The 144,179-nt window shown below is 43.8% G+C and overlaps 3 protein-coding genes across 4 annotated transcripts; 2 read left to right on the forward strand and 1 right to left on the reverse strand.

The window, feature by feature from the left end:
- Nucleotides 1-11,664: 11,664 nt before the first annotated feature.
- On the reverse strand, nucleotides 11,665-86,050 carry LOC147888620 (uncharacterized). Its single transcript, XM_087392965.1, has 11 exons — nucleotides 85,556-86,050; nucleotides 85,272-85,377; nucleotides 75,466-75,573; nucleotides 72,731-72,987; nucleotides 71,935-72,289; nucleotides 71,531-71,781; nucleotides 61,758-61,991; nucleotides 61,544-61,667; nucleotides 21,211-21,317; nucleotides 12,080-12,158; nucleotides 11,665-11,928 (listed from the first exon to the last, which is right to left on the reverse strand). The coding sequence occupies exons 1-11, from the start codon at nucleotides 85,693-85,695 to the stop codon at nucleotides 11,788-11,790; spliced, it is 1,902 nt and encodes a 633-aa protein (XP_087249091.1). The 5' UTR covers nucleotides 85,696-86,050; the 3' UTR covers nucleotides 11,665-11,787.
- Nucleotides 35,734-40,404, forward strand: LOC147888621 (uncharacterized). The gene is made up of 4 exons (XM_087393013.1): nucleotides 35,734-35,840; nucleotides 35,933-36,112; nucleotides 36,243-36,473; nucleotides 39,711-40,404. Exons 1-4 carry the CDS (start codon nucleotides 35,761-35,763, stop codon nucleotides 40,294-40,296), a joined length of 1,077 nt encoding a protein of 358 aa, XP_087249139.1. The 5' UTR covers nucleotides 35,734-35,760; the 3' UTR covers nucleotides 40,297-40,404.
- Nucleotides 86,051-109,514: 23,464 nt separating the features above from the next.
- Nucleotides 109,515-111,407, forward strand: SAMBA (valine-tRNA ligase). 2 transcript variants are annotated; one of them, XM_087392782.1, is made up of 3 exons: nucleotides 109,515-109,861; nucleotides 109,932-110,042; nucleotides 110,139-111,407. In XM_087392782.1, exons 1-3 carry the CDS (start codon nucleotides 109,651-109,653, stop codon nucleotides 110,231-110,233), a joined length of 417 nt encoding a protein of 138 aa, XP_087248908.1. In that variant the 5' UTR covers nucleotides 109,515-109,650; the 3' UTR covers nucleotides 110,234-111,407. The 2 variants fall into 2 exon arrangements, with proteins under 2 accessions (XP_087248908.1, XP_087248909.1); XM_087392783.1 differs by having other exon boundaries at nucleotides 109,932-110,037.
- The last annotated feature ends 32,772 nt before the right edge of the window (nucleotides 111,408-144,179 follow it).

The raw sequence follows: 144,179 nt of genomic DNA on the forward strand, positions 1-144,179 counted from the left end.
AACTATGAGCTTTTGAAACCTAATTGAATGGTCAAAAAATGATTACTTGTGAATTGATGTTATATTATATCATGTAAAACAAAATTTCAAGGTTTAAATATGTTTATGTGTATAAGATGTCCGTTTCATATGTATATAACTTTGAGTACGCTGTAGCAAACAATTCCATACACATATTTATTCAATTTTCAAGACCATAATATATATTTTAGTATTGAAAGTTACACCCAATTTTATTTTCTAAACTAAAACTATGTTCAAAAAATTTAATACCACTAGAAGTAGATTTTTTTAACGAGCAATATGCTTGAAATTCGTTCATCCAATAGTTTGTACAAGTCAAAACAACAACCACGCAAGCTTTGTAAAGAGATGGAGGCTTTGTCATAGCTTTTTCTCTATGGATATATTTTTACCATGTTCTTGAACAAGTCAAAAATATATATCTTGAAGGACTAACTAGGGGGTAGGTGGGGAAGTCGTGCAAGATTTTACAACCTCGTCAATTACCTCCTGCTTACCAGGTCCTTCAAGAAGCTAGATTCTAGCTATAACATCTGCCAATTGTGTCCTCAATTGTCTCACCTGATCTTGTAGGAATAAAATATGTTCATGATATCTAATAGTAATTAGCCTAAAAGACCTCCTCTCTCATATGTATGTGCATAAGGAGAGGGTGTTCGAGCTGCAAGTGTGGCATATCTCGCCCTTCTGGATTTGAAGGAGTTTTCGAAGAAGAGGAGGAAGAGAGGCTGGGCCACTCGTTGCTGGCCATTTCTCTTATTACCCCAGACTTAAACTAACCCCCTTGGTTGGGCTAGGATTCAACCCAGCTAGGGGTTAGGAGTGGGGAAAGAAAGTTTTGCTTGCAAGAAGTTAGGGTTCGCACGTCGACAAAAGCGGCGGCTAGGGCTTCTGGATTGATAGCGACAAGATGTTGGGTGACCACCAAGGTTTGAGTTACGTGCAACGATTGTTCAATGACGATGGGATGATCGGTGGCCTGACGGGCTTAATGACAACGGGATGAGCAACGACGGGTTGAGCAACAGCAGGATACAGGCAGCTACAACAACAACGAGCTGACGAGCTAAGTTGAGAGAAAGAACGATGACAACAACGAGCTGACAAGATGTGAGCGACAATCTGTGAACAACGACAAGCTGAGCTGATGAATGACAACGACCTGTGAATAACGACGACGACCTGTGAACGACGACAATCTCTGGGCGGGGTTGAGCGGGGCTGGGTAAGGCAAAGCGGAGAGAGAGAGAGAGAGAGAGAGAGAGAGAGTATAAAGGGGTATAAAGGGGGGGGGCAGGGGACAAAGGGGATTGGAGAAGAGGAGGGCAAGGAGAGAGAGTACATGTAGAATGAGAGAGACGGAAAGGGACATGAAGAGTGAAGAGAGATGAGAGATGAGAGATGAGAGAGAGAGAGAGAGTGTGTGTGTGTGTGTGTGTGCGCGCGCGCTCGCCATTCTTCTGCACTCACCAAAAAACATCCCCATCCTTTTGTGTCTCATTGCATCCACCTTGCATCATTGAGAGGGAATGGGATTATGGCATACCTAGAAAGGGTAGCATCTGTACTTTAGGTGATCGGCAGGAGATCAAGTCCCAAGAGCGCTTTGATTTCAGATGCCCTATACACTATGAGATACGAGGTTGCTATCATCGTCTCTTTAGGAATGGTTTTGGACTCCTATCTAATTTCTTGTCCTACGCAAATCAGAGATACCTAGTGGCTTTCATTCATGAGGCTCTGTCCGACATGGCGAGGAACGATTGCTCAAGACACATACGCGAGATCGAGGTGTGCAGCGAGACTCCACTCAGCACATGGTTGCTGAGTTTTAAATTTCAGACATTATGGACTAGCACCTCTCTGTTAGAAAGAGACCAACAGAGGGTACGCACAGGGGAAGACTGATAGAATAGCCCAGGAGCTCACGTAGTGTGTGTGGGCTGTGGAATCACAGACTTCTTAAACTTATGTGCATAGGATAGATGTACAGACTCATCAATAGACAATGAACCAGCCAGATATAGAAAACACCAAAACAATATATTTCCGTCCAAAGCTGTGGACACAATACAAAATAGATAGATCCAGAGTCCCAACAATGGTGTGGTCCTCTGATCTTACCACAAGGTCCTATTTGCCGGTTATATCTAGACTCGAGCCCGCATGCTCCACCTCGAGCGTAAGTAGACTTTCCGTCCAAAGATCTCAGCACTTTGCTGCCCTGTAGCCTAGGCTTCAGCCCCAAGTGAGTTCAGTCTGCAGCAACTCTGGCCCTGCTTTGCCTCCTAGATGTAGGCCCAAAGATCAGGCTTCTGCTGCTCCTATGTTTGCTGACCTGCTGGATCATGAATGAGGCTCAGGGCCTCTCCTTTTATAGGCCCAAGGCCTGCTATAAAAACCGAACAGGGGAGGGGTAAAATAGACGACTCAGTCAGCCCCTCCCTGGCTGACTTGTCTGCCACAAAATTCCCCTTTTGGGGCTCTCTTTTCCAGGGCCTTTGGCCCACACTCCAAGGGCCCTAGCCCTCTTTTCAAGGAAGGGTCCCAGCCCCTTCTGTCTGCCTATATAAGGCTTGGTTGGCTGGCTCCAACCAGCCCAACCAGCCCCTCCAAGATGGCCAACACTCCTGCTGGTACACCCGCCATTAATGTGCCTCCTTGCAGGACCTGTTGCAGGTCATGAACCTGCCCACATTCTCTGCCATGTGTCGCCATCAATGCGAAGAAAATGGTTCTTCTTTTTCCTTTTTGAAACAGAGGATATGGCCTGGAAGGCTCTACATCATGCCCTCTGGACCATAAGGCATGAACCTCTATATCTAGAGTTTTGGTCCCAAGACTTCAACCCTGATAAGCCCAGATCCACCTTTGTACCTGTTTGGGTAGAGCTCCCTGACCTTCCCTTTTCTTTAGTGAACCAAGCTCCTAATCTTTGCAGAAGCTTAGGGCAAGTGATAGATGTGGAAAAGCAGCAATTCATTAATCCTAGAAGGTGTGTGTTAGATTGGATGTTGCTGAGGAGCTCCCAGAGACTCTGGTGATAGTCAACCGGAATGCGAGTGTCTATATGGAGCACCCCCTGGTATACAAGAACCTCCCCAATTCATGTTTTTTGTGTGGGTTATCAACTCACACAGTCAAAAGCTGTCCTTTAAAGAGAAATGGTCCTAAACCAATTCAGGAGCCAGCTCAACAGCAGGCCAATATCCCACTCAAGCCAAAGTGGACTGTCAAAGGCATGCCAAAAAACCAGGACCTGGGGAAAAAGGCAGAAACAGTGGCAGATAACAATACAGACAAGAAGGCAAATGATCAAAAGAAGCCTGTTATACATCAAGAAAAGGAGAGAGTAGCATTTCCTTTGGCAACTAACAACACTTTTGAGGCTCTCATTGACCAAGAAACAAAGAAGTGGATACAGGATACACAAATGCATGAAGCTAAAATCAAACCTGACTGGTCCAGAGAGTTTGAGGAGGACGTAAATCAAGTAGATGCCAGTATGAGTGAATCAGAAATGGGAGAATCAGAGGAAGAACTCCCTCTGGCTCAAAAACAGAGTAATCCTACTGGACCCCCTACCAAACCTCAAGCCACTACTCTGAATAAGAGAAGGATCTCCCAAGTAAAGGGTCAGAGTGCCCCACCCAAAAGCCCAACCCCCAAGGCTAAAAAGGGAAAGAGTAAGAATGGTAAATAAACCATTCACCTTTCTTACACTTAATGTCTGTGGATTAACTGACCCTTGGAGAAGTCATGAACTAGCTAAGTGGCTGAGAGACAACTCTCTGTCTCCTACTTTTCTTGTGTTACAAGAGGTGAAAGTAACCAATAACACCCTGGAAAACAGAGTAGAAAAGGTTGACAGTAGAAGAATATGGTACTTCACAAATCATGAGGAAGGAAGAGGTGGCATTGCAATTGGGATACTGTCGCATTACAAGGATCATGTCATGAAATGCATGCAGGACTCAAATCACAGATGGCTTGCTTTAGAATCCAAAATGAAAAGTTTTTCTTTCACAGCTGTTTCAGTTTATGCCCCAATAGGATCCATGGAAAGAAGAGCCACTTGGGATTCAATGCTGAATTTAGAAAGTGACTGTATTATTATGGGGGATTTCAATATGGTGGAGAATGCCAAAGACAGATGGATGCATAAGGGATCAGTACTCAGGGGTCCTGAACAACAAATATGGGACGATCTCAAAGAAAATATGCAAGTTGTGGACATTGGGACTCCCAGCATTTACACTTGGAGCAAAAGACAGGTAGGTAATTTGAGGAGAGAAGCCAAACTAGATAGAGTGTATATTGCTCAATCTCTGATTGACCAAGCACTAGAATTCAAGCTATCCACCTTTTCCTCTCTCACCTTATCAGACTACAAGCCAGTATTAGCTTGTATTGATTTGAGGAGTGGGAAGAAAGGCAACTCATGGTTTAAAGCTGACCCCTCCTTGTTCAAGCTGTAAACAATCCAAAGACAGATTATAGAAAATTGATATTTGTCTTTTGCAGCAGTTGATTCATTGTCCCGAGGTTGGAAGGATGCTGTTGAAAGGGTCTAGGAAATCTTAAAGGAAGCCAGAAAAAATAGAGCTGCCATCAGAGCAAGAAGAATGGATAATCTTAAGAAGGATATTGAAGAACTTGAACAAAGAGCTAGAAGTAATGATCTCAATTATCAACACCAATTATTGGTCAAAAGAAAAGAAATGGATACAGCAAGCTACAAAATTCCAAGATCTACTTTAGAGATTGGTGGGCAGGTAAGATAGACAGACCAACCAAGGAGAACTTCAAGAGGATCAGAAAAAAGAGAAATCATGAGAAAATTCCTTTGTTACAGAAGGATGATGGTGAAGTGGTTAAATCAGAAGCAGAAAATATGGACATCATAGTCAGTCACTTCAAAAACCTTTTGAGTACAGTGGACATAACAGCAGATAACAAGGTCCTGGAGGCCACAGATAGGTGCCAATCATCCAGACAAACCACTGTGTCTAAGTTAGACAAAAACCATCTGGAAATTGACCTCTCCCTTCAGGAACTTAAAGAGGCTGCTTTTGCAATGGCTGATGGCAAACCTGGAGAAGATGGGCTACCTGCAAAATTCTACAAGTTTTTTTGGGACACTGTTGGACCCTCCTTATTGGCTGTTTGGAGAGAGAGTGCTAAACAGGGCTTTCTTTCAGAGCACTTAAATGGAGGGGTCATTAAGCTTATATCAAAAGAAGGGGATAGGACAATTTTAAAAAATTGGAGGCCCCTCACTATGTTAAACTGTTTCTACAAGATATATGCCAAAGCAATTGCTCTAAGACTGAGATGCAAAATGGACAAGTGGGTTCTGAATGAACAGAAAGGTTTCATAAAGAACAGGCATCTTTTGGAAGCAATCATCAACTTATGGAAAGGTTGCACTCATGCTGAAGAAAGCAATCAAGAGATCTGTCTAATTAAAATAGACTTTGATAAGGCATATGACAGACTTAATTGGGATTTTTTGCTTCAATCACTTAACAGCTTGGGGTTGGGAAACAAATTCACATCTTATGTAGCTTGTTACTCTCTAATGCCTCTGCAAAGGTGTGTGTGAATGGAGAGATCTCTCAGAGCTTCATTTTGAGAAGGTCCATAAGGCAAGGATGCCCACTAGCACCTCTCTTATTTGCTATAGTTGCTGATGCTTTGGGATGGCTAATAAAAGAGCAGGTGACTGCAAGTGAAATCAATGGTATAGAGCTCCCCTTAGGAAAGCAACTAGTAAACCAGCAATTTGCATATGATACTACCCTGACCATTAAAAACATAGATGTAGACATACAAAGAGCGATGGATTGTATGGATATATTCTGTAATGCATATGGTTCAAAAATAAATCACTCCAAAACAGGTTATGCATTGTTATCTGGAGACAACCAAAACCTTTTGGATCAGCTGGGTTGTAAGAGAATTCCCCATGGGCAGATATTCAGATTGTTAGGTATCCCTATGGGGTCCAATGTTAAGATGAAAGATAGATGGGAGTGGTTCCTAGAAAAGTCAAAAAGAAAATAGACAGTCTCAGGGGATTGCAGGCAAACTTCGCAGGAAGAAGGGTAGTACTAAACCGTTGCATATATCCAATTGCTATATTTTATCTCTCATGCTGGTGTCCTTCCAGAACGGGTTTAGAAAAGTTCATAAGGATCTGCATATCCTTCTTATGGGGTGGGAGTGACACTAGAAGAAGGATAGCTAAGGTCAAGTGGGCTTTCTGCACCAGACCAAGGAAGGAAGGAGGCTTGGGTGTTATAAATATACAGCTGGCAGCCTATAAATTAGCAGCTACATGGATAATTAAAGCCATCACTACTTCTGAAAGTGATTGGGCTAACCTCCTCCTCAGGAACTTCAAGCATGTAAGGCCTCACAGAGCTCCTAAATGGAAGGATTATCCCCTTTTAGCAGCCATTGGGAACCCAGAACCATGCATTACCAAAGGGAACCAACTGTGGAAAACCCTATGGGGGCCTCTGAACAGATAAAAAGCCACATCATTCTCTCTAGGAAAGGAAGCTTTATGGCTTTAGATTCAATCTCGGTTTCTACCTTTTTCACAAAACAATAGCTAAGTGACAATGACTTCCTAAGGGCATGGCACGTGGTAAAGAAAGGGCTATCTTGTTCGGGGGATTTATGGGACAAGACCAATTTTAGATGGATGGAGATAAGAAGAGAATTCAGACTCAACAATTTAGACCAAGAGTGGATAATGGGCAGAATTCAGCTGCTGTGGGAGGGGGACATCATATGGAAAGGGGGCAGAATTCTTAATTTCTCTAGAGAGTTTGGATGGGTAGGCAAATCAACCCTCCTACCCATACCCACTCCATTTGAAGGCATAGATGAGATTGTTGCTAAATTAAACTCTAGGTGGAGCAGTTCTGACAATGAAAGAAAATGGGTTATCAGATTTGAGTTGATCTGGGATAGAAGAATCCCTGAGAAAATGTCCACACTGTTATAATTAATACTACACAAGGCTGTCTCGACCAACTGCAGAAGTTTCAGCATTGGTAAGGGAGATGGCACATGCAAACACTGTGTGGACATTAATGAAGACATCTTCCATTTTTTATAGCTTGTCCTAGAGCAAGAAAAGTTTGGAAATATGTGCAATTAAGAATAGGTGAACCTATAAACTGGAAGTCTATTCTCTTGGGAGATGCTCTCAAAATGCCTTTTGCTACATGGACACACATCAAGGCTTATGCACTATGGTTTATTTGGATATCCAGAAATGCTTTTCAATTGAATGATAAGGTCATGCATGCTGAACAGATCTTTGCTAATTGGTATGAATGCTATGTTCTTACTAACTGATCACTATGTGATGTGGTCCAGGCCAAGTTTTTATTAGACCAAGAATATCACAATTATAATGACCAGGTATCTCAACTCCAGGCAGAGCTGGAAGAACACATACAGGAGGTAGGGAGATGCTCCAACTCAGGGGTGGATATGCAAGCTCAACTCCTTCCATCCCTCTTCCCAGTCAAAACAGAACTTGCTGATTAGAGGGCCTCTACTGGCACTAACTGTGTCTATGTTACTATTCATCTGTTCCCAGGTCCTCTGCACTAATTGTGGATACCAGGATTGCTGCAGCCTTGGTGGCTGCCAGAACAGCAACAGTTTTGTGGAGCACAAAGTCTTTTGCATCATACTCTCTCTTTTTTGGATGGACAAAGAGGCAGCCTGGAATCAGAATATGAGGCGCAGTATCCTTTCCAGGTTTTGCCATCAGCCATAGCAAATGCAGCCTCTTTGAGTTCCTGAAGGGAAAGGTCAATTTCCAGATGATTGTCTAAGTTAGACACAGTGGTTTGTCTGGCTGCTTGGCACCTAACTCTAGCCTCCACGACCTGTTTATCTGTTATGTCAACAGTACTCAAAAGGTTTTTGAAGTGACTAACTAATATGTCCATATTTTCTGCATCTGATTTAACCACTTCACCATCCTCCTTCTGCAAAAAAGGAACTTCCTCTAAATGTCTCTTTTTTCTAATCCTCTTGAAGTTCTCCTTGGTGGGTCTGTCTATCTTGCCAGCCCACCATTCTCTGAAGTAGATCTTAGTATTGTGTATCTTGATTTGCTCCTGCATCCTAATTTCTTTTCTTTTGCCCAGTAATTGTTGTTGAGCAATGATATCATTATTTCTAGCCCTTTGTTCAAGTTTGCTCTAATGGCAGCTCTGTTTTTTTAAACATCCTTTAAGATTGTTTGGACCTTTTCAACAGCATCCTTCCAATCCTGAGACAATGAATCAGCAGCTGCAAAGGCAAAGTTTCAATTTTCAATAATTTGTCTTTGGACTGTCTGCAGCTTGAACAAGGAGGGGTCAACTTTGAACCAAGAGTTTCCTTTCTTCCCACTCCCTAAATCAATACAAGCTAGCACTGGCTTGTGGTCTGATAAGGTGAGAGAGGAAAAGGTAGATTGCTTGACTTCTAGAGCTTGGTCTATCACAGATTGGGCAAGATATACTCTATCTAGTCTGGCTTCTCTCCTCAGATTACCCACCTGTCTGTTGCTCCAAGTGTAGATGCTGGGGGTCCCAATGTCAACAACTTGCAGATTTTCTTTGAGATCTTCCCATATTTGTTGTTCAGTACCCGTGATTCTGACCCTTTCTACATCCATCTGTCATTGGCATTCCCCACCATATTGAAATCCCCCATAATAACACAGTGATCTCCTAAAGTCATCATTGAATCCCACGTGGCTCTTCTTTCCATGGATCCTGTTGGGGCATATACTAATACCACTGTGAAAGAAAACCTTTTCATTTTGCACTCTAAAGCAAGCCATTTGTGATTTGACTCCCGCATGCATTTGAAGACACAATCCTTGTAGTGTGCGAGTATCCCAATTGCAGTGCCACCTCTACCTTCATCATGATTAGTGAAGTACCATATTCTTCTACGGTCCACATTTTTTAGTTTTTTTCCAGAGTGTCCTTAGTTACTTTCACCTCTTGTAGCACAAGAAAAGTAGGAGACAAAGAGCTGTCTCTCAGCCACTTGGCTAGTACCTCCTATATTTTGAGAGTCATCATGTAATTGCTCCATGTAGCTATCCATGGACTTCACCGACACATATTTTGAGGCATTCTTGCCTAGTGCTTCATCGACTCACAGGGATGTGCACACATGTGCATTAGCTACTTGGAGGACATCTCTTTCACAAAGAGATATTTTTATTTATTACTACACGCTTGATGTATTTTGGGGTCCTCTACCCTGGGTAGTCCCCCTAAAATGATATGTATTGAGTGTTTGGTTCTCATTGAGTCTAAAGGTCCTCTGCCTTGGATAGTCCTCCTAAAAAGATGTATTGGTTTTTCTATTTTGGTGTGTGGCTTCCTAACATGTCTTGTTATGAAGCCAAGGGGGGATGTACGTGGGGAGCCATGTATTGGCTTTGATAGGTTTAGAGGGGGATGTATTGTGAGAGCCATGTATTGGCTTTGATAAGTCTCGTTATCAGGCCTGGCTGAGTTCCAGGATGTTGGTGTATTCTTAAACCTATGAGCTGGTCATGTAGCTATGCTATAACATGAGCCTCTGAGCATGTTGAGTATCAAGCCATGAGAGTGCTTGGATCAACCTCTGAACACGCTCAGACTTTAGCCTCTGAGTTACATAGGGTGCACAGTTTGATGACCATCATTGTCATGTTCTGTTCTTGGTTCCATTCCAATAGTCCCTCACCTTAGACGATCATTGTCATGTTCTGTTCTTGGTTCCATTCTAGTAGTCTCTCACCTTGCCTTCATGGGAGGGTGTTGGAATATGAAGCCGAAGTGGGTCAAAAATGAGTGTACTAGGTGTCTAGGAGATGTTTTATAGTCTAGTGAGTCCTAGACATGCCACGTGTCATATTGGGAGTTATCCCATATACACTATGGCTTTCTAGAGTCTAGTGTCACACTATATAGTGTTGTACTTGTCTTGAGTCTTTAGATATCAGTCAACATCAAGCTTTATATCATGTGAGTATTTTGGTTATCATTGCCTAGCACTTGTTCTTTCATTTTCCTTTCCATTTTGCTTTTCATTATGCTTTCCACATTTCCATTCCGTCCCTAGCTAGCTACTAGATCTCTTCAAAGGCAGTTAGAGGTCTAGGACCAGGGAGATAACCTATTAAGGCATGGGATTCTAGCCAATCAATGGATTGTTCAAGTCTATCCTCATCAAGAAAAGCTGCCACTTTACCTTTAGGAGATGGCTTCTCCTCAACTTCAGGCTGTTGAGTCTCCGATTGATGTTATCGTGTGTTTTCTAGTGCTTCAGCTTCTCTTCTGTGGTCTGGTGTCTTGGTTCCTCCACTTGTGTTTGCTGTCTTGGTGCCTCTATTTGCTCCATCCTTGGGTTGAGAGTTGAGAGTCTTGCCTCCTGCGTCTCTATCTGTAATGGGCCCATCCGTGAAGCGGGGAGGGGAGGCGCCTGTAGATTCTCTTTTTTCTAGCACGAAAGGAGCCCAGCACCCGCTGCATCGGCATCACGATTGCCTGCCCTTTGTTCGGAGATTCCTCCTGGTTCACCTGCAGATCCCCCGTCATCTCCATTGCATGCGCTTCGTAGTCTTGGGAGCTGTGAGCTTCTCTTGATCTTTCATGTTCGTCTTTGCTGGCAGAGCTAGCAAAACGATGCGTGAATGGGGGGGGTGAAGAGCCCGCCTCTAAACTCCTAGACCACGCCCGCGTAAGAGGGCCTTGGAGCCTACTTGGCGTTTCCACTGCCAGCGTTTGGAGGGAGAGGGATCACAACGACAGGTCTTTCTGGTTCATTCTCTAAAGGTGGCGAAGAATACATCTCTTTCAACAGGGAAAATGTGTAGAATCTCCGTTCCATTCGTCTTTGTCAAAAAGGTCCGCGTGGAATCCATGCATGGGTGGTATCACATCTACAGTACTTGGTGAGGGAGCTAGATTTGGAGAACCTCTGCCTCTAGAGTCAGTCCCCATCACGCAATCTATTAGACATTCCTCTCTAGAGGAGAACATTTTGTCAAAGCTTGACACCATTCTACAAAACATATGATTATAATATAATCAACTTTTTCTTTGCCCCCACAAAAAAAACTGTGATCACATTAAATGCAAAAGTAGGGTGTTATGAGGAGGGAGGGAGCCCCTTGAGGACAGGAAGGTGTGTGAAAGCCAAAAGACATAACTGTGCAATCAGCCAAGCGCACATACAGAAAAACCTGCGACAGAGAACATGAGATGGTAGTCCATGTGGTAGTCAACCACAATGCATGCATCTCTTTTCTTTCGTGACTGGGACAACATCTATCAATTTCCCCATGAATGAAGCAAGTATATTCTGATGAACATGGCCATGGTTGCATACAATTACAAACATGCCATTATAAATAAGGAGGTTAGCTGCAACCCAAACTGTCAAAGTAAATGCCGAGAGAGAGAGAGAGAGAGAGCATGATCACTCCCCATGGAACAGATAATACACATAATATAGATCTGGAAATTGGATTTATGACATCTCGCGGCCTAGAGTGCCCATAGTAGAAATATGTCTAGAAATGTTTAGAAAGGGAGCCTGTTCAGGAATAATGGGACAGAAAACTTTGCATTCCAGTAAGAATACGTACAAAGTCAGCATACATATTGCTTGTATGCATGCATGAAGGTAACATACAAAAAATACATCATATAACTACATTACTGAGCCACTATAATTTTCCTAGACATCCAATGTGATATCAACAACATTGAACTTGTAGTGTGGAGGTCCCTGCAGGTTCTCAAAATATTTCACCCTTTTTGGCATGGTTGTACCCTTGCCAAATAGGCTCTGTGTGGATTTATCTTTTGGTTTCCACACCTAGCAATCAAAAGGACACTAAGAATAGTAAGAACACAAATAAAGATTAATGCATATTTACTTACAGTGATGACATTTTAGCGCATCCACAAAAACTACAACACATAATAATATGTTTCTATACCACATCAATTTCTAGATCACATATCACCTGTGCATATGAGTCTCTATGGAAATGACTAGGAATTGTTTGTGTGCTGTGGGTTTGCTTGCTGGCAAGTTGCAAGGCCCTGCAGTTTGATACAATGTTTCCATCCAATGAAATCAGCATGAAATGTAGAGCTGTAGATACAAAAGAGTATAATCCTATCTATTGGAAGCAAACATGCACTAATAAATGTCCCTTATTGACAAGAACTGGCCTCAGACTTCAATAATATTTTCAAGGTGCCGAAAAGAAACATGGGGGGGAATAAGGAGAATCCATCAACTGTCAAATAATCTAAATTTTTTTTAAAGAAATTATTAAGTTGCAAAATTCAATACAAAAATGCGCTTATCTATATCTACATAAATATAATACCAAATTGAATGCCTCGTTTTAAAATTGTTTCATGATTTCATTGCACTCAATGTATGGAATTTTAAATTTCTATAGCTAGTTTGCTTGAGAAAGGCAGATAATGGTGAGACAAAAGTATCACCATTGGACTGATAAGTCTTTGCCACAGATTGATATCCCTCCAAATTTTTTCATGGAGCAGCCCACCCTTATTGTGTTACCCATGGTTCAACTATCAAATAATTGGAGAGATTTTTAAGGAATCACATTAAGTTCCAAATTTCATAAAAGAATGTCTCATTTTAAAGTTGTTTTATGATTTCATTGCACTCAATGTATCTGACATGACCACGATCGTTCCAGGGAATCCGGACCTGCACACAAGCACAAGCAACCGATCATAGAACCACAGACAAAGGCGCAGGCATGCTCACCACCCAACCGTGATGCTCACGGGTCCAAGACCTGTAGAATCCAAGCATCCCCCCGAGCCACAAGCTGGGCTGCTGGCACGAACATGTACATCCAATCAGTCCAAAGCCTCCTGGCATCCCATACCACCAGAAGGCACCCATAGGGTCTCAGGACTGCACTGGGAATCCAGGCTATGCTAGAAAGCAGGCGTGCGTCCGCAACACGATCGAGAATCCAGACCAGCAAGGAAGAGCTAGACCTGCTTTGACTTGCGTGAATGAAAACTAAACCCCTGGGCCCCTTATATACTCTAGCCCAGTGCCACTAAAAATAGCTGGAACCCTAGCTCGTCCGTTACCCTAGCAACCCAACCTGAGAATCGCCTGCTTAGCCACTAGCCTCCCCAAACTATCAAAGCTAGTCCTGTGCGCCTAAGCACATGTCAGATACAATCCAGGCACATGACATACTCCCCTTCCTCTAAGAACTAACTCTTGAGCTCAATCTGAAGGTTAGTCAATGTCTCCCATGTAGAGTCCTCCTCGACACGATCCTTCCACTTATCTTATATTCCATGATCGTCCTATTTCTAACTTGATGTTCACGAAATCCAAGAATACTCTCAGGCCTATGCGGTATAAAGGTTAAATCTTCAACCTCTATAAGTTCCTAAGGAGTAACTACCTGATCCTCAGCACCCAATACTTCTTTCAGTCTACTAACATGAAAGACTGGATAAATCCTTACATTAGGAGGATAATCCAATTCATATGCAACTTGGCCAATTCTTCGAATAACCTTGAATGGACAACAGTATCTAGGGGATAATTTCCTAACTGTCTAGTACTGAGACTCTTGGATCCCTTGGGAATACGCAACTATACCATCATTCCAATAGAAAACTCTCTAGGCGAACGATGTCTATTAGCATAAAAGATCTCCCTGTCCTAAGCACTTCTAAAGGACTCCTTCGCAAACTGCAACATCTCGGTAAGAATGTTTTCGCAGCATCATTCTTAATTTCCCTGACCAGACTCAGGTTGAAACCCGTACATAAGCATAAAAGGACAGAAACCAGTACTAGAATGCTTTGCACTGTCGACCATGGGTAAGTTGTTACAAACTCTCAACTAACTATTGATAATCATGGGAGCTAGCACCATAACTTTCCACCCAGCCAACCTTGCTGGAGCGTGAGAGTACACACAAAGAAAATCAAAATCTGAAACATACGTGAAGGTCCCTTCTCATTCTCTCACTAACTCCAACAAGCCCCATCTCCCTAGATGGATCTAGATGCCACATGCCATCATTATAGGGCCTTTCCTAATGCATCTTTTTTTACCCCTCTCTTGGGATACTTTGAAATCCTTTGCCCCTAGGCACATTTCTTGCATTAGGCCCTTAGCCTTAAATCCACCTAGTCTGGTGCTATCAGCCCTCACCTAGGACCTTGACATAAATTCCCTCCCGATCATTTACATGAAGCCCAAACTGTCAAGAGTGGCAGCGGAAGATGTAAGCAAACTGAAGCTACAGAATCACACAGAGAATACTAGAGACAACAAGATGTGCCACAAACAGATCTGCTGTAACTTAGCCCATAAACCAGGGCAGCAACTGTAATACAAGGAGTCCTGAACAGGATGAGAAACAGGAGCTGCAGAAGGGGCTGAACTGGAGCAGAGGATAGGGGCACAAGGAGGCTGGAGCCTGAGAGCACGGAGGCTGGAGGAGCCTGGAGCGAGGAGCCTGGAGCGAGGAGCCTGGATGAGCCTGGAGCGAGGAGGCAGAAGCCTGAGGCGAGGAGGCTGGAGCCTAGGAACGAGGAGGCTGAAGGAGCCTGGAGCGAGGAGGCTGGAGGGGCCTGCAGCGAGGAGGCTGGAGGGGCCTGCAGCGAGGAGGCTGGAGGAGCTGCACCAGAAGATAAAGGATGTGAAGGGAAGGAGTCCCTTTTATAGGGAAGGCCAGGGGGGGGAGTCGGCCAGATTGCCTAGACCGACCAGCCTGGTCGGTCAGCCAACTGGGCCGACCAGCTGGTCGGCCAAGGCCTGGCTGGTCGGCCAGCCTACCCCCTCTGGCCCCCCTTGCTGCGTGGGAACTGGTCGGCCAGCCACCCCTGGAGATGCCTAATCTCAACACAAACAAATATATTACAAACGTAGATCCTTAAGGGAAATGTCGACTGATTCTTCCGAGGTCATGCCACCTCAGCTAGAGCGTAACATTCCTTCCCTCTTCAGACATCAACGTCCTCGATGATGAAATCTGGGAATGCTCTCCGTAACTGGTATACGGATTCCCAGGTAGCTTCCGATAGAGGCAGACCATGCCATGCAACCAACACCGTGGGTATCTTCCGATTGCGCACTTGCATTGTTCCTCGGTCCAGGATTCTTGTTGGTTTGCATCTTGCATTATCCTCTATCTCCTGAAACAAAACCACACCTTCGATTAGTGAGTCACCAGTATGCAAAAATTTCTTTAAATGAGAAACATGAAACACTGGGTGCACCTTGCAACCCTGTGGCAATTCTAATTTATAGGCTACCTTGCCTATTCTCTTTAGAATTAACCACGGCCCACAATATCGAGGTGATAACTTAGCACACTCTCCTGAAGTTAACGACTTCGAGTGCGAAGGAACTTTGAGAAAAACTTTTTCTCCTTCCTTAAATTCTCTTATAGACCGGTTTTCATCCGCATACACCTTGGCTCTATCCATAGCCTGGCGGATATTAGCTCTCGTAAGTGCTAGCATCTCCCGCATCTAAACCACAAAGTTCGCGGCACTAGGCACTTTCTGAGGTACTCTAACTATAGTTGGATTCGCTGGTCTATAACCATAGTTCAGTTCAAACGGACTGAATCCTGTAGAGGAATGTTTTCTATCATTGTAGGCAAACTCCAACAATGGCAACCACTTGTCCCATGTATGTTGCCTCAATGACACATATGCTCTAAGCATATCCTTTAAAATTTGGTTGATTCTTTCTGTCTGACCATCCGTTTCTGGATGATCCCCACTACTCATTCCCAACTCAGTCCTTAGTGTCTCAAATACCGCAGTCCAAAAATGACCGGTAAATTTGACATCTCTATCTGACACTATGGATCTGGGTAATCCATGCAGACGAAATATATGTCTAATAAACAAATCCGCCACTTGTGGGGCACTAACTGACTCCCTAGTTGGAATGAAGTGAGCCATCTTGGTAAGACGATCAACCACCACAAGGATAGAATCATATCCACCTTGTGTCGTAGGAAGACCTACAATAAAGTCCATGGAAATGCTCTCCCACTTACTTAGTGGTATCTCCAAGGGCTATAAAAGTCCGGGTGGCTTCACCCGCCCAGCCTTACTTACCTGACACGAAAAACAACGTGTCACATATTCATGAATATGCTTTTTCATCTTTGGCCAAAAGAAATCTCGCTTCACGAGATCATATGTCTTCTCGACTCTTGGATGTCCCGCACATGGGCTATCATGGCACTGTTGAATGACTCTCTGCCTGAGATCATTCTGATTAGGTACTACTACCTTGCCATTTCTTTTCAGCATACCATCCCTTATGGTATATCTTGCATAAGTTTGGCCTTTTCTGGATGCCAGGTCATCCTTTTCGTTTTCCACGGGTTTTAACACATGAGCCTTAGGCCATAGACTCTGGACAAACTCGTCCACCTTTTGAGTTTCTCTAATCTCGGTCATTCTTCAGCCTCTTCACGAGCTTGGAGTTAATTACATTGTGAGTTGACGTCGAGTCAAACAACACAATGACATCATGATTGGCCACTTTCCCTTTCATCTTAATTAACTCCGTATCATTAAAGGTTGTATACCCCGTTGTTGCGGGCTTAGATAGGATGTTATCAGGTGCACTCATTACTAGCTTAGCAACAGACACACATAACAAACAAGGTACTGACCTCTGAGAAGATCCCGCTAGCTGAATCTGCATCTGTTCCGCTCTGGGACTTCCCTCCATTTCCACGTCGCATTCTAAGACTACCATCTCAGCCATCCGACGATCCTTATTTCGTGGACAATCTTTCCACTGATGAGGCTGAAGGCAACCAAAACACAAGCCTTCTCTCCTCGCTTTTTCTCTTTGCTCTGGGTTTAAGGGAGACTTTGACCAAGCCCGGGCTGCCATTGGCGTTACTTTCCTCTTCACTCCAATGGTGGTACTTGATTTAGGAGTTTCAGCTGGTTTCGCCTGCTTGGCTTGACCACTCGGCTGAGAACCACTCCCTTTACTAATCCACTTCTTCTTAAACCCAGATTTATTCTGGTACCCATACTGGGTTCCGACCTGCGCAAACCCACTTGACCTGTTGCCCTTGGCATCTTCATAGTTCAGGGCTATGGCTATTGCATCATCCAACGTGTTCGCATACTTAGCCCGAACTTCCATTTTAATCCGATCATTTAATCCAAATATGAAATCTTTTACTTGGATTGATTGAGGTAGGGGTTCATCAACCTTCCTTCATTACGCTCTCTCGAAACTTATCAGTGTATTCTGCCACTGACAAATTTCTCTGACGAAGGTTTCTATACTGATCCCAAGCTCGGGATGCTTTGTCAGGAGGTAAGAAGTGTTTCCTGAATTCCCTTTTAAACCCCTCCCAGGTAGTGGATGCAATACCATCTTTCTGTTGTTTAATCCACCACCGATCCGCTGCCTCACTAAACATGTGGGTGGCCTCGCGGATTTTCTTGATATCATTTCTGATTTCACAAAGGGCGAACGCCTCGTCCCATTTGTGTAACCAGGTCTCAATGACATCAGAACTACGGTCATTCATCCGACCAGAATACTTTTCCGGCCTATAATTGGCAATATTAGGTACTTTAGCCCTCCTAGGCTCGACCGTATGGACACTAGACTCCGGTTCCATCGGAGCCTTTCCTTTCTCATCTTGAGAAGGTCTGGCAGACATACTGTGTATCACTCTTCTAAGTTCAGACTGCCCTGCATTTGCCTGTAACTGTTGCGCTAATATCTGCTGCAAGGCATCCTCAAGTAATGCAATCCTGCCAGATAAGGTGTGAACTACTGGGCGTGACACCTGCTGGGTCGGCCGGACTCCTGACTCTATAGGATCCATCCTAGAAGCTCCTTCTTCTGCTTCCATTCCGGTCAATGGGTGTTTTGCTTTTTTTTTTAATTAAATAAACACCGCTAGAACACTGTATTTACAAACTGACACAATTCCCTATACTAGGGAATACCTGCAATCTGACAACTATACTGACTAGGTAATTGACACAGGCATATATCCAAATACCGCCTTTCCCTATACGAGGGAAATTCCTGCAAACAAACTGACTTTATCACAAAGGCATATGCACAAGCATAATCTCCTAGATTGCCCACAAGAATTTGAAGAATTCAAAAGAATCCCAAGTCTGCTATGTACCCTGCTATGGCATCCAACCTTCATGCAGACTAAATATTCCACGAGAACCTCTTCATGCAAGCGGAGCATCAACAAAGACTAAGGTCGGGAAAAAAAACACAGAATTGACGAATGCCAAAGAAAGCTCCCTGGTTGATTCGCCTCTGCACACAGCTCGCACTGGCTATCAGGATTTTGCTGCGTCAATCATCATCGAGATCTGATCACCAGCGCAGGAGGACCACCGAATATCGATTCGTCACCAAATGACACGATCGCTTCAGATTACGCTGCCATCAACTAGCAGCCTGCGCTCTACATACGCCTTGGATACGGGCCTCCCGCACAAATGTGGATCAATTGCATGCAGTCACGTCGTCACATCGTGCACGAGCTTCACGTTACGTCAGATGCTCTACTCACCGATACCGAGATCACGACGCTGCTGGCTATTGCTCGACTCTCGTCAACCATCCTGCGACTCAGTTCGTATGTCCACGCTCACAACCCGTCACACTGGCCACCGTGAAGCCTCACGCTATCACTTCCCAAGCTCGCCTCCCCGACCTCTGATACCAAATGTTACAAACTCTCAACTAACTACTGATAATCACGGGAGCTAGCACCATAACTTTCCACCCAGCCAACCTTGCTGGAGCGTGAGAGTACACACAAAGAAAATCAAAATCTGAAACATACGTGAAGGTCCCTTCTCATTCTCTCACTAACTCCAACAAGCCCCATCTCCCTAGATGGATCTAGATGCCACATGCCATCATTATAGGGCCTTTCCTAATGCATCTTTTTTTACCCCTCTCTTGGGATACTTTGAAATCCTTTGCCCCTAGGCACATTTCTTGCATTAGGCCCTTAGCCTTAAATCCACCTAGTCTGGTGCTATCAGCCCTCACCTAGGACCTTGACATAAATTTCCTCCCGATCATTTACATGAAGCCCTAACAAATATATTACAAACGTAGATCCTTAAGGGAAATGTCGACTGATTCTTCCGAGGTCATGCCACCTCAGCTAGAGCGTAACATAAGTACTCTTCCCATGATGACTACCTCTTGGAAACATATGCTCAAAGCATATCCTCTAGAAGTTTGTTCACAACTTCCGTCTGGCCGTCAGACTAGGCATGTTCAAAAGAACTCAAACTAAGAGTGGTATCCAACTTGTCAAAGAGAAGCGTCCAAAATTCACTCGTAAACTTAGAGTCCCTATCACTGACTATGCTAGCCGGTAACCCATACAGACGAAACAATTGGTCAACGAACTGTAGAGTCAACTGAGTCGTTGTGACCGTGGATCTAGTAGGTATAAATCTAGCCATCTTTGTCAAGCAGTCCACGATAACCCATATGGAGTCATGACGCTTGCGCGTTCGTGGCAATCCCGTAATAAAATCCATAGAAATACTTTCCCACTTATTACCAGGAATGTCCAAGGCTTGTAGTAACCCTACACTTCTAAGGCGTTCTGCCTTGGTCACTTGACAAGTACGGCAACCTACTACATAATCCTAAACAAATTCTCTCATCTGAGGCGAGTAAAAACTCACAAGAGACACAGTCCAGTGTACTCCAGAGTCCAAGATGTCTTGCACTAGGTGCGTCATGACACTCCCGAAGAATCATGGATCGAAGATCCGACAAATCTGGTACACAAGTTTTATCATTTCGGAACAGCAAGCCATTCTAAATCATCCACTGACCTCCCATCGCCTGAACCAATGGCACAATCCCTGAGTCTTGGTCAATCATAGCGCTACCATCCTGGACCTTCTACTAATAATGACTGAAATGACTATCAGTCACGCCGCAAAGCCCTCTCAAGGATTGAAAAAGGTCAGAGGATATCTCGATAAATGACAAAGCATTCACCATCTTAATCCGACAGAGGGCATCAGCAACACTAAAGAACCTTTCCTATACCGAATCTCAAAATCAAAATCTTGCATCAATTCAGCCCATCGATCCTTCATACCCCTCAAATCATCCCCTTCACACACATATCGGATTGTCGGTCAACACAACAAATCTGGAACCATTCAAGTAATGCCTCCAAACCTTGAGAGCATATATGACTGCATAAAGTTCTTTTTCCATTGTAGGCCAACGATACTGAGTATCATCGAGCTTTTTACTCTCAAAAGCTACAAGTCGGCCCCCTTGGAATAATGCTGCCCCGATAGCATAGCCACTCGCATCAGCCTCCAACACATAAGGCCGGGTGGGATCGGGCAGCACTAGAGCAGGTGCACTCTTGATACAATTTTCAAAGTATAAAAAGCCTTGTTCAAATCCTCATTCCAAGTAATAGGTTGTGTAGACCAGCGGCTACGATCCTTCAATAAGTTGGTCAAGGGGACCGTGATTTTGGAATAATCACGAACTGACTTTCTCCAAAAGATAGTAAATCCTAGGAAAGAACGAAATTGTTTCACTGTCTGAGGTATAGTCCAAGTCAAAACCTTTTGAATGCGGTCTTCATCAATGCCAACACCTTCGCAAGTAATCTTGTGTCGTAAGTAAATGATCTGTTTCATAAAGAAATCGCATTTACTAAGCTTAGCATACAAATTATAATGTCTTAATAAAATTAAGACAATCCGGAGATGACCAATATGTTCCTCTAAAGTCACAATCCATTTCATATTTTCTCAGTCCAGTGCCATGCTTAAATACCCACAACACATTTGATGATTTATTTGTGCACATATATACTCTGAACTTTTGAAATCAAACTACAAAAGCCCCATGCATATGCACATTGGGAACTATTTCATGTTAGTCTTGCAGCACATGTAATATTAGGATATGATGAGTATATACTCGCACTGAATGCAGAGACCACATTATTCCAGGAAGAAGGGGAAGTGTCCCTCACTCAAAAAGGTTATTACATGTACAAAAACAAGTGAGTTAGCATCCATGAAATTTTTCTTTTACCGTTTGAATAGAGTCTCTTCATCAAATTGATGCTGGGGTTGAATGTGTACATCAGTCTGTGTTGAGAGTTCATATGGTAAAGGTCGCTTGTTTACAAGCTCCAGGATCTGCATCAATCATTGGAAGGACATCAAGGGGAAAATAATTTTTTGAAAAGCATTCATCCTACTATTATCTCTGTGTTCTAAGACAAATACAGATTGAAACATCTAAAAGCTCAAACTCAATACCATCAACTTCACATCTCTGAAACACAATTTTCATTTTATCATCACTGGATTGAAACTTCATGGGGATTCCTAGCCAAAATGTCAGGAGGGGATATCAAAGATAGCCTCTCACATGCTTTCATAAACTAATATGTTTACTATTCACTATCACTTTATGTGACAAGTATGTAGGAATATTACAATAGTATGGCTATGTAGGCTAGACTTAGCTTAATTATTATAGTCTATGTTATTTTTCATATCTAGGTTTCATATACAACCCAGTTGTTGTACTTTCATTGTGGAATTATTCAGTGGAGCTCTCTATCTGGATTACACTCTCGTGTCGTGTGTCCACTTCGTGCCTCTCCACTGTTCCAACATTTGGTATTTAAACCATTGCTCTTACCCATGTTGTGCCCATCATCCCGAACATTCTGCCTTGTTCATTTCGTGGACAGCTCATGATCAGATTAGTGGGCATCTTTGTCACCATTCTTGTGGACATTCGTGGGAAGGTTCGTGACTGGTTTTGGATCACATTTGGTGGGCATTTCGTGGCTGGGTTACTGCATCAGATTTTTGCAACAAGGCTGCCTCAGTTCGAACTCAAGACAAGTGCAAAAATGTCCCACTTTGTGTCCACTTTGTACCTCCCCACAGTTCCAACATTTGGTGCCTCGAAAGTGAATGTACCATGTACATACCTGAGAACCCTATTGGCTGCATTCCAATGGTGACGTGGCATCGACCTTCATGGGTTCACAGACTCAAATTGATGATAGATGATCCTCGAGCTATTGTTTCTCATTTGGGTTCAGCTTGATTCATGGCTTGGCAAGAAACAAGCTAGAGTTTCTCTTTCGTCCAGTGAAGCAGAATATAAGGCAGCTAACACAGACAATATGGAATGCATTTGGTTGAGGAAGTTAATGCATATCTGCATCATTTACAGGACGTTGTGGCCACTCCCACTTAACGTTGCATTGCCATTGCAAGCAATCTCGTCTTTCAACTCGCATGAAACACATTAAAAATTGTCATCATTATATTCAGGGTTGGATTAAAGATGGTTTCATCGACCTTATCTATTGTCCATCTGAGGACAATGTGCAGATATCTTCACCAAGAGCCTTTCCACAGAAATCTGTGTACATCATCGAGAAGGCTTGGGGATGAGCTACATACAAACAATGTCAAAAATGGCATTGTAATTTCTTTGTACTCCCATAGGGATGTGGCCTGCAAGGAGGGGAAGTGGACTGTTGTTCGTGATGGTAGACTCCTGACTGGCCCCCATCGGACACCTGCCCGCTCTTGCACATGGATTTGGGGGGGGGGGGGGGTCTATGAGACCCAGGATACCGAGACCCTATCGTGTATCATTTGGAACTGAACAGTACCTTCTGGTCAGATCCAGGGAATTTCTCGGAGTCGTACACAAGACGAGACATGGTCTTCTACACAAAGACACATCAGAGTCAAGAGCGCCTGTTGCCGATCATCAGCGGTTACACATGGGAATCAGCCTTCAGAGACAAGACGAGGGAGACAAGAAAAGTGCGAGGATCCAGAGGAGTGGCAGTACTTTACAGATCATCTCTCCTTGGAGAGGAGGGATGTACACTCTAGGTGCCTATGGGTCCGGATCTGGCGTACAGATAGCTATGATCTTTATATAGCAGTATGTTGCTTTCTACCTGAGACATCCCACTTTGCCAGGGATATACGCGAGGAGGGGCGAGACATCGCCGTATGCATCTCTTCATCCAAACATCCTAGATTTCTCGAGCCGCAGGAAAATCCTTCTAGTTGGGGACTTCAACGTGAGTACAAGCACACGTCATGTACCACTTCTGGACTTCCGAGATGATGTCATATTGCTGCCAGACATTGACCTTGATGAGGCACGGGTATCCGCGGGGACAGACGAGGACCAATCACATCTTATGGTCACGCACTTTTAGATATGTGCAAGATGCACGGTCTTGTCATATATAGTGGTCTTAAGCTATGGCCCTCCTCTAGTGGCTTCACTTGCTTTTCACATGGGGGAGGGCCTAGCGCAGTTGCCTACATCATGGGATCCCATGCCTTCACATCGCACATCACTGACTTCTCTATTTCACCACCACCCACAGGGCAGATCACATCTACCTCTTTTTCAGCATCTCCACACCCCGTCTCATGGTACCACCCACCACATCGATCACACACTTCTTTTTTTAGTGAAAGCTTTGATTGATTATATTACAAGAATAGTCACCTCAGAAAAGAGGCGCTAGAAAATACATCAACTGAAAATCTCATTATAAGCCAAATATACATCCTGATCTATCTGGCGAGTCTGCAAGCAATCAAAGAAAGATTGCTGCAGAGAACGCTTAAAGAAAGCAAACAAAGAAAAATTGGGATCACTAAAGACTTTACAATTGTGGTCTATCCATAAAGTTCAAATTGCCCAATAGTGAGCCCAAACAAAGAAAATATGAAACTCCGGTCATTGTGGATGAACACGGAAGCGCCAAAAAATTTTCGCGAAGAGAGGAGTCGGGAATCTCGCTCGTAGCCTTTGTCGAAGAGAATCCAAAAACTACCGAGAAGATGGGCAATGCTAGAATAAATAAGGCACAGTCTCCTGAGAATTCAGACACCGATGACATGAAGCAGGAGCAATGTGCCTACGGGCCAACAACTGTCCAAATGGAAAAATTCCCAGAAGCACTCGCCATTAAAAAAACCTATTGCCGAAGTGGAACCTTATATGCCCAAAGTCGCCGCAGTCTTTTTCTACTTTTTAGTTTGTGTAGACCGTCGTCGCCCCCTGTGGATGCTTTACAACCATTGGCTTTTGGTCGGAAAGCAATTATCGATCTTGCAAATGCGACATGGCACGGCGGAGGGGTGAGTGGGTTGGGAGGGAGGGTGGTGAAGATTAAGTATTACCGAACTGGCGACAAAAGACTGGGGGGGAGGAGGTGCACTCAAAAAACCCTAATTTAGAAGAAAAACCCTAAAGTGCTTTAAAAAAGACTATATAAAGCACTTCAAACCCTAAAATCCCTCATTTCTATGGCACGAGTTAAACAAATTGCTAGACCCACTGGACGCCGTTTAGACGCTACCCGTTGTCCTCCTCACAACGCCATGGCCTCCGAACACACTGCAAGCCCCAGTGGCCACTTAGGTGGCCGATGCGTTCGCTAAAGAGAATTACCCCTTTTTGAAACCTAGGGTTGAGGCAAGAGGATTTTGTATAATGCAGGCACAGTAATCTGAGATAGTCTCAAAGGACGAGAGGAGGACCCAAGGGAAGTCAAAGTCCAATCCTCTAATCAATTTTGAAGTTCCAAAGGGGGAATCGGAACCAAACGCGAAAGCATACAAGTGATTTGTTGCCACAAAGTACAATAATGAGAACCCAAACCATACTGTGTGGCTGCCAAAGAAAAGGGAAGCATGGAGCCATCATCATGAATAACATCAACAACAGTATTGATCCCTTTAAAAGAAATAAAGTAAGAACGGTGAGGTTCCTGTAAAGCAAGCGGAGGCTAAAAAACTTTTGACCAGTGAATGCTTTCAGCCCGCAAAGAATTACCCATCAGAGACTGTCGACCATGCCATTCCAGGTGAGACACAATATGTTTCCAATCAAGAAGCAATTTGGAGACCATAGGGCAGCCATGCAAAGTGCCATCAATGCACCCAAACAAGAAATCCCACTGAGTGGGTTGCCAATGACCAAAAGCAAGAGTATTGATATGTGTGACCAGAGATTGAAGAGCCCAGGGCTGATCACCTTTCAGAAATTGCAGCAACATTTTCCCCCTATGAGCAAGGATGTGCACCTGGATATTAGTGATATTCAATCCTCCATGCATTTTAGTGAAACAAATTCGATGCACCGAAAGCAGTTTGAGACTTTTTCTACCATGTTTAGAATGCCAAAAGATTTCCATAATGACAGACATAAAGGAATCAAGATCTGCCTTGGTGAACATGATCAAAGGCAAAAAAAATTGAATGAATGCCACAAGAATTGACTGCACTGAACATGTAAGGGCCAAGTTGCCAGTTTCCAATATTCAAGCTTTTTTGGGAGCTTGATTAGAACCCAATCAAATTGTTGTCAGCGAGTAAGTCCCCAACCCAAAGGATAACCAAGGTGTCGAACTAACTGAGTGGGTGGATGATCTCCCCTGGCCATAAGAGACTGTGCCAGTCTTTAATATGTAATGGAAGCAGCTTAGACTTTTGAAAGTTAACATGAAGGCCAGCTGCCAAACCATAAACTGAAAGGGCTTGCATCAAAGAAGAAAGATCAGGTGGAGTATTCCTTAAAGTGAAGAAAGAATCATCAGCATAGGCCTGAGCAACAATGCTGCGATTTTCATCCAATTCTAAACCATGGAGAGAATTTGTAGCCACTAGATGATCAATGTATTGCAGCATAGGATGAGTAGCAATAGCATACAGTAAGGCACTAAGGGGGCAGCCCTAACGAACCAAACTACGAAGAGTCCATTCTTCAGAGATATCTCTAGAAAGAATACAGGCAACATTGCTATCCCTGTAGGGCCAATAAATAACCTGCTGCATTGCCCAAGGATTGCATTGTTTGCGAGATGAACTCCCATTGAACTGTGTCAAAAGCTTTGGCAATGTCAATCTGTAAGAGCAAAACATCTTGCTGCGTGTACTTGGCATATTCAATCCCAACATAGGCATTGGCAATATTGTCCATGATATGCCTACGAGGAACAAAGCCATATTGAGAAGGATGCCGCCCATCATGCAGAAAGCCTTTGATACGGTCAACAAGCATTTTAGCTATGATCTTGTAAATGACTGGCATGAATCAGTGATAAAATCAGATATTTGCTTCTTAGAAAGGAGCTTTACCAGTCCCTTTTTCCATGACAAGGGCACTTGCTGATGTTCCCAAGCTGAATTAGCCATTTGTAGCAGAGGGGATTTGAGGCTATCCCAGAAAGCAAGAAAGAATTCAACAATGAGGCCATCCCATCCTGGAGATTCCCATCTACCACATGATTTAACTGCAACTAGCAATTCCCTTTTAGTGAAGGGAAGTTCTAGTTCCAAAGACTGAGCTTGAGAAAGAATTGGATGGACATGCTATAAAAGAAGCTGACGTGCAGACAAAATCTCAGGAAAAGGAAAGTCTACATGCCCAAAATGGGAGGAGAAGTGCTGTACACAAAAATCAGCAAATTCAGATCGAGATGAAGACCAAGAACCATGAGGCATCCGGACCCGACAAATATTTGCAACCTGTCGTTTGTAATGCAAACTTTTGAAAATTTGCTTCGAAGAGCAGCCTTTATCCAAAAAAGCCCTTTGTCGAGATCGGGTTTCCCATTTAGCAATTTGGGCATATGGCTATTTCAGCTTGTAAAAAGCATTGCCCATGGAAACATTATTGACAGTAACTGAATAAGAAGCCGGTGTGGGATTATCTATGTCCCACAAAATGCAAAAGCGATTCGAATTGCCATTTGGTCTTGGTGGACAGACGACCTTACCAAGAGAGGCTGCAATTTTTGGCAATAGAGAAGCCATGCACTGAGGGAAATCCACAACTTCTACCCATACAGGGCAGCAATGCCGAATCAATGCCAGATAATCCCTGGTAGGAGACCAGGGCAATACATGGACCATCTATTGGCCATCCATAGAAGAGTGGGGAGTGCTTCAACAAAATCTGTTTGTGCTCTTCATCAGCTATTATCACTTCAAAAAAAACCCTCGCTACATAATGCACTTTCTAGACATAGCAACCACCCACGGTTCTAGTCAACCAATTGCCAACATCTGCAGCAGCAGGCATCTGTCTCGAAAAGAAAATAATGATGGCACGTTTGGCATAATCCTTCACGGGGTCAAAGATATCATCTACCTCAATCATGATACCTGTGGTAGGAACCGGATCATTCCAACTTTTACTTGTATCCTCAAAGCCCTCATGCATTACTTCATATACTAGCTGAGCCTCTGCAGAGGCATGTAGGGAGTCATCCTGACCCATTGCCTGCTTTTGCTTTTTGCTCTGAAGCGATCTTTCTTTGTCAAAGGTCTTCTCATAAGGACAATCCACCATTGTAGCAGAGGGAGAGAAGGAACAGAAAGGAGGACAAGAGAAGAAAGGAGGACAGCAGGAAAGAAAAAATGAGGAGGACTTACTAAACATTTTGTTCAGCAACAACTCCAAGGAGTTTTGGCGCAAGTTCCTTGAGTGGAAATCACCTTCACCTCTCATCGACACTCAAGTTTGGCGCACACATATGCACATAGCCTCTGCGATGTTCCTCGCCAACCCGCCCGTGACCTCTCGCACTCACCCCGCCCTCCCACTTGCACTGTGTTCACAAAGGTCGTGTTAAGGATGCGGCATTGAAGCTCCGCAATGGCCGAGCAAAAGATCACGAGGGACTCTATACTAAGTTTATTGCATATGGGATTGACATCCTAGCCCCGATCTTAGCAAAGCCATAAAATGACGTAGTATGCCTTGGCTTCCTACACGCATGGACCCTTAACACTATCACTCCTATTCACAAGGCAAGGAATCCCATGAGCCAAAAAAACTATAGGGCCATTATGAATGGGCATGTCGTGTCCAAGATCTATGCATCAGTACTTGACACAGAGCAGCCAGTTTGCAAAGATGCAGGAACTTAGGGCAGAGGGGTAAGAAGAATTATGGCGGGGCCATGGGACCATGGATCACATACTCACAATCATGAGTGTCATAGAGGAGGCCAAATTGCAAAAGCAGAGGGTGTATTGTTGCTTTGTGGACTTCTGCAAAGCTTTTGACACGATCCCACGAGCCCGCCTCATTAGGTGCTTGCAGGAGCTAGGGTATGACTAGGAGATCATCTGGGCTCTTATGGCGCTTTATGAGAGAGTCTCAGGCCAAGCTCGGAAAGGTGCCGGGTGGACAGAGGAGAATATGAGCACCATCGGGGTCAAACAAGGTTGTCCGAAGGAGGAGAAAAGGAGAGGGTAGGAGAGAGGGGGAGGGACAGAAAGGAGAAGCGGAGGGGAGCTCTGAGCGGAGACGATGGAGACGACGGAGAGGAGGGGAGCTGAGCGGAGAGGACGGGAGCTGAGCGGAGAGGACGGAGTGGGCTGACGGGGAAGGAGAGGGTAGGCGACAAAAAGGAAAAGAGGGGGGGGTTAGGAGGGAGGGAGGGGGCAGGTTAGGAGGGAGGAAGAGGACGCCCGCTTCAGGGCGTCCTAGGTAGTAGTTTCACGGACGGAGCTTTAACAGTGTTGGAATTGGCCTTTTCACTTCGATTGGCGAATGGATCCCCATTCAGCCAATCTTCATCCACTTCCACTGGCCGCAAGAACCATCATTTTTTCAGAAGACGAGTTGAAGCAGCTCAAAAAAGATGTGGAATTAGAGGGCTCCACATCACTTTTCGCCCGCATCTTTGGGTCACATCCTTCCAGATCACAGGCTAGAGATTGGATGTTGGCGTCGTTACCCGGAGATCTCGCCCCACACCTCGGGGATATTCGACTTCTGGGACATGGATTCTTCCAAGTGATTTTCGACTCCCACGAGTCCACAGCCCTTGTTCTCAAAGCTAATCCCTGGGTTCGAGGAGGATTTTTCTTTTGCCCTACACCTTGGGCATCGATCCGATCGTGGAGGACAGTCAGGTCACATCACTGTTCATCAGGTTTCCTGGTCTTCCTCAGGTTTACCATCGACTTCTTGCTACTATCAGAGCCACTTTCGAAGTGGTCACTGAGATTCCCCCCCTTCCTGGCATGCCTTCTTCCTTGGCAGAGGCAGTCAGAGCGGACAGGGTGCCTCGAGTTAGGGTCATTGTCTCTGACCCTAACATCTCAGATGACCACATCATGATTCAGCATTCAGATGGCTCTCTCTTTCGACAGAGAATCGAGATTGTAGGTAGACAGGATCAGTGCAGGATTTGCGGGACCCTTGGGCACTTTGCTAGAGATTGCCCAAGGACTATAGATCCTTCTTCAGCCCAACCACAGGCCTCCTCAGCTCCCAGCTCCAGATCTGCTGATAGAGGCCTGGCAGGTCCTTCTCCTCCTTACTCCACGAGTGTAGGTCTTATTCGCACTCCTCCGCTAGACTTGCTTCTCAGGAACTCTTTTGCGACACTGGCTGATTCGGCGACTTTTATGGATGAGGAGGAGTTTGTGCCCTCCACCTTAGGGGTTCCGATCATTGGGATTCCTTTTGACACGGCCTCCCTCTCAGCAGGTGTAGGGATCCTTTCACCTTTTGAGTTTCCTGCCCTCAACAGGAGTGTTTCGACCCAGGGGAAGCTGGTCTCCTCTACTTGTCCATGGGGATAGTCAACTGGAACATACAGGGCCTAGGCGGAGTTCCACACCGTCACCGTAGGCAGCTGATCTGGAATCACAGCTTCATCCAGGTGTCACTGGAGGTGCTATTGATATTCTTTTTATCCAAGAACACAAGTTGGATGCCAGTGATTGCTCTAAGTCTGGCAAACTGCTTTCTGGTCATACTTTTTGGTCGCCTGCCTTGGGCACCAGGGGGGGCACTTCTATTTCAGTTTCGCAGTCGGTTCTCCCCTTGGTTGTTGGACACGGAGTCATTATTCCCTCTAGAGCTCTTATTCTCTTGATTGGAGGGTGTAAGGTTGGTTTCCTTAACCTGTATGCCTCCAACATTAGAGGGGAACGTGTCGTTATGTGGAAGGATCTGCTCTCTTGGGCCCCCATTGCGGATTCATGGGTGATTGGAGGTGACTTTAACATGGTTGAGTTACCGTCAGACAAAAAAGGGAGTAGAGAAGGAGGACTTCACTCTTTGGAGAGAGCAGCTTGGGATGCCTTCCTTTTTCACTACTATGGCAGAGATACTTGGTTTGACGATGCCTTTCTTATTCAACCACAATCCCTCCTGTTCTCTTGGTCGAACAGGAGGCAGCAAATGCCTAACATGCACACATTGACAGATTCTATGTAGATGATTGGGCACTTGACAGAGGTGGATCGGTATGCATTGCTGCTGGGATTTCCGCTTTAGACCACTTTCTTGTTGTGCTGGCTACCTCAGAGCCTCACTTGAGAGGCCGATATGCCAGCATCAGGATTCCAGATGCCTTGTACACAAAGGAGGACCTTATAGAGGCAGCCCTGCAGATATGGGTTTCTCATGTCCAGGGTGGGCAGTCATTGCCATCATAGGTAGCTGCTGCTCTTTCTGGTATTAGCGACTTCTACCTCTCAGTTGCTCGTACCAAGAGACGAGATATTCTCAGACGTGAGATTGGTGTTCGCCAGCAGTTGGCAGCTTTGCAGAGGGAAGAGCAGAAACGGCCTTCAGATGCTTGGATTCAGGAGCGCCTTGCTGCAGCAAGGGCTCATCAGCAGGTATTGCTTGATCAGAGAGCAGAGTATGCCTTTCATGCACGGGAGTCCTTCTGGATTCAGATGGGTGGCAGAGTCAATAGACACTTTTTCTCTACTCTTGGCCCTAGACATAGTAGAGAGAGTGTATCCCAACTTATTGACTCACACGGGGTTTTACAGAAAGATCCTGATGATGTCTTGCGCATAGCTTCAGATTTTTATGCCGCCCTTCTTACTGCTAATCCTAAGACACGGGATAGAGAGGATGCTAGACAGGTTATTTGGCAGAGCATCCCTTTGTTGGTGAAACCGGATATGCATGTTTTGCTTGATGCATCTTTCACCAACACAGAATCCAGGACTGCACTTTCAGCCCTTCACAAGGATGGCCTTACCCCCTCTTTTTTCATTGCATTCTGAGATATGATTGGAGACTACATTACTTCAGCCCTGCAAGGTATTTGGGACTATGGTGATATGCTCGGGTCGCTTACAGAAGGTCTCATCCACCTTATCCCGAAAGGAGGTTGCAGAAATCTAGTGTCCCAATGGAGGCCTATCACACTTCTAGGGACTTGTTACAAAATTCTGGCCAAGGCAATCAGCCTCCGATTGCAGCCCCTTCTCCCAGATCTTATTCATGACACTCAGACGGGATTTGTGCATGGCAGAAGCATTTTTTATAACATTTTCTCTTTTTGGGAAGCCTCAGAGTGGGCCATGTAGAGCGGCCAGAATCTAGCCATTCTACTTTTGGATTTTGAGAAAGCTTATGACAGAGTAGATTGGGGTTTTTTGGAGGGCACCCTTCTACGTTTTGGCTTTACTGATGCTTGGATCAAAGGTGTTTCCTCCTTGTACAAATCAGCCCACAGCCAGGTACTTATTGGTGGTGTAAGGGGTGAGAGATTTCAAATTTCCATATCAGTCCGTCAGGGATGCCCCCTTGCTCCTTTCCTTTTTTGTTCGTGGCCGAAGCTATGAGTATCTATGTTAGATCTCAAGCTGACATCTTTGGGCTGAGACTTCCCATTAGAAGGGAAGAGGAGTTACTTGACAGTGAGTTGGCAGATGACACAACAGTTTACTTGGATGCCACTCCACAGACGCTCACTTCTTTCAGGACAGCATTGGATTTATTTTGCTCTGCGGCGGGGACGCAGATAAATTGGCATAAATCCAATGGTTTTTGGATCAGTGATGAGGACACTCCAGTTTGGGGGCTTGACATAGGATTCACTTGGGTTCAGAGGGGTGTGCCTGTCAGGTATTTAGGCTGCCAGGTCAGCTTGGATAACTTCTTCCACGCAGCAGTTTGCTCCCGTGTTGAAGAGCATCAGGACGAAGCTCCTTTTTTGGAGCTCAGCCAAGCTGGATCTTGCCTCTAGAGTTGTGGTGGTCAACCAGGTTCTCTTGGCCACGGCATGGTTTGTTTGTTCTTACTGGTGCTATTCTAGGGACTACATCACTCAGCTCACGAGACCGATCAGAAATTTTCTTTGGAGTGGGCTTGATGGCACAGCAGATACCTTAGCCAGGGTGGCTTGGGAGACCCTCATCCTCCCTACACAGGAAGGGGGTCTCAATATTATTAATCCAGATTTACAGTGCAGAGCTTTACTATGCAAGATGGTGGTGCGGGGACTTATGCCAGGGCAAGAACCGTGAAAGGCCTTTCTTATTAGCAACATACAGAGGTGCACACCTTCTTCAGGAGGAGACCGGATGAGCAGTATTAGGTGGATCTTCACCACAGCACACCTCAGATCACCTTAGTCCCCTCTCATGGTTGCCATTTTGAAAGCATGGGCCAGTTTCAGGAGCACTCTTCGGAGGATTCCTCCTTCCTCTCGTGAAGAGATTGATAGGCAACCCATCATGTGGAATGACAGTATTTTAGATGATCATGGCAGACCACTTGGTGCCTCACTCTACATGCAGTGGTCCAGGTGGGAGAGGGGACCTGCATCATCTTTGGGGTCTTAGAAAGCTTTCCGCAGGCTTCCAGAGGAGACGAAGTCTCAGTTGATAGGACATCTCAAAGGGAGTGCAGGGAGGATCTTGTAGATTGAGGCAGCCCTTCCAGAGGAGTGGGTAGACACAGATGACATGCCACTCACTTGCTCCACTTGGGCAAGTACTTTTACGAGAGGCGGTGTTCCACTTCAAGTTTTGGCCTTTCGAGATGCACAGAAGGATGCTTTAGTTTTTACTGTGCAGGATGGTGGCAGATTGCTCAGATCCACAAAGGACATCTTGCTTGAGTCTGCTTTTCAACCTATCAGGGTTGTAGGTCTTTTGGTGCAGGGATCAGATTCAGAGTGGTTCCTCAACCTCCACCGGGTCTTGGAGGCTTTGGCTCTACGGGGGAGTTCCCATTAGGTATTTGCAGTGGGATCCTGGAGAGTGGGAGTGGATTGACGCAGGGCATCGAGAGAAGAGCATCCCCTTCTTTCGTTACACGGTCAGTAATGCCAGGAGATTTCAGCTCAGTAGTAGAGGTTGGAGACCTTCCAGAGTTTCTCATTAGGAGACATTTGATATCACTGCGGATCTGCAAAGGTGCTTCTGGAGGAGACTCTGGAAATCCCACAGGAATAGAAAGATCACTCTATTCTTTTGGCTTTCTATCCATGGTGGGATTGCAGTGAACCTTTGGAGATCCAGGTTCGCGGAGCCGACCCTACTTGCCCTCGTTGCCGACAGGCGAGACTACTCAGCATTGTTTATGGGATTGCAGACAGGCGAGGATGATTTGGATGGGGGTCAGTGTCACCAAAAAACGCGTTTCGGGGCACCGAGACGCGAAGAAACGTTTCTAGACGAAACGTTTCTTAGAAACGTCCGAAACGCATAGTTAGGGCGAAACGTCTGCCTGTCCAAAAATCCGCCGCGACGGGTTTCTTTCTGATTTTGGCCACCGTTTTCGTTTTTTCGCTCCTCTCCCGCGCCACTCCATTGCTTGCCTTGCTCCTAGTGCCTACCATCTACTCTACCCTCTACTCCACCTTCTACTCTCCTCTACTCTCTACTCTCTACTCTCTACTCTACCCTCGGGCCTCTACTCTACTCTACTCTACCCTCTACTCTAGCCTCTACGGTCTACCCTCTACTTTCCTCTACGGTCTACCCTCTACCCTCTACTCTACCCTACCCTCTACTCTACTCTACTCTACTCTCCCTCTACTCTCCTCTAGCCTCTACTCTCTACTCTACCTTCTACTCTAGAGTCTAGATTCTACCCTCTACGGTCTAGACTCTACCCTCTACAATCTACTCTACTCTACTCTCTACTCCCATACCATGGCCTCAAGACGTGCCGGTGGACCGAGTGGAAGCACAAAATGGGATGTATGGCAGGATACCGTTTTTATAAAGAGATATGGCACATCTGGCACGAGGAGATCAGTATGTAAGTTTTGTGGTGACACTTTGATGAGATCTGCCCCTCGAGTTCGAGCACATTTTTTATGGATCGGAGGCCAGGGTAAGAGTGCTTGCCATGCCATTCCAGAGGGGATCTTCTTGGCATATGGAGGTACCTCATCCAAATTTGCTGAGATTCCATCCCTCCTCCATCCCGTGATCACAGATCAAGTTCTTCAAGCTAATGTGTTGGTTGAGCAGCGGAAGTTGGGCATAGAGGCAACCGTCACTCTCACATCATCCCAGTCAGATACCGGGAATGTGGAGTGTTCTCACTCACAGCAAGAGGGGCATGGGTATACTCCATCTACATCGACATCACAAGTTCATGGGAGTGCCTCTACTCAGCCTCTACATGGCACCACTCCATCGGCATCCGTATCACTTGGGCTGTCCGCTATGCCATCGGCTCCTCCACGACCTCCTGCCAAGAGGCTGCGTGGTCCAGCAGCTATCACTCCGAGAGTTACTCCTATACAGGCTGCTTGGGCACCACGCCTGAAGCAAGAGGCTGCAATTGCAGAGGAGCAGTTTTTCTACGCTTGCAATATTCCCTTCAATGTTGCAAGGACTCCTGCCTACAAGAAGTTTTATCATGCACTTGTAGTTGCTGGTAGAGCAGGAACATCATCCCTTACACCTGCTAGTTCTGAGACTCTCCGCACCACACGTTTGAAGAAGCAGGTGGGATTAATCAAGAAAGACATGGAGGGACTCAAGGAAGCTTGGAGTCGGTATGGATGCACCATAGTCTCCGATGGATGGACTGACACGAAGAGGAGACACATGATTAATATCTTGGTCACTAGTTGTGTGGGAAGCATATTCTTGAGGGTGGTTGATGCCTCACATGCCGGCCTTCACATCACCGGAGAGTGGATATGGGGTCATATTGAGGCAGCCATCAAGGAGGTTGGTGAGGACAATGTGGTGCAAGTCATCACCGATAATGGCTCCAACTGCAAGAGAATGGGAAGTCTTCTTGAGGAGAAGTATCCCAAGATAGTATGGATACCTTGTGCCTCACACTCTCTTGATTTGATGATGGAGGATATTGGAAAGCTGCCTTGGGTGTCTAGTGTGGTCGAAAAAGCAATGCAGCTAGTGACTTATATCACTCGTAAGCCACATGCACTGGCCCTATTCAGAAGGGAGTGTAAGTGGGAGCTATTGAGACCCTCAAAGACACGCTTTGGCTACATCTTCCTGGTTCTTAGCAGGTATGATTCATGAATCATGAGTCAATTTTCATCATTCAAAGATCAACTCCTGCGAATTATTCATTGTTTAAATTTGTTTAAACTTTATCATTTGTAGGCTAGTTAAGACCAAAGAGAGCCTTCGTCGCATGATGACCAGTTCAGATTGGTTGGATTGGAGTGACTCGAGATTGCCTGCTGGACAGAATGTCGAGGGGATTGTCTTTGACAATCAGTTTTCGCAAGAAGCCCTTTGCATTCAGATGTCCATAGAGCCCTTCTACTTCGTGCTTCGACTCTTTGACCATGAGGGTTGTTCTATGGGCTTGCTATACGAGTTCATGCTGAAGCTTCGAAAAGCAACGGAGGATTGTCCTATTGAGATCCTCAACCAGAGCAGGTACATATAAGTTGAAACTTGTAAGTTTAATACTCAGTTCTCCTCGCTCTAGAGTCTAGCCTCTAACTTGATTCCTTTTGGTAAATTTTCAGAAAGGATGACATATTAGGAATTTGGAGGAAGAGATGGGATTGGTTTCATAGGCCAATCCACACTGTTGCACATATGCTCCATCCCTTGTGGAAGGAGCCTGCTAAATGGAATGATCGGGTGCTTGTGAACGGATGGACCCAATACTTGGAGAAAGTATGCGACTCATCGGTCCAGAATAGGTGAGGTAGCATGGCATACAAGTTTGCAGCCTGCTCACTACTAACTTCTAAGTGCTTTCAACTTTGTATTATCATTTATGATTTATCTAATTATTTATATTGTCTTCTTCTGTATTGCAAATTGCAATAGCATTGAAGAGGACATAGTGGAGTTCCGCAATGACATGGGTCATTTCTCCCGTGCAATAGCCAAGGAAAGAGACAACAGGCTGTTGGCTCTTACTTGGTGGGAGAAATTTGGGATTTTGAATCCCTCATTGCAGAACTTAGCCCTCCGCATCCTTTTGCAAGATTGCACATCAGGTCCAGCTGAGAGGATATGGAGCATATGTGCAGACATACACACCAGGAAGAGAAACAAGTAAGTTCTTTTTTTTTTTTGCCGAAAAAACAGTGCTGATTATATTACTTCGAAAACAAGATACATGAGGTCAGCTTTGCAACTGACGGGGCTGCGTTCACAAATCGGACGCAGCCCAAAAAGGAAACAAAAAAGTAAAGCTCTCTCTCACGGAGGGATCAGGCGAGTGTGAATGAACAGCCAGAGAGGTGGTGAGTAGCGCCACTGAAGGCCCTGCGAAGTATGCTCGAAGAAGAGGCCCTGTGTGTCCCAATCACGGAGGAAACGTCTCCGCTTCTCCCGGCCAGCCCGGGAGTCTCCCTGTATCTGGTCCCACTGGCCTCTGAGGGTGTGTATAATCTCACTCCAGATGTCAGTCATGACCTGGGCAGTCGAAAGGGAGGTGCCACCGAGGATCTGCGCGCAACGCGAGGTCCAAATGTGCCATCCTGCGATGCTGCTAATAATCTCCTAGACTGGCTGCCTCTCCTGAGATCCTGTGCCAGCCTCTGCCAGGTACGGCAGAATGCTCTCGAGCGGCCCCCACGTCCCCTGTGTGATAAGGAACGTGGGGTCCTGCTGGCATGCCTCGAATAAGTGATGTAGACCAGGTGCGGTGCTGCACCAACAGAACGCGCCCCACGTGATCAAGCCTAGCTCTGGTGCTGCGCGAGTGAGAATCCCGAAAGTCCACCTCCACACTTCCTAGGCGCGAGTGCAGCTCCACAGGCAGTGCTTTGGTGACTCCTCAACCACATGGCAGATCTGACAGCGTCCGTCCTGGCCTATCTGTCTCAACCAGCTCCCCACTGGAAGACCTTTGTGGGCGAGAAGCCAAAGGAAGTAGGAGATCTTCCGCGGCCGCCAGCTCTCCCACAAGGCCTTCCAGAAGGCCTGCAAAAGTAGCCTGGAGATACCCTGAGCATACCAACTGGGCCGCTGGGTGGGAGGGCGGCTCTGCATCCTCCCGAGAACTCTCCTGCCCAATGTCGTGCTGTAGGCGAAGAAAGAGGTCGGCCCCTGACCTGTCACAATCTCTGGCCATCTCCACTCTCCTGGGTCCCAATCAAGCTCTAACAAGGCCTGCCCCTCCCAGAGCCAGAGTCGCCATAACTGCAGCTGATCCTGCTCTATACTGGGATCGGTCTGCCAAACCTTCCCCACGAGGCCTACGACCCGAAACCTCTGCCATGGGAGTAGGGGGTCAATCAGCACATCCTCTCTCTTGAGTCGGCCGTCCCCCATAACCGCAAAAAAGAAAAAAGAGGTGTCGTCCATCCGACCTGCAACCACCAGTGGGATGCCACGGGGGGTGAACTGTCCCAGCCAACGGTCATCACCAGGCATGAGGATCTAAATCTCGGGTGGAACCAACCAACCACTTGCAATCGCTTCGTCTATCTCCGTGCGTCTCGCCTGAGCTCCACGGGCACCTCCAGCTGCGACTGCTAGAGCAGCGGTCTCCAAGTGTCTGTACGTGTCCTTCCAAACTCGAAGGGACCGGGCTGGCCCCCGCATCCAGCCGTCCCACCTGATGTGTGATCTCTCCCCCAGCTGAAGGCCCTCGACATCTCTGACCTAACCATTCCAGATGAGCGGCTGGCGATCGATCTCCTCCTGACAGCTAGGAGGGGACTGTATGAGACTGAGGCGGAGCCGCCTCCAAACCATGAGAAGGCTACGAACGAGTGGGGAGCGGGGCTGAGTGAGCGGGGCAGAAGTGAAGATCCACCTGAGGGACGGTAGCCACTCTCCACCTCGGCGCGGGACACAAGAACCGACCCCCTGCTGAAGTAACATCTTCCACGTTTGCCCCCCCGGGGTCAAACCGCGGATAACTAACTTACCCAGCAGGGCCTGACTCTGAAGCTCTAGATCGATGACCCCCAAGCCACCCTTAGCCTGCGAAAGAATGACTGTCTGCCAGGCAACCCTGGCTCTGGTATCTCTGAGACCGTCCCCCCCAGACCATAGGAAATTCCGGACCAACCTCCTAAGCTGTGCCACGCTAGATCTCGAGAAACACCAACAAGAAGCCACATACCATGCCGTGGCTAGGAGAACCTGGTTGACTACAAGAGCACAACCTGCAAGAGAGAGCTTAGCAGTGCTCCAGAAAGCCAGCTTCCGTTGAATGGAATCTAGCACCGGGAGAAACTGCTGAGCTGGCGTGATATCCAGGCCGACCTGAAAGCCGAGATATCTAGCTGTCTGTCCCCGCGGGATCCACCTGAAACCCAAAAACCTCCCCCACTGTGAGCACGCCCCGGGGTTTGTGAGAAAACCAACTGATTTGTTCCAGTTGATTTTCGCATCGGCTGCCGAACAGAAGACCTCTAGGGCCATCCTTACCCTCTCCAGCATCATCTCATCATCCTGGACATACAATGCTGTGTCATCTGCATACTCCGAATCCAGGAGCTCCGTGTCCTCCCTGATGGGAAGGCGAGCACCCCGGATCCCGGTCGACCTCGCCCGAAGGTAGTATGTCATGGCCTCGGCGAAGAAGAGAAACAGGTAAGGAGCAAGGGGGCAACCCTGACGCACTGATCTCTCTAGACGAAATCGCTCTCCCATCCTGTCGCCGATGATGACCCTGCTGGAAGCTGTCCTGTATAACGCTGAAATACCCTGAATCCATCCTGCTGGGAACCCTAGTCGCTCCAGAGTGCCCTCCAGGAAGGACCAGTCCACTCGATCGTAGGCCTTCTCAAAGTCGAGAAGTAGGATGGCTAAATGTGACCCACTGTGCTGAGCCCACTCCGCCGCCTCTGAGAAAGTGAAGACATTATCCAGGATACTGCGATCCTGGACAAAGCCTGTCTGAGTGTCATGAATGAGGTCAGGAAGTAGAGGCCGAACTCTGGCGCTGATCATCTTGGCAAGGATTTTGTAGGCAGTGGTGAGGAGAGTGATCGGGCGCCACTGACGGATCTCCTGTTGATCTCCTCCCTTCGGGATGAGGCAAATCAGTCCCGAGGAGAGGCTCTCTGGCATATATCCGCTGCTGAAAATCCTTTGGAGGGCTGCTAGGAGGGGCTGATGGATCTGATCCCAGAAGGAGGTGAAGAAAGCGCGAGATAGCCCATCCTCGCCAGGGCATTTCTGCCCATCGATGGCCATCAGAAACAAGTAAGTTCTAACTTCTTATAGTTCTTATTTATAGGTTATATAGTATAGCGTCAAGCTTGTAACATTTTGAAAAAAAATTCTTAAGTCGTGAGAATTGACTTCTTTATGCTTTGTAAACTATGTCAGGTTGAGCGTGGAGCAGCTCAATAGGTTGGTATATGTCAATGCCAACCTACGTCTACTTGAGAAGTACAGGTCTGCAGATGGTACCGGTAGCATCGAGTGGAAGCCCAAGCAAGTCAATCCTGACAAGATCAAGCTAGAACCTGTCGACATGTCCATCATCCAGCACAGTCGAGAGAAGGACGATGCTTACGAGTTCCTGCGACACGATATGCTTCGATTCCGACGTCAGACACGTTCGATGGCTCGTGCTCGTGCACCACGAGTACGTGCTGCTACTATTGCAGAGGATACAGGGACACCCCAGATTCATGGTTATCAACGTCGAGCACGAGCCTCACGAGGGGGATCACAGGTATCTGTTCTTGCATTATCATCCCGAGGACGTCCAGGCAGAGATGAGCCAGAGGAGGAGGCGGCATTGGTAGACAGTGTGGACTCAGAGGACTCAGATCAGTTGCGAGCCCCTACTTGGTTCGAGGGTGGCACTTTCTCTTCCTCCACAGAGGATGTAGATCCATCTGCTGATTCCAGTGCTGATGATGACAGTGATGAGGCAGCAGATCTTGGAGAGGGCAGCGGTCCCTAGCTCTAGAGAGTCGAGACTAGACTCTAGAGTGTACTGTGTACACTGCAGTTGTTAGCAGCTGGCTTGCAAGCGACGAGCTTTGATTATGTATATAGTTTACACCATACAGTTACCAGTATATCATTATGGCATGTTACATGTATGATGTAAACAGTAATACATAATACATTTTGTTATATTTTGAATCTTGAATCTTGAATCTTGAAATTTGATTCTGAAATTTGAATTATAAAGTTAAAAGTTTATTGTTTGAACTATGGGCCATGGCATATACTAGCAGCCATATGCACTTGCAACTAATTAGTTAATAGTAATTTGTAGACTGGAAGGTCTGAGTCTTTGTAAACCTCAATCTATAGGCTGCGTGACGCATCTTTTTACTCTTTCAACTGTGTAATATGTGTGTGCATTGTGTGCACAATATGGATATCTGAGAGCTCTTTTGAGAGAGAGTCTGAGAGCTCTTTTGAGAGAGAGAGAGAGAGAGAGAGAATCTGAAGACAATTATTTATGAAGTATATTATATATATAACTTCTATAAAATAAGTATTTTTAGGCGTTTCTAGACGAAACGCCTGTAAAAATCTAGAAACGTTTCTTGTGACACTGATGGGGGTAGCCAGGATTTTCAGTCACTTTGCCCACTCCCCATTCTTTATGACATGGGGCTCAGTGGCTTGGCTTTCTCTTACAGGGCCTCGGGTATTTTATGAGAGACTTGACTCTTCTCGGGCCATTTTGGTTCGACGTCATCAAATTGAGTCCTATTCGTTGGATGTGGTACCACACCTTTCTTTTACAGATGTACATGCCTCTGTGGATACTTCTTGGGAGATTTTAGCGAGCATAGCATCCTGGCATATCTGGAGAGCTAGATGCACAGAGGCTATGGAGGGTACTCAGGTTCATCCCTCGCACACTTTGGCTAGTATCTGGACAGACACCGTATATACTTTGATGGCCGTTTGGATGAGTATGCAGGGAGACTCCCGTGTAGCCTCAGCTAGGAGGGCTTCTTTCTTCAGGGAATGGGAGGATTCTCCTTTCTTCTCTAAGACTCCTACACGGTTGAGGTGGCACTTTCAGCCTCAGCCTTGGTTGTTTTCCACCTCACTTTGAGGGGGTTTTATTTTTCCTCATGATTTCATGATGTTGTATTTCCGGTCAGAGCTTGCTCTAGCGAGTTTCTTTCTTACTTAATAGAAGTCTCTTTTTTGGGAAAAAAAAAAAACAAGGTTGTCCGTTACCACCATCCTTGTTTGAGAAGTAGCACATCTAGCTCATGTGGTAAGTAGCCTCCCAAAAAATGGATTTTCGAGGAGACAAAGAAGAATCGAGACGCTTGTAGGCAAAACAAGAACATGAATGGAAGTAGGAGACAAAGAGAAATCAAGACTATTTTCAGATTGTCACGAGGAAGCGAATTCCTAATTGAGAATGTGAAATTTAGGTGTGAACACCTTTAGCCTCTGCAAAGCGCCCCTAGGAATTAATGTGCCTTGGGGATGAATTAAATGTTTGGGCTATTGGAGTCGTCCATAGAGGGGCAAGGGACAAATTGAAACATGAATGTCACATGGCAACTTCCAAATTCAAAGGCCTTACATGCATGTGAACGGAATAGGCAAGGGGGGCTCTGGAAGAACCTGGAGACGTCACATGGGCACCGATAGGGAGTAGTTGTCACCACAATGTAAATATCCTAAGTCAAAGTAGAGTTGACCATTTATTTGATCATAATTAAAGAGTTTTATATGTGTTAATTATGGTCCAAGAGTTATTTTAATGGTCAAAGGATTGACTACAATCAAAGATACTTGACTCTAGTCAAGTAAAACTGGCTTCGGTCAAGGAGACTTGGTTTATTACCAAAAGGGTTAACTGCGGTTAACCAGAGAACTACAAAGCTGACTACGGTCAGAGAGGTTGACTTCGGTCAACAAGACTTGGCATGTGCCAAGAGGGTTAACCCCGGTTAACCAAGATGTGCCAACTTCGGTTGGAGAGACTTGGCTACAATTAAGGCGCCTCAAACCTTGGTCAAAGCTCCTTAATTATAATCAAGAGTGTTGACTCCGGTCAACCAGAGAATAAATAAATATATAATATATTTTTATATATTTGTTTAGATGTGCACATGTGTTCAGTGGGGACGCCCACCGTGACTAAAACTAGTCCACAGTGTGTTATTTGCATGCAAAGCGCTAACAATTAATGGGTGCCATGGTGGTGCGCTTTAATTAATTGTTGCAGGTACTAGGAAGAAATATTTTTCCTAAGCGCTACGGGAGCCTGACAAGCATCTAGGAGGCGGTTCGTGTGACCAAGTGCTTTGAAGACTCCAGAATGGCCCTTAGTGGCATGTAATAGGACTTAGTCTAGATTTTAGACAAGTGGCATGTTGCCAATTTGAAATGAGCTTGAAGCTCTTGTAATAAAGGGGATTTTTCACGTTTTGAAAGGTAGAGGTTACCAGACAGCTCTACGCTGAACTTTTGTAACAGATTCTCTCTCATGAATAAAAACCTTCGGGGGGGTCCAGCCCGACGTTTTGTCCTGGGCCCTAGTGCATCTACAGAGAGAGGGAGTGAGGGAGAGCTTATGAAAGTATAATTACTGTCTTTTATAAGCTGTAATTGCTGTCTTTCAGTAGCGAGTCGGTTTTATTGGTATCAGAGCAAGGTTTGCTTTTTTCTTCAAAGGAGCACGGTTCAAGATTGCAAGGGTGGGTTTTGTGTACCCAACAGCCCGTGAAGGTCCCAGTGCGTGGAGAATTTGGTGCGCGACTGAAAGATCATCTTGGTCGCACATTTTAATTCCTGCACATCGTGTATGTTGATGCCGAAAAAGTCAAGCGATCGTTTGTGGAGGAAGATTTGTTGATGACAGTGATCTCGATGGAAGGCCACGTGCACTTTGGGAAGTACTGGGCGCATATGGAGGGGACAATTGACTGTCATATCCTTCCGCTAGCAACTAGATACACCTAGTCTTTACAAGCAAGGAAGCTTGTGGACACGCAAACTGCGTTGTCCAGCTGAACTAGATACGGCGAAGAAGAAGTGTATACGCGAATAGGAACAGACGAAGACGAGTTGGGTTGGCGATGCTGAGCGCTCCCATCAGACGTGAACGTAAATTTAGTTGGCTCAATATTCCGTCACGCTCCCCGTGTGGTGACGACGCCTTCAAACGTAGCGATGCCTTCACGTGCAGGTTCGTGTTTGACGAAGGTTCTTACACGATGCGAAACGCCTGACGTTGATCAGCAGCCAAGGTCTAGAACCTTAGGCTGACGTGGCAGCCAGGTGGCATGCACGTGCAGGAGCTGACGTGGCACACGTGGCAGAGGCAAACTTGCCAGGTCAGCAGACACGTGGCACACAGGTGATGTGGCGTCCGCACGTGCGAGCTGACGTGGCAGCCAGGTGGCATGCATGTGCAGGTGCTGACGTGGCAGTACATGTGGCAGCCAGCTCAGCAGATGACGTGGCATGCACGTGTGAGATGACCTGGCATTCTGACAGGTGACATGGATGCTGACATGGCTGACCAGGGGTTAATCTAACTCAACCTTGGTAGTGGACTGGTTAGAGGTCCAGTTAGTTGACCCAACCAGTCTAGTCTGGTCACTGTAACCAGACTGTGACCAGTCCAGTTAGTCCAGTTGCAAACTAACCAGACCAAAACCAGTCAGTCTGGTTAGAGTAACTAGCCAGTTACTCCATCTGGTTACTGTTCTTTTCAACAAAAAAAAAAGAGAGAACAGTTGCAGAGACTGTTTCTGCTAGCAATTTTCACCTGCCTGTCAGACTTTTACTGTCAGAAAAGCAGCAGAAAAACAGAGAAAACAGAGAAAACAGAGAAAGTAGATTTCTACTGTCAGAAAAGCAGCAGAAAAGTAGAGAAATCAGAGATTTGCAGAAAAAGAGTATGCATGCCTTTGAGTAGTGAAAAGAGGGAAAAACAGATGCCTTTTGAAGCGATCTGCAGCAGCCAGAAAAGGGCAATATAGTTGTTGATGCTTTGACAACTGTGTGGGTTTATGCCTTGAATTGATAGCCAGTACTGGCACAAGTTGTGAATGCAAAACACCTCTTGTTGAGGTATTTTTCTGTTGGAAAAGCAAAGGTAGTTGTGCATCAGTTACCTACACGGTGTGAGAAATTTGCAGATCTCAGAATATGGATCAATCACCTATCCAGTGGGATTCACAAGATAGGGATGTACATCCAAGACAGAGAAGTGTGCCGCAAACTCAACAAGAATTTGAACAGATGGTACGCACTCGTATACAAGAGATGGAAAATCTCAAAAGGGATCCAAGGGCTCAGCATTTGTTTCAAGCAGAAGCTATGCCTAATGCAGTATATGACGTGCCAATGCCAGAGGCACACTCTCGTGTACAGCCTGAGAAAGAGAGATCTCATAGGGGACGGTCCCATAGCAAAAAGAGATCGAGGCATCATCACCGATCTCCTAGTCCATCACCGTCTACCTCGAGTTCGACTTCTGTGTCTTCTTCTTCCTTATTAGATAAACCATCCAAGAAAAGAAGGAAACACAAGAAGGCCCCAAGGAAGTGGAAGGACTTCAAGAAAGCCTTCTACCAACAGTTTATGCCTAAACAGTTTAGAGACCATGTTCTTCAAGATTGGGACAGCTTGCATATGGATGCAGGAGATACAGTGGATGTGTACAACCAAAAGTTTTGGGATGCTTATTTGCAGGTTGCACCTTTCAAAAAGATCTCCAAAGGCACCCAAATGAGAAAGTACAGAGCAGGTCTCACTCCAAGAATTCAGGCAGTAGTGAATGCTTTGGGGGCAAAGAACATTCAAGACCTTATGCATTCAGCTTCAGTAGCAAGTCTTGTGCCGCTACAAGATCCATCTACAGTGCCATCCTTGCATGCAGGACGCGCTGATAAAAAGAAATTTGATTTTTCAAAATCAGAAAAGAAAGAGTACCCCAAGGCTGAAAAGAAAGGGTTTCAGCCTCAGAAGCCGAGGGGTACTCAGTTTTCAAAGACTTATAAGGGCAAATCTCTATTCACCCCTGAACAGATAGCGGAATTCCGTAGAGATGGGAAATGCTTCAGGTGCGGCAAAGAGGGGCATGTGGCTGCCTAGTGCCCAGAAAAGCCTTCAACTTCGAGGGGAAAAGAGGCAGAGAAGCCACGAGGACCGCAAAAGCCAATGGCGGGGGGAATTCCTGACATACTGGGTCATGCTTCGAACCCAGAAGAACGAGAATTACTGTTATCATGGGGTAAAATTAGAGACCAGCAAGCGCTAATTTTATTTGATCCAGGGGCTACTGATAATTTCATATCAGAGGATCTAGCCTTGAGGCTGGGAATAAAGACGGAGGGTTGGGCAGGGCTTTGGATGCCGATCAGATGTTCTGTGGGAATCCTGTGCCAGTTACTCCCTTGATAGGGAAGCTCCGTCTTCATGTTCAGAGTTATGTGGATCAGGAAGACTTCTTCATTTCTCCATTGAAACATTATGATGTAGTCTTGGGCATGCCTTGGTTTCATCGCAAGGCAGTGAAGTTGACTCTTCCTGAAAGAGTGCTGGAGTTTGTGCATAGGGGGAAAAATCAGCGTTTAATTGCCAGGAATAAAGGGGAGATTATCCCCATTGTATCTGATGTTACATGTGGTAAAGCAATAAAGTCTGCAATTTCTGCATACATGGTTTTTGTAAAAGAAAAAGAGAATGATATGCATGCTGAAATGAATGATGCAGACAAAGATAAGTTTCAGTTTCTTATAAACTTTAAAGATTGCTTTTCTGATACTTTGCCAGGGGAGTTATCCCCAGAGAGACCAGAAGATCATCAGATAGAGTTAATGCTTGGTAGTGAGCCACCAAACAGACCACCTTATAGAGTCAGTGCGACTCAGAGAGAGGAGATTATGGCTCAGGTACAGGATTTGCTGTCCAAAGGGTTGATTCAGCCCAGCTCGTCTCCTTTTTGTTCCCCTGTACTGTTAGTACAGAAGAAAGATGGTTCATTCCGTATGTGCGTCGATTATCGTGCACTGAACAAAATGACCATCAAGAATAGATTCCCTATTCCGCGCATTGATGATGTCCTGGATCAGTTACATGGAGCTTCAGTTTTCAGCAGGATAGACTTAAAGAGTGGCTATCACCAAGTGAGGATACAGCCTCAGGATGTGCACAAGACAGCATTCCGCACTACATTCGGGTTGTATGAATACTTAGTGATGCCTTTTGGGTTGACAAATGCTCCAGCCACATTCAATAGAATGATGGATCGCATCTTCCGAAAGTACAGGCATTTTACAGGTACTTTCTTTGATGATATCTTAGTTTTTTCTAAGACAGAAGAAGAACACAGAGAACATCTTGCTATAGTGTTTCAAGAGCTGAGAAATCATCAGCTCTATGCAAACAGCAAGAAAAGTGAATTCTTCTTGGAAGAAATCCACTATCTGGGGCATATAATATCCAAGAATGGGATACAAATGGATCCAACGAAGATCCGTGCCATTCATGAATGGCCAGAGCTGAAAATTGTGCATGAAGTTCGAAGTTTCCTAGGCCTGTGTTCTTATTACAGAAGGTTTATCAGACATTTTGCTGATATCGCAGCTCCATTACATGACCTTACTAAGAAAAATGCAGCCTTCACATGGGGAATATCACAGAAGAAAGCATTCAATACACTCAAGGAGAAATTGACTACAGAGCCTATTCTTGTAGTCCCGGATCTTTATCAATCTTTTGATGTTGATTGCGATGCTTGTGGAGAATGTGTTGGGGCTGCATTGCATCAGAATGGTCATGTAGTAGCCTATGAAAGCAGGAGACTTCGGGATGCAGAAAGATATCTAGGAATCTATGAGAAAGAGTTATTGGCTGTAATTCATGCTATCCATACATGGAAGCACTATCTTTTGGGTGCAGATTTTACTGTTAAGACAGATCACCAAAGTCTGAGATACTTTTTGACTCAGACCAAGCTTTCCGAGAAGCATATGAAATGGGCAAACATGCTGTCAATGTATCATTTTCAGATTGTCCATACCCCAGGAATTCGAAACAGAGTGGCAGATGCCTTGTCTCGAAGACCCCAGGTCAATAATGTGACTATTGCTTATCATCAGGACTTGGAAGGCATGAGGGAGCAATATGCTCATGATTCAGATTTTGGTGAAATTTTACAGCAAATGCAAGAGGGGCAATCCACTAGTCACCATTCCCTAAAAGATGGGTATTTAATGAAAGATGATTGCCTATGCATCACCCAGGAGATGAGGAAAAAGATTTTGGGGGAATGCCATGCACCTCCCTATGCTGGACACAGAGGAATTACAGCAACAACTCTAGCACTAGAGAGGTATTTCTTTTGGCCAGGGATGCGGAAAGATATACACCAGTTTGTTACTGAATGCCTTACGTGTCAGAAAGTGAAGTATGATAGACGGAAGGCACCTGGCCTACTTATGCCTCTTCCCGTGCCTCAGGCACCATGGGAAAGTATTACAATGGACTTTATTTTTGATTTGCCAAGATCAAAGTCAGGGAAAGATGGGATTTGGACTATCATTGATAGATTCAGCAAGCAAGCTCATTTCATTCCGGTTCGCAAAACCATAAAGGCAGATCATATGGCTAAGATTTTCATGGCACAAATTTTTTAACATCATGGTATGCCTAAGTCCATTGTTAGTGATCGAGATCCCAGAATGACCAGTCTATTCTGGAGAGCTTTATTTGATAACATGGGGACGAATCTGAATTTTTCTTCTTCTTTCCATCCCCAGACAGATGGTCAAAGTGAAGTAGCAAATTCTACCATTTTGGATATGCTGAAATGCTACGTGGGTGACCAAAGTTCAGACTGGGAAAAGTATCTACCATTAGTAGAGTTTGCTTACAATAATACAGTACATAGCTCTACAAGGAAAGCTCCTTTTGAGGTCATATATGGGAAGGTGATTTTGCCACCTATATTGAGGACCAAAGATGAAATATTTGCAGCTGATCAGTTTGTGAGAGACCTCCAGACAGCTTACAGCCAAGTCCGGACAGCAATTGAAAGGTCTCAAGAGAAACATAAAAGAGCTGCAGATAAGCATAGGAGACAGTTAGATCTCAAGGAAGGGGATTGGGTACTTTTGAGGTTTGAAAAAGCGAGGCTCCGCAAGTTTAAAGGCAAACAGAAAGTGTATGCAAAGTTATCTCCCAGATACTATGGCCCTTTCAGGGTTACAGAAAGAATAAATGAGGTTGCATACAGATTAGCATTGCCAGAGCATTGGAGGATTCACAATGCATTCCATGTGAGTCTTCTAAAGAAATTCCAAGGATCAGAGCCTACAGAACCAGTATCAGAGGATCCACCAGAAGTGGATGAGCTGGAGGAAGTCCTTCAGCCAGAGCAGATTGTGTACCATACTGTACGTAAAGGCCCTCAGGGTAAAGAGTTTTACAGGTATCTTGTAAAATTCAAAAATTATACGGCATTAGATGCCAAGTGGATGGACGAAGACATGTTATCCGATCATCCACAGCTTTTGGATGTTTACAAGGAAGCTTTTCAGTTGAGGTCAACTGAATAGAAGCCGAGGGGATGTCACCACAATGTAAATATCCTAAGTCAAAGTACAGTTGACCATTTATTTGATCATAATTAAAGAGTTTTATATGTGTTAATTATGGTCAAAGAGTTATTTTAATGGTCAAAGGATTGACTACGGTCAAAGATACTTGACTCTAGTCAAGTAAACATGGCTTCGGTCAAGGAGACTTGGTTTATTACCAAGAGGGTTAACTGCGGTTAACCAGAGAACTACAGAGCTGACTACGGTCAGAGAGTGTTGACTTCGGTCAACAAGACTTGGCATGCGCCAAGAGGGTTAACCCCGGTTAACCAAGATGTGCCAACTTCAGTTGGAGAGACTTGGCTATAATTAAGGCACCTCGACCCTTGGTCAAAGCTCCTTAATTATAATCAAGAGTGTTGACTCCGGTCAACCAGAGAATAAATAAATATATAATATATTTTTATATATTTGTTTAGATGTGCACATGTGTTCAGTGGGGACGCCCACCGTGACTAGAACTAGTCCACAGTGTGTTATTTGCATGCAAAGCGCTAACAATTAATGGGTGCCATGGTGGTGCGCTTTAATTAATTGTTGCAGGTACTAGGAAGAAATATTTTTCCTAAGCACTACGGGAGCCTGACAAGCATCTAGGAGGCGGTTCGTGTGACCAAGTGCTTTGAAGACTCCAGAATGGCCCTTAGTGGCATGTAATAGGACTTAGTCTAGATTTTAGACAAGTGGCATGTTGCCAATTTGAAATGAGCTTGAAGCTCTTGTAATAAAGGGGATTTTTCATGTTTTGAAAGGTAGAGGTTACCAGACAGCTCTACGCTGAACTTTTGTAACAGATTCTCTCTCATGAATAAAAACCTTCGGGGGGGTCCAGCCCGACGTTTTGTCCTGGGCCCTAGTGCATCTACAGAGAGAGGGAGTGAGGGAGAGCTTATGAAAGTATAATTACTGTCTTTTATAAGCTGTAATTGCTGTCTTTCAGTAGCGAGTCGGTTTTAGTAGTTGTCACATTTCCATCATCTGTACGGCAGTTTGGGCCAAGGAGCAAAGGTTGTGAATCCATTGGGAGACGGGTGCTCATGGGCTGGAGCCGAATCCACCTTCCGTATGGCGGTTTGACCAAGTAGCAGTGGTCGCAATTCCATGGGTGGAGGGCCCACTAGCTGGTTGGGATCGTTTCTTGGTGTACGGGCTGAGGTCACGAATTCCATGGGCAGAGAGCTCACGGGCTGGTGACGCTTCAGGCGTGGAAGCCAGGGACACGTTGACCACAAAAGCTTGGCTAGAGGTTGCAAGTTGAGTGGTTTGGTCTTTGAGCGCCAACAGATGTCGTGGGCACCTGGCTGGTTGCATAGAGCTTCATCAGCTGCTTGCGATCTGTCCAAGAGGGGCTGGCTGGTCACATAGAGCTTGCCCCATTTGCGAACTATTTGGAGGGCCTATGTTGTGCAGGGTGACTCACAGTTGATGGTTCCATCCTTGGTGCAAGCTTTCATTGATGCTGCCTGCATATTCATGCTTCTATCTCTGCTTGGAGCACACTAGTGGTCAAGTGGGCACTTGAGGCGATTGTGGGAATTGTGTGACCCATTATGGGTTGCTAGGAACAATTCCAAGATGAGTGCAAGCAATTTGGATCAGTAATGGATGCCCATTTATATGCTTGTTCAGAGCACAGCACAACAAGGAATATACATGAGATATTGATTCCTAACGGGTTGTGGAATGCCCTAAATGCAAGAGGAATTCTATTCATTGTGTAGCCCATTTTCAGGGTCTCCATCTATTTAAAGAAATACTAAAAAGGGTGCCAAGGTTTGGGGCCAATCTGTCTCTTTGTTTTAGAGCAGGAGCATTCTAGCTCCCAAATTGTTTGTTGTATACTTGCTGAACTGTTGATGTGAAATTTTGACTGATTATTTGTTTACTACCGCCCTTTTGTTTGTCTTAAGGCCCGTTTCATGGTTCGGTTGCTGGGACATCATATATCGTGCCTCCATTGTTGGAAGAAAGCAAACTTTGGTTGGGGTCCTCAGGAGAAATCATCAAGTATGTCACTCACTGATGAAGATTGAGATATGGAATAGGAGTCCTCTCAAGATGGGTAAGATGGACAACCTGAGATTCTCATGATTAGTAGAATGCCAATGGACAGCAAGCTGCAACTACTTTTGATGTGAATGATTCCCATCCTAAAGGGTCTAAAAAGGCTGAAGATGTAGAGGAGGCTGACGCATTGTTCAAGGCACAGTTGTTTAGTGCAGTGGGAGCACTAATGCAGCTTACTCAAGAATGGTTTGCTGAGTTTGTGCATGCTCCTTCGAAGACTAAAGACAAGAATAGACATTCACCTTCAGGGGAACCCAATGGTGTTTAGAGGCAGCCTTATGGTCCTATGCCATTGGATGGACAGCCATCAGTTATTATGCCAAATGCACAGGGTGCTCCATTGCAACAATCTAGCTATGCTCCTAGAGTTGATATGCATGGCCAAGGCAATAATTTTCCCTATGCAAATCAGGGACAGCAAGTCATTTCGCAACCCACTGTGCATCCAGGATATTTTGGTGGTGGTTAGTGTTTCAAGCAATGGCTGGTCATGCTGTGGATAATCTTGGAATGCTTGGAAACTACCCTGTTGGTTTTCAGCCTGGTATGCAAGGTATACAAGGGACTGTGCTTAGAGGTATGCAGCTTGGAATGCATAATGTGCTGTATGGAAATATTGGCATGCAACCCAGGGTTGCAAAGTGGAATGCATGGCAATTTGGGAGCTCCTGCAGGTATGTTTGGTATGCAGGGACCTAGGGCTGGTATGGCAAAACCCTCCTATGGGTGGTGTCAATGTTGGTGGTCAGGATGGGGGTAATGCTATGCATCCTCCATGTTTGCAGCCACCTGTTTATGATAATCTGACACCTAAAGGCAAGGCAATAGACTTTAAGGAACGTGTGGCAAAACATTGAAGTTTGAGACCTTTAATGGGGCACGAGATAGGCTGAAGTCTTTGACTTTTGTTCAGCACTTTGATGCAGACTTTTCAGGGGAAAACTTTACTGAGTCTTCTAAGATGTGCAAAGCAGCCACCTTTCTGAAAGGGAATGCATTACAGTGGTGGACTAATCTGTTACTTCAGAACAAAGCACCATCTAGTTGGGTTCAATTTAAACATATATTCTCAGCTGCTTGACTGACTACTACATTTGAGGTGGATGTAATGACAGCTTGGCATAAGTTGGATGCAGCCAATAGCCGCAATCTTGAAGAGTGTTATGGGAGGCTTTGCTGCCCGTTGGCTCTTATTGGCATGTGCCTCTATCGGAGCAGATTACGAAGTATTATTGTGGGCTGCCCAAAGAAATTAGAGATTACTGCACTAAGACTAGAGTAACCAACATGTCACAGTTCATTGAAAAAGCAACTACAGCTGATGCATTGTTGCTTGGGAAGACTAGTGGTTACCATTAAGGAGAGGGAAATTATAAGCTTACTCTCACCATGCAACGCTTAGTAGAAACACAGAAAAAATAACTACATAAAATAATGAAACTGCATAGATTGATAGAGATACTAAAAGAATGTGTATTCTATCTGTTGCAAGAGGACTACATCTCAAATAAAATCTGGAATCACAGCCTACAACATCTTGCCATATGAAGAATCAAACGTAGCAAGCAGCCGAGCATCACTACCGTCAATCAAGACTCCTGATTGGAAGGAGAAAGAGCCACAAAGTGATGCGAAATTAGGGGAAGATCACTGCCTGAATAATCATCAACAACAACGCTCCATCTACCCTTCCATGCAGCTCCATGCATACGGGTCCTCGTGTCAGCTCGCTCACCAACCCATGCATTGACTATCCAAAGAAAACCCAAACAAAAGCCAAATATAACTCACAAAATTAAATGAGGACTTACAAAAGACTTCTGCCCGGAGAAACTCTCAGTCACAAAATTCAGAAGATCAAACTAAGAAGGTTGTACAAAGAAAACTCTATGACAGATTTGAATTATTCAATGGACTTTGCCTCAACTCTATGGGGTATTTTCGGCATACAAGACCACTTTATTTTCCTAACCTATTTGCTGCTAGAGCAGCATATTTTCTCAGAAAGCATACTCATCATAGTTAGTGTCATCTACAACGCACAGACGTGCAACTTCTTCCATTATAGCATGAGCACCTGTCTCCTTGGTTTTTCCACCTGTTTCTTGCTCTTCGAACTTTTGCATGTATAAGCCCTTTCTTCGTCGACCTGAGTTTACCTTCGTTTGTCATCCAAGAGAGTCGCAGCCATTTCTTCCAAACTTATATTGGCATTCACCTGCAAAATTTTCACGATGCCACCATAAGTCGGGGGAAGACTTGGAAGAAGAACCACCTTTGCATCATCTTCTTCTAAGTGGACTCCTAGATCCTCAAGTTGACGCATGATGGCCTTCATCTGGTTCAGATGCTCTCCAAGCGTATCACTGTCTTTCATCTCCAAGCCAAAGAATTCTTGAGAAGAACCTTCCAGTTCTTCAAGCATGCAGCAAAATTAAAACCCGAGAAAACAAGAACCTTCGTAGCAGCTAATGATCCAGATTTTGCTTCCATCGAACTTGCTCTGATACCAACTGAAGGAGATGAAAATTATAATCTTACTCTCACAATGCAACGCTTAGTAGAAACACAGAACAAAGAACTACATAAAATAATGAAACTGCATAGATTGATAGAGATACTAAAAGCATGTGTATTCTATTTGTTGCAAGAGGACAACATCTTGCCATATAAGAATCAGACGTAGCAAGCAGCCGAGCATCACTCCCGCCAATCAAGGCTCCTAATTACAAAGTGATGTGAAATCAAGGAAAGACCACCACCTGAATAATCATTGACAACAACGCTCCATCTACCCTTCCATGCAGCTCCATGCATACGGGTCCTCGTGTCAACTCGCTCACCAACCCATGCATAGCCTATCCAAGGTTTGTCTTCCAACATACAAGAGCAATAAAAATGATAATTTTAAGAAAGCAGTAAAGCCATGGAATCTTTCCAAGGCTCCTTTCAATAGAGGGAAGAAGCATGATAGGCTAGGCTCTAACGGACAGCCACGTGAAGAAAACAAGGCCTTAATGGATGCCAACAGATGCTTTCATTGCAAAGAAGAGGGGCATGTAGCATGAGAATGCCCAAGGCACAAATTAAAGGGGAAAGCTGATGATAGGAATGAACAGAAAGGCAAGAAGCCTAAGCCCACTACGAGATTGATGCCTAATGTTATTGGTGAGTAGCCAAATGGAGATGCTATAGAGTTAGAGCATGGGGCAAGGAGATGTATTTGACCTTCTTTGACCCAAGTGCTTGAGCAAATTTTATTGAGTTAGTATGCAAGTTTGAAACCCGTGCAAAAGTTTCCACTTGTAGTACCACTCACTTAGGCATCTCCCAAATCAGCCACATCTTCAACAAGTTGTTTTGCATCAGTTTTCAGGGCCGCCTTTGCCTGCAATCTTCGACAAGTATCTTTCACATTTTCGGGAGAAGTGGTACACTTGTCAACCCCCAAGCCTGTGAGCCCAAGAAAATGTGCCCTTATACGGGTCGGTCCTCCATCCCATAAATGAGGGCAATATTTACATTTACAAGTGTATTGGCCCTTCCCCAAAGGCTTTAAGGCCTCTACAAATTTCCATTCTGGTCCTTTTTGTCTTCCCATTTGCAGATCTGCAAGCTGCAAATTTGCAAAAGAGGGCAAATAAGGCATTGGACAAAGGAACAATTTCCAAAGAGGGCTTGAAGCCCTTGCAGGCTGCCCTGTTATATGGCATCAACTAAAGAGAGAGCACTTGCTGCAAAACGGGAAAAGAGAGCAGCCATTGCGATTACCTTGACACTTGGAGCAGGTAGAGCGTAGAGGCAGGCTGCGGGCTGCAACTGTACGCGGTGACCACTCACCTCCAAAGCAAGTAGAGGCTGCACAAACTCAAGAGTGAAGGGTTGAGGGGACTCAGGAGTCGGAACTGAAGAAGAGGGCAAAGGGCTGCCTAAATAGGCTCTTGAGAAGAGGGCAAAGGGCTGCCTAAATAGAGGGCAGCAAGGTGCTGAAGAAGAGGGCAAAGGGCTGCCTAAATAGAGGGCAGCAAGGTGCTAAAGAAGAGGGTAAACGGCTGCCTAAATAGGCTCTTGAGGCAGCAAGGTCGGTGTGCAGGCGGGAGAGTCGGTTCATCGGCGTACGGCCTTTCTTGGGATTCGAGAGCCTTCACAAAGACGTCGTATGGGTTAGAAAATAGGAGCCAAATAATACTATAAGATACGCATCCCGAAAAAAGTCACGTACGGAGGTCGTACAGAATCTGTACAAAAAACAAGTCCGCGCGTACAGATGCAACTATGTCCTCCCCAACACCTCGAAGAGCGATCACCTGAAGAGGAACTGCTGTCCTCGAGAAAGCTCCCATCCAAGTAGCAGAAGTAATAGGCATATCAACTGTCCAGTCCGTCGAGATGGCTGCATCTATCTACTGAATCCTGCGTACTACCCCTTTGAGGTGACTCACAGACTGTAGTCTCTGATCCTCAGGTAGCCTGATAAAAGCTTTCCAAGTGCCTACTGTGAAGGCGGGACCTCTCTCCCATCTAGACCACTGTATGTAATGCGAAGTGCCCAGTGGTCTGCCATGCTCATCAAGAATACTGTCATTCCCAATGACCAGCTGTCTATCAATCTCTTCGAGGGTAGAGGGCGGAACCCTGCGAAGTGTATTCTTGAAATTGCCCCAAGCTTTCAGGATGGCAGCCATGAGAGGAGATGCCGGAGATCTAAGAGGGGCAGAAGTAAAAATCTAGCGAGGGCTGTCCACCCAATCATCTCCCAAGGTAGGTGTGCAAGCCTAAATGCGTCCAAAAAAGAAGTCCTTCCAAGGTTTCTGCCTAGGCATGAGACCCCTCACCACCACCTTACAAAGCAATGCCCTGCATTGCAGATCCGGTTCAATGATATTAAGGCCCCCTTCACCTGTAGGGAGAATAATGGTCTCCCAAGCCACCCTCGCTGCAACATCTACCGTGCCATGGAGTCCACTCCATAAAAAATTTCTGATTAGTCTAATGAGCTGAGTGATGCACTCTCTAGACGGGCACTAGCAGGAACACACAAACTAGGTGGTGGCCAAGAGAACCCGGTTCACTACCACGACTCTAGATGCAAGGTTAAGTTTGGCTGAGCTCCAGAAGAGAAGCTTTTTCCTTATACTCTTCAATACTGGTGTAAACTGCTGTGCTGGAGAGATGCCCAAGCCTACCTGGCATCCCAAATACCTGACAGGAACACCCCTCTGAATCCAAGAGAAGCCAGTGTCAACTCCCCAGCCTGGAGTGTCCTCATCGCTGATCCAAAAGCCAAAGGATTTATGCCAGTTAATGTGTGCTCCTGCAGCTGAGCAAAAGATATCCAAGGCTGTCCGGAAAGCATCCAATAACTGCGAGGAGGCCTCAATAAAAATGGCAGTGTCATCAGCCAACTCACAGTCCAAAAGCTCTTGCTCCTATCTCGAGGGCAACCTCAGCCCATATAAACCAGTCTGAGATCTAAGAAAAATCCTCATAGCTTCAGCCACAAAAAGAAAAAGAAAGGGGGCTAAAGGGCATCCGTGATGGACTGATCTGGAAATCTGAAACCTGTCACCCCTTACCCCTCCAATCAAAACCTGGCTGTGGGCTGATCTATAAAGGGAGGCCACCCCTCTAATCCATGCATCTGAAAATCCGAATCGTAGAAGAGTGCCCTCAAGAAAACCCCAATCTACTCTGTCATATGCTTTCTCAAAGTCCAAGAGTAGAATTGCCAGCCTCTGCCTGCTCTACATAGCCCACTCTGAGGCTTCCCAGAAGGAAAAGATGTTATCAAATATGCTCCTTCCATGCACAAAGCCTGCCTGAGTATCATGGATGAGGTCTGGAAGAAGGGGCTGCAATCTGATGCTGATTGCCTTGGCAAGAATTTTGTATAGAGTGCCCAAAAGAGTGATGGGTCTCCAATGGGATACAAAATTCATGTTGCCACCTTTCGGGATAAGGTGTATAAGTCCCTCAGTAAGGGAGTCAGGCATCTCACCGGAGTCCCAAATGCCCTGCAGGGCTGAAGTAATATGATCACCTATCATATCCCAAAGGCTATAAAAAAATATGGAGTAAGACCATCTGAACCAGGGCACTTGCCCTTATGAAGGGCGGAGAGAGCAGTCTTGAATTCTGTATTGGTAAATCGTGCATCAAGTGAGCATATCATCTCTGGTGTGACCAACATAGGTAAACGCTGCCAAACCGCATCTCTAGTCGCATCTCTAGCTTGTGTGTCAGGGTCTGCAGAAAGAAGGGAGGCATACAAATCTGTCACTAAGTGCATGACAGTATCTGGATTAGATTGCAAAACCCCGTCAGAGTCAATAAGCTTCCTGACACTCTCTCTACAATGTCTGGGACCAAGTGTAGAGAAAAAGTGTTTATTGACTCTCCCTCCCATCTATATCCAAAAAGACTCCCGTGCATGGAATGTGAGTCTTGGGGAGAGAGAGAGCAAGAGAAAGTGAGCTGAGAGCTGAAAGCTTGAGAGCTTAGTTGCAATAGAAGAGTGTGTGAGTACAACTGAAAGAGTGTTGGGGAGAGAGAGAGCAAGAGAAAGTGAGCTGAGAGCTGAAAGCTTGAGAGCTTAGTTGCAATAGAAGAGTGTGTGAGTACAACTGAAAGAGTGAGAGATAAGGTTTTGTCCTAGTGACAAAACCTTAGTAGTCACTAACCATAGTTAGTGAACTAACTGCGGTTAGGGGGAAAAACATCTTAAAGAGGGAAAAGTGCCCCTAACTAGCTTATTAAAATACATTGGTCACTGCTGAATTATATCTATAATTCTAACATGGAAGACATACTCTGCTCTCTGATCTAACAATGTATGCAAGTGAGCCCTTGCTGCAGCAAGGCACTCCTGGATCCAAGCATCTGAGGGTCATTTCTGCTCCTCCCTCTGCAGGGCTGTCAACTACCGGCAGATACTGATCTCCCGCCTGAGTACCTCACCTCGCCTAGTACTAGCGACAGAATGATAGAAGTCACTGATACTGGCAAGCGCTGTGGCCACATGTGAAGGTGCAGCCACCCCCCTGCATGTGAGAAACCCAGAACTCCAAGACTGCCTTTGTGAGAGTATCATATGTGTATAAGGCGTCGAGGATCCTGATACCGGAAGATCGTCCTCTCAAATAGGGCTCTGAGATGGACAAAACTACCAGAAAATGGTCAGAGGTGGAAACACCAGGTGCAATGCAAACTTTCCCCCCTCTATCAAGAGCCCAGTCATCCACATAGAATCTGTCAATCCGAGCATGGATAGGCATCTGCACCCTACGGTTCGACCACGAAAACAAGAGTGACTGAGACTGAATATGAAATGCATCATCTGACCAAACATCTCTACCACTGAATCTAAACAAGAAGGCATCCCAAGCTGCTCTCTCAAGGGAGTGAATACCACCTTCTCTTCCCCCTTTCTTATCGGATGGTGCCTCAACCATGTTGAAGTCACCTCCAATAATCCAAGAATCTGCAATGTCAGCCCAAGAAAGCAACTCTCTCCAAAAAAAACACGGTCCCCCCTGTTGTTCAGAGCGTAGAGGTTGAGGAAACCAACCTTACGTCCGTCAACCGTAAGCAAAATCCACTGGGCCCTGGAGGGGGTGATGGTACCATGTCCAATGACCATAGGGAGGATAGAGTCTGAAATTGATATGCAAGTACCTCTGCTGGTTCCCAAGGCAGGAAGCCAAAACGTCCGGCCTGAAAGCAGCTTACCTGACATGGAACAATCTCTGGCATCCAGTTTGTGTTCCCATAGAAAAAGAATGTCTAAGGAACCACCTGACACACTTGGATGAAGCTGATTCCTTATCAGCTATCTGCGACGGCAATGAGGGAAGCCGGCCAATCCCTGTATATTCCAACTGGCTATCCTCATCAGCGGGAGGAAGCGGGTTGGAATACCTTACCCAACCTCGTGGCAGGAAAAGAACCCTCTACCGGAGCTGACCTCCTGCCATACACACGAGGTCCAAGGGGAGGAAAGTCCACTGGTGAGAGAGAGAAGGATCTCTCAAGAGAGATGCCGATAACTAGCTCTCCGAAAGTGGAGGGTACAAAATCATCATCTGGGAGGTCAGAAAGGTCCTCAAGAGCGGAAAAGGAATTCCGTTGAGCCAGCCCTGGGAAGGGGTATGAAGGATTCCTAACGAAGCAGGGAAAGAATGTAAGACCTGTTTCCCTCTATCAACAGAAGGAGGCACCTGTGATGCGTCCTGATCCAGAAGTGCTACGAACGAGGTGCCAACAACCTGGACTGCTGAAGGAGGCATAGCCTAATCCTGTGGTGGAGCGGAAGAAGGCTCCTGAACAATAGGTTCCACGGCGGTAGCCTACCGACGCTCCTGAGGGGTAGTCTCCGGAGCGGCAAAAGTATGATCTGAAGTAGAGGGCCTAACCGCGACCGGAACCCACCAAGGGCCAGAGGTAGTGCCGTGTGCAAGAGGGACTCGGGCAGCCCTAGGAGGAGGGGGGGGCCGTGTATGAGGCGCTGCCTATGGAGCAATAGGTCCTGCTCCTGATCTCTATCGTAACCTAGTACGAGCTGGTTGCTTTTTTGGCCTCTTCTTCTTCTTTGGGCAATCTCTGGCGAAGTGCCCGAAGGATCTGCAAATCGTGCACTGGTCCTGACAACTTGCAACGTCAAATCTCTGGCGAAAGAATGATCCATCGGGTCGTTGTAGCATGATGTGGTCATAGAGTCCTCGACAAAGACCCTAACCCTCGGTACCCCATCCATCCTGACCGCCTCAGCAACTGCCAACGAAGGCTCACCAGGAAGAGATGGGATCTCTGCTACCACACCAAACCTCTCGCCAATAACTGAAAGAAGCCGGTGATAAACTGAAGGTAGACCAGGGAACCTGATGAAGATGGAAACTCCATGCTTGTCCTCTTCAACTGGGTCAAAGCCCAGTTGAAAGGGAAACAAAAAAATCCTCCTGTAGCCTAGAAAGAGAAACCCAGTCTGTAGCATGTCTCTGATGACATCCGGGGAATCTAGGCACACCTGAAAGAAGCCTCGTCCCAACAAACGAACGTCCGTAAGGTGGGGAGTGAGGTCCTGAGGAAGCGCCGCAAGCATCCAATCTCTAGCCTGTGATCTGGAGGGATGGGAGCCATAGATGCGTGCGAAGAGGGTCATGGAACACTCATGCTCCAAATTCTTTTGCAACTGCTATAGCTCGTCTTTTGAGAAAGTGACAATTCTCGTGGCTGGTGTGTGCGGTAACGGATTGACTGAATGGGTACCCATTCGTCAATCGAGGTGGAAAAGGCCGACTCAAAAACACACAAAAACTCTGTCCTCTTTCCTGAAGCCCAAGAGACCCCCAAAAGAAAAAAGGGGTACAACTGATCAAGGGAGAGGGTGAGAGGAGGGAGGGAGAGAGAGGGTTGAGCAAGGAGAGGAGTCGTCAAAAAGGAGAAAGGGAGGGCAGCAAGGGAGGGGAGGAGCAGCGAGGGGAGGGCAGAGGAGAGGAGGAGTGGAGGAGAGGGGGGGGGAGCAAGGAAACAGCGCGGGGGCCGCCGGGGGGGGGGGGGGGGGGGGTGGCTGTGCATGCAGCAGCGCGGGGGGGGGCTGCTGCGCGGGCAACAGCGCAGGGGAGAGGGGCTGCAGGGCGCGGGGAAGGGGGGGCTGGCAGCAGCACGGGGGGTAGGGAGGGGAGGCAGGGGGGAGCAGCAGGCAGGGGGGAGGGGAGGGAGGAGGCAGCGTGCAGGGGGTAGCGAAGGGGAGAGATGGTGGGGGAGCAGCAGGTCGGGGAGGGAGGAGGCAGCAAGGAGGGGAGGGAGGGGGCAGCAAGGAGGGGAGCAGGAAGGGCAGCAGGAGGAGCGGGGAGCAGCAGCAGCAGGTGTTGTATATCTTGGATTTGACATCCAATAAAGCGATAAATCCAGTTGGAGGAAGATGCTATTGCAGAAAAGCTAATCACTGAAGAGATACTTGCCATCCTCTTATTCAAAAATATCAGCTTCTGAAAATCAAAATTATAACTTGGATTTGACAGACAGTCAAAAGCACTCTAGTTGGAGAAAAGTTGCAGGAAGCTAACAGCTGAAGAGATCTTTACCACCCTATATTTACAAAATCATTTTAAATTTTCAATATTATTTGCAAAATTCTGAACATCGGGAAGCCTTAACAACAAGCATTGACCTTTCATAAACAGAGAATCCATTAATGTGCCAAATTCCAATGCATAAAGGCTCTTTGCAGACCTTGTTGCACTGAAAAGGCCACCGTACAAATGTTGCAAATGACTAATAACAATGAAGAGATGTGACATATTCCTAGACTACAAGCAGTAGAACTTATGTATCCTTGCACTAATATCAAGCTTAGTAGATATGTTAAAATCATAACTCTTATTATACTGTCCATTAATTTATTCAGCAGACGATGAGTATCTTCAAGCTTTACCAAAATCTTTCCTTTCTTCTGCATAGGTACATGCTTTTGAATCTATATGTGGGGTCAAAGGAGACCAGGAAGGAGGGAAAGAGAATGGAAGAGCAAAGACATGGTACATGTGGTATTGCAAGACAGGAGAATCGTGGATCATGTTGAAGCCCCAAGAGATTGACTAAATGTGGCATCTTAATTGCCATCATCTCTGCTGCCATCAAAGCACCATTTGGAGCATTCACAAACCTGCATGCAGAAAAGTTTTCAGACCTCAAATCCTAAGGGGGGAAGTTTGAACTTCTAATGCACAAACAGAGCATCATGATGCTAACGCACTCGTTCAGGGCACATGGTGTAGAGAATGCAAAAGCTTTTTCCCTGATGCGGACAAGTCCTGTCATGGGATCTCCATGCAATAAAAATCCTTGATTTCGTACAATACTCATTGGACAAAAACCATTCAACTGAAGCTTCAGACCTCCTGCCAAGGCATCTTGTGCATTACTACCATTGATGATAGTTACCTTCACTGCATCAATGTTTCCTTGGTCCACAATCCCCACATACGGGCTGCAACTTTTGAAACACAAGTTAAATGATGGCATTTGATAAGCAGATAGATTACTTTGCAATCATGGGATGCATGTATAATGAAATGTTGATAATATCAGTACAAGTTTTGATTCTTACATTCATCAATATCCTTAATTGAGCAGTATAATCAGTCATAGAATTCTACAAAAGGAAATGGATGCCTTGCATAGATGTGCTGAAAGGAAACTGTTCTTCATTAGCTGAGGTGTACAAGGGCTTAGATCCCTTGGATGCTTTATGAGAAAAGAATATAAGATGAAGTCAAAATTAAAAAAGAAATAGCAATAAGCTTGCATGCACATCAAATGTCACATGCCGTCAAGACATGTTTTAGATGAGTAAAATCCTCTCATAAAGTAAAGAAAGTGTTTGGCAATAATTGGTAAGAACCTGTGGCCCCAGCTAAGCCTTGAGCTGGCGCATAGGTTGTTTATCATTAAAACATCACAGCAACGTAAAAGTCAATCAAACCTGCAAGCTCCCTGCCTACAACAAGCTTGCCCACCTCCTCTATTTTTGCTTGGTATCCTGCATCTCCCTTACCTGGTCCAGTCCCCCTTGCCTCCACACCCCTGTTCTCTCTCTGCAAGCCTGTTTTCTGTCGCAATTCCATACCAATGGTCTCGTTAAGGACCTCCTATCACCGATGCATCCAAGGTCATGTCACATTTTAACTGGACAGTAGCATTCCTTCCCTCTTCAAGCATCAGCGTCCTCTATGATGAAATCTAGGAATGCTCTCCATATGTGGTAAACAGATTCCAAGGTAGCCTCAGATAGAGAAAGACCATGACAAACAATTAGCATTCTAGGTACCTTCTGGTTTCAAACACACATTTCTCCCCGGTCTAGGATTCTTGCTGGCTTGTGTGCTGCATTTTCCTCTAGTTCCTATAACATAACAATTTCATCGATTAATGAATCAATTGGTTGCAAAAAATGTTTTAACAAAGACACGTGAAACACTAGATGCACCACAGCCCACAACATCGGGGTGATAACTTCACGCATTATCCTATAGCTAATGACTTAGCATGTGAAGGAACCTTGAGAAAGGCTTAAAAGATCCTTTCTCATCCACATATGTCTTAGCCTTATCCATAGCTTGGCAAATGTTTGAATTAGCCAGTTCCAACATCCTCCACATCTAGATTATATAGCCCACGGCACTAGGTGCCTTTTGTGGAACTCCCACTATACTTGGACTAGCTGGTCTAAATCCATAGTTCCATTTGGAAGGGCTCATCCCTTTTGATGAATGCTTTCTATCATTATAGGCAAATTGTAGTAATGGCAACCTATCTTCCAAAGTCTGGCTGACTCTTTCCGTTTGATCCCCATTCCAACTTCGTCCTAAGTGCATTAAATACATCAGTCCAAAACTGACTAGTAAATCTCGTATCCACGATGATCCCCATCACTCATTCCCAACTTCATTCTAAGTGCAGTCCAAAACTGACTGGTAAATCTCGTATCCATGATACTAAAGATTTTGGTAATCAATGCAGACGAAACAACTTAGTTTGAAACGATCCGCTACTTGATCAGGCACTTGCTGACTCTATAGTCAAAATCAAGTGAGCCATCTTGGTAAGACAAGCAACCAGCACTTGATGGTATTTCCAATGGTTGTAAAAGGCTAGGTGCCTTCACTCGCTTTGCCTTCCTTACTTGACACAAAAAAAATCATGTGACATACTCATCAATATGTTTTTTCATCTTTGTCCAAAAGAAATAAGGCTTTACAAGCTCATATGTCTTTTCAACCCGCACATGGACTATCTTGGCAATGACGGATGATCTTCTATGGGAGATCATTCTTGGTATAACTATCTTGCCATTTCTTTTCAGCATACCATCATCTATATTATGGCCTTTCCTAGATGCCACGTCATCTATAACCTTGGGTTTATCAAAATAGCCTTAGGCCGAAGGCTCTGGACATACTCGTCCACTTATGAGTTTTCCTAACTTTAGCCATTAGGATGCTTTCTACTATTGCGAACTGATATTATGCATAATGCATGACGACAAATCAATAACTTTATGATCCTTCCATCTTCGGTACCGAATTTTCATATGGAACTCCTGCACGAGTTCTGCCCACCTCGCTTGGCAGCTACTCAAATCAGTTTGCTTACAAAAATATTTCAGAGTGTCATGGTTGACATCGACATAAAACCATGCACCATATAAATAATGTCTCCATGCTTTCTTAGGATCAACAATCTTTGACACAAGTCCTTGAGCCACTACTCTCTTTATTCTTTAAATCTTTCTTGTTGATTCTTTCCCCACATGTAAGGCACGTTGTCTGAGGTCAACTCGGTCAATGGAGAGACAATATCCGTATACGCTCTTACATGTCTCCTATAGAACCTATACAGATCCTAAGAATGATTGCAAAGCTGTCACATTCTTAGGTTCTTGCCACACTAGAATTGCAGCCACTTTCTTTGGATCCATTTCAACCCCTTTAGGAGTTCTAATGAAACCCAAATACTGAAATTTAACCATGTAAAGCACAGTTTTATTCGTATTTACATAGACTAGATTGTCTCAAAGTACTGAACACTTTTCTCCAATTTATTTATGTTCACTGCTCAGCAAGACTTTAGCTGTAAACTTGTACTACAAACTTCCCCATATATGGGTACAATAAATCATTCATAAACATCAAAATATAGCCAGAGCATTGGTGAGCCCGAATGGCAATTATCAAAAATTCATACTGACCAAACCTACTTGTAAAGACAATCTTGTGCACACTCTTGACTCTGGTGAGATGCCTGACTCACTTACAGATGGTCTCATTCATCTCATCCCAAAGGGGGATAATAGGAATCTAGTATCACAATGGAGACCCATCACTCTATTGGGCACTTTTTACAAGATTCTAGCAAAAGCAATCAATCTGCGGCTACAGGTTTTTCTTCCAGATTTGATTCATGACACGCAGACAGGGTTTGTGCATGGTAGAAGTATTTTCGATAATATTTTCTCATTTTGGGAGGCCTCAGAATGGGCCATGCAGAGCCGCCACAGGTTGGCCATTCTACTATTGGACTTTGAGAAAGCTTATGACAGAGTAGACTGGGATTTTTTAAAGGGTACTCTATCTCGCTTTGGTTTTTTAGATGCATGGATTAGAGGAGTATCCTCTCTCTAATCCATGCCGATCCATGCCGACACTGCCTCCAGATCTCACAGGAGGGCTTCATCACACCTCCGGGTTACACACAGCTTCATCTACCACATGCGCTCCGGATCTCCCTCGGTCAGTTTAGGGTCTCGTCACACCGATTACGGATCGAGAGCGGACGCGCAAAGGGTATCCCACGAGAGGACCGCCTTTGCCCACTTTGCGACTTGCAGGAGATCGAGTCGGAGGAGCACTTTGCTTTCAGATGTCCTATCTATTATGCCATTCGAGGCCGGTACCACTGCCTCTTCCGCGACGGATTCGGCTCCCTTCCACACATGCTGCAGTTCCCGGATCAGCGATGCCTAGCCGCTTTCTTACATGAGATGACTCGCCACCGAGATACCTCTCTCCGAGCACGGCGACACGAGCAGTGCACACAGCGTGAGGACACCCAGCGGCCTATCACTGACTTCTTCCAGTCACAGGATACCTCTTCTCAGTCTAGCCGACGACGCGGACGTGAGCGAGAGCCAGAGCCATGACAGCTGCGCCAGCGCACAAACTCACACATCCAGGTCCATGACATCTCGTCTCTGCTCTCTGCCCGCCCCACCGGGGTTACCATTGCCCTCATCCACAGGGCCACCCGCCGCCCTCGACGACCGAGCTCGACTAGGCCGCGTGACGTCAGAGGCCAATCATCTATCGCAAGGTTTTTTCCGACCTCCCATTTGACGGCCCCTCTATGATTGGTCTCTGACGATCACCACCTGCACATGTATACTGTATCTCCCCCCTCTGCCCCATTTTTGGTGCCCCCCCCTTCTTTTTTGTATCATCTGGAGGTAGACACATATTTTTTGTATCAGGACTAGACACACAGTCCTTCATAACCTCTTTTTTGTTGAAACGGTTGGCTGGCCCGTTTTGAGACCGCCACCGTTATGCTCATTGTATCAGTTATCTTTAGTCTCATAGACCTTCACGGTCTCCCGAAGACTTTAATAAACTTTCTTTCTTTCTTTCTTTCTTTCTACAGATCAGCCCATAGCCAGGTGCTTATTGGGGGGGTAAGAGGGGACAGGTTTCAGATCTCTAGATCAGTCCGCCAGGGTTGTCCTCTTGCCCCTTTTCTTTTTCTGTTTGTGGCGGAAGCTATGAGTATCGTGGAAGAAGAAATATGTAAACCATCGAGAAGGCCAGATTATGCATTGAAAGCGAACAAGTAGCAGGGGATAAGGAAGTCAGATTCCAGTCCAGCAATCTGTCCTGTACAAACAGTGGAGGAACAGGAACAAATGGCTGCAACATAGTTGTAAGTATTCTCCAAATGGGCCGATGATGCAGACCCAAGGGGAATGTCCTGCAAGCTTGTGGGAATGAAAGCACATAACCATGTTGATCCACAACATCTCCGATAAATCTTATGCCCAATTTCATAAGATTATATGCTTTGATAGGCGCCTCTAAAGCGAGAGGCGATTCAAACACCTTGCTCCAATGGATACTTTCCAAGTGAAAAGAATTACCATGATTGGAAGAAGCACCTGTCCATTTAGCATAAGAGAGAATTCTCTTCCAATCATGAATAAAAGCAATAGAGACAGGACAACCAAGAATTTTCCCCTGAAATGTGGTCATGACTGCTTCCCAGTGATCTGTAATCCAATGCCCATATGCATGGGACGTCATGTTTCCACACATAGCTGCTAACATAATAGCCCATGGCTGTTTTTGCTGAAAAAAATCAGCAATCATAGTGCTCTTTCTTGCCAGCATATGAAACTGAAGATTGAGAATATTCAGTCCCCCATGAGTCTTAGGAGAGCAAACAGCCTGCATGGGAAGAAGTCGCAATGCCTTTTTGTGAGATTTGCTTTTCCAAAATATCTCCATAGCCTGGGACATATAGGAAGCCAAATGCTTAAAAGACCAGGGAAGAAGAGGCAAATAAAATTGCACGTATGCCATAATGATAGACTGTACTATCCGAAGTCGAACATGTAGAGGCCAAGTGGACAAATGCCAGTATTCCAACTTCTTGTTGATCTTTTGAAGCACCCATTTGAGCTGTTGTTGAGGGGTAATATTCCAGCCAATGGGATATCCTAGATGCCTCACAAGAGTGTGGGAAGGGAGGATGTGGCCAGGCCAGAGAAGTGCATGCCAATCAGCTTCTTTCAATGCTAAAAGATTGGATTTCTGAAAGTTAATATGCAGTCCAGTAGCTATGCCAAAATCATTCAGAGTATGCATCAAGTGAGAAAGGTCAGTTTGAGAATTCCTGGGCATGAAATATGAATCATCAGCATATGCCTGTGCAAGAAACGGCTGTGCCCCTGGAATTTGCAAGCCATGAAGCTGCCCAGTAGTTGTAAGATGGTCCATATGCAACAATAACGGATGAGTAGCAATGGCATATAGTAGCGAACTAAGAGGGCAACCTTGTCTCACTGAGCGGGTCATAGTCCATGCTCTTGACAACCCACCACCAAGCAAACACTGCGCAGTGGCATGAGAATAGAGCCAGTAAATAATGTGGACTAGCCGAGGGCCAAATCCCAATTTATGCATAGTCTGAGAAATAAAATCCCAATGGACAGTATCAAATGCTTTGGCAATGTCGACTTGCAGAATGAGAACATCTTGTTTAGAATATTTGGCATACTCAATTGCAAGCAAAGCATTGGAGATATTATCAGTAATCTGTCTTCTGGGAACAAACCCATACTGCCTAGGATGAAGTCCTGCTTGCAAGATAAATCGAACCCTGAGAACAATCATCTTGGCAATGAGTTTGTAAATGACTGGCATAAGAGATATGGGTCGCCACACGCACACACCACACACACACACACACACTTTTTTTTTTTTTTTGTGAAATCATTGATTGATTATATTATATGAGTAGCAACCTCAAAAAAAGGTGCTACAATTACATCAACTGAAAATTTCAGTATATGCCAAAAAGACCTCATGATCTATGCAGCGGGTCTGCAAGCAATCAAAGAAAGATTGCTGCAGAGAACGCCTAAAAAAGCCAAACAGAGAGAAAGTAGAATCACCAAAGACTTTACAATTCCTATATGTCCATAAAGTCCATAATGCCTAGTAGCGAACCCAAACGAAGAAAAGATGAGACTCCGGTCTGGATGGATGAAACCCAAATAGCCAGAAGAACTTCCCAAACGGAATAGATGGGAATCTCGCTCGCAGGTGCTGTCGAAGCAGATCAAAAAACTCATGAGAGCACGGACAATGCCAAAACAAGTGAGGCACAGTCTCCGAAGAAGCAGAACATCTATGGCAAAGTGCAGGAGCAATGTGTCGATGAGCTAATAGCTGTCCAGATGGAAACACTCCCAAAAGAACTCGCCAAAAGAAAACCTGTTGCCGAAGCAGTACTATAAAGGCCCAAAGTTGCTGTAATCTTTTCCTCCACCACTTGGCTGGGCGATGCATCACACACACACACACACACTCACAGACACAGTGCACACACAAATAGATCATTGAAATGTACATTGGTACTATTCTAAGCCCTAATTTGCCCTAAATTTTTCAAACAGATTCTCAACATTGATATAACCACCATCGAAAAGCTTTCAGCTTTTCCTATAACATCTTCGATATAACCATTGATATACCATCGATGATTGATGTATCGGCATTTAAATAGACTGTTATAATTAAGATTTTATCAATGTTTTTTAAGTGACATTTATCTCAATCCTTTTCACTCTTCCTTAGCGAGATTTATATCCATGCTTAAATCGACGCTTTCCCTATTTTATCCAAAAATATAAATCTATGAAGTTTTGATTGAGATAACCATCATAAATGAGGCAAATGGTTGTAGTGCGAGAAGATGATCCCATATTTTGCATGTATTTCAGTCAAAAATTTAAAGCAAGGCATAGTCTGCTCTCTGATCTAGCAAGATTTGCATATGAGCCCTTGCTACAACAAGGTGATCCCTAATCCAAGCATCTTAAGGCCTTTTCTACTCTTCCCTCTAAAGGGATGCTGATTGTCAATAGAAGCCCCTCTCCGGCCTTAGAATCTCGTGTCTCCTCGTGTTAGCAATAGTGTGGTACAAAATCACTAACACCTGAAAGGGCTACTGCAACATGTAGAGGGGAAGACACTCCCTGTAAATGAGACCTGAGGCCCTCCTCTGCACAAAATGCATATGGAATCCTGATACTAGCAGAGAGGCACCTCTCATGAGGCTTAGAAATCATAAGAACCACCGGAAAGTGATCCGAAGTGGTAACCCCTGGTGCAATGCACATTGAACCTCCTCTATCAAGTGCCCAATCATCAACATAGAATTTTTCACAATGCATGGATGGGCATATGAACCCTCCTGTTTGACCAAGAAGGCTAGAAGGAGTGCAGCAATGTGTGAAAGGCATCATCTGTCCAAGCATCTCTGCCACTGTACTGAAAGAGAGGCATCCCAAGCTACTCTCTCCAGAGAATGAATGCTACCTTCTCTCCCCCCTTTTTTGTTTAAAGGCAACTCCACCATGTCTAAGCAATAGTTGGGGACCAAGAGAGAAGTTCCTTCCTAAAAAGGACACAATTTCCTCTGTTGTTGGGGATAAAGAGGTTGAGAAGACCAACCTTATGCCCACTAATCAATAAATGATCCACTGTGCTCTGGAGGGCATAATGACATAGTGTCCAACCACAAGGGGAAGAAAAGAATCTGATACTAAAATGCATGTTTCCCCCCTTATGCCCAAAGCAAGGGACCAAAAAGTAATTTCTCTAACTTTGAGCAATCTCTGGCATCCAGTTTGTGTCCTTGAAGAAAAAGTATAACAATGGGGCCACTAGTAACACCTTGATGAAGCTGATCATGGATCGGCTACTTGCGGTGATGGCGATGCAATGCACCACCAAGGCCTTGCTGTTCCAACTAACAATCCTCATCGGCGGGAGAAAGTAGGGTGGAACAGCTTACCCGACCTAGTGGTGGAAACAAACCCCTCCAGGGTCATAGGACTCCTACCATATGCATGAGCGGGGCTAAGGAGATCCTCAAGGAAGAGAGCCCCACAAGATGCTCTGTTGACAGGCAAGCCAATAACCATGTTCTCAAAAGTAGAGAGAACAAAATCATCCTCACCATAGTCCGTCAAGGCAGAGAAAGTTCTTATGAAACATGCCTAGTGCCGGAGTGTGTAAAATCCCCGCACTAGGGAAAGGTGATGAGTCAAAAGCCACTCTCTTTCCTCAAAATGAAAGGAGTCTGAAAATTGGAGGAAGGAGGAGGCTGCTTTGATGAGGGGTCAAGACCTCAAAGAAGATCTACAAGAGAAGTACCATTGGTCCTAACCGAGACAGGATCCTGTATAACACTAGCCACGACTTAAGAACGGTCTGGAGCATCACTATACTCGACCGGATCAAGAATGCCAAAAGGCCCACTAGGGGTGGGGTCTAGGGCCCCACCAGATCTATATATGGTGGAGAAGGCACTCACTCTAGCTGGAACCTAGCGTGGGCCAACAGCAGGTGTACAGGACGTGTAGCTGGTGTCGAGCAATGAGACAGTGCCGAAGGTACACTCTGTCAAGTACGAGAGGGGACTGCACAAGATGTCTTTTCTTCTTCTTTGGTCAATCTTTGGCAAAATGGCCAAAGATTCTGCATATCCAACATTGTTCCTGCCTGCGTGCTATCCCAACTCTCTACTGAAAAAGAGATCCGTTTGAGTACTGGAGCATGATGTGGTCATCAGAAATGTTAGGGTCAGAGACAATGACCATAACTCTAGCTACCCCATCCGATCTGATCGCCTCTACTGCTAAAGAGGGAAAACCAAGGAGGGGGGAGGTCTCAATGACCACTCCAAATCTAGCTATGATCGTGGCAAGGAGTCAATGACACAACTGGGGCAGACCTGGAAATCTGACAAATAGAGACTTTGTCTGCCTGTCCTCCTCTACTAGGTCGAATCCAAGTGAAAAGGGCTTGAGGAAAATCTTCCTAGAGCCAAGCACTAAGGGGCTGGCATTGAAGACAATGCTCACAGCTCCACAAGTGTCAAAAGTTTCACACTGAGGGTGAAGGCAGCCAGAGGAGGAGCTAAAGGGCTGAGGGGCAGGCAGCTAGAGGGGTGAAGGTAGAAGGGGGAGGGAGAGCACGATGGGAGTTGCCGTTGTACATCATTTGACCCTCTCAATAATCAAAACTTAAACTAGTTCTGATATATTCCACCTAAGCATATCAAACAAGCACTTAATCACAACCTTTGTAATCCCTCAAAAATCTATAAACAAAATTTTAAATTACATTACCTGCTTCAGATCATTAGAGCTTCTACTGAATGTTAAAATAAGAAATTTGAGGATCATACATGTCAGTCTGACAAGCATTCATTGTATAGATGTGAGCTGGCAAACATCCACAATCATTGACAATGATCCTCAGCTTTGAAAGTCCAGAATCAGTGGTTATGCCAGCCAATCCAATTGGTGTCCGTTTAAACTTAGGTTCAGCAGAAAGCAAAAGTAGAGCCATAGCCACCTTAGAATAAGCCCTAAAATTTCTTAGCTCATCTGAAGCCTTTCTTTGGGAAACACCAATGGCTTGAAACTCTGGATAAACCTGGTTTAACCAACCAATTCCTTATCATGAGTGAAAACAGTAGAAGTTAATATAGAAATATTTAAATTAAAATGAGAGGAATTACAGGACAGATGTAAGGGACAAATTAACACTGCTTTCCATGTGATGATATCAATCTCCATGAAACCATACCAGCTCATTGGGAACACAATTCTGTGTGCCAATGGTGGTTTGAAGTACTTGGATATGCTTGTAGAAGTTCTCACAAAGGTTTCTCACTCGAAGATTCATTTCACTCAGCGACAATTGAAGAGCTTGCAACAAGGATAAAATTTGATGTTCATAAATCAGTTCGTCCCGTAGGCGTTGAATCAAAACATGTTCAACACCTAGAGAATTGATATGCAAGCAAAAGCCTTTTCTGTAAGATTCAACCCTTTCAATTATATTCTTCAGCTCATCATTAACTCTTTTCTGCAAATCTTCAGCTTCTTTCTCAAAAATATCGAATGGAAGCTGGCAATCATTGCTGCTTTTTCCTCTTGCTCTGGAGACAAAAGAGACTCTATATCATTTATTGACTGTTCAACTAATGACAAAGTAAACTCAAGCAACCATAATTTCAAACCATTCTCTCCCTTTTAAATACGTAAAAACAAGACATCAGAAATCAATTATTTATATAATTGATCTGCACGTTCTCTCTCGTAGGAAAACCTGCCAACCACTACATAAGAGATCAAGCGTACTACTGTTGGCCTACTGACAGATGCAGAACTACAATAACTGAAAGAAGGAGAGCATCATGCACAAATGGAGAACAGATTAGAACTACACAGGCAGATATTGTACGGGGTGCACGAATACATTTTCAAGAGTGCGCTCTACTACCAAACAATCTAAACAATGTTTCAAAGGCCAATTCAGCTACCAGTACAGTATAAATAAGGTTTTGTTACAATAGTCATTGGGAATTGTAACAACTCGCCTATTATAAGCACGAATTCCAGGTATGATGTTTGACAGATCATATAACTGTGACACTTTTTCAGTCTTTGACAATTCCATCCAGTAGAGAAACCCTGTTCTTGGAAAGACACTATCCAGTGCAATCTGTATCTCAGCTGCACTAGGTAAACCAGAACTCAGACTTCCATCAATTTTCTTACTCGTCTCCATGATGAAGTCTAGCACAAGCCTGTGGAAATTATCAGCTATATTGGGAAGCTCTCTCTTATCCAGTACCTGTAAATACTTGAGCATTTATCCACTTCAAGTTCATGATATCGAACGATGAAGATAAACAGCATTCAGGGACTTTTAAAAAAAATTGACCAACACACTGTATAAAGTTCATAGCAAGTTTTACATTGATCTTCTGGCCATTCAAGGCAAGTTTACACCTTCAAGATCTTCAAATATGCAGTGTACCTTTTACAAGGCAAAACAATCGTGACTCAACAGAACAGATCGAAATGGATGAAAAGTACATCAGGTGGATGCCAATACAAGCAAGTCCCCCTAAGATAAAACATAAAATACAAATTAAAAATCAGGTGGGAGGCCAACATACGAAAGTACCTATTTTGAAATAAAATAAAAATCAAGAGTGTACACCAGGTGGAAGCGCAAAATTAGGTGTCCACAAATAACTAATGAGGAGGCATGTTATGCCATCTACCATACTCTTTGAAGACGACGCAATATGCCCCAAGAAACCTCACTGCTGCAGATCGAGAATAAGGGTGTGCATGATCTCACAACCATCTATGCGGAAAAGCCCTCTGTTTTCAATCTAATCCCCACTGATAAATGTCTACTACTGCTAACTGGACCTCCTATAGGCTGCTGGAGGCTGAAAGTGGCTGCTGTAGACTAGGCTGCTATAGGAGCTGATGAAAAAATGAGGAGGAAAGGGCTCCTTATATTGGTTTTAGGGCAAACTCCTTCTACTCTGTAAATCCACAAACTGGCTGAATCTGTACATCCACAGATGCCTTCTAGCTAGCAGGGAGCGAGCAGGGAGCAGCTCTACCTCCTCTTCTACGATAAGCTTTACTTCCACTAAATGCTAACTACAACTAGCTGTCCCAAGGCCATACTAGGGTCTAGTCCTAACAGACACCATCTCTTGGGTCTGTGAAGTCTATCCCAATTAGACTTGGATCATCAACAAATTCTGTCTTTGACTAGTCCTCCTTTGCTCGGTCAACCTTTTCCTTCTCGAAGTCCTTCGCAAGATGTCCATACTTGTCACAATAGAAACTTTCTTCATGTTCTCCGTTTTTCTTTCTCTAGCAAAAGACTCCCAATCATCTTTTGAATCCTTCTTTTTCTTGGAATTTACGTTGCTAGGCTTTCCTGTGACCATAAAGGCATTCTCGCCAGCGTTGTTTCCACTGTACAGCTTCATTTGTGCCTCCTCATCGAGCAATAATAAGCCCCATTCCTTGAAAGTAGTGGGATTTGACCATGGGAGTCATGACCGCAAGCTCTTCAAAATCTTATTAATCAGTAACATTCCACCCTATGACAAACTACCATCACATACCTTCTAAAAATCTTCACGTTCACAAGAAAATCAGTGGCTGACTATCTCTCCCCATGATAAATGGTGAATAATTGTGATCATGGAGCGTGATAATTCTCCGTGTTTTTGTTTCATAGAGATCCTTCAAGATCTTCTAGATGAACCTACCGATATAGATATGGGGTTTCACCGCATCCATTGTTATCCCTATTATCATGGAAAGTGCGACCACATCCTTCAGTCTCCAATCCTTCACGTTATTGGGATCTGCCAATTAGATATTTGGTATCGTGGCCTTCCCTGTGGCATCCATCACATTGATAGGTTTCAACTACATTCCTTCCATCACTTGCCAAATTTCCTCGGCCACCACATGGCTCCGAATCTTTACTTTCCATTCTCTAGATCGGATAGTTGGTTCCATCCAACTTTCTGGCCTCACCAAAAAGTTGGACAAGAGAACTGGGGGCAGGGTGCAGATAACCAAAAGCCTTTCAACTTTTCCGACACTCACAGCAAACCAGACAAAACACACCTAGATTCCTCCCTCCTCGGCAAGGACACCACCCTTCAGGTTGGAGAAAGTCTTGGTTGTAGATATCCTAGGCTCTGACTCACAAGCTTGACTCGGAGGCCATGTCTATCCTTGATTGACAACCGGGCTCTGATAATATGTTAGAGGCAACTCTCATGCAATGGCGCTCAAGTCTCAACTTACACTTATAAAAACCATGGGAGTGTTCCAAGTGTTTTGATCAATCCAACCAGATTTTAGGAATTAAAAATAGCTCAATCAGATATCCAACAGTCCCTCTGTTTTTCTTTCTATCCATGGCTATCCAATGTTGTGAAATATGTCAAATTTCTAAGGAGCAGATGAGAAGAAGAGCAAATTTAATTATATGACATCAGACATTACTGTGGGCTCAAGCTTGCAATTTTTTGAATCATGAATCCAATAAAAACAATATCTAATGTTAACATCCTTCCATGGTAAAGAAAAATAAATTCATAAATCTCAACTACCTGTCTTAAAAGATTTACTCTCCACTGAGAGATGCTATAATTTTTATACTAGTTTTTGGTGGAATTAGCAATCACAGCTCTGTCCCATTTCCTTCAACCTTACACATACATCTACATCTAGAATAAAAGAGCGAGCCATACACCTAGAAAAAGCAGGAAGCTCATACCTTGATGTTGATAATCTCATCTATAATTTTATCCAGCATTTTCTCATGCTGTCTTGCTTCCTTTGTTAAGTCCCTTGACTGCACAAACATGACTGCCTGGGCACTGACCTGCGTGCAGTAGTAAAAAATAGGCCTTACTCATCCATAACAATCAACGCTAAAATGTTATCCTAGATCAAGCAATGTAGCAGCATCAGCATGTACTATCAACACGGATTAGAACTAAATGCAGTAATAAATGGCATGTACAGTTTAGAAGTTGCAATTACAAAAGCCAACCTATGTAAGCTTTAAACAAATGCCATAAACATGGGAGACGATGAAAGCTGGTCAACCTAGCTAAGTCCTCAATTTCTGCCCCAAGCCTGAGCACCTAGATATTGGTTAGCACTTCAGCATCATCTTCAGCATTTTGACCCTATTCTTAGTGAAATTGACCAGATTTGTTTCCAAACAACTTGTAGAGAAAATCATCCTTTCTCACAGCTTCCTCTAGTGAACTCAACCTAGGGAGACCAAACTTGTCCATAGTTGCAAATAGGCCAAAGCTATAGAAGTAACCCTCCAAAACTAACACAAGAGAGACACACAAAAAAATAAAGAAAGAAAGAAAGTTTATTAGAGTCTTCGAAAGACCAAAAAAAAAACAGATACAATGAACTGAATGGGTGGAGCCTCCAAGCGGGCATCTGCACCCAATATAAATAAAACATAAACATAAACACTAGTACAAAGTATCTAAGCCCATGGAGAGGATAGGAACTACGGTGTGGCATCATTGTGGTGTTGTCTAAGGATTCAAGAATCAGGTCCACGTAGCGACTGACAATGGATAAGAGGGTGTTGGCAAAGAGAGGCTCCGGTGGTGTACGGGGCTGCGGCAGCATAAAACCCGTGATAGAAACGGTCAATGTGCATGGTCCACAGTGGTCTCCTAGCCGTGGCCCTGCATCTCGGACAAGTGCACCCGTCGGCCGTGCCTTTGTTCTGGTGAACATAGAGGGAAGATCCCCAAGCCTGATCTATGCATTGACATGCTGGCGTGTATGTTGTATCTCTCACTCCAAGCCTTGGCTACGCCATCTCCCTGGGGCCCATTGGTCAGATCTATCTATCTAGACAAACTCAATGATCGCACTTTGGTTGGGGTTTGGCTGAGCATTCTGATCTCATCTATGTGCCCAAAGCAACCAATATCTATATCGTACTGCCTCTTGAAAGAAGTCACCAAATGTCTTTGATCCAGATGAGACAAGATACTAGAGAGGGGCACGCATGCATCTCTAAAAAGACAGTGGCGATAACGTCAGATCTTATAGTACATAAGGCATTTGAAAGAAAAGTGCTCCTCTAGCTTAATCTCCTATACATCACCTAGAAAGTAAATGTGATCTTCTCTAGGTATGCACTCAACCCATCTAGTCTCGATGGATAGTCGATTTAAGGAAACACAAAACTGCACAATCAAAATCCTCAAAGAGTGGGGGAGGTGGATCCGTGTGTAGCATCACGGATTGAGGAAGCCCTCATCTGACATCCGTAAGTAGTGATCTTTGTAGAGGTGGTGTGTGCGGAAGTGTGAAGAGCAGCCTCGCGAAGGGAGCGGGTGATCAGAGTAGCTCGATCTTTCAGGAGCAGAATGTCTTCGAGTTCTATGAGTAAGATGAAAAGACATGCAGCGTACTTAAGGGAGAGGCTATGTGTCATGATATGTAATATGTGTGGAAGGTGTCGTGATGTGTGTCGTGTGGTGGGGGAAGGATATACTAAAGAAAAGAAAGCCATGGTAAGCTCCACACAGAACTAGATATTGTTGTACCGGACTGAACCAGCTGAGGACTAACTGAAGGAGGGCTAGAAGGGGCTGCTGGGCTGTTGCAAACTCTCCTGATCTTGATCCCTTGAGATCTGCTACTAAGGGCTAGAGCACTAGAAGACTTGGATGAAGAATGAGGCCAAGGGGCTGACCTTATATAGGCTTTTAGGGCAGATTGACCGACCTAGTTGGCTGGTCAACGCCGACTATTGACCAAGTCGATCAAAAGTCAATGTTGACCAAAAAGATCAACAACGTTGACTTTATGACCAAAAAGTCAAGTCTACATTTTTTGACCTGTGCTGGCTTTTGACAGTGCCTGGCGATATTTGATGACGTTGCAGTCTGTAGGCAACAAGCCACAGGTTGTGGATGCATGTGACATCCCCTTTTAATGAAACTCGAACTAGAGTATGGAAAAGGCCTTCCTTGTATGCTGTGAGGAGGTATGGATAATCATTGAAGAAATCATCTTCCACCCATGGTGCCTCATGGGAGCCCCTGTGCTCAAACTTCACTGCATACAAGCGTTGTTGATTGTTGATCCCTCTCTTGAACCGATGAAGCAAGATCTACTCAAGCTCAACTAACTCGGCCTCATCACTAATTTCAGGCTGTTCCATATCTGGAATTGTTGCTAGTGCTGAACCCTCATACGGCTTGAGCCATGACACATGAAAAACGGAATGCATGGTTCAAGTCGAAGGCAATTGCAACTTCATGGCCACATCATTTATGAGAGAGCTTCGGGCACTTCTTACCAATCTGCGTAATGTGTTTCTTCATGTTCCAAAGATAGCATCACTACCCTTCCTTGTAACTCACATCACGTCGGTGCTCGTTGACTTGCATTCAATAGGTCTCCTGACCGATTAGGCATCACCATGAACTCATACTGAGCCTTCGCTGTGCAAAAAAACTTCTTCTGTAATCTGGCTTGTGAATCCAAATCTGGTGGCACCCACTCTTCAGATCAATCTCTAAGAACATCTTAGCCCCGTTCAGGTGCTCCAAGATGTAGTCGATCCTCGGCATGGAAAACTTGCTCTTGATGGTCAGCTTGTTCAATGCACGGTTATCAACGCACATCCAAGCTGTGCTATCCTTCTTCACGAAGAGGATCGGAGCTAGGTACGGTGAATTATTGGGGCGTATGAAGCCACTCTGCAACAACTCTAACTGCTGCTCAAGCTCCTCTTCCATTGTTTTGTTGAGACGGTAAGGGTGCTTGCTAGGTGTGATTAGCTCAATATGATGGTCCTCTAGCCGACTTGAAGGTAGAGCAAGAGAAAGGCTCGATGTAAGGAAAATGTCTTGGTACTATTGAAGCAAAGCTTCCTGTTCGTGGGTCTTGGTTGGAGTGTCGGTACTAGTCGAATTGAAGTAGACTATGTACGCCTCACCTCCTCGGTAGATCTCTCGTGCCATCTAAATTGCTGAAATCAAAGGGTGAGGCAAAGTATCCTTGAGCCAAGCAATAAACTTACCCCCGTGGTCCGAAACTTTGAGGTCTAAACCCTGGTGCTTATAGTCAAATTGAACTTCGAATTGGTGCCACCATCCGGCTCCCAAGATGTTGTTCGTTGCCTGAGTCAGTACGACCCTGAGGGTATCTGCCCAACCTGCTATCTTCAGAGTGGTTGTTGCGGCCACCATGTTGCTCTCTACATGATGTCCCATGAATGCCCCTATCTATGGGAGTGAGAGTCAACCTAGCTCACTGAGCGGATTTGGTGGAGATGACGTCCTTGGAACTCCTTGAATCTGCGAGAATGAGGACTTTTTGGTTGCCGATCTGGCCGTAGAACTGAAAAACTACTAAGGCTCCCCTTCTACTGATCTTCGATCTCCTCTTTAACCACTGAGGTAGTCTTGGTTGCCTGGAGCTTCTTGAAGTGCAAGCAATCCTACTTGATGTGGCCCTGCACATGACAATGGAAGCACTGGTTTTCTTTAGAATAGGTAGCTCGAGTTATTGCATCCAAGTACCCACCATAGCCATTGTTGTCCTTTGCCGTCCAGTTCTTCTTCTGCTGCCCATTGCCGGACTTCTTCCCCCCATCTCCTAAGGTGGAATCCTCGGGTTCTTACTATTGACCTACTTGGATCCTTGACCCTTGTACATGAGCTCGAAATTCTAACCAAGCTCATATGCACCTTCGTAATCCCGTGGCCTGAAACAACGAACATCTTGCTCGATGTCTGTACTCAACCCATGGAGAAACTTGCTTAGCTTTTGATTTTCCTCCAACTGCAACTGTATAAATACCTCGTTGAACTTGTTGGCATAATGATTCACCGTCTCAGTATCCCCCTGTACCGACCATCTATAAAGAGGTGCCTCCTCATCTGCATCATAGTGGTCCTTCTACCACTTGAGCCACCAGGTGACCGCCTTGCCTGCAAGGTGCATGGATGCAACACCATTCGTTGTCATTCGTAGGCAAAACTAAAAAGTAACTTTCAAACTGATTGCACCACGAAGTCAACACTAAAGGTTCTTGCTTACCATCGTACCGAGTTAAATTGAGCTTCCCAGGAAAAGAATGTTTGTTTGATGGGCACTTTTGGACTCTCTCCCTTTCCTCCCCATGTGGTCGGAGTAATGAAATTATGAGTTGTCGGGCCCATTTCCTCTTCCTGAGCACTATGCTTCCATTCTTCCTTCTCCTCCCGATCGGTACGCTCTCTGAGCTCCCTAGTCTACAGTCTACTAAGCCTCGCAATCCTAGAGTTCATTGGCTTCCCGAGCCTCACGATCTTGGAGTTCCTTGGCTTCCAGAGCCTCACAATGTCAGAGTTCCTTGGCTTCCAAAGCGTCATGATCGTGTTCTTCTTTCGCTTCCCGAGCTAGGTTGTCGCGTTCTATAGCGGCCTGTTTACAATCATCCCGCATTTCCTGGAGCTTAGCCATGCGGTTGAATAGACTCTCAGACTGTTATTTTTGCATCTGCATCATGGCCATCATGGCAGACATCAGAGCTTCTGCAGGATTCTGTGGTGGTAGGGTTTAGGAAGCAAATCCCTCATCCCCACCCATGTTGGACTTCTCACTTGTACTCATGGTGTCATTTCCAGATCTTGCCTGTAACATAAAACAGTGGGGCTGTCCCTAAACCCTCCCTATAACAGGGACATAGCCTAACTCACTCTCTCTCTTGCTCACTTATATTTGAATTGAAAGAATAGTGCGCTCAAAACACAAGTGAAACTATGGAGAATCAAAGAGAGAATATAGCGGGCCTCCAAAGAGGGAAAATAAATACTTAACAATGTCTAGCCCAGAGGGCCTAGTACAATAGTAAAGAACAAGTACTGTATGGAGGGAGTACCCTCACCACAAAAGAGAACTAGAGACTACTGTACCAGACCGAACCGGCTGAGGACTAACTGAAGGAGGGCTAGATGGGGCTGTTGGGCTGCTGCAGACTCTCCTGCCCTGATCCTGATCCTTGGAGGAGCTGCTGAGGGCTAGAGCACTAGAAGACTTGGATGAAGATTGAAGCCAAGGGGCTGGCCTTATATAGGCTTTTAGGGCGGATAGACCGACCTAGTCAGCTAGTCAATGCCGATCGTTGACCACGTCGATCAAAACTCAACCCTGACCATTTTTTACCAAAAGTCAACTCTGCGTTTCTTGACCTGTGCTGACTTCTGAGCCTGCCTGGAGGTATTTGATGGCGCTGGGATTTCGTTTCTGATTAGAAATCTTTTGCCCTTCGTAATATTGCTTCATGTTGAAAGATGCAATACATCAAGCGTGGAAATCATTGCAATTACAATCTCTCTCAACAATTCCTCCCACAAAGGCTCCGATCACAATTGTGGAAAAAATAAAACATGACTCGTCCTCTACTAGCTTCAACGCTGATCTTTGGCTCTGATACCAATTTTACATCCCGGACCAAATAGAGGGCTCCACAAGTTGTTCACCACCCAGCCATAGTTTCTAGAGTGCTCCGCTTTCTCCCTGTATGTGAACCTTGTTCAGTTCCTTCTCTCATTGTTCTTTCTTGTTGGAGCTCTCTCTCTAGAAATCTCCCTCGTAGCCCAGTGCTTACACATGATGCCATTTGTCCTTCATTGGACCTTACACTTTTAGCAACCTAGTAATGCACCCTTCACTTAATGCCTAGACATAGGGATCCCCTACGTCTTAGCCTTCGAGTCTACCAGCACTGCCAAGCCCTCTGGCTTCCTCCACAAGGGGTCTCCATGCCCACTTGGTGGTTACCTCTTCTACTCCAAGTCAGGTAGGACTTTCTCTATCCCTCCCTCCTCAATGAGGGTCATCAGTTGGAATGTTCAGGGTCTAGGTTGGGTTCCCAACTACTGCATGAACCAGCTTCACCCTTCGGTCACTCATGAGCCGCCGACCGACATTCTCCTTCTCGAAGAGCAAAAACTCATCGATAGACAATACACCATACCTTTTGGTCTAGTGCTCTTGGAACATGAAGTGGTGTCTGCCTCAGTTTCTACCACTTTTCACTTAGGGATTTGTGGCTGGGGCTGGGCCGCTGCTGCTCCGGAAAAGTTCTTTTTTGCTTCCACCAGTTTTGCCAGCGCCATGGCTTGGTCCAGCAGCGTGGATTCTTCATTTGCAAGCCTCTCCTCAACAGACAGGCAGTCTTGAGCTTCAGTCTTGAGCTTGAGTGTAAAGACGACCGAGTTTTTTGACATTAGCTCTTCGTTCATGTAATCAGGCATAAGGATTCATAAACAGAAGACACGAGTGTTTCTCAGGAACACTCCAATCAAACTTTGGCGAATCTTAGAGACCATTTCCTTGCATCATCTCTTTGGAACCAAATTTTGTTGAGTCTAGCTATCAGATCCTCCTGTCCTTCATGGATAAGAAAGACCGGTGTTAAGTTCCGTTGACCCACCCATCTGAATTCTCTCCTGGGCAGGAGGTAGCTGTCCGCCTAGCCAAGGGAGGATTTCTCTGGTCCAGAGTACCTGACGTTCCTTGACTAATAGCAGGTCAAATTTGGTTAGTCTGTACGAATTCATGAGAAAGTTGTCGTTGTGCCACTTACCTTGACCACGGTCCCAAAGATCTCCCCAATCCTTGATCCCCTCTCTTACTTAGCCTGATTGTTGGTTTAAGTCGATCCTCTCTTAGCGGTTGAGAGCTGTACAAAATGGAGAACCAGATTGAGTCCTAACTGCAGATAGTACCTGTTTTCCTTGAGAACCCCTTCCATTTAATAAATGGACGCATACTTTCCCAAGCTCTCCACATGCCCTTCCATAGCTCTAAGCCTTTCGTGACACATCTTTCTTGCCCGAAAATAAGAGAGCCTAAAGGAATATCTTTCCAGTGTCTACAACGGTTTAGTTTGACTTTCCCCACATTTTTTAAGATAAGGGTAGCCCACACTAATTCAGGCTCTTGATAGGCTTTTAGAATCCACTGAGCCATAAATCGTGCTGAGTATTTTTCGATATCCACCACTCCTAGTCCACCTTCGGTCTTCGGAAGAGTACAGAAGTTCCATCTTACCTTAGAGCTATTGTTCTGATCTAGGGAGCCTCCCCACAGGAAAGTTCGAAAAAGTCTGTTGAGTTGGTTGACCTGTTTTCTTGATGGGAACCAACAGGCTATAAAATACAAAGTGGAAGGGTAAATGTAGTGATTTAAAACAAATTTTCTCCTAGCTAGGGATGGTTGAAGGCCTTGCCACCTATTGATTTTGTCCCTGATCTTATCCATGACCCAGTCCCATTTGTCTTTGTTTGTACATCTGAATCCCATTGGAATCCCGAGAAGACGAAAAATCTCTCCCTCGAGAATCTTACACCCTTCGTCAATGAGGACTTGGGAGGGAGCAGTCTTAGTACCGAAAAACCCTGTTTTTTCATAATTGATTTTAGAGCCCAATGATGTGCAGAAGATGTCCAAGCATCTAAGGATGCTCTCAACTGATCTGACGTCATTGCTCAAAGTGAGGTTCGTGTCATCTGCGAATTGTTGACAAACTATCTGTACCCCGTTGCCAACCTGGATCCCTCTAATATTCCCAATGTCTTCCTCATCCTTGATGAGCCAACCAAGGGCATCCACCGCAATGGCGAAGAGGAGTGGAGCTAAAGGACAGCCCTGTCTCTAATAGATCTTTTAAGGGAGAATGAAGGGGAGATTGATCCGTTCACTTCCACCTTGGCTTTGGCCTGATTCAAGAGAGTATCTACGAATGAGATGAAGCCTAGACCTGCTCCCGTGTCTTGAAGAGAAGACAATACAAATCCCCACTCCATTTTATTGTAGGCTTTGTCAATATCTATTTCTAGAAAGCCGATGTCCTGGTTTGTCTTTTCTGCGTGCTCTAGACCTTCCCAAAGGGTTAGGATGGCCTCTAGAATGTGCCTGCCTTGAATGAAGCCTTTTTGCTCTCCCCTTATCCAGTCTTTCATTTTGAATTTGAGCCTAATAGCTATGGCATTGGCAAAAATTTTATAGCTAGTATTTTATCATGGTAAGAGATCTCCAATTCTTTAGAGCCTCCTTGGCTTCACCTTTGGGGATCAGTTTAATCATGCCTGTGTTTATCCGTGAATCAAGGAACCCCTTTGCTTTAGCTACAGAGGAGGAGAAGGCACGGGCCAATTGTGTCCCAAAAGACTTGATAAAATTCAATTGGGAGTCCATCTTCACCAGGAGTTTTACCTTTTGTAATATAGGTGACTATGCCTTTTAACTCTTCAAGGGAGAGTTCCTTGTCTAAGAAGATGGAGTCGAACCATTGGATCGTTCTCCTTCTGACCATCCGACATTTTTCCCTTGCTCTGAGTTTTTCCATGGTTAGGATTTCAAGTTCCCCAAGAATTCTCTGGAAGTGCTCTGCAACAATCTAGCCTATCTCTTTTGGATCGTGGACTAGGCGGCCCTCGTGTACCAGAGTTTCTATCGATTCCTGAGCGTGTTTTTTCCTAAGACATCGAAACATGTCTTCATTGGGCCTGTCTCCTTTTCCTACCCACCATTCTCTCGTGTAAACTTTGGATTGCGCTGCCTCAATGATAGCTTCTCCCCTAGCTTTGTCTCTGAAGGCTTTAAGTCTTTCTTGTCCCTAGGTTGACTACTACTCCTCCAGAAGCTTGATTTGCTCTTCAATTAGTTTGCACCTACCAGCTCTAGCAAAATCTGCTCACTTCTTGATGGCTTTGAGGAAAATGCATGTTCTTTCTGTAGCCCTGATCCACTTTTCAATGCACAAAATTATGCCCCACAATGAGACAAAAGATCTCCCCATAAGACTTTTGGCATGATCCAAGCAAAAAGCTTGCCTGGCGGAACTCTATGTGACGCTGCCAAGTGTAAGCATAATTGTGCACGTGATCCTGCATGTATCGTTTTATCCTCAACGTCCTCTAGAGAGATGCAAAAAATGACTTAGGTTTGTGATTCACTCCTCAAGCTCATCAGGGCCCAATTTTTGCACTGTAAGCTTGTCCTTTGCATCTTTGGCTGGTAATACATGAATTGGCTGACACCCCTTCTCACACATCCTTAAGTTAAGACCACGTGTTTCATAAAATGTTATCTGGAGGTGGATGCTCACCTGTGCCACCTCCTGTTAAGAAAATCAGAATTAATTAACAATTCCTTCGTTCATTATTGATTGGAAAATTTAAGCCTTCACAATCTTGCTGAAAACTGACAATCCTACCGAATAATATTCGTGGGGTACTCTTATCCGGCAAAGGAAAGACTGTCACAATGCAAGCTGCAGTATGTGCTTTGCCTTCAGTAAGAATGTTCTAAATGGAGGCATAACCTAGGCATCCACAACATCTCTAACATAAATCTAATTTCAAGCAGTCCTAATAAGCCCTTCGTCTAAAGCGTATATTGATTGCTCCAGCAGTCAAAAATATGTCGAAGGACAGGAACATGCAATTTCAGAGTGTGAATTCATCTGCGCTAACTTCTGTTTGACAATGGTGCATAGTGTAATTTGAGTGACCTGGTAATTTATACCACCTGCAATTGAATGGTCTCGATAACCGGACAATCCTCAAGTGTCAAAAGTTTGACACAACTATCGATCGCCTCCCTGAATGCTGTCTCATTGGCGCAAGGGGAACACCTGTGTCAAGTAACAAAATATCATGTTACCTGTGAAACAAGATAACTCAATCGAATGTCTTTTATTAGTACATTTTTTAGTTCCAACCAGTTATTTGCGCTTACCACCTTGTTAGGCATTATCTACGGCTCACTTTTAACCATTAAACAAGGAGGAGGAGTGTTGAAGATGCACATACAATCGCGGGCATTGGAGAAACGTCGCTTGCACCAAGAAACAGGCAATCTCGTTCAGAAATGGTCGCTGTGCCTCCGGGTTCGCTTCTCTGTAAGCCCGCACAACCCCTTGGACAAGCTCCCTGATTTTCTCCGACTCCATTGCGGAATCCCTCCTTCTACGGTTCTAGCAATCGTCCGGATTATGCTTGGAAGAATTGACGGATATCGTCGATCCCGAATCGATTTATCGAAGTCGAAAATTCTCCTTCGACGTCGCAGTCAAGGCATTTGGGAAGTATGGAAAGGGAAAGTTCAAATGATATACATTTCGTTCCAAACTGCGTTTAGGGAGCGGTGCAATGATCGACTCGAAATCGAATTTCTTCAAATTCAGTTCGCGTATTCAGCATGGCAGGGATGGATGGGTATCGCATTGCACATTCCGTGTGCAATGATCGCAATTCGTAAGGATTTACGAGTGCGTAAATTGCAATCCGAATTCTTAACGGAGGAAGAGAAAGCATTGATCCTTTTGATTTTGTGTTTTGAAAACATCAATCCTTTCGATTTTGTATTTGAAAATATTCTCCTTGCACGGAGAGTTCCCCCCCCATACATTGATGTATGTCCCTGAATACATTGATAAATGTGTATATACATTGATGTATGTCCCCTCATACATTGATGTATATACAATGTATACGCATTGATAGATGTATACATAAATGCATGTATATATGCATTTATGTATATACACATCTATCAATGCGTATACATTGTATATACATCAATGTATGTACATTGATAAATGCATATGCATCAATGTATATACACATTTATCAATGTGTATACATTATATACATTTATCAATGTATCAGGGGACATACATCAATCTATATACACATTTATCAATGTATCACGGGGCATACATTAATGTATATACACATTTATCAATGTATGGGGGGACATACATCAATGTATATATACATTTATCAATGTTGTGTTAATGTTCTCCGTTGCACGCAGTACTTTAACACAACCTGAAAAAACAATTAACCGCATAACTTGTGAATGGTCACCATGGCTAGTTAATTGCAAGAATCCTTGCACTAATGAATAAGCATAGCATTGAGAGGGTTCGGCCCTCGAGGAGCATGATACAAATCGTCCTATGGGTTATTCTGAGGAGCATCATCCAAATTATCCTTTGGGCTCTGGAGGAAGCAGATTGCCAATCGCAACAATGAGGATGGTAGAAGCTATGTGGGAGCAAGTACAATTACTCATAAGCATTGCCTTACGTTCTGCTAAACACAAATGATCGTCAAGATGAATAGATGATTACTTTGCACCACCTATGATGGAAGCCTATGCGTAGAACCATTGGAAAGTTTCAATGCTGTTTATTTCACGAAAAAAGAATTATATGTGTGTGTGCGTGTGCACACACACGTGTGTGTGTGTGTGTGTGTGTGTGTGTGTGTGTGTGTGTGTGTGTGTGTGAGAGAGAGAGAGAGAGAGAGAAAGTTATGAGAGAAATATTTCAAAACAAGATGAATGATGAAAATCATTCATAAGGCATTCCCAAGATCCAAACTAGGGAAAAATAGCAAGTGGAACTTGGACCAATCATAAAAAGACAAAAAATATACTTGAAAATTACCAAATTTTCCCTTTGCAAGGACTTATGCCTACCCTCACAAGGCAGGCCAAAAATATGGAGAGAGGGGCTAACACTCAAAATAGAAGTGTATGGGGGAGGAGCCACACGACAAGAGAGACACTTTTTGGCCTGCCCCAAGGGAAAGGCTATAGTAATCGTTTTCTTTGTTTTGAGATGATAAAGCTTCTAATTGTGGCTTGCCGGGTGGCCACATTGGAGTTGTAATTTGGTGAATTTTTAAACGCGTGCAAATGGTTGATTGACTCTCCACCACTGCTATTTTTGTCCTTTGTTGTCCCCCTTTCTCTCTGTCTCTCTTCTTCTTCTTCTTGCTTGTTATTTGTGTCCCCATTTTTTTCTCCCTCTCTCTCTCTCTCTCTCTCTCTCTCTCTCTCTCTCTCTCCTTCTTCTTCTTCTTCTCTCTCTCAGCTTCTAGGGCAGGCCTCATGAATGATTTTGATCATTCACCTTGTTTGAAAAGTGAGAGTATAGCATTGCCTTGCAAGGCAATGCTAATAAAGCATGAGATTAGGATTGAGCCAATGCAAGCATGTGGGTGTAGACATCATGGCATAACCAGTCATATTATATATTTGCAAGGCTAGATCCCTTACATTGAACTAACTAATAGATTTTATAATTTTTCTATGTTGAGGGACGTATTTGAATACATTAATTCGTTGTGTTTTCCTCTTAAGGTGATTGGCTTATGATCTAATAAGGTACCTTTACTATGTTAACACATAAGAGGAGATAGGATGGGAGGTGTTTCTTGTGATAGAACTTCATTTCCATCCTCACAACCGAAGGACATATGCTATTGTGCGATGGGAATAGTACGGGAAGAGACACTTTTCTTATGATGTTTCATAAACCCACACTATACCATGGGGTGCCAGGGGCCTCATTCATGCTGGGTAAATCTATTCCCATTCTAAACCATCGGGTTTGGAATTGGTTTAGAATGGGTTTGGCATGAGAATTTTATATCCATCCTATTCTTATCCTAAACCAGCTTGTGTATTGAGGCCCTCAGGCAAGGAATACTAGAATAGTTTCATGCGCTTGCCTTATTGTCGTGTTTAAGTTCAATAATTTCCTTTCATGATCTACCAAGCTCAACGATCTCATTTTCATGCATAGTATTATATAACATAAAGGGCAAAGAGCACTTTGTCATCTTCATCCAACAAAAATGACAATTTATTTTTTATGAAACCTATTGACAAGGCTTTGTGGTCATCATCAATGACAAAATACTAAGATGTGCTCGCTTATCCCATTGACATGAAAAGAATTGAATGAGTCAACCTTTTCCCAAAGGCACTACTCTTGAGCTTCGGCCATTGGTCGCTAGACCTTTGGCAAAGGTCTACACTTTACTTTCCCTTGTATTAGAATGTGCAGATGAGCTCCATAATATGTATGGCTATTATGCTACTAAAACACCTCCACATTTTACAATAGTATTGCAAATCCCATACGTTGTATACACCGGACGAACCTGTGACATTTGAGTTCTTTGTTTTCCAGATTTTACAATAGTATTGCAAATCCCATAATTTGTATACACCCTACAAACCTGTGGCATTCGAGTTCTTTTTTTTTCAGAGAAAAGTAAACTTCTATTAATGCATGGAAAAAAACCATGCTTTTAGCCTCCATAAAGGGACTAAAGATGGTAAATACAATGCAAGGTTGTTCAGAAAACACAACCTATTTCCAAGGCTGAAGAGGGTAAATACAATGCAAGGCTGTTTAGAAAAAACAACATGTTTCTAGGGCAACGGCTCACTGCCTAGGTTGCCCTAGGAATAGGAGCTAACAGCCACAGAGGTGGTCTATACATCCAGCGGATATCACCCACGGAGAAAGTGTAAAAATCCCATCCAGGCCAAGCCTTGCAAAAGCGTTTCCTGCCTTTCGGTGGTTCCTCTCAATCCTAGACTACCACGCTCCCAGGTAGCACGCAGCATGAAGATGATGTCCTACCAAATGGCCACTAGGGTGGCGACTAGAGTCGTCATCTATCCCCCCCTCACTTGACTACACCGAGCAACACAAAATGTTCTAGGTGGTAATGCTAGCCACTGTCTCCCAAACACTATCCTCTAGTGAGAAAGAGTGGTGGGAGCGGGAAGGTGGTACTGCATCATAGGCCACTATCCGAGAGACCTATTGGCCAGTGCCCATGGATCCTGTAAGCTGGCAACACTGGGCTGATGGAAAAAGCATGCTTGCCCTCTGTGAGCCATACTACCATCCCCCAAGTGAAGTCTCTCTGCATCCGTTGAGTACTCATCATATTTGAAAGGCCGCAAGCCAAATCCTCTGCGCCCCTGCACAACCCCGCAACCAGTGGGAGATTTTGTCTCTAGCCCACAACGGCACTTGCCAGTCGACTTGCATCTGCTCTAGCCAAGGGCCGATAGGCAATCCTCCATGAGCCATCAACGAGAAAAAGTAGGACACCTTCCGTGGTCTGAGACTGGAGGCCAGAATCATGAGATGACCTCCATGGGAACATCCTACTCTACCCAGTGTCTCTCCCTTGATGGGGTCCAAGTTGCGGCCTCTAGCTGAGTCTATTGACCGATGCACCTCGTATAAGAGAAGAAACGCACCTCCTCCACTCTGTCTGACTCTCCTACCTGCATCGGCCAGAACCACTCCTCTGGGTCCCACCAAATTGCAAAGAGGTCGGCCCTCCCAAAACCACACTTCTCCCTCTAGGCCCGAGAGTACTATGTCTGGGTCAATGTGCTAGGCCTTGCCTAGATGGCCTACTACTCTAATCCGCTGCCACTCCAAGCCCCACAAGTCACCCACACTCTCGTTATCGCTCTCTGACTCCACCTGTAGTAGCTGACCACCTGGTCCCACCCTATAGAAACAATGGTAGAAAGAGAGGAGAGTGCCTCTATAGAAGCGAACCCTAAGGGGTACCCCTCTCCGCGAGAACTGCCCATCCCAGCAATGTGGAATCTAGGGTGATGTCAGGCCCTCCCACCACAAGGCTAGTATCGCTACCTCAATCTCTGACCCCTTCACATCCGAGACCTCTGGATGCTAAATAAGTGGCTGCCGCTCAAACTCCTCTCCTATCATGGGCTGGCCTGAATAAGTCTATTGGATAGCCACCGTTGTGAGACTCTAAAGAGTCTCCTCATTAAGGGGGAGCCCTTCCCTATGAGGGGGGCCTCTAAAATGGTCCACCTGCGTGATTGTTGCCACTATCTACCGTTGTGAGGAGTATTGCCAAGAAGCCCGCACTGAAGGAGGATCTTCTAGGGCTCCGTGTGGCTGGGGTGAGACCTCGTACCACTAACTTACCCAAGAGGGCTCTACTCACCATCTTCGAATCAATGATGCCCAATCCTCCTTGTGACTAGGGCTGAATCACCATCTGCCATGCGACTCTAGCTCTAGTGTTCCGCATGCAATCTGATCCCGCTGCCCCGAGGAAGTTCTTCACCAAGCGCCATGAATCCTTGGTGAAAGCACCAACAAGAGGCTATGTACCAAGCCATCGCAAGGAGAACCTAGTTGATCACCATTGCACTACCTGCGAGAGAGCGTTTTGTTGAGCTCCAATACAAGATCTTTCATCGCACACTCTCCAGCACCAAGCTGGTATGTTGCTCTTGTGAAATGTTGATCCCAACTTGGTAGCCAAGGTATCTCGCAGTCTACCCATGCAGGATCCACCAAAGCCAAAAGTCAAGCCCCAATCTGGGACCTCCTTTGTACCTATGAAGAAACCAATCGATTTGGTCCAATTGATTTGAGCCCCGGAAGCCTCAGAGTAGATGGCTAGAGCTCCCCTAACTACCTCTAGGCTCGCTGTGGTGCCTTCAACATCCAAGGTTGTGTTGTCAGTGAACTCTGAGGCTAGCAACTCCTCCTCTATCTGATGGGAAGCCGCATTCCCCGGTAATCCTAGCTCTCCGAGAGTGAAAAAGTAGCCTAAAGCCTCATCTACAAAGACAAAGGGTGAGGGGCTCATGAGGGGACATTATTGTGGAACTGAGCGTGAAAGAAAGTCTCCCCCGTGTGTCCGCCAATGATCACCTGACTGGAGCTTCTGACTAGAGCTTCCCTCGTAAAGAGCCAACACCCCTCTACTCCATCTGTTCATGAAGCCTAGCCTCCACATTGTGCTCTCCAGAAAGCACTACTCCACTTTGTCATTAGCCTTCTCGAAATCGAAGAGAAGAATTGCGAGAGGCTGTGACTCCTCCCTTGCCAAATACACCATCTCCCTAAAGTGAAAATGTTGTCTAGGATACTCGTCTCCTAAATAAAACTTATCTATGTGTCATGAATGATTTTCGAAAGGTGGGGCCTCACCCGCAAGCTCAAGACCTTGCCCATTATCTTGTATGCAGTATCCAAGAGAGTGAACAGCAGTCTCCACTACCAAATGTCCAATCTATCTTCCCCTTTCAGGATCACGCAAATCCAACCTCGACTCAAAGACTGAGGGAATAAACCAAACTCAAAGATCTAATAGGCAAGACAAAAAGGGCCTACTAATAAGCTCCTTGAAACTCAAGAAGAAAGTCAAAGTCAAACCATCCTCCCCTGGGCACTTTTGAGGAGGGAGGGCCTTGAGGGCCTCCTAGAGCTCATGGTCTATGAACGGAGCCTCTAGGGACCTGCTCAAAACAACTCCTCTACCTCACGTGCCATAAGTGCCTTAAGGGAAGCCACCTCTGTCTGAAACAAATGTCAATAAAAAGCTGTGGTCCATCTCAAGAATCTCCTGCGGGTCTGAGTGCAACTGTCCCTAGGCATCTCGCAACCTCTGCAACTGCACACCTGTTGAACGTGGCCCAATAGTCTAAAAAAATTGCGTGCTCATCATGTCCCCCTACTGAACCCATCTGGCCCGAGACGAGCGATACAAAAACTCAGCTTTCTGAACCTCCATGGCCTTTAGGATGAGTCTTGCAACCTCATGACGATCTCGAAGCCACTGAGAGTCTGGGTCGTGCTCCCTGAGTCTCTCTATGATGGAAGCTACAATCCCACCTCAGTGCCCTCTCACACTCTTGAAGCGGATGTCTCCATCCAAAGCCTGTGATGAACTAGAGCTCCTCACTACTACTCTTGATCATACCTGCAACCCAAGCCACCCATCCCTCAACTGTGGCCCATCATCTGGTATAGCTGCCATATCAAAGCCACTGCCCGTTGGAACTCCTCCTCCTATAGGAGGCTATCAGGGATGTGGATCCCCTTCTGGGGGAGACTGGTGTGGGGCTCCTTGAGGAATAGTATCGCCGGGAAGTGGTTTGACATGGTGGTACCTACCAAAATGCCAATTGATCCGCCTCTATGTAAACCCAATCCCCCTACGTAGAATCTGTCTATTCGCTCTAGGATCCCATCCTATCTCCATTGGCCAAAGGAGAACTGCAGCTGGAACCCTCGTGAACTCTGCCTCTCACCAAGGATCCCTCCCTCTGATCGCAAAGATGAGCTACTCCCAGACAGCCTCTCCTCACGTGGAGGGAGAAGTCGCAGATGCAGCCTCTGGAATCCAGCCTATGAGTCGAGGGTCTCCTCCTTGACCACCGAAGCGAGTCTGTCAACCTGTCGAGCGGGGTCCCACATGCCTCTTGGGCTCTCCTACTATAGCTGAGTGGCTATCTGTGTGCCCTAGATCCCTTCCCCAGTGGGCTTTGCCAAGGGGGTAGACTCCTCGCCCATGGACTGATCTCCCTGAGACTAAGAGGTAGCTTCGCTGCTCAACTTTCGCCTTCACTTTAAGGTGGGCTCTCCTTCATTGGTTCTTTAGAGTCTTTTTGGAAGGTTTCTTCTTATGCTCCACTTTTGTCCATTTCCCACTAGAGGGCTCCACCAAGGGTGTCTGAGACTGCTACCTGCTGCCTACACAAGTGACTTGATCTATCCACCTTCGGCTCTCGTTGGCGATCCTGCGAGAGTAAGGGGATCGTCCCAGACCTCGAGAACAATCCCTAGCTAGGTGTCCATGCTCTCTACAATAGAGGCACTAACCCGAATTACTCGAGCGGATCGAAAGCTTAGAAAAGGTAAGCTTCCAAAGGTAAAAGTGCACAATGGTATTCCAAATGAAACAACAAAATGGTTGTGTGCCTCTTCTATTGTTGGGTTTTATTCACAGGCCAAGGCCACCGATTGTTTTCTTGGAATATGGGTACACAATTTTTGGATGCATAAAGGTCTAAACGTCACTATTATATGCTTCCTATGAAATGGTTACATGGTTTTCCTTTTTGAAAAGCTTGACATGGCTTCAAAGGTAATCCAAAATGGTACTTGGACCATCAAAAACCAACCATTGTCGATGCAATTGTGGGAACCCTCCTTTAGTCCCAACTCGCCCCCCTTTCTAAAGCTCCTATCTGGGTGGAATTGCCAAATTTTCCTCTCTCTCCATTTCAACAGATTGATGCACTGTGTGTGCCTCTCGGTCAGTTTCTTGGACTTCAAACCAAAAGATTTATTAGCCCTGATGGTGAGTGCTATGCCAGTTGGCGTGCTCTTGAGAAAATGAGCCTGTTCAAGAGCACCGCAATCGGTATTACCACGTAGAGGCCTATGCGATGGCGACAAGGAAGAATCAAATCTTCAAAGACCAAACCCTAAACACAAGACATTTACAATGCACAACAAGATAATGCCATATAGCCACCCATCAGCAGCATGCGATGAGACAATACCATACACTGCAAAATTGCTATCCCACCCTAAACCTGTAAGTTGCAATCATAAAACAAGAACACATTCAAAATACAATGAGACATTCAAAACCCACAAATATCTTTACCATGCTTAAATCCCTTCTATTTGTTCTAGCATTGTTCTCTCACCAGATCTATATGGAAGCATATACAATGGTGGCTGAATAGTGTGGAGCTTTTTATTCCTTTTAGATGGAAAATGGCTCGTTTGGGTGATAAAGGAACACTCAATGACTCATTGTAAGGCATATGGAGTCTTAGAAAATTAGGAACTCGGTGGTTTTTTAGCATAGAATTATGCCATAGGAGTCTGGGGACACCCCTCATCTATTACTACCACTGATGCAGCTGACTCTCAGGGGGACTCCAATACCATGCCAAAAGCTTTGCCAATGGAAGGGAGAATGGGCTTGTACTCCCTGGGAAGTCCTGGAAAAGGAAGCGTCACCTAAAAGTGAGGCACATGGTGGGACAATTCCATGTCCTCTACCTTTAAGCCATGGTACCATGGGAAAATGAAAACCAGGTCGGGCTTAAATAGATAGGGCTCTGCTCAAATAGACAGGGCTCTGTGCCTGAGTGGTGTCACGTGAGCCAAGCCAGAGAATGAATACTCCTCGTCCATAGATGGTAACCTCATGGATGTGGTCCCCCTCTAATGCTAAACTCACCTGTAACCAATTGCAGATTTAGCTCTGAGTAGGGGTGAGCCCTACTATCCAGCCCATTACTGCTCTGTCCATGAAGGATTGAACTGCTTGCTTGACCTGTTGTTTGTCCTAGGGAGAGAGGATAACCTTAATGGCTGGGGGGTCAAAGGTAATGCCATTTGAGCCCTTCTAGCCAAACTGGAGTTGCCACCAGATTCTCTTTCTTCCAAGTGTCAAAAATTATCCCAAAGCTCCAAAAGAAACAAAAGAGCTACACTGGTGTCGTAGACGATTTGATGCTCAAGATGAGAGCTGAGCAAGACTCGAGCCATGTGCATGCTTTGAAAGCCATGACACCTCTAGGCTTCTCAAAGAGTGCACAACGCTCAACTGCTACTCCAAGGGGGCTCAAAAAGAGATCCTCGAGGCTCAGCCAAGCCCAGCCCATCCCCAACACAAGCGGCTGGTCTACCTAATTGTAGCTGCTCTAGGCAGAGACAAAAAAGGCAGGAAAAGGAGAAGAAAAACTCCCACAAGGGGGGGTGGAGAAGGGCCTTGCGAGAAAAAGGGGGGTGAAGTAAGGCAAGGGGAGTGGGGGAGCTGGAAAAGAAGAGGCGGGGAAGAGAGCACATGGAAGGAAAGAGGAGGAAGGGGCGAGGGTGGCAGTAGCTTGCGCACGCAAGGGTGAGAGAAGGCTGGGCAAGGGTGAAGAGGGGGCAGAGGAGAGAGCAAAGAGAGGGGTGGAGGATGAGACGAGGAGGAGGTGGAGAAGAAATGGAGGAGGAGAAGGCACATAGGAGGGAGAGAATGTGCAGGGGCAATAGAGAAGGCGGGGAGCAATGGCACAGTGAGGCGGTGGTAAAAGGATGCGGAGAGGCGCAAGGGGTAGCATAGGGAGGGGCGAGGCAGAGCAGCAAGGAGAGGTGAGGGCAGGTTGGGTGGAATAGAGGGGGACTATGGGGGAGGAGGTGGAGGGGGAGCAGGGAACAACTCAAAGAGATGACATTCGAGTTTTAAGCATCAATTATACTAAACTTTGGGATTTCATATTGCTTAAATAGTAGGAGTACACAGGTGACCTTTATATATATCTTTTGATGATGCTTCATGTCATGGCCCTCCAAAATCCATGGAGGACTAAGCCTTGTTCCTCTATCAGTAAACCAATATGGCCCTGCTTCAACTTAAGGAAGAGCAGTTGAGGTAGTACCAAAGAAAGGAAACCTTTAATGGCAATTAACAACTAACACAAAATTAAACACTAATCTACTTTCCAAAAATATAGGAAAAAACTATTCCTCGGCCTAGATTAGCCAAAAAAACCCAACACTCTCCATAGACCTTTAGCAAGGCCAAAAACATACATGGCACTTATATGGTTTCTTCAAGTACCGCAAACATGAATCATAGGTAGCACATTCAACATGCCAAAGGAGATTTAAAAATGGCGCATCCTTTTGATGGATACAAGACTACAAAGTTGTTAGACAATTGTTTCTTCTTCTTCCATCTCCATGTCTTGTGCCTTTAAAGAATATATGTCTCACCCTCCAATGGGTTTTTCCATTCCCTATGGATTTCAAATAGCAAGAACATCATATTCTCTCACAAACCAGAAATCATTTGTGTTGCTTAACATAGACCTAGAAAAGGGCTATGACAAAATATCATAATCATTGATTGAAAAAGAAACTCTATAATATGATTGTAGGTTCTAACAGCCAATCAAGGCTTTGGTATGCAATTCTATCTCAATGATTACTATCAATCCTAGGGAGGTCACTCTGTAAAAACCATGTAACACATGCAAGCAAGCATACATCTAGAATACCTCTACATTTAAAATTTTACATTTTTATGTATGCCCTCTTCCGTGCGTAGAGATCTTGCAATTTTGATTTTAGAAGTCTCTTTGTAAATGTACACATCATTCTAAATCCATCTTCTCCCATACTTTTGCCATTAGCCATGGATGCTACCACATTTTCAAGCTCAACCAATGTCAATGGTTCATCTATCTCTCTGGCTTCAAAGCTAGATAAGGCTTTTTTTATAGAAGTATGGATGTTTTTCTTTGGCTAATATGGCTTATGTTTTTCTTTGGCTAATATGGCTTCTGCATTAATCTCCCTTTGAAATCCTAATAGCGATTGAGAACTCAGTGAAGATTTACATCTTCATTTGTTGCTAAAAGACCATTTGCACAACTCAACAAAGGAATTTCCTCATACATAGATTCTTTTTAATAAGTTGAAAACATTCTTTTGTTGGTTGATCAATTTTGCTAGACCAACAATCATGGAAATAAATTCTAGCATGTTGTAGTTGAATAAATTCTTGATGTTTGAATTTCCAACTCAATGACATCAGCTAGGCTCTAGTTAAACCACTATAATTTATGCTTCCAACTACTCAATGTGAGTCCCAGCTCCTTGTATCTTTTGGATCTAGCTATGGCTACAAGTTTCGTGGCATGATTATCAAAATCTAATTTCATTCATAGCAATTTCCTATTTTACATTACAAAGACTCAATTTTTATAAAATTTTATCCCAAATTATATTGATTTGTTAACTAACGCTTGCTTTAAACCAAGATATCCCAACCCAAAGTTGAGATGAAAGGTGACTGGTTTCTGTTCTCACTAAACACAAGATGGTTATACTTCTACTTTAGTGACCTATCTATTATTGAGAAGTACTTTATCCCTACTAGTACAGATCCATTGATACAACTAGGTAAACAACAAACTATTGAATTTAAATGAGCTCATTTGAGCTTTTAATCTCATCCCATAGTGCTAATTTTGAACCTTTTGATAACTATGCTCTTGTTCAACCATTTGTCTAAGCGATGTTTTTGACCATCTTGACATTGCCTACAAGGAGAGTGTCTTGATCATAGACTTTATAGTCCTCCCAGATCCCTGTCCTCAATTTGCATCACTAGGAACATAAAGAGAAATTAACTTGAAGTGGATCTCATGAATCTAAACATCCATGGAGATCCAGGTACGATTTACTTCCATAGACACATTTGAAACAAGATTTTGAATTTTAGAATATTTTACATTGAAAATACCACGAACTTGTGGATGATCAGTGCAAAACATGTTCTCTTGCAGTCTTCCCCTTAGTTTTTTTATAGCTCTTCACCTTATAGCCATCGCTAATTTAGTCAAGTATATCACATCTATTTTTTATATGGAGGGAGCCCTTCTTCTTTGTCTTCATTTGTGCCAAATAATCTTGACAATTTCCATGTCGTGGTACACATGAATGAACTCGAAACAAGAGCTTTATGGCATGGAAAATGAGCAACTATAAAGTAGTTGCGATGACTACAAATAAAGAGGGCTCCTCTACGCTAGCCACCCAACCATGAATAAGCTTCCCTTGGATTTCTTCCTCTTCTTTTTGAATGCTCACATGCCTTCTTATCTCGAGGCCTTGTTTCCTTTGAAGCTTTCTTTGGGATTCTTCCATGTCGCCCAATGCTTGCCATTTGGATTCCTCTTATGGGCCCATGTGTACTTGAATGGGCCTTCAACTAAGACCCTCTCATAAGAATTCCATTTGCACCTTTTCATTAATTGTTAGGCCTATGAATGCCCTTAGATCCTAGCCCTTTAATGCCACTTGTGCAAGCATTGTCTAGCCCTCATGCTTTTCCATCTTACCATAACCATTCCATAAAATTCCACCATTACAATTGACATGACATTCCATTCCCCTTGAGAATGGTTTATGTCCTCATAACAAAATTATGAAACCTCCTTTTGACTTTCTTACCCTTTTCCATGTTGAACTCTCTTCGAGTTCCACTTAACCAGATATTCTTGATATATTCTCAAATTTAGAACCATATGAACAGTGCGTCCATTTCTTTAATGCATAAAATATAGCATATAGTTCCTTCTCATATGATGAGTAATTCTATTGAACGCATTCTAGCTTTTTGCTTTCAAAAGCTATTGGTTGACCCTTTTGTAAATGTATTGTTTGCTTTCAAAAGCTATTGGTTGACACTTTTGTAAAAGTATTGTTCGACCAGCAAAATGGTTCTCATCTATTTCAACCATAAATGGTTCATGGGGTGGGGATCCAAGGCAACAATTGCAACTATAGCTACTTTTATTTTTTTATAACTCTTCCTTTAATGTTGATCCCAAATGAAGGCACTTCCCTTCCTCTTAAATTGATCCATCATCAAAATAGCTATCTTAGCATATTGTTGGATGAATCTCCAAACAAACCTAGGAATATTTGTAATTCTTCTAGGTTTGTAAGATGTTGCCATTCTAATGTGACCTTTAGGATTTGTATGAATCCTTTCTTGGAATATACAATGCCCCAAGTACCTTGATTCTTTTGCAAAGAAATCACACTTGGATTCTTTGTCAAAAATAGAGTTGTCTCTAAGCAAATTAGAAATTTTTTCTCAAATGTGCCATATGTTTATTCTAGTTTTACTATAGATAAGCATATCATCTAAAAATACTATATTAATTTTTCCTAAATATGGGTTCAAGACACTATTCATAAGTGTCATAAAAGTTGTTGGAGCATTAGTCACAACAAAATGTCATTACTTTGAATTGATAATGCCCTTACCAAATATGGCATGATGTTTTGGGCACATCTTCTCTAATCTGTACTTGGTGATATCGAGATCTTAAATCAATTTTGGAAAAATATTTAGCCCCTTACAATTGATCAAAGAGATCTTTAATGCAAGACATAGGATATTATTTTTCACTGTGACTTTATTTAAAGATTGGTAATCTATGCATAAGTGCATGGTACCATCCATTTTCTTACTAGTAATACTCGTGAAGACCAAAGTGAGCTACTTGTTAAATTAAGATATTCAACAAGGTATCTTTCTAGTTCACATTATTTTGCTTGACCAAGACTACAAGGGGGTTTACAAAGAGTAGACAAAAGAAATGTATTTATTTTCTGATCTACTTCTCTTAGGGTGTAAACCATTAGGCAAATCAGATGAAAAAATCCTTAAATTCAACCATTAAATAATTAAAATAAGATTTATGATTTTCAACATCATCAACTAAAAGTTTACTTATTTCAAGTGCAAAATAAATAAAATCATCAACGAAAATAAGATTACAAATATATACCTTGCATATTGTTGTACAGTTGGTGTAGAAGTCATTTCGATTTCGTTAAGAGATAAGTAGAGAATTAGATACATCATGTTCCCTTGATCATCACCAAAAAAAATATTACAACTCATGCACAATTAGTTGTAGAAGTTGTTCCAATTCCATTGACAAATAACTGAAGAATTACCTTGAATCGTCAACAAAAATAAGATTACAAATATATACCTTGCATTCTTGTTGGTGTAGAAGTCATTACAATTCCATCCAAAAAATAAGTTGAGAATTAGCTCCATCATATTCCTTGAATCTCAAGGACTCTGCGAAGCTTTTCAAACATGATGGAATCATTTTAAATAACTATACTATAAGCTATGCCCGTGACTATAAAGCCATTCTCAACCGAGAAGGACATTTGTTCTATCGCTTGAGATGCAAAATTTGGAAATCCAAAGCATCTTGATGGCCTTGAATGTCCAGCATTGCACATGTATCATGGTGTCTCAAGCTTTTTCATTGCTTCCCTTTGCAAGAGAGATCACATATTTGTGGGCACTTGAACTCTCTGGTAACTTCAATTTATTAACTGAGAAATTGAAGTTGGACTCTTAGTGAGTAGTTTATGAAATTATGTGTGGTAGAACCATTGACCATTTTTGTTACCTTTTGCCCCTTGATACTTCAATGCATCCTCATCAAATCATGAGGACCAAAGGTGGATTGCCACATTGTTGATGATAACCAACACATACGTGTGGGTACTATACTCATGACAAATGTCTACTTTTGCGTACTTTTAAGTACTCTTACGTAATAAGACTTGATCCACTTGTGCTTGTTTTTATGGAGGTCTATTTGGGGTTTTAGCTCCTGCTTTTTGATTTCTAAGGAAGTTTAAAGAAGAATGATCTTTGTCTAGACATTTAAAGAGCAAATATTTTCTTGTTAGCTTTCCATAATTCTCTTTTTCAAAAGTGGATACCTTCGAGTTTGGAGTTCATGGGGTATGCATGAGAAACCCCTTTTTTAATTTCCTCTTTCTATCAAATGTGGAATTCTTTTGGATCTCGGCATGAAACTAGCACAAAGCTAGTTTGTTCCATAATTCTAACTTTTAGACCCCCCCATTGTATCATCATAAATCCAACATACTTGATAACTTCTTCAAAGGTTTTGGAAGAATTTATTCTCACCTCATAATTTCCTTTTAAAAACCTCACTAAACTTCTTACTTTTAACTTGAGGACTATCTCTCTATAATTAGCTATGCATTGAACTAGAGAATTTAATCCATATTATAATTATCTTAAGCTTCACATGCCTTTTCAAGCTCATTTTTGGGTGAAAATCCTTTTAAGAAGGCTTGTTCAATCTAAGACCAATATATTGGGACTTAATCATTCTCTCAAAGGCTGATCTAGCATTTGTATGCTTTATTACCCAAGGAAAGAATGACTTCCATGAGTTGATTTTCAAAAGGAATATTCCTAAGTCAGTGGAAATATTCCTAAGGCTCATCTAGCATTTGTATGCTTTATTACCCAAGGAAAGAATGACTTCCACGAGCTGATTTTCAAAATGAATATTCCTAAGTCAGTGGAAATATTGCCAGTGTTGCAAGAACATATGTATAGAGTCCTTGTTTCTGGATATTTCTTCCCCATTATGAATTAGTGGCTATAGGTATTTCAAAATATTTGAGGTTTCTCTAAGTTAAGAGGTAGTCACCTCAATTTGACATGGAGCTATTTTTGATTTTCAAACAAGAGTTGCGTATTGAGACTTTATAACTTAGAGATGGCTCTAGTTAGAGTTACTAAAGAATCATTAATAGACTCCAACTGACTTTCTATATTAAGAGTTCAGTTTTCTAACCTTTTGAATTCCAATACAAAAGTTCATAATTGCCATAGTCTACGTCCTCCAAATCCATAGCTTCCTCATGAGTATCCTTTTCAACAACTGCTTTTCCTTTCCTCACTTTTAGTGATTGAAGTTTCTCTCTCTAAACTTGCCATGAAATGAGTTTTTTAAAGAAACAATAAAGCAAAAGGATTTATCTAAGATAGAGTGAAATATCTACTTCTTTGTTAATTGTTTGAGGTCTTGGAATTCATGTTTGGTATTGAATCTGTCTCCTCTAGACACTAAATTTTTCTTTTGATCCTGCTCTCCAATGTTGGTTCTCTAAATCCTAACTCTTGTCCTTTCAATTTAAATCTTCCCATAATGGTCCTTTTCTTTAAGAGGTTGGGATATATATATGCTTTTATGAAGGGGCAAAGCTGGTGTAAAAAGATTAATGATGTGGGTTTCTTCTAAAGTTATAGACTTTCAAATGATGTTGCTCTCCTTGTTGATCTTTGTCTATGTTTTTCGCCTCTCTTAAGGCTAATGAAGTTGCATCTATGTCACACATAGGAATACCATGTCTCTATTCTAATTACCATGGTTGCCTTCTCTGAAGCTCCCTGAAAGCAGTTTGATTATCATCACAATTGCAGGTTGAAGCTTTGGTGACTCAAGAATTAGTATTTTCTTCATCCATATTTGCTCTAAATCCATGGGAAGCTATAATTCAAGTTCAAGAAACCTATATTAAAGCATTATTTTATCCCATGACTATCCTAAAAAATTGTTTGTGACACATTTTGCAATTTCTCAATAGAACAGCTGTCTCCTATCACATATAAGCCACATGCCACTTCAATTTGGTTTTTCAAAACTTTCTTATTGAGGTCTACTAGTAGGTGCTTCATTTTCATAAAGGAATCTTGCTGCAGAGTTTAAAGAGAACCATCTTGCTCAAGAGGGAAAGGTTGCAAGGTCCACATAGCTTGGAGTCATCAAACACCAACCATAATAGATCTTCAATGACCAAACCTCTTAGTCAAGGTGCTTCGTACTATCAAAATCTAATGATGAAGATGCTCAACCAACTACAAGGTTCACTCCCCTCTCAAAACATTGAGATTTAGATAGCCATTGAATACAAATGGGTTGTTGTTGTAATGTGAATTATAGATTGTCCCATCACTGAACCTATAGCTATGATAACTATGATACTAGTGTGATAACTATGAACAAAGAGGGCTTCTCTAAGCTAGCCACCAACCATGAATTCCTAAGAAACCCTTGGACTTCTTCTTCTTCTCACATACCTTCTTATCTTGAGGCCTTGCTCTTTTTTAAGCTCTCTCTAGAAGTCTCCCACCTAGCTCAATGCTTGCCATTTGGATTTTCCTTATGTGCCATGCCAATGTCCTTGAATGGACCCTTCAACTAAATTCCTCTCTTGAGCATTCCATTTGAACCCTTTCATTAATGCCTAGGACTAGAATGCCCCTAGACCCTACCCCTTTAATCCCACTTATGCAAGCATTGCACAACCAATCATGGTTTCCCATCTTGGGACATTATTGCTCCATAGAATTCCATGATTACGTTGATGTAATAGTAGTGAGTTTGAATGACACAATGACGGCCCTATCAAGAGGATAATCTCAATATAAATGAAAAGATGTCAATACTAGTGAGAATGAATAGCTGCAACACAATGCAATCAACTCCAATAAGGCTCTTGAGGCTTCTGATATGTTGACGATGCCCTCAAACCTAATTTCAATAGCCATACTTGATTGCTACTCAAAAGTAGGGGTAGCTCAATGTTAGATTTCAAACGACCATGACTAGAATTAAGTGCAATTACCAAATCTCTCCACTGAGAATGGATTACTCTATGTGATAGTGACTTCACATGAATTGGTATTGGCAAGCTAATGGTTGATATCCTAGTAGATTGCCTCCATCAAATTGGATTTTTCTCACTATTGTGGTTTGGTGGCAAAATCCCACAAAAAGTGGGAAGCCCTTAATGTGAGGCAAATTTTCTCCACAGATGAGGTTTGTATCGACAATGATCTAATTCTTGATGCAATACCCAAGTATGTCTAATTCTAACATAATTGGGGGTCTTGCTCTCACCTAGTTCTTCAATTAGTTTGCTTGTCTAAATTACCCATCTAAACGCTCTAAAGGCCCTTAACCCCAACAAATTATTCCATAGACATAAGTTGCCCCAAGGAAAAACCAAATGGAAAGGGTCTTTATTTAAATAAGGTTGGTTAGGAAAAAGGTTATGTCAAGCTAAATTAAAATGAGCTCTCTAAATAAGACTAGGATATGCTCTATGTAAGGAAGGTATGCACGCTTCTCAATATAGTAGGAACTCTCGCTTGTGTACTCTTGCTTTTCAATGGAGAGATTCAATAGATTTCTTAGGTGAGAAGTTGGAGATAGCCCAATCAAGCTAACATCAAAGAGAGCTTCAAAATCTCATGCAAAGGCAAGACTTGAATTTAGCCACTCAAGGTCTTCTCACTAGGCTACATGAAGATTTTGGATAAATAGTGAAAGGGTCTTAAATTCTTACCAAGGGCATCCCCTCATAAACAAAGGGAGGTCCACTTCTAGTTTTTCCACTAATTAATACATTTTTTAATCTTTTCAACTTGGGGGCCCTATTCTTAATTCCTACCATTAATTTGCTCATCCAGCTTTCAATCAACCTCTATCAAACCCAAAGATTGGGTCCCTTTAAGTCCATAAGGACTATTCACACTAATTTAGGTCCCATAAAGGCTCCTTATAACCCCAACCCCATGACTTATGACACATGACCATGACCCATGTAACACTATATGTATGCCTTGTATGACCATACCAATGAGCCATACATCAACTAACTAACTAACTAACTATATATATATATATATAGATGGAGAGAGAGAGAGAGAGAGAGAGAGAGAGAGAGAGAGAGAGAGAGAGAGAGAGAGAGAGCTTAGATTCATTAGCACCTACTAATTTCACATATAGTATTTCAATATAGGCCCCACTTTTCATAGTGGACATTCATTACATTAGCCAACAACATGAAAATCAACTCTACCACTCTTTTTTTTGCCCCTTGGAAAAAGAACCTTCTATTAGAAACTTTGAGAAATACCTCAAAGTTTCTAATAGAAGGTTTTCCAAATTGGATTTTATTTTTGTTGACATATATACAAATATTATTTCACTATTGAGATTGGGTTTAAACAAAGAGGCGGAAATGTTGAATACATCATAAGGGCTAGTCGAATTCATGCAGCTAAGAATCGTCATTGAGGATGTCTGGCGGCAACGTCTAGTAACAAGTGACATGGATAGACACCTTAGGGTCTCTTTTGGCGAGTTTGCTTTCGACTTGGCATGTTTGCCCACTCTTTAGTATTCTATGTAGGACCAATCACTGTCGAGTAGTGAAATATTCATGCGGTTTCATAACACCCACTAGACATTGGTTGGCAGGCAAGGCATGTGAATATAGTGGCTAGTGTAGGGCATCGATTAAGCAACCCTTTCTGATCGGAAAAGCATTGCCAAGGGGTGAAGCCAATGCCTCTTCATCCAAATCGAGCATGAGGTTTGACTCTCTCTAGCTAACGCATGGCTTCCAAATGGTGTGGACCTTTTCCTCCCAACAAAGTTGTCCTATGGACCATTCCCTACTATAAATAAATCTTTTTTTGGCAATTTTCACGTCTTTCTGGAGTTGGTGATAATGATGCAGGGGGGCTCGAGCAGTAGCCGGTGCTAGCAAAGTCATCATTAACCAAGTTTGAGAGTCAAGTAAGCTTAATCCTCGACATTGAAATCTAATTTTTGCTGACATTATAGATACAAAGGTCATTTCACTCATATTTTTAAATGTAAGTGTTGAGGTTGGACTCTCTAGTCTACATGTGGCTTGCTGGTGGTGTGGAGTTGTTCCTTGCAATAAAATCATCTTAGGGGGGGTTTTCCTCATATGAGGAAAGACGTCCTAGAGACCTTTCTCGACTACAAAACAAGCTTTTCTTGGCAATTTTCCCATCTTCCTAGCATGGTGAGGATAAGGCAAGATTTAGACATATCTGAACAAGCTGAGGGTGAAGGGGCCTTGGCACAAAATAATTAAACAAAATTCATGTCCGTCATATTTGGTTTCATGGGTAGGCCGTCCACGGTGTGGACAACCCAAAAAAGTGAAAGTTTGAGGGCCCCATCTCATGTTGATCTAATCAAATGGGTGGAAGCTTGCTGCAATGTCCAATTAGGTGTGAAATACATCAAAGCTTGAACACCATTTCCCAGCCCGGGCATGAGGACACGTGTAAATCTTGCCTAATAAAGTTGTTCCATGAGAATGGTGGCCAGAAATGATGTTTAGGGGAAGCACAAGCAGTATCTTCACAACTACAAAAGACCTATTCCCCTAGGAGGGCACTCCCATACCCCGCTAGACCACTTGGGGTGGCATTTAATGGGGCCGTCACCATAGAAAGTGACTGTGGCCTCTTCCCCTGCAGCACCATCTTCACAGAACATTGTTTGGGGGGCGCTCTAGGGTACCCCCTAGACCTCCTTTAGCATCCATCAACATCAATGCCATTGTCAATGCCGCCCTCACTGGCACCATAGATTTGCTAGCACACTCTCCAACGCATAGTTTACTCATCATAGGTAGGGGGTGCATAGTCTCCATGTACGGTCTACACATCACAAGGAGGGGGTTTCAAGTGTGGTATGGGGAAAAGACAAGCACATTCAAGTTGTTTACGCACTGAGAGGTGCCCATGGATGGGTGGTGTGCACCAATATCGTGCAACAGGTCTAATTTGGGGCATTTCCGAATGCATGTTTCATATGCCATGCGGCCTCACATTTTGTGAAGAATTGCCGGCAAAGTTTTGTCAATACCAAGTTGGCTGCGGGAGAAGCAAATGAAGGTACTTAGTCTCGTTCGTAGGAGGATGTTTAGAAGCATACAAATGGTGGAGATGAAGAGTGGGTGGTTGAGGATGTACGAGGTGCTATCAAGAAAGGGGAGGACGTTAAGGACTTGTCTTTAGGTAGCCATCAAGAGAGCAAACCATGAGAACCGAGAAGATGGTCGACAAGAGGGATGAAGGTCCTCTAGGGTAGGCTTGTGTGGAACTTGCTGAGAAAGCTGAGAATCACTGTGATGAAGGAGCATTGGAATGCTTGTTGCATAAGAATGAAGTCCCTCAGGTGCTCCGACCTCCCTATCCACCAGAAGAAGAACTATCGGATGAGAATCATAAAAAGAGGACACTTGAAGAAAGGCATCCAGAGAATCATAAAAAGAGGATGCTTGAAGAAAGATGAGAATCATAAAAAGAGGACACTTGAAGAAAGGCATGCATAGAAGAAATTACTTGGGCTGAGCTCTCAGAACGTCGGAGCTTCTTCTTCAAGTTGATGTCAAAGAGGATCAAAGAGGTGGCTTGAAATGCGGGCCAAGGTAAGGAGAATAGGTTTAATTTCTTCAAAGATGCGTACATGGCACTTGCAAACCAGTAGGTATGTTGTGCAAGGGTTGAGGGGTGGAATAAGGTCTATCGTTGTTTTGTCATGGAGCTCAAGTGTGTTGAGAATGACCCGCTATGGTTTACAATTAATAGATTGGGATATGTGGTTCTAGCAAACTGTCTACCAAGGGGCGATAAAAGAGATTTCCCATCGTCTCTAGAGGGGTGGTTTCTGGTAGGTGGATGGGTTCCAATTTAGTGTAAAAAGTGTTTTTGCACCCCCTGGGGATGCTGGCTATTGTTAAAATCTATTCTATCTGATGGAAATTGATTGCTGGGAGGGGACTGGATGTTTACTAAATTTGTGGAAGATCGGTCTCACCTTGCTAGAGAGTTGTAAAATTGATTTTTGGGAGGGGACTGGATCTATACCGAATCTGTGGAGAAGCGGTCTCACCCTATTAGAGAGTTGTTAAATTCAGAAATGGAAGCCTAGGAAAGTTTATGCTTGGTGTTTGGCCTTACTGATTGTGTGGAAATGGACCCTGATGGTTTGGATAGTTTTTCTTGGTCCAATAGAAGGAAAGGAGATGATTTCAGAGTGGGGAGGCTGGAGAGAGTGTTTGTGTTTAGAGAAGGGTGGTGGCTGTGTGCACCGATGAAAGGGGATTACCTTGCTAAAACTAGTATGTCGGATCATATTCCTTTGCTATGACGGTTTAGTCTACCGATAAAGGTGGGAAGGTCTGTGGATATACCTTTCAACTTCAACAAGAAGTTTTTGTCTTCAAAATGTTTTTGTAGGCGTATTAGAGAGATCTGGGTTTAGGTCAAGACGCTCAGTGCAGATCCCTCTGAAAGGTGGGACTTGGCCATCAGGAGAGTGCTTAAGGAAGCTAGAGGATGGGACAAGAGACATCAGGAGTCTAAATGGAACTTGGGAGAATCGACCAATCCGAGGAGTGCTTTGCGTAAGGCTGTGAATGAATCGAAGGTTGATGTCATTGTGGCGATATTCCTGAACGAGTGAGAACAGGAGTTGCAGGCTTGGGAGAGCTAGATGGTCGATGTGTCAGTAGTGATAAGGAAGGCTAATTCATTGGTTCGTTGCGCATTAGCTGAGGTGGCAGTAGCTGTTTGCACAAACTTTTTGGGTGTCATCATTATGAAGCTTTAGAGCTGCACATGCCGATTGTGAAAAGAGTGCAAGAAGTAGGACGGTGATGTGAGAGGTCGGTGAGGCCCCCCTATGTAAGGGAGCAACCAGATGCCCCTCGGGGGCCTATCCCTTGCAGACAATGTCCTGCTACTGTAGAAGGGTGGGTGCCATAGATTTGTTTGTCGAGGACTTTTTGGGCATCCGCACTTTGGGCTCTACTTGGGCACCCTTTGGTGGTGTGTGCAAAACCTTAGGCTCTCTCTGTCTAAGAGGGCATTCCCATGGCTCAAAAAAAAAGGATGAAGTACGGGAGCAGCTCGTGGGAACGTATCACACAACGATGGCAAGGTTGAAAATCACGATCGTTGCAAAAGAACTTTCGATTTTATGTCTCTCCCCATTGGCTTCAATCTCCCAATTTTCTCTCCCCCTCTATTTTCACGGCTAACATCACCAAAATCTCATATGTTAGCCGTGAAAATAGTTTCCTCCTCTACAACTGCTTTGGAAGGCGATTTCCATGACACGAGGGCCGCTGCTCGCCATTTTAATTTGTGGGAAATGATAACGACAATGCATTCATCTTCTTGATGAGACAGCTCGGCATTTTCTCGTTCTGTGGATATCTTCTACGTTGATGGTGACTGGTCGAGCGTCGCGATAAGGTAATTTGATTCGATGGTACGGGGAGGGATGGTTTTCAGCCACCACAGCTGGACCTTGACGGAGTAGGTAGAGGCCATGGGGAGGTCTATACTCCATGAGCGGCAAAACCGTGAGTTATTTTTAAATCAAGTAAAGGTCGACCAATGGCTTCTACCGACCGTCAAAGTAGATGGGGCAAGGAGGGTTAACTTTTGCAAATTTACCTTTGATGTGATGGGCTAGTGTGGAAGTTTAGGACACGTGAGCATGCATGGATTTTAAAAACCATGATGTGATTGGAGAATTTGGATAACGTTAGCCATGTCACAGCGCCCACCATTTTATGGAGTAGGGAAGGGCCATGGGAAGTCCTTTTCGGGGAGGGATTTTCGACGACTGGCCAAAGGCAGGGAGTCGAAATCAGATCGGATTCTGATCAAGAAAGGGTGACATGTGGCCCTTCCCGACTGTCAAGGTGGCATAATTTCTCATTTTCTGGTCGGGTTTAGCCGGAGTTTTGGGTGTTTAGATTCCGGGTTTTAGGGTCATGCGAATGGACAGCTGAGATTTAATCTCAGCCAACCAGCTACCTTGACGGATTTTAAGGGGATTCGATAGAACGGCTCAGATTGTCCCGTACCGAGCTACTATGCTATTCTTTGCCTCCCCACACAATATTTGGGCCAAGAAATTCTCTACGGGGGAATGCCTTCTAAACACCGTTGGGAGTGGCCATTCTTTTCGTGTGAGGAAGGTCGTCCTGACGGCCTTTCTGGGCTATGGCGAGGTGAGGATGATGATGATGCAGGGAAGCTCGAACAGTAGCGGGGGTGCCAGCACTAGCAGCAACATCGTCCCTGTAGTTGCTGGCTCTCCAGGTCCCCGCCCTCCCTCTTCCTCCTCTTCTTCTGCCGCTGTCCAACAGCTTGCCGAGGATACCCTCTTCTCCCACCTGGCAGAGGATCTCACTTTCACCGAGGACTGCAAATTGGAAACTGAACAAGGTACCCATCATTCTTTTTCCCTTTTCTACCACTTTCTCCTGTTTGGCGCTCATGCCCCCGCTCCTTTCAGCTTTGATGGACGATCTTTTGGACTCCCTGCGCAAAGAGGAGAAGCTTCTTGATGCTGACTCCTGGAAGTATGCTGCTCCGCGCTCTCAGCTCCACCTAACTTCCATGTCAGGTGTCCTTCGTATCGGTTTCTCCTATTCCCATTCGACCGTTCTGCGTATTCGGTCCGTTAAGGACGTTTTTAAGATTGCTGTTCTTTGTGACCCAGGAGTAAGAATGGCGAAGGATGAATCCTTTGTTGGGTTAACAGCTGGGACGGGTGTGAAGGTTAAAGAAAAATGCGAGATGACGCCTCTGAGATAGTCACTTATCTTTTTCTCAGCTCCTTTTCACTTTCTTTTGTTACTTACAATCAGGATCCATATTTTCCCTCCTGCGCATTTCTGTCTTCTAATATGTGCACTTCTTAATTTGGTTGAAAGTTTCCTCTCGTGCTGTTTAGGTATCCAAGCATTGCATATAGGTGCACACTAGCCACCCCCTTACACACGTCATCATCAAAATCCACGCAAAGCCCCCTATGGGTTGCATATTGGCCTCTTCCCTTACACATATCAATGGTCACCATACCCGAGTGTGCCTTAGAATGGATGGTATGATGACAATTGCAAATTCCTACTACTAAAGCTTATTTGGAAGAGATCTGAAGCATTGCTCTCAACCAACCAAATTGAAGTAAAACAAGCTGGGCTTGATTTGCCTTTTAAAGAGGGATTTATGCCAAGAACAAAGAGGAATTGCATTGGCTTATTGTAAAGGTAACCAAGGGATTTCGGCTGAAAGTCCTAGAGAACTGTTTCTCAGATGTCAAGAATAAATATAGATTTCATCGAAAAAGGGGTGCTTAGAGACGATGTTTAGGGGAATGAGTCCTTTGTAGTTGTGGGGACACTGCTCTGAAGCCTACAATGTAAGGCAGACTATGCCTCTGCTTTGGCAGTGCAGCATAAATATCTAAATGGATCAAGGAACGACACAGATAGCACAGGTATCAAACTCATGACACCATGAACACGATCGTAATATAGTAATCATGACAACATTACACTGGCCTGGGTAGGCTGTAGAGTGTTTGAAGGGAGGAGCTTGATGAAAAGGATGATTTTGAAAAAGAAAATATTTAAGCGAATCTAGATGAAACCTTTCTGGCTGCTCCATACTCATTCTTAACTAATTCACACTGCATAATCAACTTCCACTTGATGCTGGAAACTCAAAACAGCAGCAAAACTTCAACGATTGGGCTGGGGATGAAATTGCAGTTGAAGTAGAGGGGAGAGAGAAAACAGGGCGCACGCACTAGGGGCCAAAAATAAGGGCTCCTCCAAGGTCTTTATTTCAATAGAAAACTCTTTTACAAGAGGAGCATGAAGCTGATACAACTTGTATTCTCATGGAATACAAAGAGCACACAGCCAAAAAGCTAGGCTTTTCCCAAAAGTTGGGAAGCTGGGCCTTGCTTTTAGGCAAAATAGGCCGACTCTTTGGCCTGCAAGTTTTGCATATCAGTAGCTTTTGCTGGTGAAGTTTCTGCCCAATCTATGTACTCCGTTCGTTTGTACGCTACAGGTTCTCCGGCTCCGTTTGTGGGGCAGGCACCCAATGAATTCTATTCATCTTGTTCTAGATAGTGGCTTGCTCCCTTGCCATGTGCTTTCTATGAAAATTGGGTGCTACATATCTGCTTTTCTCTTGTGAGACTTGCTTTTTGTGCAATTCTCCTTAAAACATTCAATAGACAATATGCTTGCTAGTTGTTGGACTAATCCTAGTCCGTTGTGGGCATCCCCACAGTGCTCACTAACCTCCAACACATTCAATAGACAATATGCTTGCTAGTTGTTGGACTAATCCTAGTCTGTTGTGGGCATCCCCACAGTGCCCACTAACTAATGTAAAACAATGCAAAGTAAACTTGCTCTTGTTAATTAAAGTCAACTTTCTTTGATCTGATTCAATAATACAAGGATTTCTCTTTATTTCTGGGCAGAAGTACAACTTCATGACATGCCTCGGCTTGTAATCAGTTGTCCTCAATTGAAAAGGTTCTTGTGGATAGTTTAATTTACCTATTATAATAAGCACTGGGTTTGCCCAAGAGACTTCACGGGCCTTTAGAAACCCAATATAGCTGCTTATGCTTTGGCACTGATGACGACAGAAGCGTTGCTTTGCTCGCTAAATATGGCTACCTTTTTTTTTGGTTACCTCATTTTTCTTCTCTTTCGTTTTCTCTTTTGTTTTCTTTGTAGAATTTTGGACTTTAGAACAACAAAAATCTGAATTTGTATGATTGGATATATTTTAGTCTTACAAAGGTATGTAGTTTCTTGTGGATACTTTGAGAAAAACTCCTCATGGCATGTGCCAAGTAGTTCTTGAATTTGAGAAGGTACGTGCTGGTAACCTTGTCTATGGGCCCTTTCTTCTCTATGTGGTACACAGTTTGTTCTGGTTGGAGGATCCCCTCCATTTCTTCCATCTCAGGTGGCTCTTCTTGAACTGGTTCTGTGGGCTCAGGTCGCTGATAGCTGGTATACTTCCGACGATTGGTCTTGGTCATTCTTGTGGCTTACTCCGCTCCTTCTTTCTCGCATCGTAAGTTCTGGCTTTTCTTGCTCTTTAAAATCCATGAATCTCTCAGAGCACTGGGCTCACCAGCTATGAAATTTCAACCTGGGGTCCTCCAATACTACATGCGTCCTTTGCCGCTTACGACCATTCCAATAATTTGGGCCCTAAAGATCCACTCTTTTGTGATCATTGGGATACTAAATCATAAAAGTTTCCCCTCTGCTTTTGAGCAATACCATTATGTCTGTGGATACACTTCAGAGAAGCCCTTCTTTCTTGGCAAATCCATCTTTTTCTGTGGAGTTGACTGCTTCCTCCTGGGCTACTTTAAATCATACAAATTGATTGCTTTGGAATTAACTGTGAGACCAATCTTTGGAGGTCATTCCAACTGTGTATTCCCCAATATCCATGAGGCACATCCGTACTCTTTTGCAATGGCAAAACTGTGATTCCATAATCTTGACTGGATAAAAGAAGTTGGTTCAATAATAGAAACAATTTAACTGAAATACTATAACTGTAGTGCTCTAGAATTGAGATAATATAACTCGGAATAATTAGCTGTGTGAGAGCTTATTTTAAAGCTTGGCGAGAACAGCCTTTTATTGAGGTCTAGCCTCAAATTTTCTCACAAATTGCCCAATAAACTTTTCAAGCCATGCTCAAACCGTAAATATTCTCTATTCCTGAGACAATCAGGAAAACAACACTACTCTCTGTATTAAGATAAAAGAGTTAAGATAAAACAGAGATGATATACATTTACTTAACCTTTTGATATTGGCAAATCGCTTCTTGAAGTCTTTTGATTGAGCCTTTGTGACTGGTTCCTGAAAAATCATTCATCCATACGCATCCCCAAAGTATTGAAGGATCTCCATATAATTGAGCCCAAATCCTTGACATGTGCTTCCATACCTTTGGTTTCTGGAACTTGCCAATAATTTGGCCTCGAGACAGTTTTCTTGGGTAGATGATCATTTTCATACTCTTCAAGTAGATTCCGGGGCTGAGAAGGCCAAAGGCTGAAGGCAGGACCTGCAGAGGCCAAAGGCGTCTGCATAGCAGGGCTTTTGGGCCTGGTGAAGGGCCTGCAACAGGCATCTATATGAGGCAGAAGGGTGGCGCAATGCCATGTGTCAGGGCGGGGTTGCAGAGGCCAGCAAGCAGGCTGGTAAACCCCCTGACCTGGTTGGCTTTGTGAGCCCATGGGGGGGGCTGTTGGGTCGGTCAGTAGACCCCTCATAGGGTCTGTTTTTGGGGCAGGAAGTGGCCAGCAAGGCAGGGGTCTGGAGCCCTATATAAGGGGGCATTTGCAGCCCCATTCATCATCCACCAGGGCAGCCTTCAGGGAGCAAGTTTGGAGCAGAGGAGCAGCAGATTGGGGCCTACATTCAGGAGGTCCACGGGCTGTGTACTGCAGACAAAGAGCTTGAAGAAAGGCTGCACACCTAGGCTGACACTCAGGGCAGCAAGGTGCGGGGGATCAGACACGGAGACTAAAGTCTACATACGCTCATCAGGGAGCACGCGGACTCAGGGATCTAGGAGTGTCTCAGAGGTAGTAAGACAACATTTTTTGGTGAGGACAAAGGACCACGATTTGGGTGGGACTTTGGCCCTCTGTTGTATTGTGTCCATTGGACGGAAATATTTTGTTGGTCCTATATCTCTTTTGAGCATTGTCTATTCGCTGATCTGCACATCTCTTATATTCCTTACGGGGACTAATCCCAGGCCTGATGATGTGGCAGGGATATGGAGGTTTGGGGAGCATTCTAGAGGTTCGGAGGAGAGGAGGGAGGTTCGGGTGTGGAGGGGAGGCAAGAGGATGCCACGTGTCATTGTGGAGCTCCCTAAGGTTCGGGAGGAGACTGGAGAGGCTTTCAGCTTGCACCACGTGGCTCTGTCTTCAGGGCAGAGGGTGGCTGTGGAAACGAAGGGAGCACCGCAGAGCATTGAATGCTGTCCATCAACTCTTGCCCGGCTCCAATTCTCACGCGCCAGTATTACCTTCATGCCTCTAGCCTTGATAGACCAACTCTCGTGCCGACCTAATAGCTCCAACCTCTCACGGCATCGTCTTCAAGATGAAACGAAAGGGCGATGCGAAATGGAAGAAACGGGTGAAGGTAGAGGGGAGTATCACGAAGCACCGCAATTGAGGGAAGACGCTCTGCCATGCATGTGAGGCGCTCTTCACAAGCCAGCCATGCTTCCTTCTCCTCCTTGCAAGTAACCTCCTAGCTACGAGGAGAATGACGTGTGTGACTCTACCAAGCTGGCTCGGCATGAAGAGCTATGAGGAAAGACGGAGTAGGGCAAGGGAGGGGAGGGGAGGGGGGAGCACCAAAGCCAGTAGCCAGAGTCCCTTAACTCCAACGAAGCCTGCAGCGAGAGTGTGCACACTTAGTGTAAGAAGCAAAGCAACTGTCAAACCTGTTTAAAGAGCACAATAGTATGAGAGCTCGAGGGATTAGAGGCCCTCTCCTCATTTATACACCCTCCATATCTTCACCTCCGCTTCCAAATGCATCCATGTTGACCTCGCGCTCAAAAGATGTAGGAGGAAGGCCCTCACCCTGCCGTGTGACGACGATGATCCCCCTTCCCTTCATCTTCTTGCACAATGGTGTGCCAAACGTCTCCATTGCTACTGTCACTGCTCGGGTTTCGCTGGAGGAAGCCCCTCACAGCATGGTAGTGTCTGTGTTTTCCCAAGACCACGAAGTGGATAGGAATGCTCCTCAAAAATTGGGGGTCCAGTTGATCTACGTCACCTCTTGCTTCGCTCCCAGCCCCTCTTGCTTTGCCCTCAAGACAGATCAGTAAGCTTGCAAAGAGTGGTTTTCCCCACCCGTCCAGTCCAGATGAGCCAGTTCCTTTTGAGCAAGAAATGGACACGAGCTGCTACAGCACCCAACTGCATTTCTATGTGTTGGGAGCGCAATATTGCTCTCAAATGGCAAGATGGACAAGAGCGAGGCTAAGTTAAAGATGTTGCGTTGCATTGGTGTCAACCCTATGACAGTGGAATGTTGGGGTAATTCTAAGACGTGGATGCACTTGCCAAGAGGGTCGGTTGTGCTACAAGGAATTGTGAACCGCTACAGAGAAGCTTTGAGTCATTAGGGTTTGAAACGATATGATCACTCACGAGGAAGCATAGCTACCACCACCAAGCTCCCCTCTCAATTCATTTCAAGGGAGCATCAACTGCCCAACGACGGATCACCATCTGTGAAATCCATCTCTCTTGCAGAGATGGTGAGGCGGATGGAATTCTAGAGTGACCTTGCAAAGAAGAAGCAGAGTGTGAACAAGGAGCATTTGTTTGTTGATGATCTCTTCTCTTGCAAAAAAGTGGATGTGGACTTCGAGAAAGCATCGGCAAGGCAGCTGTGCTATTGCGATGAAGAAGAAGATCTATGATTTTACCTACATTTGAGAGAAAAAGTAGGTGGAGCACGAGCTCAGATTGCACTAGAAGTAGCGAGTGGAGTGCCACATATGCTCTTTCTCCCTTCTGTGGGGTGGCTTTGACGAGTGTTGCGGCTCAACATCGGGTAGGGTCCCGATCTAGGACCATTAATAAATCAATGATTTGCCACTTGGAGGAGCTTAAAGCAGCGGTACTATTGAGAGATGCGATTAAAGATAGCTCAAAGACTGCCAGAGCTGTTCATAATGGAGGGCACGCTCCAACAATTGATTGGCTTGCTAATTCAAAGAGTTTGCAAGAGCTCCAATCAAATGTTGGCCTGAAAGGGTCAACAACTTGCAGGAGAAAGACTAGGTTGTAAGGTCTAGGAAGCCTGCATCATCGTGGGTGTTTGTGGATGTCACAAACAAGTTTAAAATTGAAGTTGTTGCAGGTTAGCATTCTGAGCTGTTGATGATGATTATAATCGATTTTTTGAAACTATTTCATCTTTGTTCATCGTTGAGTTTCTCTTCAACAATTCGAATCAAACTCGCATAGAAAGGTTTCTTGGAAGCATCTTTGAGTCTCTCTTCAACAATTCAAACAAACCTCTAATAAAAAGGTTTCTTTGAAAGAGGAAGCATTGGAAAACGATGTCCATCAGATGAGACAGAGGTGGAGGCAAATGACTTTGGAAAGAACTCTCTAGGATACGAGCGCTACATCTCAGTGGTTCCAAGGTATTTGCGTGCAAGAATCCTCACTGTGGTCATTAGCCAAAAACATTGAAGCAATTCACTCTGCCTAGAGGGGCTCAAAATGCATATGATTGAAGGATTTGAGGTTGCCAGTAAACACATGCAATTGCATAAACAATTTCACACTTTGGCCATCAACTAGGTGCAAAAAAGTTCAGCCAAAAACATTGAAGCAATTCACTCTGCCTGGAGGGGCTCAAAATGCATATGATTGAAGGGGATTTGAGGTTGCCAGTAAATACATGCAATTGCATAAGTGGCAACACACGCAAGGAGCTTTGTATTTTTTTTCTCCTCTACAGGGGAGTGCCACGTGGCTTGCAGGAGAAGGTTCAACTCAGCTCAGTTGGAGAAGGCTTGCAGGAGGAGAGTGCCATGTGGCTTGCAGGAGATGTTGGAAAAGTCATCTCCTTTGTGTAAGCCCCCATATGAGGAGAGCATGGGTGGGGGGGGGGACTTAGGTTTAGGGATGCCACCGTTTGCCACATGGGCAGCTTATTGGCTGCCATGTGGGTGGCAAACTCAAGAGGGAAAACAAAGAAGAGGGGGCTGCGATATGGGCTGCCATGTGGGCAGCATATAACCAATCGGGCTGCCATGTGGGCAGCTCAACCAGAGAATTACCCGGAGCTCTTGGTGCAGAGATTTTGTATGGAGCAGACACGTGACAAGGTGGAATAGTTTGCAGCAGTGTTGGGTAAGATCTGGAGCCTGGAATATGTCGACTAGAGCATGGAGGTCTGTGCAAGACTGCGTGGACGTCCTAGAGCAGTCGGGTCGAGATTGGATGGCTTGGAAGAGATGGTATTGGCCAAGTGTGCATCGATCTGTAGGCGCCTTCATGGCAGGTGTCTGCAATAGCATGTATGAGGTTGGTATGACAGATTTAGGGCTAGAGAACGCTGGAGCTAATAGGTGCCTGGTAGGAGCAGACCAAGTGCCAGAGATCAGGGCTGAAACGGGCCCAAGCAAATGGTGAACAGATGCAACATGGGGCGACGGTTAGGTTGGCAGGATCTGGGGAAGAGATGCCCTAAAGGTCGGGGAAGGAGCTGAGAAAGCTTGGGCCAGTGGCACAATTCCACATGGCCATGCGAGCCAAAAAGGGGTAGCAAAAAGGCTGCCTATTGGTGTGCTGGACAGACCAACAAGGTCAACCAAGTAGGCCTACTAGGTCGGCCAGTAGGGCTTCAGTCAGCTAACAATGGGTTGGCCAGCAAGAGGGGGCATCCTGCCCTATAAAGAGGGAGCCCCTTGGGCTCAGTACTCATTTAGATTGGGGCTTAGACCCTAGCCCATAGGAGCAGGAGAAGCACTAGGGAATCCAAAGTAGATTGGAGCTGATGCTGCTTGCCTCGAAGTCCTCTTCAGGAGCACAACAGGTGTAGTAAGGGAGCTGGCTAACAAAGAGCTCACAAGGGTGTCATTTTTGCTGTCTTTTAAGGGCAGCAAGGTGGCTGGTACATATCCTAATAAAGAAACATACTCCAGCAGCTTTTGGGCAGGAGAGAGAGTGCTCACGAGATCACCTCAGGAGCAGATTGGGACTCAAGTATTTAGGTCAAGGACCTTATCAAGTAAGAAAAATGAATCCCATCGGAGCTGTGCTGCTAGAAATATTGGATGGACTCCAATTCAACACAACCATAAATGGGATCCGACTGAAGCACTACTACATCAACACGCAAGCCATCCCCAACAATAATCAAGACCAAGTCTTCTTTAGTTAGTATTAAATTGTATCACAAGCACTCATTTGCATATGCACGTCTTAGCACATATAGGTAGCATCAACTGATGTCAAAACCTAGGGCTCAAAAGTGATGCCTGAGTCCTACATGCCCTATGAAATCCCATGCTTGACGAAAAAGGCCTGCCAGATTATTATTGGGCTAAAGCAGTTGCTACAGTAGTCTAGATAATGAACAAGGAGGTCAAGATTAAAGGTCAGACACTGCCTTACCTATGCTTTCTGGAAGGATAGCTTAAAGGTGTGTTTGTAGGGCGCAACAACGAGGCCCACCAAAGCTCATAAGGGAGCACACAGGCTGAGTTTTTGGAGAGCGCCACGGAGGTAGGAGGACAACACTGTTTTGTGTATTCACGAGGCACGTCTAGCCAAGCATTTTGCTGGTAGAGGGTGGCACATAGAAGACATCCATTTTGGTATTGTATCTATCTTTGGACGAAAATATAAAGCTTTGTTGGTTCTATATCTCCCCTGTGCATTTGCTCATTCACTCACTGCACATGTATATTAAATACACAAAGTAAATAAGTTTTAGATTACACTTACACAACCTCTTTTGTGTGAATTCCCTAGGCTCTATAAGTCTTTCTGCTGCGTATCTTTTTACTAACATGGTATCAGAGCTCTGATGACGGAAGCTCACAAGAAGTGAAGCTTGAAGGCAATGTCCTTGCTGAAGGACGACTTTGATTCAAAGCTTGGGAGAATCTACTTTGATGTCTGAAGGACGGTATCCTTTCAAGGGAGGCCGAGGTTCAGACAGGTGTGCTAATGTGGTGGTCATAGCTGAACTCTTCTTGGTGACATTAGGAGATGTTGTTGAGGAGAGATATGCAGACCCTGGTGTCTTGGTAAGGATGTCTGATATTAAGATGTGATCGGATGAGGAGTTAAAAACTTTTGTAAAAGTGAAGGAGAGTGATGAGAGCTTGGAGTTATCCAAGTGCTTAGCTGGTATTGCTAACATAGAGGAGGATTCATCGGCAGGACCTATTGATTCAGAGTCATATGAATACTTTCATTTAGAAGGGGGCATGACAGGACTGCATATGGAAGCTGGAAGCTCAGTGGGAGCTCATGGTCCAAGTAATCTAGATTTATTCCTCGGATTTGATTTCTCAAGTATGTTGTTTAGTTGTAGACCTTGCCAGAAGGACGAGTTGAAACAAACCCTGATAGCATGGTGTCTTAATAACCTCAGGTGGTTCACCTTTTATGAGGGGAACATCTGGTCGGTGCTTGGGGTGCTCAAGCTTGGAGGTGGGTGTGTGTTTGAAGGAGGGGGTGCAATCTGGTGCTACCAAAGATGGACCTGTGTACCAAGGTGGTGTGCTCGCGCGAGACTGGACATGGTGGAGCAGGAGCCACTGGTTCACTGCATTATTCTAGGGGGCTAAGACATGGGAGCTGCTTGAGCATCTTCATTGACGAGTTGGGAGACGAGATGTGTCGGTGAGAGGGTGTCACCTCTCCATCTGTAAGCCCCCATACGAGGAGAGCTTGGGGGAGGTGGACTCAAGGTTAGGGCTGCCACATGGGCAGATTATTGGCTCCCATGTGGATAGCAAACTCAGAGGGAAAACAAAGAAGAGGGGGTTGCCACATGGGCAGCATCGCCTCTACCATATGGACAGCATACAAGCAATCAAGAAAAGTAACATGGGGTTGCCCCATGGGTAGCACATAGGTTGCCATGTGGCACACAGTTAGAGACTTACCTGGCCATGAGTGGAGGTCTTGGTGGAGAGATTCTGTACGGAGCAGATGTGTGACAAGCATAATAGTTTGCAGTAGTTTTGGGCAAGATCTGGAGCTTGGAACATGTCGACCAGAGCATGGAGGCCTGTGCAAGACTGCGTAGACATCTTGGAGCAGTCAGACTAGAGCATGGAGGCCTGTGCAAGGCTGCGTAGACATCTTGGAGCAGTCAGGTTGAGATTGGATGCCTTGGAAGAGCTGGTACATCCTAGGAGTGCATGGATGTGGAGGCACCTTCACGATGGATGTCTGCAGCAACATGTATGACGCTGGTACGATCGATCTAGGGCTGGTCCAGATGCAAAACAATAGGCAGAATGGAGCTCTTGATGGAGAGATTTTATACGGAGCAGACAAATGACAAGGTGGAACAATTCTAGTTTCGCTGGCGAAGCTACCTTAGACAACACTTTTAAAAGTGTCATAACGTTTACATACAATGTCCAAATATAGTCATTCAGCCACTCAAATTGATGGAAAAATGCCATTTGAGCACATCTACGGGGTTATATTTTACAAAATCTTGCAGACATGGTTTTAAATTCTACATGTATTTTATGAGAGTAGATATGTAAGCCCAAGTTAGTAATTATTTATAGTAATTTTAACTTCTTTAGAAATATTTTTATAAATATCTTGTTATTTATACTATAAAAATGCTCGAAAGCTCTTGTTATATTCATATAAACGTGTTTATTTACAAAGTAATTATATATGTATAATATTATTAAATTGAGAGTAACTATGAGGAATGAAATTATTTTTCAAAACTCTTATTAGGTAATAATAGAGGTACAAAGGATTTCTATGAACAAGAAAATTTACGTTATGTGAAAGTGAATGAGTGACTATTCTGTATATTTTTATGATAAAGGGATCTAGTTCTAGTGAAAATAAAATTGTAAAAACCATGTTTCCTAAAGAAGTACAATTTTTCAAATCTCTTGAAAAACATGCTTGGATAAACTTGCTCATAGGTTTTTGCTCGTACAAATTATATACCTTGTTTGCGGCATGCTAAACTCCACTATCTATCATCTGTTGTGGGGAGCATTTCAATTTTGACTTTGTGGGTGCATCAGGATACCACATTAAATGATAAACATGGGAAACAATCTACTGTGTTACCGTAACACTTGGTGCTGAAAATCCACTAGACTCTTGTAAGCGAGCAAACTTCTCATCGGCTTGCGTGTTTATATGCTACTTCCACTAGTGATAGCCATGGTATCCATCCAATTTCATTTTGTTCAACCACCCCAGATTCTCAAATACATTGTCATCCAAATAGAACTTAAAATCCATAAACAGAGATGAATCAACTATTGCAAACTGACTCACTCTTTTCGCGTGCTTCAAGTCGGACTCCACGCACGACTTGCTCTTGCAGATCCTCCAGCCTCTAGGCCTTGGAGCGCAATGTTTGGGATGGTCGAAACGAAACCTTTCTCTTCCCCATGCTTTCTGATTGGGTTTGCGAATCAGAATCAACATGTGCTTGAGAAGTGGCACTCGCAGTGTCTGCTCTTGGCAACGGTCAGCTAGTACATAGGTCTTGTATATTGATATTTGAATTGATGAAATTGATCTCACCATCTCAACGAAGGCATTTCTTCTTTTATTCTTGGATATGCAAATAGTCATTCCATGTTTTGGATGATGGGCAATTCTTTGATATTAGCAGCATATTCAGTATTTATCTTTAAAGAATCATCCCAAGAGTTCATGCCATGCTTGCACATTCTACACATTGGTTTAAGGTGATTTTTCCACAATGTGGGGTCTAATATGTGGCTGGCTTAGGGAAGGGAGGTATGGTCTTGATTGCATAGCTTTTGCACCTTTTTTTGCAACAATGTGCTATGGCTTGCACCACACCCACCCTAGCCAGACCTCACATTTTCCTTCTTTGCATCCTACTCAAGAGTTTGCCAAGCCATGTGGGTGGCCCTTTCACATCAAATAGCAAACCTAATGGGTTTCATTGCTTCCATTGCATTCGATATTCTCTTATAGAAGTTGTCATTGTTAGAGGGACTCTCTAGTAAGTGGATTCTATTCAAAATGTACTTAAGTGTAGCTCACCTATCAAATTTTCTACTTCTACATTGAACAAAGTTTTGATTACAACTTCTTGTAGCTTGTGGAAATGCTCTAACATTATGTAATTTATATTGAAACATGTTATGCTACGCCTTAGAAAATCTTGTGGGTTTCTTCCATGTTGATGGTTTTGGAATATCCCATTAATCTTTCGTGGTTTAAGAAAATACAACACCACTTTTTGACCCTCATCAACACCACTTTTTGACCCTCATTCACATCTAGTTTAAGTAATTGGGTCTCCGTTGTTTTGTACCAATATTCAAGGGCTAGATCAAGACAATGGCAGGAGCGTGGCAAGGCTCAAATAGTTAGATATTTTTTATTTATTATTCTTCCAAATTTGCTTTAGTTCTTTGTATTATTAGTGATCACTTGGATGACATTCTTAGGACCCATGTCATCAATTTCTTTTCAAGTTGTTGAGTAATGAATTCTCTAGTTTTGGCATGGCCACTCGTGTTTATAGACAAGCAGAAGGCCTTTCTATAAACATTATGACTGTGATATTGATCAGGGGCCTATTCGAAATGTTGTTCTATCCATTGCAGACAATGATACATGATGATTTCTAAATCCACCATACACAACTTGTGGCATCTCTTCTTTCATTTTATAAAAAAAAACATCCAACATGTTGTTATGGATAGCATTGTAATTGTTATTGTAAATCTAGGAATAGTAGTCCTTATTGTAGAAGCCATGGCCTTTCCTAATGCAGGCTTTGCACCATACTCAAATGATAATAGGTGTGACAAATAGCCTTGAAATCATTTTGTTACACATTTTCTGTGTGTTGCGCTTTCAAAATATGCTTCCAATGACTATTGTAACACTCATGCACATGGTTGTTAATGAGGGTTATCATTGCATTGTTCAACTTCCACCATGAATACATTCAAGCATCTTGCTCTTTGTGTTGCCAAAGCTATAGCACTACTACAACTTGGCATATTTTGGAAACAATCATCTACAGGTACAGATTACTCATCCTAGGATTCTAGACATGCAAGTCTATCATCAGTCGTAGCTTCGGGTTGTTAATGTGCTTTAGTATCATACACCATAGTATCCACACTTCTAGATCTCTCTCTAGCCAGAATGGCAATAATTCTCTCAACTCCTAGCCCTTTATACTTCTTGATTTTCCTTTGAGTATCACCTAAGAAGTTATTATGCATTGTTGTGCTTGACCCTACATACTCTTCATGGCAAATGTTACCTTGTGAACATAACATAATCTTGTGCCTTCGCAGTATTTCAACCTTGTTTCTCTTGGAGCCAGGACGATTGTCAAGGTAGGAAGAGAAACATAAAGAATTTTGTATAATTTATATTCATTCATGCAAACTTCCATGTCTATGCTTATATAATGTAACCTATAACACACTTTAAACAATGAACTTTAGTTTTCATTTATCAATTCAACATCGAGGAATTGATGTGGATGTCGATAATATTACTCTCACAGTATATCTTGTAAGTTAGCTAGACACTAACGAAGAGAAACCGTTCAGTTGTCTTACCCCCTCTTGACATAATTGGATAGTGAGTCATCTCTCTCTCTCTCTCTCTCTCTCTCTCTCCCTCCGAGCATAAGACAACCACAACGAGCTCAAAGTCGAGTATTATCTATTGCTTTAATAAGTATACTATATATTTAGAATCGTTGTGCGAGTTGTTACTGGTCAGCATAAGAGAACCCTAACTGGCTCAAGCAATAACTTATTCATTTTATTCATGTGCGAGTTGTTATTGGTTGGCATAAGTGAACCCCAACTAGAATAGGTAGTAATATGTTTATTTTATCTATGTGCAAGTTGCTACAATTTGGCATAAGAAAATCCCCAACCGTTGACTGAGACAGAGATGCTAAATACTTTATGATTTTTATAAGTAAATTATTACTAATAAAAATATGCTATTGCTACAACCTATTAACTATGACATAAGGACTTCAAATCCAAACACATTCAAAAAAATATAATACTATTTCTAATCTTTATAAGCTATATTAAATTTAACATTAATTAACCCAAAAACCAAAAACATTATGTTCATGCAGCATGAATCTAAGCATGGGTAGATCTAGGCCAACAAAATTGAGCCCACCACTAACAATAGATACTTTCAAAAAGGATAAATAAAACTTAGATATTTGATTTTAAACTTTATTATCATTTTTTAAAATTCCTTCTAGGCCTTTTCAAGTCTGTATGAAAGGCCTCCCTATAAATGTTATGATTGTGATATTGAGTAAGGGCCTCTTGGAAACGTTGTTCTATCCATTGTAGGCAATGCTGAATGATTCCTCCTCAATCTATCATAGACAAGTGTTGCGTCTCTTCTTTCATTTTATTATAATAGACATCCAACATATTGTTATGGATAGCATATCTCTTCTTTCATTTTATTATAATAGACATCTAACATATTGTTATGGATAGCAATGTAACTTATTATTGTTGTAGACATAGGAATAGCCCTTATTGTGAAAGCCAAGGCCTTTCTTGATGCAAGCTTTGCACCATACTCAAAGGATAATAGGTGTGACAAATAGCCCTCAAAGCATCGTACTACGCCTTTTCTATGTGTTGTGCTTTAAAATGTGCTTCCAATGACTATTGTTGAACTCATCCACATGGGTGTTAACTAGGCACATCATTGCATTGTTTAACTTCCATGAATAGATTCGAGCATCTGCCATTTGTGTCATAAAACCTACAACATTACTACGAGCTGGCACTTTTTGGGAAGATCCATCTATAGCTACAGACTTCTCATCCTAGGATTCTAGACATGAGACTCAATTTATTATCAGTCATAGCTTGGGGTTATTGATGTGGTATTGCATTGTCCACCATACTCTGCACATTTCTAGATCCCTCTCTAGCTAGAATGGCAAACAAATCCTAGCCCTTTATACTTCTTGATTTTCCTGTGAGGATCACCTAAAAAGTGCTTACACATTGTTGTGCCTAACGCTATGTACTCTTCATGGAAAATGTTACATTTTTCACTTTGTACTACTTGTCAACACAACATAATCTTGTGCCTTTGTAGTATTCAACCTCATTCCTCTTGGAGCCATTGTTGTCAAGGGAGGAAGATAAACATAAATAATTGTGTATAATTAATATTTATTCATGCAACCTTCCATGTGTATGCTTATGTAATGTAACTTATAACACTTCAAGCAGTGAATTGTAGTTTTTATTGTTCAATTCTACATTGAGGAATTGGTGTGGATGTCCATAGGATTACTCCCACAATATTTCTTATAAGTTAGCAAGACCTCAATAGAGAGAAACTAAGTTTCCTTTTCCCATGTGTGTGTGTGTCTCTCTCTCTCTCTCTCTCTCTCTCTCTCTCTCTCTGGGCATAAGGGAGCCACAACAAGCTCAAAGTCAAGTACTATCTCTTACTTTAATAAGTCTACTATATATTTATAAGCATGTGCAAGTTGTTACTAGTCAGCATAAGAAAACCCTAACCATCTCAGGCAATAATTTATATACTTTATTTGTGTACGAGTTGTTACTAGTCAACATAAGTGAACCCCAACCAAAACACGCACTAATATATTTATTTCATTTGTGTGCGAGTTGTTACAAGGTGTCATAAGAAACCTCCTCACCATTGACCAAGATAGAGATACTAAAGTTATATAATTTTTATAAAATAAATAGTTTGTTGCTATTAAAAATATGCTATTGCTATAGCCTACTATTTATGACATAAGGACTTCAAATCCAAACACATTTTAAAAAATATACTACTATTTCTTAACTTTACAAACTATATAAAAATTAAAATTTTTTAAACCAAACAAACCAAAACATTATGTTCATGCAACTTGAATCTAAGTGTGGGTAGATACAGACTAGTAAAACCAAGCCCACCATCGGTAATAGATGCTTTCAAAAAGGATAAATAAAACTTACAAATATGATTTTAAGCTTTATTTAATATCATGAAAGTTTCTTCTTGGAACTTTTAAGGCTCTACGGAGCACCAAAATCCCGAGGATGTGAATAGAATAATGGCCATGTGTATCCTATATACTTAAACTATACCATGTGGTATAAGGATTATACCACTTAGTACTTTATAATATAATACGTGGTAAATTTAAAAATTGTGTGGTATATGTGGACATCTTGTAGCCGGTCTTGTTAAAAGATCGCTACTACATCATTTTAAATCGCTCGGGCCAAATTAAATAAACATTTGAATTATTGATTTAAAATGTTGAGTTTAAGTCCCTCAAAAATACCTACTAACAAGCAGAGGTGCTTGACTTGTAGCAACAAGTGCATTACATTTATCTAGTGCCAATAGGGCTATCACCTCCATAAAATTCATCATGTGTGTCTTGGCATCCACCATTGTGCTAATCTATTGGCCACATCCTTGATACCATAATCGCTGTGGTATAGTATCCTCGGAACAAAATCAAAACCCTTTGCCCCAACTTCCACATTAGATACCTTTATCTTTATCCTATCCATGCTATTGTTGTTTCTTGACCCAATCATGGTCCCTTATGATGATCCCAGATAAGGGATTGATGATGAAAATTAGGAGTGGGTCAGAAAAACTTTTGGAGGAGGCTCTGGAAATGCCTCAAGGATAGAAAGATCACTCTCTTCTTTTGGTTTTCTATTCATGAAGGGATTCCAGTGAACTTGTGGAGATCCAGGTTCAAGGTTGACCCTACTCGTCCTCGATGCCACACAGTAATTGAGTCAGTTCAGCATTGCCTCTGGAAGTGCAAACAGGTGAGGATAATCTGGAAGGGTGTTACTAGGATATTTAGCATATTTCATAGAGCACCCTTCTTCATGACTTGGGGATCAGTGGCATGGTTATCTCTTACTGGCCCTAAGGTGTTTTTTGAGGGACATGACTCAGACTCAACCTTCTTTATACAATGACACTCTGTGGAGTCATGTTCTCTATAGGATGTTCCCTTCACTCCTTTCAGAGCTGCTCATGCCTCGGTACACACTTCATGGGAGATTCTGGCTAGCATTGTAGCTTGGCATATTTGGAGGTCCTTGAGAAAAACAAGAAATAATGCATGCGCAACCATGCAAATAATATTGGATGGGCATGATACTTTGCACATAAAGGAAATTTTGATATCAAGTTTTGTGAAAAGTATCATACCCATCGAACAAAAGCACTTGTGATGGGGGAACACCGATGATTGCATTTCTTGACTCATGTATGAGACGTAAAAAACAAGAAAATATGTGTGCCCAACCATGCAAACAACATTAGATAGGTGGGATAATTTGTGTGGGACTTAAAATGAATAAGATTAACACATGTGCAAAGTCTCATACCCATTGAACAAAGGTACATACATTGGAGTGCACCCATGCATATTTTTTGATATCAAGTATGTAAAGTTCACCACGTCTCATACATGAGTATTAGCAGTAGTAAATATGCATCGATGTGCTCCCATCATATCAGCCCGAATGAGCCCTCCTAGGTAGCCGTTGTTGCTAAACCCTAAAGAGGCTCCTCATAAGGGCGTAGCCCTTCCTTGCGAGGGTAGCCACTAAAACAATCCACTTGTGGGGCTATTGCCACTTTCCACATGTCTGAGGAGTGTTCCCAAGAAGTCTCTACTAGAGGAGAAGCTTCTAGGGCTCCACACCTAGGGTGAGGCCACGTACCACTAGCTTGCCCAAGAAGGCTCTTCTCTGCATCTCCAGATCAATGATACCCAAACCTCCATGTGCCTGTGGCATACTTACCGTCTTCCATGCCAATCGAGCTCTAGTATCCTGTGTGCCATTTGATCCCATCTAAAGAAAGTCACGCACCAAGCATCTCAGCTATCCCATGCACCACGAATGGAGGCACTAGTAGGAGGGTATGGCAAGTAGGACCTAGTGGTGCTCTATTTCCCAAAGAGAACAGTCGGGAATCTCGATCATAGCCTCTATCGAAGAGAATCCAGAAACTGTCGAGAAGACGTGCAATGCCAGAATAAATGAGGCATAGTCTCCTGAGATATCAAACACCGATGACATAAAGCAGGAGCAATGTGCCTACGGGCTGGCAACTGTCCAAATGGAAAAATTCTCAGAAGCACTTGCCATAAGAAAACCTGTTGCCGAAGTGGAACCTTGTGTGCTCAAAGTTGCTGTAGTTTTTTTCTCCACCACTTAGGTGGCCGATTTTTTCGCCATGAGTCTCTATATCAGCATTAGGCACCTCATTCACCTTAGGGACATCTTATGCACTCTTCAGTGACATTCTAGGCTTCTAGGCCTTTATACTATCAGCTCCACTTTGAGCCTATGATAGATGCTACATCCCATGTCGATGGATGTTTAGCCATGTGCACAATTAGATCACCTTTAGCTCATGACAATTGAGGATATAGGTTTGACAGGTTGCCATCCCTTATCAGCTTTATGGCCTCTTCATCATCAACAGAGTAGCGTATCATACCCGCACCTTTGGTCCCACACTTTTAGCCCCTAGATCACTTTGTGCACACCGACTATGTGGTCTTCTTAGACCCCACATCATTTGATAGAGATCATAGTTCCACTGCAGCATAGCTTTGCCAATGCTGTCAGTTCTTTTGGGTTGGTGACATTCTTGTATGTTATAACCTACATCTCCATAGCTACACCAACTAGCCTCACATTCGGGTGCCTCTTCTACAGAGCAGGTGCATAGTCCATGGCGACACATGACATGTTTAACTTTGATATGTTTAGCATGCAACAACCTGTCTTTTGGGTTTTATTCCTAAAGGAAAAGGATGACCCACAACTTAAGAGGGAAAATCCACATTATGTACATGATCAGAAGTTATACTCATTGTACATGCTTCTGCTACATAGTCACAGTGCTCACATACGCATATACTACTATAATTTCTTTTAGTTTTGGATGCTATATTCCAAACGAAATCCACAAAAAGGTCTTGTACATGCACCCTCTACTTACCTGGTGCAATTTAAGAGGGGATGTTGAGGATGGTGTAAATTACATCATACCTCTTGAGCATTAGGAGCTAACCCTAACCCTAATCCTAAGGGGTTCACATGTGTATCTTCATGTTCATGTTCAATACAACTTAGTGTATAGGTAGCTATATCGTGTGCACTCCTCTCTATCTCTCTCCCTCTCTCACTTCGGCTCTATCAGCCTCCCCTCCCCCTCCTCTCCCCTTCCCCTTCCTCAACCTGCCCTTCCCCTTCCCTTCCCTTCCCCTCCCCTCCCCTCCCCTCCCCTCCCCTCCTCTTCCCTTCCCATTCCCCTTCTCCTTCTCCTTCCTCTTCCCCTTCCCCTCCCCTTCCTTTTCCCCTTCCTTTTCCTCTCTCTCTTACCTCCCTCCCTTTCCCTCTCTTTTCTCCTCCTTCCCCTCCATTAATAGCCATAGCGTGAATGCCACACTGATATAGATAAACTAAAGCCCTGAGGCCATGGCCATGCCACTTGATAATTGCAGCACATCGGTCCTACCATATGTACAATGTCCTTCCATCGATAAACCATCGATGAACCAAGGGCATGTACGTGCCATGTGTGCATATGCAATGACACCATATCTACCATATTTTAGAGTTTTAAAATTCTCAAAAGGTATTTATTAATACCATTATGATATCTTGAAGATTTTAGAGGACTCTTATGGTAAATTAATTTCGAGCATGGGTCATGGATACATACATACATACATGCATACATATAGTTTTTTCATACATTTAATTTATTTTATTAATTTAAAATGTTAACAAGTGCAACATTATAGAGAGATTTTGTGAAATTTATGTCTGGAAATGATAGTGCCAAAAATGAAACTTTTGATTCTAGAATGACATTTTCATAAAGCAAACTTTCCATTTGGGAAGAATTTTTAGGATTAGTCCAAATGTAGACATATGAGTCCAAAATTAATGAAATGTGTGTTCCTTGTGGAAGTAAAGAAATGTTCAAAGGGTAGGACTTCTTGCCATCACTAAATGCCTTAGGGACTCATTCTATTACTGGTGGGGTGGTCCTATGGACATCACATATTAGTCCTTCTAGGGTACCATTTGGAATTAGCATCCCCAATAGTAGTGGCTATAGGGGAACCGAGGAGGGTGAGTGTATCCATATGCAAGTACTAATGTCCTCTTACAGAGGCATACAATTCAATGCCTTTTGGAGTGGCCACTAGGGGTATCATGGAGGTATTCTACTTGAGAAATAGAGTCACCATGGCTATTTGGATTTTGTAATTACTCTCCATAGTCCAAGAGGGTTCTTTCAAGAGAGCTCTCTTCATAAGAGGACTAGTATAAGTTTAATGAGAGGACTAGTATAAATGAGAGGTAAATTTAGTGAATATGTTTAATGAGAGGACTAGTAGGGAGCATGCCCAAAACATATAAATTAGTTGATCAAGAATTACCATGTGGGATGACCAAGAATTAGTTGATCAAGAATTACCATGCGGGATGACCAAACACTTATTCCTAAACTGGATCATGTGTGCAATTTTGGATAAGAAGATAAGTGTGTGTGTGTGTGTATCCACCCTACCATGCTCCTGAAAAAATAAAGGAATAGGTCCCTACCTTTTCAAATGTGGGGTCCACTTCTCAAAAGTGAATAATAAAATTTATTAAGATTGGAAACCCAAACGGGTTCTTCTCCAACTCGAGGTAGCATTGTGCTATTACCCATCAAGGAGAACCCTCCTCTAGAATTTCATAAAGAAAGAAAATAGTGGATATTCGTGATATCAAAGGTTGTCAATAGAGTATGCAAACATATCGATGTATGCCAAAGTACCTTATGTATGATCTCCATTGTGGACCAGCAAGTATTCATCCTATAAATAAGGAAAGAAAAAATAAAGTTAGTGATGAAAGGGAATGATAATGTAATGAGGGAAATCATTGAAAATGAACTTAGTGATGAAAGGGGATGGCAATGCAATGATGGACATCATTGAAAATTGTGGATAAAACTTACACCAAGTAGAACACAATATCCATTTTCCTAATGAAAATGGAAATGAGAAAAAGTATGTGTGTTAGGACTATAGGAGGAACATGTAGTAGTCTTAGACCTGGTATTACGAATGAAAAATCTTCTTGCAACTCTTGATATTGCATTTAGAATGAAACATGAGAAATATGATAAGGTAGAAACCTTTAAGAAGTTACAACCCAAATTTGGGGTGATGATGATGAGCAAGCAAAGAAATACATACTTGATCACATTGGTGGCTACATTGTGTAATCCAGTGTTAGGGACTGTTACTTGCATCCATCCAAGAGAAGGTGATGTTAGAATAGACACAAAATTTAAGTTGGGACTATAGGTGTCATAGACCCCAATTGCTTGTTATCGCAGTCAAGAATATGACCCAGTAGTCAACCAAGAGATCTAGCAAAAAAACAAACTTTGAAAAGAAAATCTTTTGGCCAACCACGCCATACTTTGGTTAGGCACTTGTATCCTTGCAAAGCAACACATCACAGTGGTAGAGATCAAAACTAGTATCCTTGCAAAACCTATTCCAGTAGTAAGTCATTACTCCTAATGGATTTTAGACTAACCCAAGTAAATGCTGGCATTGTGAACTCAACATATAACAAAGTACATAATTCAAAGGCACGTCACCACCTTAAGTGAGAGCTCATATATGGTCTTTATCAATAGAAGAGAGTTAGCCAGCAACACCCATGGAACACCATGAATATCAAGATGCTTGAAAACAATACATCTTGCAACAATGGTCAATACAAGAGCACATGAAGTTGCCATTAAAACCATGTCATGAGAGAGAGTATCCACACCATAGTTTGCAGGTTACTCAACACTATAATACTACAAAATGTACGTTAGTAGACCTAGCTAAAGAACCGATAGAAGCTAGGGGTTATGGGACTCGAGCGAACCATAAACAGTGAATGAAATTCCATGTGGAGCTCGAAACAAACTTATAGATACTCTCACAATAGTTTGGAAGCATATCATGGCCATAACAATTGACAGATCCACGTAAATGAATGCAAGGAGAGGGTGATGGAGCCCAAGCTACCAAAGATTGCTTAGAGAGACCCATCTTCCTTGTAACTTGAAGAATTGGAAGAATTCCAAGCATAAGTCCTTTTTGAAGCATAATTAGGACAATTAAAAAGAAAAAATATTTTTAATACTTATTTAGATATGCTTATTTCATGATTGTAGGTATAGGTCAATTTTTTTTTTCAAAATCAGTCCACAATAAACTATGGAAACAAAACCAATTTGCATGTATATAATGAAAAGCACAACAATTATTTCTTACTCACCATTGGCTTATCCTTGTAGCCAAGAAATATTCAAGCCTAATCTTCTACATCATTAGAGTTAAGGAGGTCGATCAGAAAGGAGATGGAATCTTGAAGAATGTATATTCACAGAATCATGATAACATCCATGTAAACCAAATATGCAGTGATGATGACTAGATCGAAAAAAAACCCAAGTCAAAAACCAGAAACTAAATCAATATAGGACAATGAATTTAGCTGCGATGTATCAAGTGAAACAATTCTCGAGGGTGCAAAATTCTCCACATCCAAGCATGCAAAGTAAAAATGTATGGAGCTAGAAACCATTGTAGTAGCTATAGAGTCATTGTAGTAGCTATTGAGTCATGAGTCACTATTAGATTGCCACAACTAGGGCATTAAGAGATGATGAGCACGAAGATTTACCTTTTCTCCATAGCCAGGTTATTTTGAGTAGAGTAGACACAGGCCTTGGTAAATAAGTTGATGCATCATCCACTTGGAGTGAGAAATGCCGATTCTAGGAATCAAGGAGCAAGGTGGAGACTAGTCATGGCAACCAAGAAAACCATCTCTGTTGTTGGCAGATGAGCGTAGAGGATAATAGAAAGAGAGAAGAATGCATAGAGAGGGAGTGGATGAAAGCTTCAAAGGGTGGAGAGAAAGGGGATTAGCACCAAGGAACATCAAGCTATGCTTGTGGAATGTCTGGTAGAGAGGAAAAAAAAGCAACGGAAGCTAAGAGACAAATAATACAAGAAGAAGTGCAGCTTCTATGAACAATAAAGGGGGGTTTGTGATAGGATAGGAAAGAAGAAGGGTAGTCCCTCAAGCCCTTGGAGAGAGGAGGATCTATGAGGAGCATAGTCGGGGAAGAAGTTGAGTAAGAATGGCAAGGAAGGCGTATGCCACAAGCTAGGAGAGGTCTCCTACGAAAAGAAAGGAAAAGGTTCATAGGGACTCTGAGAGAGAGAGAGAGAGAGAGAGAGAGAGAGAGAGAGAGAGAGAGAGAATCCCTTCAACAAGTATTAGTCCCAACTACTATATCTAGAGCGGAGATTCGAATCCCCAAGGGGGTTCCCCGTACTTGGCTTGTATAAATCCCGATGGAAATGAGGACATTTCTTTGGGGCCCTATTGCATGCTGCCCGATTTCCTTCTTTTTGTGCTTTTATGGGGCTGAAAATTCACCCTATGCATTGTCTCTGCTATGGGAGCACATGGGTGCAAGGGGAAAAAAAAAGGTTCATTTCAGACCCTATATTGAATAAAAAGGTTTTTCATCAGATTCCTATGTTTTTCTTGCCATAAATATGCTGTTAATATCACAAATCAAGGTTTAGGGTGTTGATGTAATATGTTCATTCCAAGATGTTTTGTGGATGGTATGCTATGCGCAAGGGCGAAACCAAAGGATCTTTTAGGGGAGGGATGGCTTCAATCGCTCACTTTATTGACAAAGTGGATTAGAATATTTTGGTCTTCCATCGGCAATTATTGCCAGATGGAAAATTAAACATTATGAAGTTTAGGGTCCTTAGTCGGATGGTGAAGATGAATCATAACCATCACACTACAAATCATGTTGTTTTGATAAAGCATAGCATTGCTCTATTTTTGTTCTCAATCACATGATTCGGACCCCTCCATAGCATCATGGCCATTGCAGGGCTAGCTGGTGTCACAGATCCCCAAGTAATTGAGAAGGAAATCATTCAACCCTCTCTTCTTAGGCAAGCCAAAGAGGGTGCAGAACCCAGCAAAAAAAATCCTAGGCTAGGGTGAAATGTGCCCTGAAGGGTTGATCCTTGTAAACTCACTCCAAATCAATAAAGACTACAATTTTAAATTGATTTCTTTCTTTTTTATTATTTCCTTTCTTTGAATTGCATGTACAAAAAAGAAACCTAACTATTCTTGGTTCTCCTAAGCCATACAATGAATTGCATATCCTTCGTGGTCACAATGACCCTACTCCTATGGATGGCAACCAATTGGACATCATCCATGAGGTCTATCAAGTAAGCCTCATCTATGTGCTGCTAGGCAAGAAGGGCATCTGATGAAATATGCTAAGGGGCATCCCCCACCCCTACTAGACCCCCTCTATGGTACCACCTATTCATAGAACCCTGGTTGATGTCTTTGCATGACCTTGCAACTGACTCTAGCAACGATTGCATTTGGATGAAAAGCTCAACAAACTTCTGATACCTGCGAATCTGCGAAGTGCCATGATGCCTGGTTTGAACCTATACCATCTCCCTAGAGGAGTACCTATATGGCATTGATGTAGAGGTGGCTACTGTGCTCTCCCTTGTGGTGCGCATGAACCATGTGGTTGTGGAGGAGGGCATAGCTGTTGTGGAGGACATTGCTACACTTGGTTGCTCTTTGACCTCTGCTCCTGATGTAGTTGGAATGCCCCTTTGCTTTCTTCTTTCGTCTCTGTTTTTGAGTCCTACTCTTCTTCTTGCCTCTCTGGCTTTCACACTGGAAGCTTCTCATGTTGAGATTGTTTACTAAGAGGGGTGGGCAGGGGGGTGACTCGCTGAAGGAGCTCTCCTCTTTTGGCATCATTGGTGTTCCTAGCTTCCTCGCCTTCTACTTTTTCTTGGCCATAGGGGATGGAGAGAGAGGGAGAGAGGGGGATGAGGGATTAGGGGAGGGAGTGTGGAAGTGTGGGAGCTTTTAAAACAATGGAATGAAATTGAGTGCCAATTCCTTTATATAAGGCCCAAAAACCCTAATTTTTAAAAATACTTGTTTTTGACAGAAACTCATAAACTTGGTGCAACCTTGAGCTGAAAACTTATGATTAACATCCAACAACTCAAAATTTTCTCTCCTTATTGCAATTCCTTTGCTTTATATAGGGCCCAAAACCCTAATTTTTAAAAATACTTGTTTTTAACATAAACTCCAAAAGCATAGACTTGGTGCAATCTAGAGCTAAAAACCTATAATTAACGTTGAATAACTCAAATGTTTCTTTTTCATAGCTTGATACACTAACTTTAATGCATATCACCATAACTAAAATTGCAAATAAATTAAAAAATTTATGAATGGGTATCCACATTGGAAGAGTCTACACCATCAATTGCATCTAACACCACCCATATGCACCCTTCTCGGTGATGCGTTGGACACCACCTTGCATGATTTTGTCTCACATATGATGAATTGTATATTCTTCTTCTACATTCAGCATTGATGTCTCACACTACATGGGATACTAAGGACTCTTTGAATGCTAGTGTTGTAGCTGCTCTTATTTCAATACACCTGCAACACTATTGAACCAATTGAACCATCGGGCTTGACTTAGTTCTACCACCCCCATGTTGGGTCATTTTCTTATACGCACAACGTGCTTGCCAATGTGATATTTCCATGCCCTGAGTGGATCACACTCCCATGATTTCATAATTCCATGCCATCTATGGTGCATGGGCATATAACATGTGCTACCAAAAAAAAAGAAAAAAGAACAAGTAGGGGACCAATCAATCTGTACATCTTAATATGTAAGTTAGGGATTACCATGTATTGTATGAAATGACTCTTTCTCCAAGCATCTCCATATTATGGCTAAATTCATTCACAACATTGATGAAACGGTGTGCATCTTCATCTTCAAATCTTTTCTTTTGTAGCAAAGGTACCAAGCTATCAAGAGCTAACCAAACTCGTGCTTTTTCCAATCACTTTTGCCCCTTTTCCCCTCGTTCACAATAGGCATTGTGTAACTTTTGCCATACATCAAACTCATCAACACGTTTGAGCCTATCATTCTTTTTCTTTGCAAAAAGAAATTTTAAAGCCTTGACACCTCCAAAACTTGGCTTACGAGGAACATTGCTTGTTTTTCTAGATCTTTTCTCATCTTTTGTAATCTTGACTCGCCTAGAGTGTAGTTTCATATCTAAAAGCACCTTTTTAATTCTTGCAGTCATCCTCTCACTTTCTTGTTGGGGCTTCAAGTTATTATGCATATATGATATACAAGTGCACCAGCTTTTCAAATATTTTGACAAAAGCATGAAGGGCACAAATGTGTATGTTCTCAAGAGGAATTTCAAGAATTGGGCTCCATGATGGATCTTTCCCTGGAATATCACAATTCGGTGACTTAGTCTGATCAAATCTCTGCAAGCTCACAAGCCCATTGCTTTTGGTTCTTTTTACTTGCCTACAATGGTACTCTCTTTTGCATGCACAACGAATAAGGATGGCTTGTATTTGCTGCATATGCCACATTAAACATACATTTAATAGTCTTGAGGGTAGTAGCTAGATGCCATTCTACACTGTAGGATCCATAGCCTTCAACTTCAAGTAGCTCACCATTGTTATGACATTTGATGGGATATTAGTTTGGTCAAAGAACAATTTCAAAATAGAATGTAACTCCTTTGGCACCCACTCGAGGGCACCTGCAAAAGCAACTCACATCATATTTTGAAATATTATAAGCATTTTCATTACCAAATAAAAAAGCAACCTCAAATGCAACTAGCCACCAAATTTCCTATTTTGATTGCATGTTGAACTACCTTGCATCATCAAGCTCAACTTGAAGGTCGAGTATTCTATTCATCAATGTCAAATTTACTCTTTCCAATTTTTGACCTTTGACAACCTCACTTTGATCAAGATTCAGTATGATCTATAGTTGGCCATTGAATTCTTCCATAGGCATATTATAAAACTTCACCATCGCCTACTAAACTTTTTGAACATCCATCACAAAGTTGTTGTTGACTGTGAGTTCTAATTCTTTGGACTCTCGAGCCTTCGCTTTCATAGTTAGCGTACTACATACATGCCAAGGCTTGCCAACTAAATCAAGTACACCCAAATTGAGAGCATGCCTTGCTTATTGACATCAGTTGGTTTTGGAAGCGAGGCTTTATATTTTGTTCCTATAGATAGGCATGCTTTCTTTAAGCTCTTGAATATGAGATAATATGCCCTCGTACTTATTGCTACAGTATCACACGCTCCCTATGCATTAGTTGCATTGAATTTCTCCACAACTTTGGTCATTAACTCAGATGTTAGCTCTGATTTTAGACTTTTGTATTTGGGATGATGTATACAAGACTCCAACATTTTTTTTGTAAACACTTCACCCATAGTACCGGAGTGTTCATCATGGACAGACATGGGTTCTGAAATAGTCCTGCAAGCTCTCACTCGATGCTTCTAGTGACCACTTCTTTTGGATATTTCAACCATTGGATGCAATTTCCTCTTACAGATTCTTGGACCCATAGGAGTATCCTTCATTAATACTAATGCTTTTTCCAATTTCTTGATCTCATCTTTAAGAGATGTGTTTTGCATTTGTAAGTGAATTACATTTAAAGTGTGCTCTCCAAACTGAGCATTTAATCTTTGAACCTTTTCCTATAATTCCTGATTTTTATTTTCTATACCTCATACCATTTTTTTTCACAGCCATCTAAACAGTTGTAGCTTGCATAGATCATACCAAATGTTGATTCCAAGACTCTAACATTGCAATCCTTTTGACTCTTTCATTGAGCAAGATTCGTAGTGGGTGTGAAGGCTCCTTGCTCCATGAGCAATCAACCTTTTACAATATCCTAACAAACCATTCTCACCCTTACATATAAAATTTATTAGACTGGTGTTGTGGATGAATTTGACCAAAGTAAAAGGCATAAATATGTGTGTGTGCTTGTATGTGTGGCAATAGTATAATAAAATATGGTGTGCATAAGGCCCAAGGTTGAGGTGGTAGGGCATGACCATGCGCCACCATTCCATGTAAGAGGACCCATAAGGTGTGTTGTACATAATCCATGGTAATAATAATATAAGATGATAAGGTGGCATGGGTCCTCCATGCACCACCCCTCCACCTAGGTGGTCCCACGCCTGGATTTAGTGAGATATAGCCCAAGGACCATGGGAGAAGTAATATAAAATAGGTGGAGATGGATATTATATTGGATTATTTCCTCCATGTAGGATAGGCCCATGTGGGGGGGGTGTAGAAAGTCCAAGAATGCAAGTTAAATAATGGGAAAGTAGGATGAGGTGGCAAGATTCCTTGTGCCAACCCTCCACTTGTCCTCCTAGATGTTTGAACGTATTATAAAATTTGGAAGAGACCAAGGGAGTATCTTAGACTTGGGATATTGGGGTTGATGTATGTGGAAAAATGAGGCAAAGGGTTATCGCACACAATTGAGAGTGCGTAACCACCTAGCCCACATGGGACACTCTTCCACACACACCATGCATGTGGGAGGATGCATTTATTGGGAGAGACCCCCTCTCTTGGCTATAAAAGGAGGGGGCTATTCCTTGATGGAAGACGCTCATTCTTGTAAAGCCACCTAGCTAGTACTTTGATTTCCCCCCCATCTTTCCAATAAAGCATGACTCTCTTCCCTTGATGTCTCCATCTCTACATTCCACCTCCCATCATGTACATGCTCCTCTTCCCCCTCTTTCTTCCCCCTTGTGCCATAGTCCCCCTCTTCATTCCCACCCCTCTTAATCTTTTTCCCCACCTATGTTAACGCTTCTTCCCTTACGTTCCCTTTTCCTCCATGGCCCTCGAGCATCGCCATGCCTAGAGTCTAGCCTCATGCATTGAATTCTTTTCTAGTTAATAGAAATGGTGTGGCTACTTGGATCAAAATCTCCACGGCTAGTGGTGTAAAATTTGATACTCCTACGGTTGGGTGTAGTTCTGCAGTACCTTCCATGTGCGGTTGTTTGCTTTTGCACCTCCAATCTGCATATCTTTTGCTCGCAATTCTCTGTCTCTACGGCTATAAAACTCCTCATTTCCTGTGCATCTTTTGGATTCCTGTGCATTGTCTGTGCGGTGCCACGCGTCTTTTGGTCGACCACGCCTGCGAAATTGCTCCTGCGTATCTGTAACACCCGCATGCCCCTTGGTCGCAGTTAGTGTTTCTGTGCGTCACGGACAGATTGCGAATCACGATTGTTTTCTGAATTCTTGTGTCTTTTGGTGCATCTACGCATCGCGGATAAATCGTGACTATTTTCCTGGGTCCCTGCGTCTTCTGGCACACCTGCGCATTGCGGATAGAGTTTTCGGGCTCTTGCAAAAAGATCTCGCATCCCTATCCTCTTCCTCTTCTCCTTTTTGGGCTCTTGCAAAAGTTCTTGTACCCCTATCCTCTTCCTCTTCTCCTCTCCTCTCCTCTCTTTTTATTAAGGAGTGGGAATTGAACCCAAGACCTCCCCATTCACAAAAGGACGACTTACCAATGGGCCAGCAAATAGGAAGTGATGAAAGTGTGATGGTATTGCTTATATGGTGAAATCACATGAACTGTAACTCTCTAATCGTAGGGAGTTTCCTCTTGTTGTAAAAAGCAAAAGTACTTCATTTCATATGCTCTATTCATATCTGATACTAGATCGTATATTCTCAACTTTTTTAAGTTCACTCCTTCGCTGCATGCCACATGACGAGGGTGGATATTTATGTCACTTCTCGATGAGTTCAAGGATTTGGTGCTTGGTCCTCTGCTCATTACGGCTACCAATTGGCGAGATCTCTTTCTTGATCTTCATGTCGATCTTCAACAACTGATTGTACAATGCATTATTCAAGGAGACAACGGGTGGGATGATACACCATGGATGATTCAAGGTGAAGAATTAGTGATACACTAGGAGAACTGTGATTTCAATTCTACTCATTGTGCAATGATCGAGCTACTTGTTGCATCGGAGGTAATTAAAAGGGTGACATTCTTCGAAGGGTGGGATGCTCCCCAAGCTTGGGGGGAGATTTAGCGCATCTGCTTTATTAATTCCTGTGGATAAGCTTGTCTTGAATGATTTCTTCTCGATCTCACTACAAAGGTTTCTAGGCCTCGGCCATGGTTGGTAATGCTTCAACCAAGGAATCCCTTTGTACCTAATCAACCTTTTGTGCCTCATTTTGAGCTTCAAGTTGTAATTCTTTCTGGTCTAAAGATAAACTATCAACAAAGGATTGCAAGTTTATTTGGTGTTGAATGTCTTGCTCAAGTATTGAATTCTCCCCACCCTCTCCTTCTACCTATCTTGGACTACCAAGAAACTTGGGATGTCCAGATTTTAGTCTTGGTGTGATGACATCTTGGCTCCTCCAATTTGACGACGCATATAAACCTTCGTCCAAGGCTGTTAGTGTGGGTGTGAAGCTCACTTTACTAGGGGGTGAGGTGTATTGTTATAGCAAGTCTACAACATTACATCAAGCAACTTGAGGTGCAAGGAGATTCTCAACTCATGTGTGAATAAGTTAGTGAAAGGTGGAAGGTGCGGAGCGAAGGCTTGGTTCCATGACATCAACAAGCATTGGAACTTTGCCAACAATTTGAAGAGGTAAAAATTCAGCATATCCCTTGAGCTCAAAATATAGTTGCTGATTTCTTGGCATGTGAAGCTTGTACTTCAATCACGCATGAAGTGAGTGGAAGCACCACCCCAACAAAGCCGCAAGCCATGAAGGAGGGTGATCATTTGTAAGGAATGAAAAGGTTGTGGTCATCATGAAACTAAGTGTTGGGCATATTTGATACGAGTTTACCTTTTCGGAAGATCATCAGAAAGGTCCTCAAGGACATTGCTCAAAAGAAGGATGCCAGACCGCACACCCCTTGAAAAATAGCATGGCAATTACAAGAACTAGAAGAAGCTGAAGGTAATGTGCAAGCTCTCCAACTGTTGACAATTATCATGCATTCTTGTTTGCCTTGATGAACAACCTCATGCAACGCCGTGTCTTTAACCCTCGCTTGTAAACATGGATGCGATATCATGAGGGTTGGTCCTTTTAAGATTGTCTACGAGCTATTCTATGCTAAAGATTCTTCTCGTGTGGTATTTCACAATACACCAGTCACACCCTACCCTGCCTATGTGTGCTTTGTGGATGTATCTTCGCCTGATTTTCAATTCAAGCTACCTCTTTCCATTGTTTGCCAATAGATAAGCCTCATTTCGTCTCTCTCTTTTCCATTTTCCAAGCATGGATGACATTCCCGTGTTCTGTGGATGGGTTGAAGAAAATCCAAATGAGTATCTTGTGGCCTTCAAGCGCCGTTGTGTTTCTCTCAACTTTCTTACTGAAGATAGATGGTTGTTGGTTCTTCCCACATTTCTAGAGGGTTTGGCTCAAGTGTGGTATGAGAAGCAGGCTGACGACGTTTGCCAAAGCTGGCCAAGGTTAACAGTAGTGATGATTGAGTATTTTGACAAAGAAGAGGAGCCAGAGAATCTGTACCTACAGGTGGCAAAGTTGAAGTAGCCAGAAGGTGAGATGGTGCGTCGATATGTGGATCTAGCGACCGTGCTCCTGGACCATTGAATTGCCACACAGGAGGACAATGCCGGATTTCAAGCTGGAATGACACGTGTGATGGGCTACCTTGTAGCAGGAGTAAGTGATGAATTCCGCCTCAACCTTAAATGGCAGAATCCAAAAACTATGGTGCTAGCACATGAGATTGCTCAAAAGTTTGATAAAATTCAGTCTGACCCCGTTTCAAAGAAGACGATTGTCCCTCCGCAACTCCCTCAATTCTTGCAACAACAACCTGGGGGGTCTAACTTAGGGGCATACCCCCACCCCTCATCAAGGATGTATCCAATGCCTCCACCTCAAATGTATGGTCCTCCCTTAGATGCTTACCCTCAACAAGGCGTATATCCTCAACCTCCACCTCAAAGATTTCCCCAACCTCTCTTAGAAGATTTCCCCAGCCTCGCCTACAAGCCCCCCTCCTTCCTACTTCCCCGGCCCCTCCTATTAAAGAACCCGGAGTCAATGACCTAGCCAAGGCCTTGAATGAGATCTTTGGCTTGAGATGGTGGGCATCAGAAATCAAGCCAATCGCCCTCCAAGAGAACATGCCAATGTTGTGTGCTACGAGTGCCACTAGAAGGCATAATTGCACGGAATATCCTAATATTCCAAGGGTGAATCTTCTAAGTGAATCAGGCACCGAGGATTCTGACGTAGACATCCTTGACCTCAGGAAAAGAAGTCGTACCACCTCGGACCCCTCTCTAAACCATGGACCGGGCTACCCTAGGAAGAAGGTGTCCTTCTCAGAGCCCTCAGATGCTGAGATGGTAGACCCACCAACAGAGAACACTAAAAGATCTCGCAAGAGTAAGTGGTTGGCCTCGGATTTTTCCATCGGCTCAGGGAAAGAGGACTATTCGGTCATTCAGGACCTTGCTCATCAGTCTTTGAGCATCATGCTCCCTCAACTAATAGCATTAAGCCCTAAGGTGAGACGTGAACTGCAGCAAGGGCTCTCAACAAGGAGGAGCAAGAAAAAGGGAAAGGTACGAGAGGTCTCTTCTATCTCTGAAGAAATCGATTGGCACCCACATACAGTAGATGTTATCATAGATAATTGCCATGTCAAAAGTGTGTGTGTTGATGGGGGAGCTGCATGTAATATCATGGTGCCCCGAATCATGAAGAAATTGAATTTGAAATGCACAAGGCGTTCCTCAACTTGAATCAAGGTAGTAGATGGTCAACGACTCGCCACCCTGGGAGTCATTGAGGATTTGCCCATCACTATCAATGGGTTGACCACCACCGTCAATTTCTATGTAGTGGACATCGAAGATACAGGCAGGAGTTACCCAGCCATACTCGGGAGACCATGGTTGAGAAAGAGTGATGCAGTTAGCTATTGGAAGACAGGACACATGTCTTTTGGTGCTTCTAAGGAGAAGATCCTGGTGCAACCAGGTGCCACGGAACCAGAAGAAGAAGAGGAGCAAGCAGTGATACTCTCTCATCCTCTGTGTCTGAATCAATGGAAGAATCAGTCGGGGGGAGGAGATCTCAGAGGAGGAAGTTTTCATCAGAAGCCGCAAAAAGGAAGTTGTCAAGGAGGAGTCTTCAACATCAAAGAGTTCGAGCTCTAACTTAACTGATGAAGAAGAAGAGACAAGGTGTAGCTCCGAGGAGGCCAACTCAGAGGGTGTAAGGAGTGGCCTTTGGTCTTTGTCTTGGTGCTAATTGGGATGACTCAAGAGGGAGAAAGGTGGTGGTACAAGAAGATCCTGTAGAGACACTTCATGAGGAGGATGTGGAGCACACTAAACGATGCCAATGCAATGAAGAGCTTCTTGGTGATTCTCTATTAGGTAGTGAGAAGCTCCAGTACTTGGATATGTTAGATGATTTCCCATATCTCTTTGCAACAAGCTATTCACAGGTTTGACCAGTCTTACTTGTGGAGCACAAGATTGTGAGTTGAAGCCAAAAAGCAAGCCAATTGTGCAACGCTCAAGGCGATTGGGGGTGATCCAAGTTGAGGGACTAAAGAAAGAGGTAACACAACTACTTGAGGCTAGATTCATCTTTCCTATTGATGATTCAAAATGGATATCTCCTATAGTTGTCACACCAAAGAAAGGAAATAAGTGGTGGGTTTGTGTGGACTTTCATGCTTTGAATGAATGCACTAAGAGGGATCATTTTCCTTTGCCATTCCAAGATGAAATACTAGACCAAGTAGCAGGGCATGAGATG

The sequence above is a fragment of the Dipteris shenzhenensis genome, chromosome 21 (assembly GCF_047967505.1).
Source record: "Dipteris shenzhenensis isolate YYH24624 ecotype China chromosome 21, Dip_SZ_1.0, whole genome shotgun sequence".
Lineage (NCBI taxonomy): Eukaryota > Viridiplantae > Streptophyta > Polypodiopsida > Gleicheniales > Dipteridaceae > Dipteris > Dipteris shenzhenensis.

Excerpts from the sequence above, each read along its gene's own strand:
- LOC147888621 (XM_087393013.1), top strand. The coding sequence starts at position 35,761 with ATGGGCTTGCTATACGAGTTCATGCTGAAGCTTCGAAAAGCAACGGAG. Across the intron at positions 35,841-35,932 it reads GAGATCCTCAACCAGAGCAG|AAAGGATGACATATTAGGAA; the intron begins GTACATATAAGT and ends GTAAATTTTCAG. Across the intron at positions 36,474-39,710 it reads CACACCAGGAAGAGAAACAA|GTTGAGCGTGGAGCAGCTCA; the intron begins GTAAGTTCTTTT and ends AAACTATGTCAG.
- LOC147888620 (XM_087392965.1), bottom strand. The coding sequence starts at position 85,695 with ATGGAGTCGGAGAAAATCAGGGAGCTTGTCCAAGGGGTTGTGCGGGCT. Across the intron at positions 21,318-61,543 it reads CCTGTCTTGCAATACCACAT|ATCCTGGAGCTTGTAAACAA; the intron begins GTACCATGTCTT and ends TGATTGATGCAG. Across the intron at positions 12,159-21,210 it reads GAAGAGACTCTATTCAAACG|GGCCTTGCAACTTGCCAGCA; the intron begins GTAAAAGAAAAA and ends ATCAAACTGCAG.
- SAMBA (XM_087392782.1), top strand. The coding sequence starts at position 109,651 with ATGATGATGATGCAGGGAAGCTCGAACAGTAGCGGGGGTGCCAGCACT. Across the intron at positions 109,862-109,931 it reads CAAATTGGAAACTGAACAAG|CTTTGATGGACGATCTTTTG; the intron begins GTACCCATCATT and ends CGCTCCTTTCAG. Across the intron at positions 110,043-110,138 it reads CCACCTAACTTCCATGTCAG|GAGTAAGAATGGCGAAGGAT; the intron begins GTGTCCTTCGTA and ends TTTGTGACCCAG.